The sequence below is a fragment of the Mytilus californianus genome, unplaced genomic scaffold (assembly GCF_021869535.1).
Source record: "Mytilus californianus isolate M0D057914Y unplaced genomic scaffold, xbMytCali1.0.p SCAF_4, whole genome shotgun sequence".
Lineage (NCBI taxonomy): Eukaryota > Metazoa > Mollusca > Bivalvia > Mytilida > Mytilidae > Mytilus > Mytilus californianus.
In genome coordinates, this window is record NW_026262690.1 from 80,394,839 (window position 1) to 80,539,017 (window position 144,179).

The 144,179-nt window shown below is 31.3% G+C and overlaps 4 protein-coding genes across 8 annotated transcripts; 2 read left to right on the top strand and 2 right to left on the bottom strand.

Annotated features, from left to right (window-relative positions):
- Positions 1-3,918: 3,918 nt before the first annotated feature.
- On the bottom strand, positions 3,919-89,012 carry LOC127738640 (uncharacterized). Of its 4 annotated transcripts, XM_052249959.1 has the most exons (31): positions 88,816-89,012; positions 88,617-88,686; positions 84,410-84,526; positions 72,298-72,414; positions 71,596-71,628; positions 68,306-68,370; positions 67,199-67,317; positions 66,057-66,126; positions 62,637-62,709; positions 60,401-60,468; positions 53,708-53,814; positions 52,863-53,066; positions 51,390-51,487; positions 49,003-49,080; positions 47,651-47,710; positions 47,178-47,249; positions 45,881-45,940; positions 45,478-45,609; positions 44,348-44,399; positions 42,136-42,273; positions 40,767-40,849; positions 40,077-40,162; positions 38,704-38,727; positions 35,596-35,649; positions 32,264-32,484; positions 31,301-31,653; positions 26,426-29,880; positions 24,932-25,056; positions 8,769-17,940; positions 7,799-8,216; positions 3,919-7,061 (listed from the first exon to the last, which is right to left on the bottom strand). In XM_052249959.1, the coding sequence occupies exons 1-30, from the start codon at positions 88,860-88,862 to the stop codon at positions 7,928-7,930; spliced, it is 15,642 nt and encodes a 5,213-aa protein (XP_052105919.1). In that variant the 5' UTR covers positions 88,863-89,012; the 3' UTR covers positions 3,919-7,061; positions 7,799-7,927. The 4 variants fall into 4 exon arrangements, with proteins under 4 accessions (XP_052105919.1, XP_052105921.1, XP_052105920.1 ...); XM_052249961.1 differs by lacking the exon at positions 47,651-47,710; XM_052249960.1 differs by lacking the exon at positions 38,704-38,727.
- Positions 89,013-95,089: 6,077 nt separating this feature from the next.
- Positions 95,090-130,531, bottom strand: LOC127738641 (synaptotagmin-14-like). The gene is made up of 9 exons (XM_052249964.1): positions 130,385-130,531; positions 124,595-124,759; positions 115,337-115,495; positions 109,990-110,222; positions 105,949-106,228; positions 103,668-103,825; positions 101,062-101,251; positions 99,410-99,622; positions 95,090-98,839 (listed from the first exon to the last, which is right to left on the bottom strand). The coding sequence occupies exons 1-9, from the start codon at positions 130,392-130,394 to the stop codon at positions 98,739-98,741; spliced, it is 1,509 nt and encodes a 502-aa protein (XP_052105924.1). The 5' UTR covers positions 130,395-130,531; the 3' UTR covers positions 95,090-98,738.
- A 224-nt stretch (positions 130,532-130,755) lies between these two features.
- Positions 130,756-138,943, top strand: LOC127738642 (optic atrophy 3 protein homolog). The gene is made up of 2 exons (XM_052249965.1): positions 130,756-130,913; positions 136,080-138,943. The coding sequence occupies exons 1-2, from the start codon at positions 130,787-130,789 to the stop codon at positions 136,445-136,447; spliced, it is 495 nt and encodes a 164-aa protein (XP_052105925.1). The 5' UTR covers positions 130,756-130,786; the 3' UTR covers positions 136,448-138,943.
- Positions 138,944-141,544: 2,601 nt separating this feature from the next.
- On the top strand, positions 141,545-143,198 carry LOC127738645 (complement C1q-like protein 3). 2 transcript variants are annotated; one of them, XM_052249969.1, is made up of 3 exons: positions 141,545-141,658; positions 142,346-142,399; positions 142,738-143,198. In XM_052249969.1, exons 1-3 carry the CDS (start codon positions 141,580-141,582, stop codon positions 143,145-143,147), a joined length of 543 nt encoding a protein of 180 aa, XP_052105929.1. In that variant the 5' UTR covers positions 141,545-141,579; the 3' UTR covers positions 143,148-143,198. The 2 variants fall into 2 exon arrangements, with proteins under 2 accessions (XP_052105929.1, XP_052105930.1); XM_052249970.1 differs by lacking the exon at positions 142,346-142,399.
- The last annotated feature ends 981 nt before the right edge of the window (positions 143,199-144,179 follow it).

Here is a 144,179-nt window from a genome sequence, read left to right on the forward strand (position 1 = left end):
GTTAAACATTTGCATATAACTTAGCCACCTTTTATCGGTATACATCGATCAGTCAAAGGTTATTTTAGGTCAAAAGATACCCCAAACGTCGAGATAAGCCCAACGTCAACATTGATTTAAGGAATGACTGTAATATTTTTTCTGTCTATTCGAAATAACATCAAAAATGTGGTGCACACTGAATAACCCGCGTAGCGGGTTATTTTAAAGTGTGCACCACATTTTTTTATGTTATTTCGAATAGACAGAAAAAATATTACAGTCATTTCTTATAATTTAATTCTAAATTCCATTTTAAACCGGAGTAAACCATGAAAAAACGTTGATGAGGTCACGGTCCCATGACAAAATTATGTCTATGAGCTGATAAACAAAACAACGTCAGCCAATCAGAAGACGCGTTACATCCAAAATTAAATTATTAATATATATATATCAAAAGCGAAGTGAGTGACCCTTTGGATTATTTTATATTAATCAAAAGAAATGTATGTATCAACAACGTATCTATTTTTTTTTTTTATAAAAATCTATGCATTGGTTTTAGAGATTGTATTATATAGAGTAGGGCATCACTGTATACAGAGACATATATATACATGTGTATATATGTCTCTGCTGTATATTTTAGATGAATTCTTCTACTTCGCATGAAATTGAAACAGAACTTTTGTTTCTTTTCATTCATAGTTATTGTATTGCAGATGAAAATAAGACTTCTAAAAAAGTTGAATAAAACATTTAAGAAAAAATGGATCATTGGACTTTGTATATTGTCAACTGTTTTTGTCTTTCGTCATTTTTTGTCTGAGATCTATCCCCGACGGCTGACGGCTTATTAGGGATTAACGAGGCCTCAGGGTCGTGGGATATGTACTCGTCCCTCAGCAAGTCACAGCAATCTCAGACTTAATTGTAACTTATTGTTTTCGTTTGATTTTGTAAAATGTATAGAGGTAATACAAACTAGAAGTTTACATGCAAATTAAGTGTTACGTGTAGTTGAGTTTTCATATTCACCCCAATTCCTTCTAAAGATATCATGAGAAGAATCTTTATTTAATATATAAATAGATAGAAAAAAAAATAGTTCAACGGTATATTTTAGCGGTTCTGTTTGTAATTACCTAAGTTACTTCGTATGCTATATTATCGTTAAAGGGAATTCTGAACTCAAAATTAATGCAAATGTCATAATGTGCCAGAATCTACATAATTCCATGATTATGATAAGTTCAAAATAGTAAGGATAATTTAAATGTATATTTGATATACTTTGGCAAAATTGTTTGAAAGGTTTTTGATTTCTAAAAATGTACAAATACAGTAAGGAGTAACCGAAGAAGAACTCAAACTAGATAAATTCATATATCAATACTAACAAGGGTTTAGTAATATAATTTTCTTATAGTATCAACTGACTTACCTTCAACTCTTCAATCCCTTCACCCCAAAGGTTTTTAGCTTCTGGACCAAGCATATTGACCTTTTGAACAATCAGTTTGACTTTTTGAACTAGTTTATACCCTTTAAGAGGGTGACTTATTTCATTGATTCATTTAGTTTATTTAGTTTTTACTTTGAAACAAACTTTTTTTAAAATTAATTATTTCCCCCCTAAAATTAAGTTAATAACATTTTTAAGTTATGGTGTCTTTTCTCACAACAAAGATTATAAATGTATAAAGTGCATTTCCATCCACCGTTTTTTTTTTAATTAGAAAATTCGAATATTTTATTTTTTTATCTAAGTACTTTGTTGACACAGCTGCCACTCATGTGAATTTGAAAATACTTGATTAAAGTAATGAAAAATAGTAAATTAGCTTGAAATAAGGCGCCAATTGCATTCCTTTCCATGATTATTCATTTGTTTTAAAGGGGTTTTACTTTTTGAAAATAAGCTTTTATTCGTTCATTTTGTTCTTACATGACCAACACGACGGGTGCAACATGTGGTGCAGATCTGCTTACCATTCCGAAGCACCTGAGATACCCTGTGGGGATGGTGTTGCTCGGTCTTTATTTTACTACGTTGTGTTTTGTATACTGTTGTTTGTCTTTTGTTGCCATGGCGTTGTCAGTTTGTTTCGATTTATGAGTTTGAATGTCCCTTTGCGGGTATCTTTTGCTTCTCTTTTGGAACTCTTGGTTTAATAGCTTCCTTGTGAGCAGCAACTCTCTATCACGGAAATCGTGATAGGAAATGCAAGCCCTGGAATATCTCATCAACTGGGAGATATCCATATGTAGGGACTGCTGAAATGTTACTTCATAGAAATGGAAAGTTCACAATTGGGAAGCTGAAATCATCATTTTTTGTCGTAAAGTTTTGTTCTCAACCGACCCTCATTGTAAATTTCTATGGAAGTCAATATATGAGACAGACTTAACTGTATTGGTTGTATCCTTTCTTTCAAGTTCGAAGGGACAGATGGGTTCAACATAGTCTCCAAACTTTGAATTATTTAGTGAGAGGACATCATCTATATAGCGGAAAGTGAAATTCAAGGATAATGCTAGCTTCTTTTCATGATCCATTAGAAGCTTTTGTATGAAGTCAGCCTCATATAAATAAAGGAACAAGTCGGCAAGAAGAGGAGCAGAGTTTGTTCCCAGGGGAATGCAGATTGCTTGTTGAAAAACACGTCCTTCAAATATGTTGTCAATCAAGAAATAAAGCAACTAGATAAGGTCAGTTTCGGAGAATTTTTTTGTTTGAAATGATTGTTGGTTGGCTGTTTTAACATTATCCAACACAATTTGAAAAGAATCAAGCTTTTTCTGAAATTGAAACATTAAAGAAACAATTCTCTAACATTTGGTTCTTACAGTTTAACTACAGGAAAGTATTTTAGCAACTATGGACCATTTACAGCAGCGGCCATGTTGGTTGGTCAGTCCTGTAATTCAATAAAACTAAATCCTCAAAAGCACACGAGCCAACAAAATCCAATGGTTTTCTTCAGAATAAATAAGGCCATTAGTTTTTTATATTTGAATTGTTTTACATTTGTCATTTTAGGGCATTTTATCGACTGCTGTAAAGTGTGGGTTTTGCTCATTGCTGAAGGCCATACAGTGACTGATAGCTGCTAACTTCTACACCATTTGGTCTCTGGTGGAGAGTTGTTTCATCTTATTAGCTCACCTGGCACAAAGGACCAAGTGAGCTTTTCTCATCACTTGGCGTCCGTAAACTTTTACAAAAATATTCTCCTATGAAACTACTGCGCAAATTGGAACCAAACTAGGCCACAATCATCATTGGGGTATCTAGTTTAAAAAATGGGTCCAATGACCCCGCCTGCTGACCAACATGGCCGACATGGCTAAAAATAGAACATAAGGGTAAATAGCAATGTTTGGCTATTATCCTGAAAATTGTTAAAGATAGAGGAAATGTGCAAAAATGTTCAGAATCATGAGATCTACATAAATGTCTGTTGACATCCAAACTGTTAGATAACTTCTTATAGGAGTTATTGTCCTTAAACGATGAATTCTACCAATTTTTTTCATTTTTGCCCATTATCTCGAAAAATTACCAGCAAGACAAAATCTACAAATAAGTCATTACGACTGAAGATGTTGGTCGACTCCTTATTAAAGTTACTGCCCTTTAATGACGATTTTCCCAATTTTTAAAGTTTGCCTATTATCTTGAAAACTAGAATGTATAAACAGAAACTTTATAAAAGATCCACAAATATGTCAACATGGCTGAAATTGTCAGTTATACTCTAAATACTGTCATTCCTCTTTACTGATGATTTTTACAAAACAAGTGGCAATTATTGAATATGCAGGTGAGTGATACAGGCTTTTCAGAGTCTCTAGTTTTTATATAACAAAGAAACAACTATGTATGCTCAGTGAAGTCAATATCTGATAAGGCTTAAATGTAAAAACAAAGTGTTATTTTTCAATATTTTATTGTCATCATCAGACTAACTTATATAAATATATTTATTACTTAGTGCAACAAGTGAAAATATTCTTAACTTGTGAAAATTCAATAATATACCAAGGAATGCCCTCACCTTCTTCAACACCCTATTTCAGCTGTATATGAACTGATAATTTCAAGCATAAAGTAAATAACCATGTTATAATATTCTAAATATTATGAACAATGAATTTCTTACATATCACAGGTAACTTCAATACAACATTGTGTTTTTAGTTAGTTTCATTCTCTCAGAAATGAAACATATGAAATATTTCCTTGACAGCATTAAAATACCTTTAACACACCCTATTACTGGCTATCATTATGGCAGTTATGGCAGATAAAATAGCATCTATGTTCCCGATTGCTATTAAAAAAGAATGTTTTGCCATTGTATGCAGCAGATTGTTGTCTGCATTTCGATTGGATTTTGCAATCGTGTACAGCAGATTTTGACCTGTGTTACCTGTTGCATCTGCGGTACAGATAGCCAGTAATAAGGTGTGTATAAAAAATCTGTTTCTCAAGCTATTTTTTACTGAGTCCCGCAATAAATATCATTGGAATGTAATGAATTGATATAAATATAGGGCTGGAACAAAATATTTTTAAATATAAAAGTAATAAATTTCATTTTATGAAAATATAAAAAAAAAATAATAGTTTCAACCTTTTCTTTGGGTGAAGATGTTTTATACAGGGAATGATTGAAGAAAAGATGTAAAAATTCTGTAAAATATAATATTTGGACGGCATTCTCTATTGTCAACCATTGAAAATGAAATGAATAAAATGAAAGGGGTGATAATTTATACTGCAGAGTATTCAATTTATATATCTACACGAATCCCTGAATATAATATTATTATTTTTTTTAAATTAAAACAATGGTATCTTAAATATTTATCCACCAAACAAACTATTGGTAAAACTGGCAAGTTCATCAAAATAATTAATTTTTACAGTTCATCCTAACAAAATTCAAGCCTACATGTTACATACAATGATCATAAGACCACCCATCTGTTTACCCTATAGAAGGCCAATAAGCCATGTCCATGAAGTATCTACTAATTCTACATATGGCAAACAGAAGAACCTAATGTGTTTTCTTCTTGTGATGAGACCATTTTATTTCTATATGAATAAAAAATATTCACATTTTGAGAAAAAAAAATATAGTGATAACATAATACATAAGTGAAAAAAACTTTTCTTTCATACACAGCAAAAATCATTTATTTGTAAATTTAAGTAAAAATTAAAATCTTTTCAACAGATATCCATTTAGACCAAATAAATATATAAATAAAAATTGTAAATTCAGTTTCAATATGTATTAAAGGATCATAATAGACTGGTTGCCCAAAAAGTAAATACAGGCATGGAAGAACAGGTAACAGATAGACAAGGTTCCATTGTAAGTTTTCATAGTAACAATGTTTGATGTCAAGTGAACAATTAATAACTCTCAAATTGTCAGTATAAAAATTGGAATGTTGAACATTTTATCATTACACATCTTAAAAAAAACAATAAATAAATATTTTAACAATTCAACAATGCATAGATTTCTAATTTTATCACATCATTTGCACATGTACTTATTTTGATATATAACTTGTTAAACATGATTATGCCATATTTTTACATTCATTTTTGGGCTATGGCACACAGCCCTTATTTTGTTCCTTTATCATTAGAAAGCCATATTTGCATAAATGTTTTTAAATTAATTAAAATATTTTCAGAATTTTATCCATTTTTTGCAAATTGCAAAAATATTTCATATATAAAATTTAGAACAAAAAACTATATTTGATCAACATGAACAATGGAAATTTCAAACATGTATTGATCATATTTTTCCTGTTGTTATGACATACTGGTACATTCAATAATAAACTGCTTTGCTGAGGGCAGCTGGATATGTCCGCAGAGGTCCAACCCTGAACAGTTGGGGCAAAAATGGACACAATATTCAAGCTTGATACAGGTCTGAATTTGGATTGTATTAAATATTTGACATATTATAGGTTTCTGAATAAATGTAGTCAAAGAACTTGAAATTGGTTATATGAATTGAATTTATATTCAATTAAAGATTTCTTGCTGTTGTGCAATACACTGTGCTGTTGCGCAATACTTAGTAAATCTGTTGAGTGTTGTCAGACTATAAACAATTAAAGTTCAATTAATTCTCAATGTCATTTTAGAAATTTATGAAAATATAAAGGGAGCTTACATCAATAGATATAAACAATTCACCAAAGTTTCATGAGAATTGCTGACAGAATTTTTGATTTTTTTGTCAGAAAACTGGAAAATCCCCCTTTTTTTATGAATAAAACCCTGTAACTCGAAAACGTAAAATCTAAAATATATAAAAAATTGAAAGGGAACTCACGTCAATAGATATAAACAATTAACCAAAGTTTATTGCAAATTGGTTAAAGCGTTTTTGAGTTAATGTCCGACATGTTGACGACGGACGGACAACGGTATACCATAATAAGTCCCATAAACAGGCGTATAAAAAAATGAATCTGCATAATAAAAATAAATTTGATATAAATATGGATTTAAACTTTTATATCATATACTTTAAATTTGTTCTTATATTTATCACATTGTAAAGAAATATATTCTCAGACTAGAAAATAATGAATTGATCACAGAAAATAAAGAAAATTCTTTATGAAATATTTTTTAACTGAAGTGAGACAAATTTTAATGACTAGGAATTTGTTATTCGTTTAAAAAAAGGACGGTTTCATTTGTCAAATATTAAAATATGACTACTGCCATATAAAATAAGAAGGCTTGAAGTATTATAAATGAAGTATGAATTTTCTACTAAAAATCAACAAAATAAGATATTTAAAAAAAATATCTGTTATCTATTAATGGATGTGTGTACAATTTTGTAAATGACTTCTAGATTTAGAAGGTTGGTAAATGTAAAATGGTAATGAATACATGTATGTGTAATGTGTGTAAAAATAAATATTATGTGACGATCTTCATTTTTCATCCATGCATCAACAGAATAAATATATAACTCATTTTTTCTTCCATCCATCCAGTCTTCTTTCTTCTTAAAATCACTCTGAAATACATAATAAAAAATCAATAAGTTTGAATTAAAGCTCATCCATTAATGGAAAAATATAAACTGTAAAATCACCACAATTCCCGGAAGGAACTATACCTGCTTAAACCTATTTTTTAAGAATATAAATTCAATTCATGTTAAAACAGTTGTATGGGTTATTGGAAATTACACTTTAAACTTTAGAAAGTTAGTCCCTTATTCATTTGATAAATCATAAACTTCCTAATTTCATACTTAATTTATCATTTTACCCATAGAAATGTGAAAATTTCAGATAGCTATATCATCATTGAATGTCATTGATAATGCTGTTTTGTGTGTGTGTGTGTGTGTGTATGTATTTAAATAAAGGTATCCTTGTCAAACATTTTTTTGCAATCTTTGTACTCTTTCTTACATTGGAAAAACTTATTGCAAAATAGTAGCTGTACACAACTGAAAGTTTCTATATATATAAGTTTATATTATGTTTAACTGTCGTTATTCCACTTTTTTTGCCAAAGAACTAACAAAGCTGCTGTCAGAGTACAATACTTTTACTCTGCAATATTTTTTCTAAGAACACACTAAAAACTGTCGAGTAAAGCATATTCAGTATTCCTTTCCTGTATACTGCACTACTTTTTTTACAATAAATCTTATAAATAAATATTTCAAGAATTGTTTCAATGCTATTCCTTATATACAAAATACTACTAAATATTAGATACAAAAATTCTGTAAAAACTTACCACACTTTCATACATATATCTCCACAGTTTATCGAAAATATCTCATAAATTCTCACTAATAATATCATCTTACAAACTAAATCTTTGGCACCAAATATATCACAGAATAATAATACTGTTCCTGAGTCATCATGTTCGTGGCAATCTCCGGTGTCTGAGAATTCGTGTTTTAATGTCTGATGAACGAATAGGACGAGTATGCAAAACTTCTTGTTCATATCTTGGAGACAAATAGTTACTTTGGACGGAATCAGAATCATGGTCAAGTGATCTACATGAGGACGACCTTGACATTGTAACATTAGATCGTTCATCATAAAGTTCATAGCTGCCACTTAAATTAGTAGTGTTTAATGAATCACAAGCAGAGTTTGTATAAGTGGAATAAGGTCTGTAGATACTGGAGCTTGTTCCATTCCTTCAATAAAAAAAATATTTCTTTTAGTACCCTTTTCAACCTAATATTGACATAATTACATTCAACTAAGTTTTTGTTTGCATATTGGAGTAAAATATTATATGCATTTCAAAATTTCAAAAATATTTTTTTTCAAAGTGCTAGTCTTAACTTTTAACCCAATTTTCTTGCCACTAGCTAGTTCAAATAAAATTTTATCAAGAGTTGAATTAAAAATTGTAATACATCGAAACCAGTATTGCTCAGGTAATATAACTTGTTTTAGGTGACTGTATCATTTATTTACCTACATTACATGTAAGCAACTTTTTATATAACTTTTGATAAAAAATATAAAATTGACCATTCTTAAGATTGATTTTAAGATAAATTCCAAGAGGTCAAAAGCTTTTGAGAATTTTTTCTTAGCATGCTACAATCATTAAGATTTTACAATTTCTGTCAGAACTCACTTGCTTTTAATTGGTACAAGCTGCCTCATTGTTAGACTAAATAAATACAGGATGTCCCTATGAATACACAAACAAAGAGTAGCAATGTGTCATACTGTACCTGTGTGAATTAAGGGTTTCCTCAGCTCTTGAAATCTCCACTTGGTTTCGTTCTCTAGCTTCTTGTATCTCCCTCAGCAGTAGTTCAGTTTCGTTAACACTGTTAACACTCTCTAACAATGATTCCTGTTCAAATGAATGAGGACTAATAACATCAGTTCTTAGATTGTACTGTGGCGAAACAGATCTATCAAGCTGTGGTGAAATGGACCTGTTATACTGTGGAGACATTGATCTACTGTAATTTGGAGATGAAAACCTGTTAAAAAGAGTTGGTGTTGTTCTGCTATATGACCCTGATCTTCTTGACGGACTATCAGTAGTATAGGTTTGTTGACGCAATGATGAGTAATAGTTGGCATCAGCTGAATAGCTCCGTTGACTGGTTGATGAGTAAGTATCAGTAGAATATCTTCTTTCGCTGGAGGTAAAGGATCCAATACCATTCTCTACAGGTTCCGTGACTGATATAGAAATACGTGGAGAAGCAGTAAGTGTTTCACTTGAATAGGCTGAGTAACTTCTTGGACTTGCTACAGGGGTATAATCCACATTATATCTTTGTCCAACATAAGGAGAACAGGACCTACTTATTCTGTGTCGTACATCCTCTTGTTCAGTTGCCTTGACAACTTGTTTGCGTAGTTTGATTAAATATGCAGCATGTTCTGAAGGAGACATTGTATGAATATTAATTTTATCATGATTCCTAGGACTGGCACTCCTGAACTTTCTATCAATTTCATCAAATGCAGGGCTTATCCTGTTAATAGATTTGACGGTATTAAAAGTTTGTTGCTCCATTTTCCTCTCTGCTTGAAAGGCTTCAATTTCTGTCTGTCTCCTAATCCTATGTAAGTCACGGTTTCTTCCCAAAGGCCTACCTCTACCTTTTCCAGATTTAATGTCCAATCTTTCCTTACATACTTTAATATCATATTTGGATTTGCGTAGATCTTCCATGTATTTTGTGAGGTATTCTTTAGTGACAACATGAGTATTGTGTTCTTCTTCAATATCAATAACATCTTGAATGTTATTCCATGTATCTTCCAGCGAGCCAAGCAACAAGTCAGTTTGTCCAATACAGTAGTTTAGTTTTGCTTCCAGTAATTCTACAGTAAGACTTGCAGGTAGATAGTTCAATGCCAGCATTTCTATGATCTCCACTCGTTCTTTGTGCAATCTATCTAGTTCACTTTTGATCTGGTTACTGTTAGGATCCTTCCTTTGGCTTCTTTGAGGTGGTTCATAAGCAGGTAGAATTTCATTGTCTGTTTGTGTAAAGTCATCTGAGATGTCAACAGAAACTTCAGTTCCCATACTACGAGTATTTCCTTTGTTTTTAGTATAAGTATCAACTGACAACGATATTGGAAGTGACATTACTGGTTTCTTGTCTGATTTTACAATAGCTGGTACCTTATCTAATGAACCAACTGTTGGTTTCTTCTCTTTTGAGACAGGTGGTAATGATGTTATCACAGCTGGTTTCCTGTCTGATGTAACTTTTGTTACACTCTCTTTGACAACAGTTTCTGCATCATTTCTGGGTGTATATGTTATCACAGCTGGTTTCCTGTCTGATGTTACTTTTGTTATACTCTCTTTGACAACAGTTTCTGCATCATTTCTGGGTCTATCTCCTTTATAATCAATTGTGTAGGTTGGCATGAACTTAATGTCAGTTTTGTCAATTTTCTTAATAGGAGAAAGAGGCTCATCAGTTTCAATTTTTGTCTGCACTTTATATTCTCTAAAATTGGGTCTTGTGACAGGTTCAGTCCTTGATTTCGATGGAGTTTTCTCCTTTTTCATATTTGAAGGTTCATCATTATCACTCATAACATCATCTATCAAGTCGTGCTTTAATTTGTCGTCATTTTCTTCGTTCTGCTGTTTCAGTTCTTTCTCTATCCTTACATAATCTTTCCACACTGTCTCCAGCTTTTGAAGTTTACTTTCAGTATCATCAGTGTCTGATCTATCTTGTTTTGTTTCAGTGATGTATTCAGTTACCGATGTCTTTTCAGGTACAACCTGAGGTTCATTATCCTCTGATATAATGCTGTATTCTCTCGTTTCTATTGAATTCATATCAAATGTTACTTGTTTATTTTCATTATTTCTTTTCTCTAATTCCTCATCATTCAAAGTTTCTAGTTCTTTTGTCATTTCAAATTCAGTTTCTATCACCTTTTTAGTTTTGTTTTTCAGATCATCAGTTCGTTGTTTTCTTTCAGAAGAAGCTTTTCTGATAGCTTCCATTGTTTTCTCATGCTCCTCCTTCAGAGCATCCATTTCAGCCTGACTAGCCTCAATATCTGGTACGTAAAATTCCGTCTCCATAACATGCTCTCGTTCAGTCAGTATTGTTTGAACTTGAGTATTGTCATGTTTTGAATGATGATGTTCTGATACTTTTTCAAAGACTTCATCTCTTCCTTCCTTCTCATCATCACTTTCATCATCTCCTTTGTCATCTAATTGTTTTCTTTTTATTGTTTTAGTTTCAAAGGAGTGGTGTTCTGATTGTCCGGTTTCTGAGGTACGTTGGGAAGAATCACTCTGAGATGAAGTTGACTGTTGTGAAGAAGTAGACGGTTGTTCATTCGTATTCTGACGGATTCCAGCTCGTGTTGGCATGATGTAATCTTTTGACAATGTATATCTACTGTCATCTTTCCTGGGAGATACAATGTCCTCAACAATATTCTCATTATCAACATATTTTTCAATAGGCACTTTACGTTCGAATTTAAATGTTTCTGATAAAGATGGTTCATGTAGTTTTCTATCTATAGGTACTGTGAATGTCAAAACCTCTTCAGTCACCTCTTCTTGCGGAGATTCACGATCTATAAGAATTTCCTCATCCATGTGATGTCTTTTAAATGTTCTAGGCTTAATCTTAAGTGACTGTAGATCTCTCTCTAGAGTTTCTTTCCATTCTGTAGGTTTTGTTTGGGTCTTTGTTACCACCTCCCGAGTTAAAACTTCTCTTGGTGATTCAATATTCTCCTCATTAACCAACCGTTGATTTGTTTTTGTTGGCCTTGTTTTCCATGATAGTGTGTCTCTTGTCCTGTCCCTGTGTGAAATGTAAGAGGAAAAAGTGTCTTCCTTTCTGTCCTGTAATGATGGTTCTGTTGTAGAGACAATGCCTTGTTTTCTGTCCAGATTGGATGCTTCAGTCCTAGATACAGTAACAGGTTTTCTGTCCCATTTTGATGATTCAGTTGTGGATAGAGAGACCAGTTTTCTGTCCCATTTTGATGGTTCAGAAGTGGATGCAGTGACTGATTTTCTATCCCATTTTGAAGGTTCAGTCGTGGTTGCATTGACCGATTTTCTGTCCCATTTGTATGGTTCTGAATCAGATATTATTACCACTTCCTCTGTGATCCATTCTTGTGGAGATTCAACTGTTTCCTCCTCTATATGTTCCTGTGTTGTTTTTCTTGGTTCTATTCTCAGTGAAGTGAGATTTTCCTTTCCACGTGATGTGTATGACTGAGTGTTTGTTTGTTCACTGACCTCCCATGGCATAATGGTAGTTACTGTTATAATTTCCTCACTTTTTGTTTCTTCTGGAGATTCAACAACTTCTTTTTCCAGATGTTGTGTAGTTGTCTTTGGGTCTGTTTTCAGTGGAGTCAGCCTTTCTTTCCTACTTGGAGTTGTCTCCCATGGCATATAATCTGTTATTGTCACTATTTCCTCGGTAATTGTCTCCTGAGGAGAATCATCATCAGCAGACTGATAATCTGATTTCTGAGGTTCTATTTTCAGTGAGAGTGCATCTCTGTGGGTTTTCTCTGAGGATGTCAATTGTCCTCCTATTTCACTATCTGTAGGCTCTGTGTTTACTATTATTATTTCTTCTACAGTAATTACTTCTTCTGGTGACTCAGGTCTTTCTTCCTTATTTTCTTCTTGAAGATATTGTGGTTTGTCATATTTTGTTTTAGTTTCTGATAAACGTAAATCCTTCAGCCTCTTTTCCTCCTGATGAGATCTGTAAGTAGGGCTAATATTTCGCTCATTCATGTCAGCCTCCTGTTTTCTTGATGCAGTAAAATCATAACGATTAGTACTGTCACGATAGTACCTATTTCTAAATGATGAGGCATCATTTTGCTGTAATGACGAGTAAGATGATTTAGATTCTTCAGATTTCACATCCTGTTCTTCTTTAGAGTCGGTCTGTTTTGGAGAGGTTTTATAAATGTACTCACTATATCTTGGATGTATCCGCACTCCACGATCAATTTCCGTATTGTCATTCTTGACAATAGTATGACTTTCAACAGTATCATGTTTTCTAACATCAACAACACTTTCTGAAGGATGACTAGTATTTGTAGCGATTGTTTCTTGTCCATTTTTCTTACGATTTTTCTCTAAACGATGCCATTCAGAACTTTCCACATTCTGTACGTAACATTTGTTAACAAAGTCATAAAACATAACACAATTTTCAGTATACACTTCCTCAGAGCTATCTTCCCCATCACTGGTCACATGTTTTTCTGAAGATGTCTGATGTTGAGGTTTAGCTTCAGTTCTTGTGGTTTCTTCTGATGATTTTAAAATGTTTCCTGTCTGCGTATTAGTTCTATCAACAGAGAACAAGGAACCAGATGCTGATGCAGTTTCTGGTTGTTCGTTAGCCCATGCATAGTTCAGGGAGGCAGTGGTTGTTGTGATAGGTTGTGAACTTGCCATACTCCACACAAAGTCAGTTTGCACAGATATTTCGCTACTTTCCGTTACTCTAACTTCTGGTTCATCAGTTTGTACGGAAATTTCTGACTTCTCCAAATTTTCAGGTGGCAAATCATATGTTTCTGTAAAAGAATGTTTCAGATTATATTCTGTCTGTGTGGATTCTACCATTTTTGATTCAGTTGTTTTAACTGTATCTTCATCAGTATTGTTTAAGTTCTCCAGTGATCCTGTTGTTTGTGTTGAAAGAGACGATGTTTCTGCAGCGACAAAATTTTCCACAGAACTAGCCTGACTGATATCAGCTCCTGGTAACCTCTGATTTATATTTCTTAGCAATGGTATAGTCTCTAACATGAGGGAGGACAGATTGTACCAGTTTTCTGAATCTTCTGAAGGATTAAACTGTGTCATCCTGCCTTGTAGAGTGACCATACTCTGAGATCTTAATGGTGAGTCTAAACCTGGCAATACTTGTACTATTTTGCCATCAGGCGATATAAACACTGAAGCATCTGTCTGAGTTTCAGAATCGGCCAAAGCTGCCTGGGTACCAACAGATACAAATCTGGACGGTGATATTAGTTGTCTACTTCTTTCAGGGGTTCTATCTTGAGCTCCTGAGATGTCTTCAATATTGCCATTATGATCAAGTTGTGACTGCTGGGTTTGAAGTGGGAAGAGGGAGGAGTATAGAACATCCTGATTTATAGCATGAGAAGGTTGTTTGTCCTCCTCTGTGTCGTCTACAACACTTGGCGCTGGTGTTGGAGGCATGTCAGGACTACCAGTTTCAACATCCTCTCCTTCAAGGTCAGGTTCAATATCACCGATATATTCTTTATCTTCCTTCTGTTCAAGTTCTCCGCTGTTACTTTCAGAGTGTTGTACATTTGGAGGAAAGATGCCTTCATTATCACTTGAAGTAGTAATTTTTTCTGGCTTTTCCATATCCAGCAAACTTGTTGATCTTGATCTATGCATTTTTCTCTGATTTGAAATTTTACGTGGCAAGTTATCTGATGAAACAGATCTGGTTGGGATGGGCAGTATAGATTCATCAATTCCAAATTTATGTCGGAGTGGCTCCTCGTCCTCTTCTTGACTCGAAAAAACTCTTTTATTCTCATAAGCTGTATCTGTTGGATTAACATCATAAACTACTATTTCCTCTACAATCTCAGTCATAAGTGGACTTGTCTCCCCTGAATACAGAGGATCACTTTGATTATCTCCCATGCTGTCAATATTCTCAGATATATCCTGACTATCAAGGTATTGTTCCTCTGATATTTCCTGACTTTCCAGACCAGTTTCCTCAGATATTTCTTGACTATCAATACCAGTTTCCTCAGAAAACTCTGGACTATCTAAATCATTCTGTGATAAAATATGTTCCATGTTTGTTATCATTTCTTCTTGACTATCCATACTCCCATCAGAATCTTTATAATCACTGTCTTTATATGAATGAGTCTCCCCATTAGCATGATTTTGTGACAGAATATTATCGTTAGATTCATGAACTTTATATCCTTCTTGTTTGGATGTATAATGTTTCAGTTTCTCCATACTTTCTCTGGTATGTGACTGTCCCATAAATATGAAAACAATACTGTCATTTGAGCTACTAGAATGAAGAGATGCAGCTTCCTCATACTGGTCCATACAGTTCTCAGACACAGATCTACGGAAGTCAGAAACATCTACATCTTTCCTGATATTTGAAAGGGACGAACATTTTTCCTTATTCAGATTTTTAGAGTCCATTATTTCTAAAAGTTCAGCAGAATTTCGGCCTTCTGGCATACTATTAATCCCCATTTCTATGCTGGACCTCGAGTCATCATTATGTCCATCAATATTGTCATTTTCATTGTTGAAATATTCATTCTCCATTTCACCACCACTACCAGAATTAAGACCTGATGCAAACTGTTCATACATGTCGTCTGCTACAATTTCACCAGGGGATAATGACCTATCACTTGATTCTTTTTCCACAAACATTTTGTTTTCAATACATGCTGGTGAGTGATGTTCCTGACCACCAATTGTATCACTATCACTTATTGCTCCGTTATTTTGATTTTGTACATTTGACAAATATTCTGTCGTTTCTGACATGAGTTCCTCCAAGTCCTCGTCATCAAAAACATTACCAGAATCTTTCTGTGGGATTTTCTGAACACTTTTATTGTCTATGTCTACAAGTTTTGGCAAGTATGACTGAGCACCAGATGAAGGTTTGAAAGATGTTTCAGTTTCAGTGGTTCTCACAGCAACTAAATCAGGACCAATATTTCCAACACCTAATAATTTATCAGACAGCTGACTTCCTCTTGGTGATACTGAAACAGAATCTCCATCTGTGAAATCAGAACTGATGGCAGAATCGTCTTTACTTTTTCGACTGTATTTCAAATCCTCGATTTTTTTCTGAAGTTCATTTTTCAATGTTTCTCTTATAACTTGTTCCCTTTCTTTCAGCTGTTCAGTGTTAACAGATACAGTCTTTTGCATTTTCATTTCCTCTTTGAGTTTTTCATTGATTAAGGCTTTAGATGTGTCAGAAATATCTGGTATTTGAATGTTTTCACATGATAGATCATCCGTTACATTACCCTCCCTAGGTGATTGTTGTGGTGTTTTATATTCTGATGACATAGAGCTTGTACGACTCATTTCAGCAGTGACATAAACATCTTCAGATGACCTAGAAGTGTCACGACTTGTGGTCGTGGATTCGATGGGTAACTTTTGCTCTTCTGAGGTAAATGATCTTGGTGTCATATCTGTTGTTTGTTCCAGATTTTGAAGTTCATTTTCACCATCATGCAAAGATGTGCTTTCTGCAAGATCATTATCCAACTTTGTTTTCTTGCCACGGGGAGTATTTTCATGAGATTCAGAAAAGTATTTCCCATAACTAGCTAAAGAATCAATATCATCGGAATCATAAGCAGCTGAAACGCCTCTCCTTCTATCATATATCATTGTCCCATAGTCTGATGTAGTATCTGATTCTCTTGGAGAAAATGTATCCTCTACTTTTCCTATCAGTCTATCATTGTCAATAGGATAGTTTTGAACAGTTGTCTCCACAAAATGTTGCTCATCTTCTTCAACATTTGAACGCTCAGACCTTATTTCCAAATTTGAATCAGATCGATCAGAAGACAATTCACTTGATGCACGAAATGTTCTTTCCGAAACTATATTTCCAGAAGGAGTTTCATCAGTTGCTTGATTTATTTGGAACTGTTGCCGTGTGATAGTTTCATATCTGTTTTCAGAAATATTTGATGTTCTATCCATAATATTAATGTTTATGCTTTCAGGAATATTTTCTGTTTCATGGCCAGGTGAATGAAGTCCATATGTTTTATACTCAGTTTTTTCCACATTATACAGAATATTTGTTTCTTCAGGTTTCAAAGTCACTTCATATTTAACAGGAATTTGTCTTCCTGATGGTGGCTCTTGTAATACCATATAACCAGATTCGAAAAAATGATCGGACGTTGAAGGTGTTGCAGGGGAACATGTTTCAGTTTCCACGATCACAGCATCACCGTCAGATTCTGATCCAGATTCCTTATCAACATTTGCATCGAAATTCGGTGGTATGTCAGTTATGTCCGCTGACCAAGTATCTGGAGTAGTATGCGTAAGATCAGAAAGTTTGCAGTGTTTAGTTTTCACCATTTTCTTTCCACCTGGTGATTTTTCCTTTCCTCCATCACTATGACCTTTTGGAGATTTAATACATTTATCAACAGAGTTCCATACACTGATAGGTGATGCTGACAGAGAATGCAGCAAACCACCATCTGTCTGTGTTGACATTGGTGATCTTATTGGCAGTGACATAAAAGTACTGTCCGTCTGCTGACTTGCATCCCTTGTCTCAGAGGTTGACCTTGAGGATTGACCTCCAGATGATACAGAACTCCTCCAAGACATTTGTCTTGAATCTTCTAACTGATCTTGTCCATTGTATTCACAAGACTGTTCCTCACTTTGACTGAGATTCCTAAGTTGTAAACTGGGAATATAGTTCCCATTAACATGACGATTTTTCTGTCGGGTGCCTAACTGTTCCTGTTCAGAATCACCTGCAGAATATCCATTTGGAATATTCCTATCCATACTAATATCTTCTAATTCATCATTTTGTGTAATCGAATCAGTTAATTCATCAATACAACTATTTAAAGTCTTGGCAATGTCTACAGGTATTTCTTCCTTGTTCTTCTTTCCATCCCGGGACTTCCTGGATGGAGATTCATCTGAGTAGATGCTGTCATTCTCAGAAGTAATATATTCATCAGAACTTAATCCTTTTGATTTCTTGCCAGAACGATCTGCTGACTTGGTATTTGGACGTCTCCTCCTTCTTGAGGCTGAATCAGGTCTTGAAGATGATGATTTACTTTGGCTTTCTGCAAAAAAACAAAATTGACATTATTCAATGCTGCTTCTTGAAATCATTGAAATTCACATCAATCTTCAGGCTTATTTTTTCAACACCTTCCAATAACGATCAATTTCTTTGGTAAATATACCTTCCAACGACTTCACATGTAATATACTACTTAAAAGAATCAATATAAATTTTCAGGGACAAAATCACAGGTTTTAATTCTGTTCAGTAGACCAAAACGTTGTTTAAAATGTGAATATTATCACCTTTAAATTGAAATATCTCTCTTCTCTCTGCCAAGAATTACACCTACATGTATATGTTAAATGTATAGAGTTTTCAATTTATAAATATAATTAAATTCTCGCATCAAAAATTGCACTCTGGTTCCGAACAATTTAATTTATCATGTTTTCATATCGTGAATTTGTAAGCAGTTTCCATCACATGTAGGTAGATATAAAATGTGTTCTCCATATTTATTTAAACCCATCCATATCGTTGATATCAAATTTATCAACCTAAAAACGTTATTTCAATATCAGCAAACAATACAAGCTTTGTGGAAATGATTGAAATGTAAATATCGCTATTTAATTTTCTAAACTTAAAAGGTCCGTGACCAAAACTAGACCATCAGGTCGTATTATTGAACAATAATCCCTATTTACAAATAATTTAATGGAATTTACTCAAAAAGATCTCTTACACAAAAATTAAATGGCATAAATAATCTTTATAAATATTGAGTAATTTTACAAATTAAACTTAAAGCGATACATATCAATTCAAATTTTGTAAAAGGGAGGCATGTGGTGGTTTTATGGTCGACACTTGGTTAAAGATAACCAAAACATCAAGGAATTTGATTATAAAAAAAAAAGTATTTTCCCTCGCTTGATTTTAAGTTAAAATTACTAAAGATTACAACCACACATGAAAAAAAAGTGTCTTTGCTAACAAGAACACATTTACCATTATCTACAATCACAGTACTAGACAATTATTTTGATGTAGAAAACTGTCTTTTGTTGGGTGGCCTTCTCAACAAAGCAAGAAACTTTAAAAATCTTTATTTAATTTTGACTTGGAAGATACAACGCAATTAAATAATTAAAGAGAGAAACCAAACTGATATACAATAATTAGTTGATCTGCAGTTTATATGGAAACCATCTTTCTATTGAAAGAATTCAAGCTAAAACTTGACTGAAATTGTTTGTTTTGCACCTACAATTGTCAGTATTTATCAATAAATAGTTGACGGTAATTTGATCAAATCATATCATCTATTTGATCCATAATATTGATGTGTTAAAAGACCTTCTACTGATAACTGTATGACTGACAGAAGAATGTCACAGTACATGTCAAGGTACAGTACAAAGGGATCTACAGTGGATTACAATTGACATAACCATGTCAATGTTTACATTTACAGATCAAACTTTCCTCAAAGACATAATCAACAACTACTTGATTCATTTTATGTTTAAATTCACATACAATTACTTAATAACTTATAAGGTACCAATATTATAAAATGGTTATGAAACTTGCTATTTCTGGTGTTTCATCTACAAGAGCAATCAAACCAGAAGACACAACATACAGAGGTCAAACTTGATCAAGTTCATCAACGAACAATTTGAGCAAAAAGTTGCTGTGAATCAGCTTGATACTGTACTGAAGGTCAAGAAACAGTCAATGGGCTATGTCACAGATTTTGGTAATATTTTGCAAATTTGATACAAATGTTCACCTACTTTGAAAGAATTCAATCAGTAGTATTTCAGAATATAAAACAGATAAATGCATTATTTTTTCAATTTTCAGTTAAAGTTGAGCGAGCCAAAGGGGTATGAAAAATTTTAAGAAAATCTGTGACATAAAATTGAGAATGGAAATGGGGAATGTGTCAAAGAGACAACAACCCGACCACAGGACAGACAATAGCCCATTTACTGTAACTTGACCTTAACTAAAGTTTTCCAATTCATAATATACTGTGCAAGCTCTTAAATTATTATAGAGTTAAAGAGTTTTGGAAATCAGAACATACATGTCAAATTTTCTGGATTTGGTAGATAAGCAGAAGCAATAAATATAAATTGCATATTTTCCAATCATTTGCTTACTAACAAAAATGGAAACCCAAACGTCAGTAACATTTAACATGAGAACTTGAATCAAAGCAAAAAGACTCTTTAACTGTATATATTCATATGTATATACTAAAACCTTTCAAAGTTATATATTCTTGCCAACAAATCCTGATCAATGAGACATGAAAATCATTAATCCTCTAACACCAGTATATATGGAGTTATAAAATTTGAGTTTAATCCAATTTGAAAATGTTGAAAAATTCTTCAAAAGAGTTAATCCAGTACATAACTTTAAACAACCTTGTAGTTTTTTCTTAAAATACACATGTTCCCAGGATCAAATCCAGAAATTTCAGTAAGAGGTTTGCGCAAGTAAACCCAGGGGAGAAAAATGATGTCAAGTTGTTGATTTCAACAAAGGTTGGAAAGAAAAAACGCCTGCCTATTACAATATTACTCAAAATTTCTCAGTGTGTATATTAGTCTTAAAGTTTGAAAATTGATAAAAAACACATGAAATAACATTTTTTGTGCCTTTTAACAGATAAATATACACCTGTGCCTTTTACGATTAAAAACCTATGAATTAAAATGATGGAAAATAAATCTTGATTTCATTCATTTCACTAGTATATCAATAGAAGCGGCAGTGAGTTTCATAGTCTGTTAGTCCTATACCTAACTACAACAAACTTCTCCAAATACTCCTGCAGACTACCGGTAACTTGTTAATAGACTAGGAATATCTGCATAATTTATTATCGGCAGTTATATAGGACTGTTTTGCAATGGTCCTTTATATTGTCACATATAAATCTTATATGTCAAAACCCTAGGTCTTGATAAGAATCTGTCAATAGGGGATCTACTGATAGACATCTGGTTAGCATTTTGAATTGTTTACCACAGTGAATGACCCTCTTTTATGATGTTCAATTTCAATGGAAACTTATAAGCTTCCTGATAATGGCCTATTAAATACATTGTAGCTGATGCTCCCATTTTATATGCATCAATAATAGATTTTTTACTTTGGTCGGCAAATCTTGTAGAAATCATTTGGACAATCAATTGGCGATTAAATTCAATCGAAATAAACGCGTAGTTCTAAACATTGACCAAAAAAAGATTGTCATCCTATATCAAAACATGCCCCCAAAAAATAACGATCTTTAAATATTGTCCTGTATTTAAATAAATATTTTTTCAAGGGAAAACATTATATAACAATGTTATTTTAGAGAAAGTTTAAAGGATTTTCTATAACACATATTTATGAAATATGCTGACAGCACTTACAAATCTTTTTAAAATAAACCAAAGGAACCCCCAAAGAAGTGGATTGAGGTCAGCTTTAAAGCAAAGTTACATTTTGCCAAATTTCATGATATCTTCACAATAAATAACATACTGAGTCAAGTTTATTATAAAATCCTTTTTAGTTCCTAAACTTTGGGTGATTGCCATATTAAAGTATATAGCGAAATCTGGTTGTTAAAACCTAATGTTTTTATGATTAACATATTTTATCTTCAGATAATTTTGTCAAGACGCTTGTGTTGCTATAAAAATCTTTGTATTTTGGAATGAAACCAATAATTTAAAGGTGTTTCCTTATAAAAGTATATGGGTTCATTTATTGAATACTAAGCATATATAGTCATATTTTATAAAAAAAAAAACACCAAAAAAATATTTGCTTAGTTATGTATAATAACTCCCCATTCATAAGTATTATCTAACAGAGCATAAACATAAGCTTTGTTGAAATTGTTATGCAATGTATTTGAATTATTTGTCCCATTGAAACATTATTTCCTGCCAAGTTTTATAACAAATGAGACCTTTGGTTGTCTTAAAATTTAAATAAAAGGGAAAAACTAGTTTTAAGTGCATTTTTCGATGCTAAACTATAAATTGAAATGGATAAAGGGGTGCAGGTTAATATTAATGAGACAGCAACCCAACAATATAGAAACCAAATGACAGTTGGAGTAGCTCAAAATTGCCTGGTGCTAAAAAAGTTGTGATAAATTTGAAAAATTTGACATCAACAACACATTTTTGGAACGCATAAAACACTTTATATGGATTGGAACTGTCACAAGAACATAAAGCAAGGTAAAACTTGTAAAACATTTTCAGTTAGATGTCAACTGAACCCCTCTCCGTCCCTCACTTTTAATAAGGATCAGTGGAATGACAAATGTTATATTAAAGAAACCATAATGAAAAAGCCTGTTCGGAAATATCGCATAACTCTATAATACCAGCATATTAACAGACAAAAATCCAAGAAGTATGTACGAACACTTATAATACCCTATAAAAAAATGCTTGGCATTACTGAAAGCAAGCTCAAAATATTTAACCTGCTGATATAGAAAGAATGTGGTCCTACACTTTAATAGTATGACATCACAAAGAAGTTGACAGAAAAGCTTCGATTCAGTTTTGAATGCAATTGTATGAAAACACACATACATGTAGTTTCTTTTCCATTTCATCAAAACTAATTAAATATTTACAACCATGAATATAGCCAACAAATGAAATCTTTTTAACAAAATTAGTTTTAGCTTTCAAACTAGATTACTACAAATTTGATCAAAAGTCAAATTCTTATATGAACTCTAATTTTGACCTTAATTTGGGAGTAATTTTCCAAATTTTAATGCATGTAATTTAAAAAAATGTTCATACTTTCTAGGCAAATAAAAAACTTTTTACATGTAATGTATCTTGAGTTAAAAATTTGGGGCAAAATACAGCCCAATTTCTGTACTGTACATATGCTTTTTTCAGTTTGTTTTATGGAGTCGTCATATTTGCTTACAGTACATGTGCAAGTCTTTTGAAGAACTGACATCAATAAAACATTCATATGACTACAAGAAAGAGATATTTACATAATCTTTGTGCAGGTAAACCATAATTCTTGTAGTTTAAATTTCAAACTTAAAAACTAATAATCCCACACATTTTTAATACGTTAGCAAACATAGCTTAAACCAAATTAAACATGTAACTTTTTACCTGTTTAAATATGTTAAGGAATTTTGAATTTTCTGATGACATACTTTAAATCTAAGAAATTTTTGTAAATGTTTTATGTACATATGTTATACATCAAAACATACTATTAAATGACTATGTAAAATTAACCAACTGCATCAAAAACTTTTATCAAACCAACAAAGCAGGTAGCATGTCATAAAATATACTTATCATTAACCTGACCTTTTATGCAGTAAACATCTTTATATCCCACAGGTTCAAATGTAACAAAAATAAAACACTATTTTGTTCCCATATGTCAATAAAACTCTGTAAGATCAGACCCAATATACATTCTGTAAGTGTTTTTCTGATCAATTCTTGGCAATCGGCCAATGTAGATTTAAACCCCGGACATAGAATGATTTAATTGTATCGTAACAAAATAGAAGCTCTTATACCTTCATACCTTAACAGTTGGTTTTCTTGATGGTAAACAAGTACCCTACATATATAATTATTTAATGAAAGTAAAGAAATTTGTATTATGTGTGAAAAATTTTGACTCGGTCAGGGTATTTTTACAGATCAAATTTGACTTCCAGCCAATATTCTGTCAAATTAATAAAGAATATTAACCCTATCATGTTCTCAATCAATCAATTAACACTGTTTTAAACAAGATTATATGAATCAAATCAAATTGGGCTATTAAATTGAAAAATTCCAATATTTCTATATTAATTAAAAAAAATAATTATTCAAATATACCATGTAAAGTTCTAAATATCTATTGAATATCTGTGATATTCTTTGATTAAATATCTTTGTTTTGTGAGTATTTCTTGCCTAGAGGTGAATGAAAGACAAACAAGAGTGTACATGCTGGAATGTCTTGCCTACTTGACCTTACAACCATTCCATACACCAAATATAGCTGACCTACTGCTTATAGTATCTGAGATATGGACTTAACCATGTAACTTTAACCTTGATCACTGATCCATGAAATAAGGTCAAGGTCAAGATCAGGTGAACTCTACCTGACTGACATAAAGACCTTGCAACAAAGTCATATACCAAATATGGTTATCCTATTACTAAAAATAAGAGAGTATTTCACTTTTAAAGTCAATGCACCGTGAAAATGAGGTCAAGGAAAATGGACATATGAAAGACAGAAACTTGGAAACATAAGGTATCTGCAATGTATGGCCCATCTTCTACCTTCTGAAATATAAAGCTTTATACAAATTGTTTACGCCATCGCTGCCACCTGAATGTAATCCCTATATTTTGTGACTTTCGTCGCAGACGAGATAACAAAATTAATTTCCATAGAAATTACATTTAAGCTTGTCTTGCTATCTTTGTAATAAATAAATATACATTTTTGTATTTATGGAATATATTTTGCTCAATTTCAAACCCTTGTAAAATTTCAATTTTTTGCCATAAAAATTAGGTGTTGTATAAACAGTTACTGTAAGAGATTTTCTCAAGAAAAAAAGACATTCTGTAAATCAGTTATTGCCTGTAAATCATACCCTACTCAAGATATAAGTTATTCGGCAGTAGAACACCACAAACTGAAAATTTATAACATGGTACTGCATAACCAGATGAAGCTTAGTGCCATATAATACTTGCTAGACATTTTAAAGATATAGTTTCTTGTAGTACAACTGCTAATGAATTGAAATGAAATTGTATCACTCAGTTTTGCACAGCAAGATAAACCGTGGTGTCATATATGTAAAAGCAATGATCTATAGTTGCAGTGAAAAATGTGACAGATATGTGTTATGGACAGAGGTAAACAAATAAAACCTGTCTCCTTTCGAGCAGGGTAATGATGATAATTTAGACAATAAATCTTTCGGAGATTATATTTGGAAAACTTACCAGGAGAATCACTGGACATTAAATCTTCAGATTCAGTACAAATGCCACTTCCTCTCTTCTGCATGGCACGTTTTCTGGTGGCTTTCCTTGCTGATGACAGTGAGCTTCCATTTGTATTGGTATACCTGGAAAATAATGATAAAATGCAAGTCATCAAATTCCTATAATCAATTAAATCTTATATTATAATGGATTTGTTTTTATTGATACTAGAGTTAAGAGTTAAGTCAAATATAGATGTTTTGATCCTTAATGATTATACTAAGGGAGAAATGAATCTAGATCAAAAATTGATAAAATACCTGAATTAATTTTAACACAGTGCCGTTGATCAATTGATACTAATAATAATAGTTTTTTTATCAGGTATAAAAATCAATAAACAGGTCAATTAATATTCATAATAATCAGATATAATACCTTGACTTTTTACTTTTTCTAATTAGTAAAGGTAAACTTATAAATCTCAATGTGAAACTCCATGACATATCTATCTTGTCAAAGAAACATGCACCATTGAAACAAACTAACCAAACATGAAAAAAATCTGATAAATTCAAGGGAAATTTAATTTACATAAAAATGTACATGTTGTTGATAAGTTATTGAGCCATGTAATACTCAAAAGTTAATGTCTACCCAGAATAATTATGTATATACATAACACTAAACTTGCATTAAAGCATTAAGTTCAATGATTCAACATTTTTGTGATGATATGGCAAATAGACAAGAAATGTTTTGTGTCAAGAATTTTCTACATGATGCTTCTCAGAAAATTTTTATATAACATGTATTATAATATAACTTGTAATAGTCCTTTAGCTAGTAAAAATAAAATATTCAATTACAAATGAGAGGCCACTTCCCAACCCTGCTTTATTTGAAACATAATATTTTTTTATGAAACAACTGATAACGTCTATCATGCCTGGTTAAATTTTACAGGAAAATCAGTATCACCACACATTTATTAAACCCATTCATCAGCATGATCAGTAATTGTTGTTAATTAATCTGACGGAATTTTAAAAAAATCATATCATTGAAATAAAGTATTTTAAAATAAAGACAATTTACAAATGCTATATCGAGCAAATTTCTGTAAAATGCTCTATTGCAAATCTGCTATGACCAAACCTGCGACAAAACATGGCTGACTCAAGTATATTTTACCTGATTCCTAGTATAACAATATTAATACATGTGTAAATTAAATTTAACTTAAATGTGCATTCTGCACATTGTGCAATCCCTGTGTAAAATTTAATTAAAATCCATTGAACAATTTTGAAATATTCAGAAAGTGTGAGAACTGTCTTTTTCCAATATGAAAAATTGAAATATGATGATCATTATAACCATACTAAATCATAATACTAGAAATAAGAAAAGTCTCTCAATATGTAATCAGTAATTTTTAAAATTTATGATTGACAGTACTAAACTTTCCAATTGTATGTGTATGAGTATAATTATAAATACACAACTTACTTTGGAGATTTATTATCCAGAGCTTCCTGTAGAACAAGTAGTTCTTCCTGAACTTCTTGTAAAGAATCATCACTGGCCATATCATCACCACAACCAACAGTAACCAAATCTGGTGAGGTTGATACTCCTAAAGTCCTCGTTTCAGGTTTAGATCTTCTATGTTTCACTTTAATGAATTCATTAGGATTAACAGAATTGTCTTCGGAACATTTTGGCCTAACCTTTTCATGCTCATTTTGAGTTTCAGCACCAACACAGTTTGTCTCTTCATTTAGATTTATCGGTTTACAAGTGTCCATATCAACTTCCTCCGAGACTGACAAATTATTAGCATCTAGTAATTGTGTGTTTATTTGATCTTTGCTATTTTGATCATGAAGGGTAGTTTGTTTCAATGGCAGTTCACTTTCACAAGCTTTTGATTTGTCCAAAATTTTACTGTTTGAAAGTTTACCTATGTTATTTGTAGCCTGTGCAGCTTGGTGCATTGCACATGTACAGTTAGCAAAAAAGCTGTTTGAACTATCAGTGACTGACTCGGAAGCACTTTGACATTCAATGTTTGTGTCACTGATATCATTTATGTCTGTTTGTTCACTGTCAGTGATGTTACAAACTTGGCATGGTTCACTGACAATATTTGTGTCGTCAGTACTTAATCTGCTTTCTTGTTCACATTGTTTTCTATCAAATCCATCTTGTTCATTTTTTTCACTATCAAGTTCTCTGCTATTCTGAGTACTGACACAACAAAGTTCAAGATTCCTATCATAGTCTTTTGTTGTTTCCTGTAAAAGACCACTGTTTTCCTGATCATCCTCACTATTTACATCACTTGTATCCATTCCACTGATCTGAACAGATTTTGCTGACATTACTAGCTCCACTTTACCCTGATCACCTTGAACAGATCCAATTGGATGATAAACAAAAGGACTATCTTCAATTTTGTCCATTTCTGCAGTTAGTACAATTTGAGTTTCACTCCTTACACACATTTCATTTGATAAAGTTTGTAAATTTTGTAAATCTTTGGATTCCCCACAAATTCCTTGTTTAGTTTGCTGTACCTTATCTTGAGGAATCTCGGAAACGCTTTCCTCAGTATCACCCTCAGTTCTGGTAACAGTGGCTTGATTTTCCTGTCCTAATACTACCACCTGTGACAAATATTTATCTTCTTCTAGCGTCTGATCGCCATCATAACTTAATTCAGAACTGAAATCTTTAGATTCTGACAGATCAGGTGATGCTGGGACAGATTCTTCTTTAATACTGTATAACAAACTACCTGGGAAGTCCGTAGGATATTGTATGTAGATCTGTGTACGCTCTTCCATCATGTCGTCATCATCATCATCAGCAACCTCATCATAATCAGACAAGTCTTGTACCATCTCCTCGGGTAAGACATTTTCTAAATCGGGTTCAATGTCAGAAAAATATTCAATGACACCATTTTCAGGGTTATCTATACTGTATTCATTCATTTCACCATTATTTTCATTTCCTTCTTCACCAGAGCTATTTAAGGAATCGCTCATGTCTTCCTCCTCGTGATCCCCACTTGGTCTTGATCCATCCAATGAATCTTCATCATCTAATGAATCAGAATAATATTCCTTGTTGTTATCATGATATTCCTGTTCAGATCTAGACACATTTGAGTCAGTATTATCGTTTACTTTATTTTCTATCACAAGTATTTCTCCTGTTGGAGCCTTCCAACCCCAGCTTTGTCCATTTTCTTGATCAATGATTTCATCACAACTTCCATCAGTTTCAAGCTCACTATCATTTCCATGGAATTCATTGTCAATTTTATCTGATTCCTCTGAGTTTTCATTTTCCTCACCATAATCTAAATCCAAAAGTTTTTCTTCACTCAAGCTAGAAATAGCATTAACTAGCCATTGATAGTTATTTTGACCACTTTTTCTTAGCTTTGTGGGTACATTTGAGGTAGGATGTGATTTATGCTCTCGCTTACTTCCTATTCGAATCATGTTTTCACTATTTCCTTGTGCTACACATTCACCTGTGTCAACATTTTCAGTCTGATTCAAATCATTTTCAAGAATGTCTGACCTATCTGCTTCAGAAGAAAGTGTGTTTTGGCTACTGTTATGTGACTTGGGAATTAAAGGTTCTCCCTCACAGTATGACACATCTATAATTGGCATCAGATCAACTGTGAAGTTTGCCGTCCTGTTCACGACCTCATCAATATTTGTATTGTTATCACTAACTTTTACTTCTTTTTCATATCTTACGTCAGGTTTTATGACTAAATAAGATTCCTGAGATGTACTGTCCGACTGACATTCCATAAAACCTGCATGGTCCTCCATAGAAACATGAAATTTTTGTTGACCTTCAACGTCCTCCATAGTTACTACACTTTCTTGTCCGTCAAGTACAGCCATAGAAACCTGACATTCTTGTCCCTGAGCACTGATGACCCCTCTGCTAAGGAATGTTACATTATCAGTATCATCAGACACAATTACTGACGGAATGTCAACATTATTTCTATTTGACACACTTTCATCCTGACTTACACTATGTCTATAATTAGAGTTATCAACTCCACCAGATAGTTCCATTTCTTGTGAATATTTTTCAAAGGCATCTGCCAATTCTTCTCCAGCTGGTTCTGAGTGTCTCCTGAAGTCATCATCAAAGACATTACTTCTGTTGCCTTTATTTCTCCTCCTTACAACTTGTGATATGTCAGGAGTAGAATGCATGATTTGATCATCCCCTTCCTCTCCAACAGCTTCTGGTACACTTGCTAATGAGGTACTACTTTTCACATGTCGTTTTGAAGCATTCCTTGATAAAGTTTGATTTTCACATGACTGTGATGTATCATAAGCATTGTCAGTCTTCGACGGAGAGGTTCTCCTTCTTTTTTCAGGAGTCGAATTCTTAATAGTTCCATTATTATCATGTATTCTATGAGGGGAACCACTGTCTGATTGTAACCCTTTCCTTCCTCTGGTTTTGTGATCTGCAGCTGGCGATGAAGTTTTTTTAGTTTTTGGTTCATATTTGAATTTTGGTGTTGACTTTTGATACAGTCTATCAGTAACACTTTTTGCCCCTGTCGAAATTTTCTTCTTAGCACCTGAAATTAATTTACTTTTACTATCTGAGTGACTGCTATTTAAATCTGATTCTGTACTCCCAGAATCAACAGACATCATGGAAGACAATGAAAACTGATGAGAAATAGCCGGCAAGTCACCAACACTTCCTCTATTTAATGCTAACATACTAGATGTCTTCTGACCAAATTCTGTTTCTACTGGTAAGTTATTAAGAACCTCCACACTACAAGCAGTCCTGAGTGGACGTGGTTTATCTGATTTTACATTTAAAAGATCCTGCTTTTCCTCTATATACAGTTCCAATTGCTCCTCTCTTTGTTGTATCTCGTCTAATTCTGATTCCTGAAAAAAAAGATAAATTTATAATCATTTTCAGCAAAAAAAATTTTTAATCAGTAATAAAACATTCATAATTGTACATTGTACATTCTGCTATTCAAAGTATGTAAATCCAAACCAATACTTATAATGTTAAACTTTTGTAATTTTGTCTGAAATTATATAAGAATTATTTTCCAATAACTGTAAATAAATACATTTTTCTTCATATCTATTAATTCATGCACCTGCTCATTTATATGTTTATTTTAGTCTGTTATAAATGCACTCTATAATTGATCATGATCGATTTTACAAGTTTTAAAACAATGTTTGTTATTGTCTTCCACAATCAATATCCATGATCTGAAGCAGACACAACATATATAAATACAATACAAATTAAAGCATAATAAACAATACACTGCATGAAAATTCAGACAATTCTATTAAATTTAAATTCTATCTATCAATTTCAATCAATTAAAGGTTCACCATATCCAATTTACTGCAGTACTGATTTCAACCTGTGCAAAATCTTATTTATAAGACTTTAAAAATTCTTTTATATCAAATTTCTACTGAACCTTATTTTCCAAATAAAAGTATTTTGGACAATGGTAAGTGGTTATTCTATATATCTATTTGACTGTGTGCCAAATTTGTTGTTTGAGAAAAAAATTGCTGTTTCAGGATTACTAAAGGGTAGGAGATTTTGCAAGATGTTTATTTTTACTCATTTCGCAATCAGATAAAATCTTGAAAAAAGAGTCAATTATTTAAGGAAGATTAGAATAATAGAGAAAAATTAAAAGCATGAAAAATAAAACCTTGCTAAATTGGTTTGGTCCTAAAAATCACAAAATTTAGACTCCACTAAAATAAACCTCCTTTCAGTTCTTTTTTTGAAATTCTCTAATTCTTTTAGGCATAATATATATTGTGAACTTATTTTTTTGATAAACAAAGCTGCTTAATCATATTATGAAATCTTCACAGGCTGAAATTCAATTATTATATAAAGTTTCTTTGCTTTGCCAATCTGTGGTATCGATTTTCTGTCGGCATGGGAAAGGACAACAATGCATGCATGATGATGTTGTTAGGAAATAAAACACAATTTTTTTTTCAGACCAACAGAAACGATCACATTCTGCCTATATTCATCTTTAAAAAAAAAAGGCAGAAGATACCATGTGAACATTTAAAATCCTTAAGTCAAAAAGAAACTGACTATGCCATGGCAAAAAAATGTAAAATGATGTAAAGACAAACAAGTCCGCAAACACAGCCATTTCTTAGAAAACTAAAGACAGAGCAACACGAACCCAATCAAAAACATGGGCTGATCTCAGGTAATCCTGAAGGAACAGATTCTAACATAACATCACATACATTACAACATTGTTCAACTCAAAATGAAGTAAACAAACAATAAACTAACCGTTTTGTTTATTTCTGTATACTGTTTGGCATCTCTCTGTCGATATTGTTCCTCTATTTCTTTAATCTTGACCAACTGGTTTTCAATCTGATGTTTAGACAACTCAAACTCATCTTCTAAATCATCAGTCTTTTTACGAAGAGATTTTTCAGTTTCTTGATGAGAAAAAGTCCTCAGGATTTCCTTCTGAACAATAGTTTTAAGCTGGCCTTCAACAGAAAGTTTCCTTCTTCTAATAAAGTCAATATAAACTTCACTAGTGTCTATGTCTTCTGGGAAAACAGAATCATCATCTGTACTTTTAGATTTACCAGTTCTAATTCTAGTCAATTCACTCTGTAGTTCTTGGTAGACTGCAAAATAAAGATATTTTTGTGCAATACCTAAAACTACTTCAAAACTGAATTTAAAAATATAGTCTATCATGCAAAGGACATGAAGAATAATGGCATTTTTGTTTTTGATACTGACTTTATCAGTAAGAATTTTAAGCAAGCATGCTAGGGCGTGCCGATATGCAAGCAGATGAATTCAGCTTCAAAATAAAACATCATTATTCTTTTTATCAGCAAAATTTATTAACTATATTTGATTTTTAGTTTAAAATATTAAATTACATGAATTAGTTAGTAAAACTAATTCAACATGTACAAAGTGCTTTGAAGGTCATTTGGTTGTTTGAACGACTTCGCATGCATATCATTGATAAATTGATGAGGATTGACATGAAAACGTGACTTTGCTGCATTGTTATGTGAAGTCATTGCTTAATATTTTCGAGTATCATGTCCTGTCCTTAATCTTTAAATAGGCAGTAGGATCAATGGGGAAATGTACAAATTGCCAATAAAGAAGTATCTTAACCATGTGTGTCTGAAAATTCAACCTTGTTGTCCTGACTGGGTAGCACACAATTATTTTTGAGTGATTGTGAACCAAGTTTTAAGTCTGTCTTATACTTACAAGCTTCTCTTTCTTTCTCCAGACACTCTCTAGAATACTGTAGCTCCTGGTCAGCTTTCTGTCTCTGTATAAATGTCTCCTCCTTTAATTTAGTCAATCTTTTCCTTTCTTCCTCTATTTCATGTAAATGATGATTATGAGTATTCCACAATTCTTCCTCCTTTAATTGTCTTTGTTCCTCAGCTTGTAAATGTTCTTGTTTTAACCTTTCTAACTCTTCCCTGAAATAAAACATTCAAATTTGAAAACAAAGTTATTGTACAAACAGAAAACAATTTTCCGTACAGTTCATTAACCAGTAAGGTTAGCCTGACATAACATTTTCTAAATTTCTTATGGCTCCTTCAAAGTGTTTGTAAACTCTTATGCATGCAAAAATGTGAATAAATTAGACCTATTATCAATCTGCATTATTACCTTAAGAAATAACCTACATTTATGATTACCTTTTCAAGCTAATAAAGGATATTTTGATAGATTTTTACAAACTGTACAGCTATGCTAGAAAGGTATAGTATGTGGAAGTACATTTCTATAATAAACTTCCAACAGATCTACTAAAAACAAAATTCCATAGGTCAAAAGTTGGCCATATATTAAATAACTTTTAGTGAAAATATCATCGAAGGTATTTTTGTGCAAGTATTTGAATAAAAAAAGACATTCTTGCTCACAACTACTGAATTTAGATGTTTGATTTTTTGCATATTTTATACTTGTTTATTTCGTACTGGAAATTGGGCCCAAGTCATAACAATTTCTAATATAAAGGGACATAACTTAATTTACAGTGCTTTGGCTTAAGTTTTATACATGCATATATAAAAAAAAACTTTAAATTAAACAAGATATACATCAATCATTCTTACATGACTACTTGTTTATTTTCCATTAATAGCAAAGTATTTACAATTAATGTTCAAACAATATTTGGGTGGGACTTTCTTTTGTAAAGAATGACTAGTAAAAGAAAAACGTCTATATCTGTCATTATCTGATATTTCAATCTGTCTCCAGATTAGAGGTCCCGACATATAAAATGTAACAGTAAAATTTCTCTTTTATCTAGCCTTTAAATAGAAAGTAATTAACCATTTAAACTGACTTTCTTATCACTCAAGATAAATATGACCCCTAATATTTGTATTGTTACATATTTATATGTCTCGTAAATAAAAAAGGAATTTTAAATTTTGACAGTTATAACACCTCAAAGAACAGTTAAATTTTACAACTGAAAAGGATGTCAAATTTTGGACAGTAAATCTTGAAAATGTTTCCCACATAGCCAACCTGTCAAATAAACTTTGAACTTTATAAGCAATAAGTAAAATCAGTCTAACTTTTGAAGCACATACCAGTTAATAAATCTTACAAACAGTATATTCTATAAAGTCAGCAGGGAGTCCCTGGGGACCAACAAATATTATTAGAACCACTTATAAGACATTCCATCATATCTGACAGTATCGGCAAAACTTTTACATAGTGCAATATCCAATATCTTTCTTTTTTTCGTTGCATTTTCCCCTTTTTTAGTAAAAGTGTGTACTTTTAAATTTCCCCATTTAAACATTTTTAGTTCAGTTAAAAGTGTACTTTAACTTATACATATAACTTTAATACCTGATAAATGTATATAACTATATAAACCAAAAGAAAAAAATCAACCCTTATCTTTAAAACGTGCTAGGACTTACCCTTCGCCAACAAAACATGGCCATGCAGATGAATATCCGAAAACAATCAGTTTGGATAATGAATTATACATTTTTTCCCCCTGGAGTACATATTACATAGTGTGACCGGCTATTGATGATAAGTATAAGGTTTAAAGTCAACTCCTTCAACAACTGCAGGTATATAATCCAGGTATAACATAAAACCTTTACAGATCACTAGGTACCCTCTTATCTTCTGGCAAAGGGTATCCTTTAACAGTTATACATTTCTCAAGTGTATTTTTATTATAAATTAACAACCTCTGAAAGTTAACTTCTTGAGATTTAAATTGACTGCTTATGTTAATAAGCTTATTGTTCATAAAGATTGGATAGTTCCATGAATTAATAAGACTTATCTGTTATATCCTTTACATAATAGGACAATGCTACTTAATTGGGGGTATTGATTTAATTATTGAATTATTATAAATAATTCAACAGTTTCCATAGAAATGTTTGAATCTCTTTACTTTTATTATTAATAAGAACAGAAGGTAAAAGAGATTTCTCATTCTTTACCTATAAGCTTTCCTGCCAGCATGACATTAAATTTAAACAGGTATAACATCCTAATCTCATAAAAGAATGGATAAAATCCTAACATTAGTTTAAAATCATGTATCATATTGAAGAATTTAGAAAGACTTATAAACTATCTTATCTTACCTTAATAAGCTAGAATCATCATGATATAACGACATTATGCACTACAACTAATAAGTTATCCTTTGACATTTCTCCATGTTGAAAATACAATTCCAAGCATGAGTTAACAATATTTTTTTTAAATATTTTATTTTTTACATAATTTCAATGTCACTAAATACCATAATAGGATTTTTACTTTAAAATTCAATTAAATATTTAAATCATAAAACTGTCAAATGAGACATAAACTTAAAAGGTTAATAGAAAATGTTTATAAATAAAATAGTGTCGTAAAATATGTAACATTCACTCTCTATGGTAATAATGAATCGAAGTAGAATATAAAAAGGTGCCAATTACAGTAAATATAAGGCTACACATAGTCAAAGATCCCATAAAGTAAGATTTTATGACATAAAATCAGTACTCAAAGTTAGGTTAGGATAAAAGCAAGAATAGGATTATTGTGAAGTAGAGGCAAAGATGAGGGTAGGATTTTGTTTTATTTGGGGCTATTGTGAGGACAAGATAACCATCTTAGTAAAAGCAAGGTTAAGCATAAGGATAGAACAATGTTAATCATAAAGGCAAGGGCTAAGATAAATGAATTTAATGATAGTAAAAGTATGAACCAGTGGTCCCATGTATCTAAATAATACAATTATATTCAAAGTATTTGAAAAGCAAAAGCTTTTTTTTTTTTTAGAAAGATTTGCAATCTGCATAATATCAATTAAATCACCAGTAGCTTCATTAATTTACAACAACTGCAAGATATCCTTAAAAAAGAGTTCAAGGAAAGATGAAACAGGAAGCAGGAAAGCAGCAATACCAATCAAGCACAAAAGTATACCAGCAATTAAATAACGATTAAACAACTCAACAGAAACTTGTCAATAATAAAATGAACAAAAACAGCAAAATATTGTCACAACATTAGTATCAATTATTCATACTTACTTTGCTCGTTCTATTTTCTCTGTTTCAGACTGGTACTGATTCTCCAATTGTAAACTGAAAGATAAAACACCTGTGTTTACACCTGTCAAAGTAGATTGTCAGGTAGCTATTCTAATTATCTGTACAATATAAAAATCAATCAATGTTGTTCAATTATTACTAACAGTATGAGCCCATCAAATCCCAGCAGTTAGCAAATCCAATACAGTCCATTAAATATGTAAGGATTATTCAACAATGGTAATTATTAAACAATCATTGTTAACATGGATAAAAAGGTGCAAAAAACAAGCTTACTGCAAACTTCCTGATATACAAGAAAATCTCAACTTCCATGCAAAAACTACTGATACAACTAACGATTTCTTATTATGAAAAAGAGAACTACATATCATTGGTAACAAATTTAATATTGTCAACAAAAACAAAAATATCAGAAAGTTTTTTTTTTGCATATGTAAATAACTAAATTAAAAATGCAAGAAAAATGTACAAAATCAGAATAATGGTTCATATTTGCTTGTATTTCTTATCAGTTTTCAGATTCCAAATAACTTAAATGAAAACAGTTTTATTACAGTAATGTGATTTTCCTAGTATGATGAAGCAACATTGACTAACTTCTGACAATCCAGAGAAAAATAGAGAAAACATAAAAATCACCAAGATTTGTTCAATAAAAAATACCACATTTCCCCCTAAATGACGGAGAATAATAGTTACCTAAATATTTCTTTAAGTGGGCATAAGTAAAATTTTTGTCGGACCATGCTTGCAGAAATATTAGTAGACTGATTGATCAACTCTCCCTCCAGTGCCGATAAAAAAGAACCTTCCTTCCATATTTGTTTCCAAAAATGTTTAACATTGGAAAAAAATTTCAGACAGCAAATGCAAGTTAGGTAAAAGCAATATCTCTCATATAGGCCCATTGGCTAGTTCTGCTCTTAATTCACTCAACTTTCTAAACTTCATGACTAAGCCCTTTTCCTGGTTCTCTGATATTTAACAATAAATTGAGGACTAATATAATTACTGTGCAACTATAGTCTGTATTTTTCAAATGTAAAAAAAAACCCAAAACTACGGTAGCATGATGCTCACTCATAAAAACATAACAAAAATGCACTCATAAAAACATAACAAAATGCACACTTAAAAAGATAACAAAAGCCACAGGCTGTTCAAGAATTTAAGCATCAGCAACATTAAATGAAAAAAAAATATCAAACCATGATAGCTATTAGGCTTACAATTATAAACTATAGCTGTTGCACCTGAAGCAAGGGGAGTAACTCAAAAACATAATTAGGTAATAAATTTTAAACATGCACTAAAAAAATCCAAGACACTAGCAAAGATGTCTTTTCATGCTATATCAAATCTGTTGAAAAAAAAGAAATTTACTAGAAGCATTGCGAGCAAAGCTCACAAAATGATACACTACCGTCCCACATAAAGCAATGGCAAAGTTTATAGGATTTTCTTGGGAAAACACCAAAAATAACTCAGATAAAAATACAAAATAGAAGTGCACAATTGCATTATATGGTTAAGATTCTCAGAAAGTTCAAAGAATTGTGATCTCATTTAGTAGGATATGCAGATACAAAATGTGTACATCCCCAGATCAAGCAATGGCACAGGCTATGATTTGCTAAAAGAAACCCCAAAAATAATTGGATAAAAAATTAAATTAGAGGTGCACAACAGCATTATTTTGTGAAGATTCCAAGAATGGTCAATTAATTTCGGATTAGGGATTTATGAGATGCTGATAAAAATGTATTTTGTAGTGTGCACATATGACAAAGTCTATGTCATGCCAAAGTGATCCATCAAAATTTAGTGGGATGAAGAATTGAAATGGGAGGTGCAAAATTACAAAGTGTGTGTAAGATTCTGTAAAAGTTTCAGAAAATTCTGTCTAGCAGTTCAGGAGCAGATGTGGATAAAAAAGTGGTACAGAGACAAACAGACAATGAAAGAAGAGATGGAAATACCAATGGACTGACTGACCACATCGCTTTATACTGCCCACATCAGAAAGCAGGGGATGGGATGGGGTGTTAGTGTAATGACTCTATCAAAATAATTACATCAGATATAAATTACATTCAGGTTCTGACCAGACAATCTGATTGGTCTATTGCTTTAGAAATTAAACCATATGACCCAATAAGACCCACAGTTATTGGACATGCCCACATTTAATGGTACTTCTCTTTATCAATTTTTAAAAATCTTACCCTTTATACAAATATATTTTGTTAACAATTAACCTTGCGCACATATTTTGAAATAAGCAGTTTTGAAAATTAAATACATTCTTTTGTAGTTTTATTGGCATGTAAAAGTGACGACTGTGTATATTTAGACCTGCAATAAATACTTTCAGTTTGCTAAACTCAATCAAAAGCATACAAATAATGCTGATCATTAATGATAAATTATAATGCAATCTTCTTTTATTCATAAGGGATATTCTTGAAAAAATGTAAGGGAGTTGGAAAGCACTTTGTATAATACATGGGTGATAGGATTCAGAAAAGTTTTCTAAACACAAATACACTTTGATTTGGTTGCAGGTGTTGAAAATAAAGCTTTCCTACACCTCTTCCCCTACATTTTGTGTTGAATAGCCCTAAATAAATCAATAAACAAAGATTTAAATGTAATAAAAACAATACACATCAAATCATTCTTTTATTCATAGCCATTTAAAATTACTACATTTCATAACTACAACACAGAAACAATTTTTTTTACATATGGTATTTAACCTAAAATGCATGCATTCTTCATATATAACAATAAGCAGTTAAAATTACCTCCTACCAATGATATTTTTGGATTAGTATCCAGGGTATCAAAGTATATGAATATTACATGCTCTGATTTCAAATAAGCCATAAAACCATCTGATTAGTTTTGACAGATCTGATTTAATGTAGTTTTAGGACACACCATGATGTTGACAAGGATGGGTTAAGCTCTTTTCATGCACATGCTTAAAACTAAACAAAAAAATCTAACACCAAGGGTTATAACTAAAAGAAGCAAAACCCAGAAAGAGGCCAGATAAAAGAGTTGTCTGTCCTTACTTACCAGAATTCGGTGGAAGCATACAAACTATACAGAAAACAAAGTGCATGTTAAAATCCCCACAAAACATGCAAAACACCTTAAATAACTAATGATGTCAAATTCAACTTCAAATTTCCATTACTTTGAATCACATCAATAAACGTTTCCTGTTAATTTGAAGACTTTAATTCAAATTTAAAAAAATATATCTAAAATAAAAACAAATGACTGTAAAGTCTTTTTTAATTTTAACACTTTCATAATTGTATTAAAAATTACTGTGTTGAATTTTTTTTTATCATAGTAAAAAAAGCAATCTCATATCTTAAAAATATAAAGTCTATTTTAATTTTAACATTTTCATTATTGTATTAAAAATAACTGTTAATTTTTTTTTATCATAGTAAAAAAAGCAATCTTATATCTTAAAAATAGAAGTCAAAGATGACCTTTTCAAAAAGTTTGCACTAGAAAAAAAAATCTGACATCACAAGTTGAATTAAATGTTGAATTAAGGCCTAGGATAGCTGAAAAAAGACCTGGAAAAAGGATTTATCTTTCGTAATATAAGTCATGCTAAAGGATTGAGGGTTTCCCCATGCAATTTCTATCATAAAAACAGACATTCAAGAAAAATTCTATTATTATAATTTAAAAATGTTTTCTTATTTCATATGATGCTTCGGACATCACCATTAAAAATGCATAACTCCATAATATTGCTTACTAATCTTGTCTCTCTTTGTACATTAAACAAGCATGACATCTGTTACTTTATGTTTCAAAAACAGCATGAACTATGGAATGATTCAAACTTTTTTTTGTGTTATTCTATATTTTATCACCAATCACACTTTAGCAGATGATTCAGTTATCACTCAAATTTTAATAAAACCATATGTTAGTGCATATGGGAAAATGCCATGAATCAATATTTATGATAATTCATATATTAAAAGGAGTTTTCATAAATTGAGTAGTGATCTTCATTGTAAATATAAAAATATGTCATATATGCAAAATTATACAAAAATACAACTACATTGCTGAAGGCATATAAAATTTTGGAGTTATTTCATTCATGCTTTTTTTTTGGTTCCCCTACTTTCATATACTGTAAATTCAGAGAGTTTTAAATTGTTTTTCATAGTGCAAACAATTGCAATGGGATAAGTTTCGCTCACATTTTAATTTTGTTGTATTATTTTTATTGAGCCATTAATGTGAAATTTTAAAAGTATATCTTAGTAAATTTATGATTCACTATTTAACACTGTGATCAATGTTTCAGAAAACAATTGAAAATTTTGTTGAAATTTTGGACATAACATTTGACAAGGAGGATTTATGTCCCTTTAGTGTATATAAGGAGTGATGTTTTAGTGATGGCTTACCAGTGAGTTCTGTTGGCTGTAACAGTCCTATGTTGGTCAGTTTCCATGAAAGATGGACTTGGTTCATCTAATAAACACTCTTGAGACTACAAAAACAAACAAAAATTGCATTAATTTCTCAATTTTTTTATAATTCCATATGTTATATTGTGTGTTTGTTGTCGTTTAACGCCATTTTTAGACACTTTATCAGGACAGCTAGTTTCTATTGGTACATCTATCTTTGAACATTTGTAGAAAATACTTCACATACATGATATCGAAGCTAAGTTTCTTTTAAGCCCGACAAAAGGGGTACATTTTCATTGAAATTATATAATATCAAACTTCAACTTTCTTCCACTTATCTTTTTAATGTTAGTTATCAAGAAAATATAGTTTTTAATAGTTTATATTTAAAGATAAACAAAATCTCAGCTTAAAAAGATCTAAGGTTACAAGATAAAACCGCAAACTGTGGATTCATTTATTTTTTATTGGTACCAATTTTTTGTGGATTGAGGATATTTCATATTGTGGATTTGCTTAAGTCAGTTTACAGACCTATTTAAAATATGTACTTTGTCGAACATTTAAAATGTGTTTTACAAACACCCACAAAAATCCATGAAAATTGGTATACCGGGAAAGATAATAAAATCAAGACATGAAATGGCTGATACGACTTAAATATAAGTATAAAGTACTCACAGCTCTTCTTTCCCTGAGTACAGCTGCCTCTGCTGGGTTGTTAAACCTGAACATCTGACTCTTTCCAAGTATGACACTATCACCTGTAATTAATCATAAATATCTATGTTGGATATCTCTTTACTTAAAATATGTCAATGTGACTGCAACCCAATGACATAAACAAGAATGTGTCCATACTACACGGATGCCCCACTTGCACTATCATTTTCTATGTTCAGTGGACCGTAAAATTTGGGTCAAAACTCTAATTTGGCATTAAAATTAGAAAGATCATATCATAGGGAACATGTGTACTAAGTTTCAAGTTGATTGGACTTCAACTTCATCAAAAACTACCTTGACCAAAAACTTTAACGTGAAGGACAGACGGCTGAATGGACGTACGAACAAACGGACGCACAGACTAGAAAACATAATGCCCCTACTACTATTATAGGTGGGGCATAAAAATGAAAAAGACTTCTAGAGGCAAAATTGTAAATATGTCAAGCTCAAAATTGTCCAGTCCAGATTAGTTATAAGACTAGGGGGGGGGGGGGGGGGTTTAGGACCTTAATCGGGACTCCGGGATCGGGTGTTTTTAAGCTCGGGATTTCGGGATTGATCCTTTCGGGATCCGGGAATTCTTTTTTCGAATTTCGGGATTTGAATTTTTTTAAATTCGGGACCTCGGGATTCCATTTTTTAAGCCCGGGATTTCGGGATCAGGACCCCTCCTACCCCCCCTCAGACTACAAAAGATTTTTCATCGATAACTACTTATATAACAAAATAAATGGAGAATGTGTCCATGGGACACAGATGATGCCCCCACTTACATGTAACATTATAAAGAGACACAACTAGAGAACTTGTAAAAGTGATGCCACCCAAAATTGAGAACTTGATCTGTGTTTTATGGTAAAAAGCATTGTGTATAAGGCAAACTAAAGTTAGAGAATGGAAACCAATTTTGAGACATACTTACAGATGGACAAGAGTAACACTTAGCGGCGGGGGGCATAAAAATTTAACAAAAGAAGATATTCTGATATTGATGACAGAAAAGTAACTACTGAAAATGAAATAATGATACTATATTCTAATACTTGTATCAGAACAAAACCAATTACACAACAATTTAGCAATTAATTAAAACAGGTCAAGAATAAGGATTAAACAATGCAATCAACAAGCAAAAAAGCCTAGAAATGTCACGTCTCACCAAATCATATTACATATAATACTAGAGCGTAAAACCAAACACAAACTGTTCAATAACTATGGTTGAACATATCAGACTTTACTCTCTTCAAAATTGGGCACCTATACCAGGATACTAAATTTTCAAAATGTATTTCAGTAAATAATATAAAGAATATGTTACCTTGTTTAAGAAGAACTGGTGCTTTACAATCCAGTCCATTGACTGTACATTGAGAGCCTCTGTTTGGATACAATGTTACACTGCCATCTACATTCTTGATTAAACAGTGTTCTCTCTGAATCCCTGGACCACTCAGAACTGAAAAACAAATTGAAATATATTTTTTGTGACAAGTCATTCTTCTCTCTGTTTGCTTTTAACACTATAATACTTAAAATTCTATTTGTTTATAACAATAAAATATTTAAACTTCTACAGCTATCATAAAATGTTTCTGACAAATATCAAATAATGACATGAGATAAAAGGAAATACCAATTAAATTCAAATAAATTCAAAAATCAAATCAAACAAGAAATTTAATTTCAATATAAGGTTGAATTTTAGATAAATAATTGATCAATTGTATAATGTAACATGATATCAAATGGGAAAATTACAAGAAATCAATTCAACCCTCTCTTATTATTACATAAGGTAAGAAGTGATGCATTTGAACATACTGTTCATTCATTTAATTTTGTGGGTATCAATATTTGTGGATTAAGGAAAAATTGTATTTTCGTGATTTGATTTCGTTGTTTTACAAAAATCTGCATACCAGGCTATTGGAAATTTGTGCTTTGATGAACATTTAAATTCATGATTCACAACTAAATCCACAAAACTTGGTATCCCTAGAATAGTAATGCATCCACAGTACATAATATACTTTTATTTTAAATTGAAGGGCGGTGGTTATTTTTATATTTTAAATAATCAGTTACAATTTCATACATGGTGTGGTAAATTAAAAATTGCCTTTCAATTCCCATATAATACTTTTTGGAACAGCCCTAACATACACTTACATTCTACAAATTGTACATGGCCATAATTGAAAACAAGAAGGTTATTAAGATACATGTATTAGTTTTATCAGTTTATAGTTCAGTTGTTTTACTGACTTAAATCCTGATTTATCGTTTTAACATGCCTGATATCATGTACCCTTATATCGCTACAAATCATGTAATTATGCTATCCTATCAATTTTTTGTTTGGGTATCAGTGGCATATTGAAGATGCACAGCTCACCTAAGGTTAAGTTTCAACACACGCTATTTCAAAACTAGAGGCTCTCAGTATTTACTGATGCTTTGGAAATCATGTAAAATAAGGTTAAAATCATAATTAATAGTATTAGATATTAGATATTATAATGATATCTAAGATAATAACAAAAAACTGCAAAATTTTTGTAAAATTACTAACTCAGGGGCAGCACCCAACAACAGGTTGTCGGATTCGTCTGAAAATTTCAGGGCAGATAAATCTAAATCTGATGAACATTTTTGCCACCTGTCAGATTTGCTCTAAATGCTTTAGTTTCAGAGATATAAACCAAAAACTGCATTTTTCCCCTATGTTCTATTTTTAACCAAGTCGGCCATAATGGTTGGAAGGTGGGGTCATCGAAATTTTTTTAAACTAGATACCCTAATAATGATTATGGCCAAGTATGGTTAAATTTGTCTCAGTAGTTTCAGAGAAGAAGATTTTTGTAAAAGATTACAAAAAATTACAAAAAATTGTTAAAAATTGACTATTAAAGGGGTCGACTGACAATTTTGGTCATGACAACTTATTTGTAGATCTTACTTTGCTGAACATTATTGCTGTTTACAGTTTATCTCTATCTATAATAATATTCAAGATAATAACCAAAAACTGCAAAATTTCCTTAAAATTACCAATTCAGGGGCAGCAACCCAACAACAGGTTGTCAGATTTGTCTGAAAATTTAAGGGCAGATAGATCTTGACCTGATAATCAGTTTTACCCTACGTCAGATTTACTCTAAATGCTTGGTTTCAGAGATATAAGCCAAAATCTACATTTTACCCCTATGTTCTATTTTTAGCCATGGCGGCCATCTTGGTTGGTTGGCGGGGTCATCGGACACATTTTTTAAACTAGATACCCTAATGATGATTGTGGTCAAGTTTGGTTAAATTTGGCACAGTGGTTTCAGAGGAGAAGATTTTTGTAAAAAGCTAACGACGACGATGGGCCAGGTGAGCTAAAAAGATGGGACACATATTATACACTTGAAAATTCCCCCTCTTTCTTGAAATATTGCAAAATGAACTCAGAATATTTGTAACCTATGGTTACACATCTAGTTTTAAGTTTGTCAACATAGTTTTATTTATATAGTTTATCATATTACCTATATCCTGCTCTCTTTTGGCATCTTCTCTTCCAACCAGAGTCTTTCCTTCCTGCAGAAACAATAAAGAACATTGTATAGGCAGCATGTATAGGAAACTATATTATGAACATTGACAAATATTTTTAAACTAATAATTGTAATTGATTGATTGATTGCGGCTATTTAGCACCACTTTCAGCACACTTGGCTAAATCATGGTGAGCCAGGAGAGAACCACAACCTTCACAAGAATACAGACAATCCTAGTCACCTAATGCAACTTACAAAAGTGGGGTTTGAACTCACAACATTACTGTTGACAAGGATGTGAGTTTGACATTATTTTTTAAAAAAGCATTATTCTGACTCTATATTGCTGAAAATTTGTATGTTTCTTTATTTAATTACCACTGGAATGATTCCACAAAACCAGTTTCCCTAAGTACTGTTTAATACAAAATTTGGGCAGGCTTTTTACTTGAGAAGCATTTCAAACCAAAAATTACAAAAATTAGTGTAAAATGGGGATTCAGAAACCCGATCTCACAGAATTGAGAAAAAAAATAATTCTTGACCTAAATCCTAATTTATCATTTCAGTCAATGACATTTCAGTTTAAGTCAAGTCTGGCAAATATAACCATTTCCTGACCCTTGATCCACAAAATCCATAAAAATTAGTACTCCATGAAAAATAATGAGACTACAGTAATAATAATTCATGGGAATATCACATCTTTTAAAATAGAATATGGCATTAGTGGTCCTACCTTTAGATGGTAAATAATATGGCATTAGTGGTCCTACCTTTAGATGGTAAATAATATGGCATTAGTGGTCCTACCTTTAGATGGTAAATAATATGCCCTTTAGATGGTAAATCATATGCCATTAGTGGTCCTACCTTTAGATGGTAAATAATATGCCATAAGTGGTCCTACCTTTAGATGGTAAATAATATGCCATTAGTGGTCCTACCTTTAGATGGTAAATAATATGCCCTTTAGATGGTAAATCATATGCCATTAGTGGTCCTACCTTTAGATGGTAAATAATATGGCATTAGTGTTCCTACCTTTAGATGGTAAATAATATGGCATTAGTGGTCCTACCTTTAGATGGTAAATAATATGGCATTAATGGTCCTACCTTTAGATGGTAAATAATAACTCCAGTACTAAGGATGTCATTGTCCATCCCTATCAAGTGTGGCATTTGTGAATCTATCAACACTCCCATGGAGCTGGCTTTATTTAGCCCTCTAATACTCAGGTCAGATTCCTATAAAACAAACACTTTAATAACATTTTTTTATTATACAAAAACTTTCTTCAGACTATGGCATATTGGAAATTAACAACTTCTATATTAAAATTTTGTAAGTAATTTTTTCTTCATCAACTCATTAATTTTTTTTATGATAAAAATAAAAGTAACATGATTGCTTTTTCTACTCTTAAATCAACATGATCAATGTTTTAAGAAGACACTGAAGTAGAAACTTAATAACGTTTTGGAGGAAATAAGTTTGTTTAGTATAATCAAATATTACCTTGATGATTTCATGTGCCTCCATCCATTTATCCATCCAGGTTTGTGTCAATTTATTTGCCTAAAAATAGTACATTTGAAATGCATTTAAATACTTACTCTGGAAACAGGACATAATATAGTATGTCTGGGTTTCCTAAAATAAATGTTTTTATAAAAATGGCAAGTTCCATTGAAAGACAAGAGGACTTGAATGATTAAAAGTATAATTTCCATTAAAGATTAATATAACTAAGAAGTGTGTAAAGTTTTAAGCAATAATCATAAATCTTTTTTGAGATACGGCGCAACATGTGAAAACCCCCCCTTTTTTACAAAAAACTCAATAACTCTAAAATAAAATCTTGAATCATCACCAAAAAGTATACAGATCTTTAGATTAATATAACTAAGAAGTGTGTAAAGTTTTAAGCAATAATCATAAATTGTTTTTGAGATACGGCGCGACATGTGAAAACCCCTCTTTTTTTTAACAAAAAACTCAACTCTAAAAACAAAATTTTGAATCATCACCAAAAAGTATACAGATCTTTAGATTAATATAACTAAGGTGTGTGTAAAGTTATAAGCAAAAATCATAAATCTTTTTTGAGATACGGTGCGACATGTGAAAACCCCCCCTTTTTTTTACAAAAAACTCAATAACTCTAAGATAAAATTTTGAATCATCACCAAAAAGTATACAGATCTTTAGATTAATATAACTAAGAAGTGTGTAAAGTTTTAAGTAATAATCATAAATCGTTTTTGAGATACGGCGCGACATGTGAAAAAAACACACTCCTGTTTTAGTTACAAAGTCCTGTAACTCAAAAAGTTTTAAACTTATTTTCACTAAAAAGTATACAGATCGTTTGACCATCATAAGAAACAACTATGTTAAGTTTCATGAAATTTGGATAAGTTGTTCTCAAGTTACGGTGCGACATGTTTACGCTGGACAGCTGGACGCCGGACATTTGTATACCATAATACGTCCCGTCAAAATTTTGACGGGCATATAAAAATTGGACCATTCCTAAAATTGTAAAGGTCCATCTGACCTTTTGGATAATTTTCTGAAAGATCAGTTGGAAAATCAAAACGGTCAAGAACTCATACATACTGTATGTATATCAACATCTGAAAAAATTCATTAACCTTCAAATAAGGAATTGCTTATTTTTGTGGTGACAATCTGATAATTATCTTAAATGAGTGTCAGAATACCTGATAATTTTTAGTCATCTACTGCTTACTGTTAATCTTGTTTTTCAATATTCATATCATTTATGATTCTTTGTCTAATATAAACTTACCCTGTCTTCTTGAATCTGAAGTTGTTGTTCAAGAGCTTGTCCTGAATCTTGAATTGGAAGCATACTTTCTCCCTGAAAATTATTGGTTGGAAAACTGAATTATCTCCCTTGAGACTATATTATACAACTAAATGCAATTGAAAATTGAATTAATTTTTAATATTAAATATTTTTTATATGGATGTCATGAAACAATTAATCTTATAACAACAAAAATGGAAATATAAGAAAAATTACTCAGAAAAGCATGAAATTAATTATTTATCTTGATGCTTTTTCTTAAAACTTGATCTGCAAAAAACTAATGATTTATTTCATATATATTTAAAATTTTACTTAAAGTCATATACACACTTAGTTTACATAAAATTATATGCAGTAAAAATCTTGAAAATATGCCTATTAATGATATATCAAATATTTTTTTTACAAATGCTGCCAAGATGTAAAATTTTCTCAAGTGACTCTGTTACCTCTCGTTGCAACTTTTGAAATGGTACAACATACATCACATCACTGGTTGGATAAAACCCCTGTAATACAAAAATCTACATCTAGCCACAAACATGCATAAGCTCTATGAATAATCTAGCTTGTATTAGGTCTACTGATAGAAAACTTAAGTTCATGTTATTGACATTTGTCTTTCATTTAGCATCTTATTGGTAGGCTAACATTTCTAATTTGCAATCAAATTAGGAGAAAACTGTATTGATATTTGCGACAGTAAAATAAAGTTTTTACAAAGGCCAAGCTTAAAAAACAATACAGTTATCTTCATTCTTATGCCTCATATTAAAATATAATTCCATTTTAGTAAATATTTTGGCTTAAAATGCAATAAATGCAAAAGTCTGTGAAACTGTTACATAGTCTTTGGCATCTAAACAATGTGATGTCAAAGGTATACTCCCAATGCCTAGTATAAACTCTACACATATTTATACTATTTTGTACGCTTATGAATGGTTTAAATATTGACAAAAAGTAGATTTTGAGATTTTTTTGTTTATTTTTTGTGAAATTACATACTGAAAAAATTAGGCTTTCAAAATGGTGGCTCTCCTTAGTTACAGACTGGTAGAATGTGGAATCTAACCCTTCAAAATATTTGTCAACTTCCAATGAAAATTATAGTTCAAAACGAATTGCATTAAAATTGCTGTTTATCAAGTAAAGAACTGTGGTCAATATCTGGGTTGAATAATTCAAAGCATTTATTATTGTCACACATATATCATGTTTTGTAGTCATTAAATAAAACTGTGAAAAAATTGGTGAATTTGTGCATACCAAGGCATACCATAGCAGATGTGGCAAAAGAAGTCATCCATAACATATTTTTTGCAAAGGAAATATGAAAATGATTTGCAATCTTTATTTCTAATACTGTAATGATATCTTTATCTTGCAAGATATATATATATGTATAGACAGGCAATCAAGACACTATATCATAGCATCTATAACACTGATCTATGTAGTGTAGACAATGAAGCAGACAAGACACTCTACCCATCCTAAATATGGTGACACCTTTTACATTAGCGAACAAAACATTTTGTTAAGCTCTATAATTTCTATTTCATTCCAGCTCTTCTTACATGAGCAATTTCAAGTTTATCTTTCTTTTAATTTCCCAGTTTCAAAACTTTGAATATTGAATTTTGCTTTACATTTTCAAAGGAATCCAAAGACAATCAAATACTTACCAAATATACATACATGTATTTATGGAAAATCAAATTTATTAAAGTGCCTTAGATCTGAAACTGTGGATTATGGAGTAGAAAAATATCTACAAACATAGGAGCAGACAACTTACCATTTGTGAAGTTGACAGTAACTGTTTAAGTCTGTCAATCTCTGATCTCAGTTCTCTTATTAATGTCACACTAGCATCCTGCAATACAGTAAGACTAAGTTAATAATAATCATAAGACACTGTCAAGGATTGCATGCAGGGGCCTTTAACAGAAATTCAATTCTTAGAGCGGGTTAATTGAATTTATCTAAACATTATCTTTAAAATACAATTCTGCATGAACATTAACTGCCTTTTAAAATACATTAAGAACGCTTGCATGGTAACAAAAAAAGAAAATAAATGAATAAAACAATTATCTTGTATATTCATGTTTACTGTATAAAGAAAAGCCTACATAAAAATAGCGTTTTAGATGAGTTACACATTGATGAAAATTCTGTGCTCATCATCATAAAGTTCAAGACCAAATATCAAATCATTCTATAATTCAGAAGCTGATTAATATGTAATACAAGTTAAAGACACTGGACAGACATATTGATGGTCATGGTTAATGCAGTATACCACCCATTCTGTGAGTAGGTTTATACAAATTTCATATCAATATATATATATAATGTAGACTCAAAGAACTGTATTAAAATACATTTTAATCAGTAAAATGTAGAAAAAAACTATAAATTTTTAAAAGTTATAATTATAAACTGACCCCTTGCATGTGGTATAAATTTAATACAGATAACTGCAATACACTTAAATTAACCCTGAGAAAAAACAGGATTTTCTTTTAAACTGATAACTTAATGAGAACTCTTCATCAGAGCAAATATTATTTTTAGTGGGAGGGTAAAAGCATACGTCTAAGGAGAAATTATTCAAGGTTTTGAAGGTCATCTTAAATATATTTTTAAGTATTAAAACACACAGGAATGTTTGCACTCAACATATAAGTTAGAAACTCATATTACTTCAATCAAACTTGGCATGTTGATCTTAGTAATATCATTATCACTTATATAAATTCCACTCCATTATATTAAAGGTGTGAAAAGAAAACCATCAAAATATTTCATATTGAACTTCCCTGTAGGAGAAAATGTTTAAGCAAGGATTAAAATGCGTAAAATGTCTTAATTTAGATCCTATCTCTTTTCTGACAATATTAAAAGGTATCTATGCAATAAGCATTTTATTATAAGTATGAATAGTCTATTTATATACCACACCTTCTGTACTGTCAAAATGACATCTTGTCAAAAATTAAAGTGCATCACAAGTATATATCATGTACCGGTACATAGGATAGTAATTTAACGACCTGAATTGTCCGAACAAAGATTTATCTAGTATTATTTGATTTTCTTTCAATGGAACAAATCTATATCATACACTATTTGAATTTCATTCAACAACTTCATAAAGACATATTTTGTTAATCACAAATGAGATTCGATAAACAACTTTTTCTTTCAAAGAATTAGAGATTATATTAGCAATTTAAATGTCTGTGCGTATATAATAAGTAATAAAAGATGATTATGATAGGAACAAGGCTGTCGTCAATTTTTAGAATTGCATACCAACTGTAAATTTGCAGTTATTCTTTAATGAATGCATGTCACAACAATAATTACCAGATAACCATTTATTACTCAAAATGCAGTGTCTACTTGGTTTACACTTTTAACAATTTTTCATAAGATCCAATTCAATTGGCAACCATTTTGATTACTGACTAAATGTTTATTTAGCTTTTAAGGGGGGGTTGACTACCAGTTATATTGATTGTTTTCTCTCATGTTGAATCTTAATATCAAAATATTTAATTATTATAATTTACTTCCTAAGGAAAAGTAATAATTCTTTCAGATAATGTTTTGCAGCAAATTTTTAGATGCTTACATTAAATATTTTTACCTTATAATTACATCTGTAACATATAAGGAAGAAGAGCTAATACTAAGAAAATAGTGAGCAGATATATCAAGTTCAGGACAGATATTTGAGAAAATAATCAGAGGACAGAGGTGAGATTTCCTCAGCCCAATGGAAAGTAAATTTCTTCTCATGACTGGTATTTTTCACATATATCCCTCCTAAACATGATATATCTGTTCAATTACATTGAATACCAATAGAGATGAATAAGTTACAGGTAAACATTGGAAATTCGATTTCAATATTCTGTCACCTGGCATACATGGCTATTGTGATGTTAGCAATTAAAAGCAGAGTTTAATAAAGTGTACAATAATTATGGGTCGCTGTGAAGGGTAAATTTGGCAAACACCAAGAATGGTAATAAAAGAGATATCCTTGTGCAAATACAGGGTATCTGTTCAATATGAAATGAAATTCAACAAATGTAAAAAAATCCAAGACAAATGCACAATCTATCACCCAATCAAAATCTATGATACTGTTTAGTCTTTTCAGCATTATACCTCATTAATCTTTGGTTTATTCACAATGTTTTTAGCTCTCTGTGCATATCTGAGGGTACTGATGGTTTCGTTGTAGCAAATACTGGCTGGGGAGATAGCTGAAAAAAGAAATAAATAAATAATTATCAAATAATGATTACTGGCAAGGGAGATAGCTTAAAAAGTACAATAAACAAATAACAGTCAAATAGACATAAAACTCTTCAAATCAATAAAATATGACATAAAAGTCATTTAAAAGTGCTAAATAGTAATGCAATGATGAACAATGAATATTGCGTACAATTGTTGCATTCATTTAATTCTAAAAAGTTCACTGCATGTGGTATATAAGACCACACCGAAAAGATAAATAAATCGAAATGCTCAATTATATTTTATTTAGGGACATAATATATAACTGTTGAACAAGACCTACCCCTTCTTTATAAACTCATAATCTAGTTTTAATTGGATATTTATAACAATAACACACTTTAACTAAAAATGTCAAACAATTTAGGGAGAAAATATAAGAAAGAAAATAAGAATATAAATAAAGTTGTAATGTAAAATTGATTGAATGAACTCAATTAATGTTTTCTTTCAACTTTTGACATAAACATTCTCAGGTTCAACTTCCAATTCTATAGCCCCTGTATCCTACATATTTTAAGGTACCAGAATTTACTGTTTAACACAAAATCTTATACAGTACTAATATAAAAACAAGGAGATGAAGTATGATTGCCAATGAGACAACTATCCACCAAAGTTCAAACAAAGTGGATGTAAGCAATTATAGGCAACCGTACGGCCTTCAACAATGAGAAAACCCCATACAGTATAGTCGGCTATACTACAGTAAAGTCACATGAACATTCCTCTAGAGTTCTGGAGATTCATGTGAGACAGTAGTAAGATCTCAAAATTTAACCACATGTTCATGTTCAAACCTAATTATTAAGGGACCTTGTCTACAATTAACTTTCTATTGAGGCTAGAAATGGGATAGATGTATTATACCAACACCAAATTTTTGCGACTTTATGGATTATTTATAGATAGTATACATTTGTACATTATATTATTAAGTATTATAAAGCATATTTCAAGAAAGTTCACAGATACATTGAAAATTCAGAGAGAAGAATGTCTGTCCATAGGACACCATGCCCTGCTCACACTATAAGTCTTGTTCAGCAAACCAAATAAAAAAAGTTCACATCATAATGAACAAGTGTAGGTTTCAAGTTGATGTTACCATAACTTTGCGGTAAACTAACTTAAAACATTAACATGCTACAGGAAGGAATAAAAAAAGAACAAACAGACAGAGTGACACACAGCCCAGAAAACATAATACTCCTCTTCTATTTTCACCAAAAGCTTTAACCTGACGAAAATGAAAGCATGTACTGCAAAACAATTCTCCCCTCTATTGTAGATGGGCATACAAAAAATTACATGCATAGAATCTACTAAATAACTTACTGGCAATCATGATTGTTTTTGAGTTTCCACCAAGACTGTCTTTCAGTAACCATGTCAACACAGAGTCTCTGTATGGTATGTATGGTTGACGCATACGTTTTGGACTACAGAAGGGGCTGGCTCTCCCTTCACCACCACCACTACTGGCAAAACTCTGAGTGGACCCTAGACTGTCGGTACTCCATGATAATATTGATTTCTCAGCTGCAAAGTATAAAAAGTTATTTCTTAAGACAAAAAGAGATGTGATTGTTTTGAAGGTCTGAAGTTTATAGAAGAAGAATTATTAAAGAAGACTTATGTTTTTTCTTCCCTAGATTTCATTTTTTCCTCAAGTCTCTCTAAAAGTTACGGACATAGTATGGTTTTATAAGTTTTCTTTCTTGGAAATATGTTTACTTTATGAGTGTTTTTTAATTCTAGTAAAATGACCTGGTTTTGAGGTATATAATACTTTCAAATAGTTAACCTTTAAATTGGTGAAAATAATGATGAAAAGAACAATATTTCATCCAAATTTCAACTCTTTGATCTTGTTGAGTGTCCTTGTAGATTTCTGACACTGCATATATTTGATATGCTAGAAATTTGTCAACCTTTCCTAGATTGATCTTAAGTAAATATTAGGCATACCAAATTGGACAACATTTTGGACCTTAAGTAACCTGAATCAATTTGTTTGAATACATTTCGTAAGATTTCTTTTAAGATGTTTTGCATAAATACAATATCTTAAGTTACCATAAAATTGTGTAAGTTTGGTGCACCATCATAAAGATTTGATGAAATATTAATAACATTTTCCAAAGACATGCAAAACATGTTAACATTAAGATTTAACATACCTAGGGTTTTAATAACATTTCCCAACGTGACAAGAGATTTGTTAATGTTTGACCCTTCTTTAAGTCTGCCTTTGTAATTTAAGCTCCAGTTTGGATCCGCTCTCTCACTGAAAATAGAATAGAATAACCAAATCAATTACAATATGTTATAAACATTCAATATTTCAGCATATCAATGTAAACATGTAAATTTATTTAACAAAAGGATAAATTTCATACATTTGGAATTTGAATTAACATTTGCTTTAGCATTTTTCTATAAAAAAAAATCCAACAGAATAGAGAATGGACTTGGGGAGTGTGTCAAAGAGACCACAACCCAACCAAAGAGCAGAAAACAGACTAAGGCCACCAATGTGTCTTCAACGCAGCGAGAAAATCTCCAACTCAGAGGCTGGCTTCAGCTGGCCCCTCAGACATCAAGCTCCTTTAGTTTGATATCTTTCATTAATATTTTTCCATGCAAGTTTAATGCTTTTCCTAGCAAGATGAAACAGGGCACAAAATATAGTAGTAAGGGGAAACTGTCATTATTCAGAACAGAATAAAAACATGACAAAATAGTGAACACTATAAACTCATAATATGGCTAACATACTGGGATATGAAGCAATTTAATAGAAATAACAACATTCCAAAAGCAATTCTAAACAGCTTTTAACAAACAAAAATAAATAAAATGAAAACTGTCTTATATAAAGAAGTCAAAAGTTAAATTAAACTACATAAAAGAAAGAAAAGATTTATACACAAATAAAGATTAAAGTCACTATTTTGTGTGAGTTCCTCTTTATTTGTAAGTAAAGAGAAATTAACACTTTTTCATCAATAAATTAAATGAATAAACAATTTATGTAAGTTAGATACAAAAACGTTTGAAGTATTTATTTGTCATTTGAATGCAAGGTAATATCAAGCAATATTTTAAATTCCATGTTGCCCAGCTAAAAGTGAACAGAGGAACAAATATTTACTTATATAAATATACATTCATCAGAAAGTTATGCAATCTGAAATCAACAACCTCATTTGATCAAACACTTTTTAAAACATGCATCGTTTTCCTTTGAACAACAACCCCTTATACAAAAATTCTTTTCGATACAATCAATTTTTGAATAATTGTAACAAGATACAATACTATGACAATGACATTGTTATACAAACAGAGGTCGGTCAAAACATTAAGATGAACACGAGTTTGAATTATTTGACTTAATGGTAAAAGTGCATTTTAATATGGGTTCAACTTTTAACATTCTTAATGTGTGATGAAAACATTACTTAAAATGACTGATGTTTTTAAACATTCATTTGTTCTCTTATTGAGCAAGCAAATAAGAGGAGGTACCCTGCAACATGCTTAATATGAATATGTACCTGTCCAAAGTCCTGAATCTTAGTAGCTATCATTGCCGTTTCTTTACAGTTTATATCTAATTTAATTTAAGTATATGCCTTTCTTTTGAATTAATTTAAAACTTGCACCAGGTTTAGTAAGAGCTTGCAAAATGAAATACAGTAAGCAACTATACATTGTTGACATATATACATCTGTTAACACCCCTTTTTAAAAGGGTTGATGAAAAACAATTGTTCTCAAAATATAAAGTACATATATGTACAAGAGCCAATAGAATTTTTCTTTTTATTGACCCCATAGCTCTCTGTAACTTTCTGCACTGAACCTATCGTTTGAGATGGGAAGGACATGACTACTTTAGATTTTACAGGGCATTTAAACCATATTTCATGTACTGACAGAAGGGTGAACTGAACTTCCGCTTGGTAACATCAGGGCAGAGAGATCTTTCAGACTTAATTTCTCAATTTCACAATGAACTAGTATTTTATAGCTGTTATAAAAATAAAACATAATGGACGAAAAGACATTAAGAGACGCAACATGATTATACTGTTAAAATGACATGCAACTTTAATGCTACTTAGCACATTTTTAAAAAGTATTGAGAACTATTACATTTGTTTTATCAAATATTGTACAGCTATATAGTATATACCAACAATGTTTATAGTTCCTAAACTATTTACTATGTAGACTATAAATTTCAAGATTTATTTCAAAATTTACATTTTTACAGCCGAGAGTGTCACAGTGTTATATGACACTGTGACACTGCAGATAGTCTATAAAATACTGTATCATGAAACAATTAAAATGAGTAAGACTTGGTCCAGCATGGTTTAGTTTAAAATGTTATAAATCTTTATAAACAGACATTGCACATGTTGTTTAAGCATTTTGGAAGATTAGTTGAAGAAGTTTTGATTTTGTTAAGTCATACACTGTGACTCATATTTTTGTTCTTAACTCATCAATGGTTCAATTTTTGCATTCTCATAGCAATAGGGATTTCTACACAACCCTTATGTTAAATTGATTAAGCACAGAAAGGGTGAACATTTCACATCTTACATGTAATATCTAAACCATTTTCAGGATGAAGCTCGTTACAATTATCATGTCTTTCATTGACACAAGGTTCTTTCTAGAAAAGGATGTTAAGAGAAATTTGTGAAACCTCACTGAGGTAACATTCAAATACATAATAACCATATAACTTGCATCTACTTATAAATGCTACAATTTAAAAGGAGATACAGGATATTTGTCAATGAGCCAGCAAACCAGCAATGCACAAAAACAGAAACACATACAGAGGTCAACAATCTATCTTCTACAAACAGGACCTATACAATATGTTAAGCTCTAAATGTTGTATTTTTACAACGAAACAGCTACTTCCAGTCTTTTGAATAACATAACAAGGTATGGAAATCCACTTATTTTGAACATGGTAACAAGGAACTAACAAGATGGTATGACAGCAATACACAATTCTAATCAAATGGATACAACATGTAAGCAAAATTGATGCTTTTTCCTGTTGATCTGCATAAAAAGTGTATTCTGTAAAGCATTCAGGTAATTTTGACGTTCTTTTCTGCTGGTGGACATAAATATTTCTCAATCGCATAATGAGGCAAGGCTACATTTCTATATGCTGTCACAAATTTTACAGAAAATCTGAGATCATATCTGAATTTCAATTGATGCAGAGATGAAAAAAAACAACCAAATTGGTTTACAACAATTAAAAAAAAAATAAAAATTTGGGAACAGTATAAATCACCGAAGATTTTTAATAATCTGTGTATTCAGTGAAAAAGTCAGGAAAATTATATTATGTTTCATATTCTCATTTAGTTTCATATAAATCACATATATCTATTTTCGTATTATTGAAAGAATGAATTAGACTGTTAAATGCTATTTTTGATTATGAGGGCTATTAAAGAGACATTCATTACAATGTTGTAATAGTAGTGATATAATACCAAAAACAGGCTATAGAAGTATTTGAAATGTTATCAAAACAAGTCAATTTGATTTGGGTACTTATCAAAAGCAAGTTAAAATATAAACTGATTCAACTATCAAATAATCTGATCGTTTAAGATGGTATTTAGTCTACAAAAGTATGTAAGAGGGTTTTTCTATTTGTATGACAATCCAAACATAGAAAAGGAAACGATATGGGTTGTTGTGCACGAGACAATAACCTCCTTAGATACCAGGAAATAAAAATCATATCAAAGGAATAATATGAACTAGAGTCTCTCAAGAGCCTGTGTCGCTCACCTGTATTTACTGATGCTTTGGAAATCATTTAAAATAAGGTTAAAATCATAATTAATAGTATTAGATATTAGATATTATAATGATATCTAAGATAATAACAAAAAACTGCAAAATTTCTGTAAAATTACTAACTCAGGGGCAGCAACCCAACAACGGGTTGTCGGATTCGTCTAAAAATTTCAGGGTAGATAAATCTAAATCTGATGAACATTTTTGCCACCTGTCAGATTTGCTCTAAATGCTTTAGTTTCAGAGATATAAACCAAAAACTGCATTTTACCCCTATGTTCTATTTTTAACCAAATTTTTTAAACTAGATACCCTAATAATGATTATGGCCAAGTATGGTTAAATTTGTCTCAGTAGTTTCAGAGAAGAAGATTTTTGTAAAATATTACAAAAATTTACGAAAAATTGTTAAAAATTGACTATAAAGGGCAATAACTCCTATAGGGGTCCACTGACAATTTTGGTCATGTCAACTTATTTGTAGATCTTACTTTGTTGAACATTATTGCTGTTTACAGTTTATCTCTATCTATAATATTATTCAAGATAATAACCAAAAACTGCAAAATTTCCTTAAAATTACCAATTCAGGGGCAGCAACCCAACAACAGGTTGTCAGATTTGTCTGAAATTCAGGGCAGATAGATCTTGACCTGATAATCAGTTTTACCCTATGTCAGATTTACTCTAAATGCTTTGGTTTCAGAGATATAAACCAAAATCTACATTTTACCCCTATGTTCTATTTTTAGCCATGGTGGCCATCTTGGTTGGTTGGCGGGGTCATCGGACACATTTCTTAAACAAGATACCCTAATGACGATTGTGGCAAAGTTTGGTTAAATTTGGCCCAGTGGTTTCAGAGGAAAAGATTTCTGTAAAAAGCTAACAACGACGGACAACGACGACAACAATGACGGACGACAGACGCCAAGTGATTACTTAAAGAACTCTAAACATTAGGACTGGACTCTTGGTCATAAAACTTTACTCAGTACTCGGAGTAAAAAAATTGTGCTTGAAACACCAAATCCAGTAATTTGATTGGTTGATATCTGAGTCTTGAGTACAATTATCTATGACCGCAAAGACAGGTCAGCTGGAAAGTCTCCTTTACAATATACTGCACTGTTTGACCAAAGTGTCCTTAAAGCAATTCTTTAAACTTTTTGAAAATCAAAGAATATTAAACTGATAAATAATTTGATTGAAAAATGATCCTTATATATGCTCGTTATATATGCTCGTTATATCATTTGTCATTAGTTCCCAACAAAATCAGTCTTCTGCAATATACCTTCACAAATTTTTATTTGAACTTTATTTGATAACAAATGTTGCTTTTTATGGATTTGACCTAAAGTCATCCCTACATCCCACTAATCCCCCCATGGTATTCCATGATAATACTTGTCTTATGTTAAATCCTCATCGCAAATGCATATAACACATGGGATAATGTGATTGGTCTAATCATCTGCAAAATTTAAATTGCTCAGGTGGAAATGAATTTGTTAAAAAGAATGCTTGGTTTATGAGATTGCATTAAAAAGACTGAACTATCATCAACTATTTGAACTTGATGTATTGCTTTTTAAAATATGCATCCCTCACAACTAGACAAAGGCAATACACTCAAGAATACCTGAAATTGTAATAAATGATTGCCTCCTTACCCATCCTATTACAATATTGATTCACATATGTTGTTCCTCATTGTCGGGTTTTCTGTTTGATTACATGGATTTGTTTTGTTATTTGTTTCTTTGATTGTTATATAATTTTATTATTTATTGGGAGGGGGTCTTGCTGGAAACATTTCCAGGCCAAACAATCAAGGATTTTTTTAAAGGGGAGCCTAATTCCAGAAAACTGAATATAAACTGGCAATCCAAGCAAGGCAAAAATGTTATTTGGACGATTATATGCAAACAAAATCATATAAATCTTGAGAAACACAAGATTTCTGGATCTGCCACTGCTTTCTTAGCGTTTGAGCAAGTTCAATATGATACATTACCATTAACTTATAAATAACAAACAAGCCCCTAAAGTAAGTTACTAAGCTTGTAATATCCTAGTCCTCAATATTTGTTATTACAGTACACTTGCTTCATACCTTTCACTAGTAATAAGCTAAAATATTTTATCAGCTGATTAATTTGAAATAGATGAATTTAGCTTGGTGAAAATTTTAGCAAATTGGAATTCTTTCCAATATGCATAACAAAATTTAAGGAACCTTTTATATTTGTGTATTGTTACCAGTCCAGAATAGAATCGTAAAAAAAAACCCACAAAAATGAAGAGTCATTCTTCTTCAGAAAAATTAGCAAGCACAAAACTTTTGCATTATCATCTTTCAAATTCAATAAATATATGGTTTAAAATCAAACTCACTTTAATCGATCAAAATTAGCATAAATATTCATATCAATTGGTCCTACATATAGGAAAATCAAATACTACATTAAAATTGCATGGCAATGAGATGTGTTTAATGCAAGAATCAATCTGAAGCTTACAAATACTATGCCCATACTACAATACACTGAACAACTTTCATTTTATTGTCCACAAATTTAAATATATTTACTATACATAGGTAGTTTTAAATTGCCTTCCGACATATAAAGTATCAAGCATCTGTTTCTTTTATGTAGTTAGCATTATACTAGGAATATACAGACAGCGATAATTGATGCTAGAACCAAGTATGACTTGAATTTAGCAGATTTTATGCCAACCTGTTTATGCTCTTACTCCTAAATGCCATGTGCACAGCCTAGAAGCAGCAGAGACTAATATTAGTGTCTTTAAAGACGTTTAAAACAACCAGAGACTGAATCCACAACCAACTACACTAGAAAGATGAACTCTACCACAACATTGTTGGCATTGGTTGATTTTATATTTCTGTGCTACTTACTAGAAATTACCAGATCTACGTGTAATGCTATGGAACTGACCACATCTGATGCCTTAACTAAAAAGTGGTGCACTAGTGCATTAATAGTTACCTTCCAGCCAAGTCTACTAAATGTATCTTGCTCACAATTTCATGAGGTAGATCGTCATCTAACTTGGCCTGTAGAAAAAAAAAGGACATTTTTTTTTAAATTAACCTGTGTTATTTATAGTTATTTTTAAGTGCAAATAATGTATAGTCATAAGAAATAGACAATTCAATTTAGATCCATCAAAATGATACAACCATAAAACCACTTTTCTTTCTATTTTCAGTGTTGCATTGCTGGCTTCTTCGTATACTAACAGAATGCATATGGCAACAGCTTTTTCTGTGTTTCACAGACTTTTTCTTGGATCATTTATTGTAGAAACATTAATACTATTGCGTGAAAATAAGTAAAAAAATGGGTACACATCAATGGGACAACAACCCAATGACAGAAAAAAAAATCCAGACCAAAATACATAACTATTAAGAGTTCTAAAACAGGTCTGATTGACAGATAATTACTTAACAGTGGACAAAAAAAACCCAGATCATTTGATCTCTATAACAAATATTTCTAAGTTTGATTCTATGGTCTATAAAAGTCATGGTCATTTTTAAATTCTTTACACACTGAACATGAGAACTGTCAATGATCTGCACCTCTGAGCTACAGAACATATCTTATATCAAAACAATTAACAATAGACATTAGGATTATCAGACCTACAGTTATCATTAGGACATAAACAGGAGGGATATATAATAGACCAAAGTCAATCAAACACTGCTCATTTCAACAAGATCTTGTTTTTATAGCCCGTCAAATATTTAAACTATCTATCAATTTAATTTACAGGGGTAGATAAAAACGAAAGAATTTAATAAGTAGTAGTGTATTAAGTTAAATACATCCAGCAACACTGCCTTCGGCCAAACCGTAATCTTTCTCTCCTTACTGAATCATATCAGATTAATTTCAGTTTTAGTAGAAAATCCCTTCAAAGTGAATACTTCATTGTAGACACATTAATACTATTATATTTCGTAAGTATGTTGATAATCTTTTATTTTTCATTCAATATTAGATTAATTTTACCCTTTATTAACAATGACCTACTTGTGACCTTAAATATGAAGTGTCAAAAGATGACATAACAAATTTAATCAGACGGAATAAAGATTTTAGTAACGTCAAGCATTTTATAATTAAAATTAATTATTAGGCATACTTCAAACTATTTCAATTATGTTTTTTAAATAAGCTTCTTCACTCCTATTAATATGTTTTTCTTAAATTCTTAAAGAAAAATCAAGGATTGATTAAATGGTTTCAAATGCTCAAATACAACAAAAATTCTTTAGCAAAGGCAATCCTGAAGTAAACAAATTCCATTTAAAAGTTCTCTCAAAAAATACATTTCTAAATGACAAAATGGACCTTTATAGGGATTATTATCTTCTTAAAATTTTATGTTTCCAAAAGATGTCATGATTTAAGAACTAAATCAAAACTCTTTTACTTTCTATGTGGCAGTCTATATTTCAAATGTATTTTGAATTTGACTCTTTAACCACAAATTCTAATTTTTTCTGTAATTACTCTGAAAAAATCAGTTTAATAGGATTACAAACTTACAACTTGAAACCATTTTATCATACTTTTTATTTATCAAAAACAAGCTTTGAAGAACAAACAGAAATAAGCTGACTGCAATAAATTCAACCTGTTGTTTGTAACATTTCTTCAAAACACAATTTTCCTGAAATTGAAAAGATTCTTCATCATAAGTTAACTGGTAATCCTGTCCCAAGTCAGGAGCCTGTAATTCAGTGGTTGTCGTTTGTTGCTTTATTTCATATTTGTTTTTCATCTGTTGTTTTGTACATAAATCAGGCCACTTGTTTTCTCATTTCAATTATTTTATGTACTATCATGTGACCTTTTAATGCTTGCTATGCCCTGAAGGTTTTGCTCATTGATAAGGGCTTTACGCTGACCTATACTCTGGTGGATAGCTGTCTCATTGACAGTCATGTGACATCTCCTTATTTTATAAAGGGAAAGATAACCGAGTACATGTATAACAAATCTATCTCAATAAAAATACATGTACGCAAAAATAAAGCACAGCATGAAGACACCAAATTTTGCATCTAGCGAATCAGAAAAACATATTAACAATTGTAAATCATCGTCATATGAGGAGAAAATGGACAAACCACTAATATATAAGGCTGATTATCTTGGGGCATTTGTTTATGTTATTAATCTTATAAAGAAAAAGACTATTTCTCACCTGAATAAAATTAATTGTAACAATAGCATGACTTCTACTGCTGTGATCATGCATGTACGTGGATGCTGTAGTTCTGGAATAACAAAATTTCATCTCATGAAAAATAATAAACAGATAGAGCTAGATTCAAACTGAAAATATAATATCCAAATTATATAATATCTGTGATTTTTATTATAAATAAAAATCTAAAAGTCAAATATCATTAATATATATATACTATAATGGATATCTAAAATATGACAAGAGAAAAATCATAATCAAAACTTTTCAAAAAATAAAGGATATACTGTGGATTCATTAATATTCGTTGGATACCAATTTTCGTGGATTTCGTGGGAACAAGGGAACCATGAATTTAAATGTTCAACGAATTACAAATTTACTTAAGGTATGTATGCAGACTTTGCCAAAACCACGAAATTTAATATCCACGAAAATGCAAGTTTTTCTCATTCCACGAAAATTGGTACCCACGAAAATAAATGAATTCACAGTAAAACAATTTTCCCATATGCATGTACATTGTAGGTTTGTTTTCATAAACAGAAACAAACATTAGTGTAATTTAAGTCCAGTTTTTGTTTAAGAGAAACCCAAGACAGGAGGACTAGGTATACGCATGGGATACCAATTTTTGTGGAATTCATGGGTATAGGTAAACCTCAAATTTAATTGTCCAAGGAAATTAAAATATACTTGCATGGAAAATTTGCCGAATTACAATTTTTTTTTCTCAATCCATATAAATTGATATCCACAAAAAATAAATTATCCCCAGTATAAGGAATTTTATTCAAGAAAAGGTGTGATGGCTTACATAAATCAATGTTCACATGTCAATGTAGAAGTCAATTTGTTTGTTGGAAGCAGCTTTTCAGTTTTTTTTAAGGTAAAACATCAAGAGTATAACCTGTTTAATTTAAGACAGGCATGATAAATAGTCATTGCATTTCCAGTCCTAACTGTAACATTGTAGTGTACTTTGTAAATCACTTCAGACAAAAAAGCAATTATTTATCATAGTTCATACAATCTTTTAGATATTGACCACTATAAACACTACATAAAAGGTTATTTTCCTTTAAAACCAGTACTTACTGCAATGACTGAAAAACGTAGTAGTTATTTGAAATGCAAATACTACTTGATTAGTCAGGAACGGAACAAAATACACGGAAAATCTATACGGCTGCTATGAATGAGAATAAGGAACAAGATATTTTTTTACTGCAACAGGAGAAAACATTGAATGTTTGGTATTTACTAGTATATACTAACTAATAAAAGAACAAAATCTCATTATAATTAGAATAACTAGATATCATTGAGATGGGAGCCATCTCTGTGGGCCCGCTGTGAATAATGTGTGGTAAAAAATTTGTATCTTTATCATTGGACATGGGGTTGTCAACTGAAACCAAAGTTTTTGACCTTGACCTTTGACCGAGGAAGTTGTACATAAATTATGACACACCCTCTGGTGTTGGTTTATATACATGTCAAGTATAAACTTTGAAATCATAACGGTTCTCAAGATATAGAGCGGACATGATCTTTACCATAGGACATTGGGTCGTCATCTAAAACCAAAGTTTTTGACCTTGACCTTTGACCTAGGAAGTTGTACATAATTTATGACACACCCTCTGGTGTTGGTTTATATACATGTCAAGTATAAACTTTGAAATCATAACAGTTCTCAAGATATAGAGCGGACACGATCTTTACCATAGGACTTGGGGTTGTCAACTTGGGTGTTGTTACAGATGGACGGACGGAGGGACGGACAGACAGACAAACGGACGGACGGACGGTCAGACAGACGGACAGACTGATCACTATAGGGTGTCCGCCATTCGGCGGGGCCCTAATTAAACATCTGTAGATTTTAACTATAGCCATCACACGTCTTAAGAGACCATCAAACATCAGCAAAAGGACCATCACACTTCAGCAAAAGGACTATTGCACTTCGGCGTAGACCATCGCACTTCAGTGTGACCATCGTACTTCAGGGTCCCCATCGCACCACCGAGTCCTACATCTATATTCAACCATTTGTTAACTAATTAATTATGACCTTTGTTCCTAGCAATTTAGTGATTTTTTGTCCTGTGACTATCTGCCCATTTACCTAGTAATTGACCCGGTATAATGTAGGAATGACTGGTTTTTATAGTAAAGTTCTATCAAAATGTCAATTGTCCAGTATTTGCCAATATATCCTGATATTTAACACCACCCTGGTCACTACTAGTATTGACCAGTTTTTTGCTAACCTTTCTTCAACATTTAATTTTTCAGCTAAGGTAAACAATGATACCACATGTCCTCATTTTCATATTCATACTTAATTTTCGAAGAATTTATTGTGAAGCCGCATTTGTTAAATAGAAATGACCGAATAAATTTCAGTTTCTGTTCAAAAATGCAAAAGATATTTGGCATGAAATAACCTTAGATAAAACATTTGTACAAATGGTGATATAAACTATATTTAATAATATTCCATTCAACGACATGTTTACAGAAAGTAAATAAATATGTAGACCAAGAAGAGTTTGTAACGATAAATCTTTATACAACAAACTTAATGTACTTTCTAACGTTAAACATCTCAATATTATATTTTAAAACATAACAGATATTAAACTAACATTCAACTCAAATCTACTTTCATTATTGAATTGTATTGGCAGTATTATCTATATAAATATTTCTACACGGTCAAGTCTTGTTTGAACATCCCACCAAAGGTCACACAACATTCTATTGTTCCTATTTAAATACTTCAAAAATATTTCGAATCAATTTAAGCAATTTCAGTTGAACCCTTTATCAATTAAGTTTAATTAAAGGTTTTAAAAAATTTATGAATATTTAAATGGTGTAGTCATTTCTATAAATTATTATAATAGTTTTAGTACACCTTTTTGAACTTTTTATTTACTGATGTTATATCGTCACAGTTTTGGCATTCAGTACAATTTAAGAACAATTCAAATATTAATATTTTTTACATGACACTGCATGGTTCAGTAAATGAGGCCACTTCCATATAAGATAGCCTACACAAAAAAAATATGTCATATAATGATGTCCAATATGAGTAAATATCCAGTCAAATGCAACATCACATTAGACTACATTTGTAATCTTAATATCTCAAGCAGAAAGACCAGAATAAAATCAAGTTTTTGTACAGAACTAAGGACTGGAATTCCCTCGATGGCAATGACAATTATACTTAAAAGAATATTAAACTTCTGATATTAACATGTTATTGCTCATATGTATACAACATTTGCAACTGGAAATTTAGTGCCAATCAATCTTATAAATGACGTAAAATTGAGGGCTAACGAAAAAGCATATGTATAAATATGTCTTTTTAAAAAAAAAATTCAAAGTACTAACCTGCTTTCGTTTCCCTTATCTAATAATGTCTGTATTTGTTCATTGTCTTTAACAACATGTGAAGATAAATCTGAAATTACAAAAAAAATATTCTATATAAATTTTCCCTCAAAAGCACTTGATATCTTGGTTTTCTAAAGAAATCAAATTTACATACAGATATACTATTAAAACAATGTATAAGTACATTCTTAAGAAGCAGGAGGAAAAGCAAATATTGGTTCATAAGTTACTATGATTCTATATTTCTGTCTACATCAATAAAAGAAGACTTTTTGAAAATATCACCAAGAATGTTAAGTCATTACATAGGTTGAAGAAATACTAAAAATGTAATTAGCTGTGAAATTGAATACAATAATTAAATTTGTCTGCCAAGAAGGAAATAAATTATCACATAATTTTGAACCTCAACAATAGAAAACATTTGATGTCACAGACGTGAAGTTACGAGGTCATTGGGAACAAAATTGAGGTGTGTCACAGTAAATTCCCAGACTAAATAGTGGTGTATTCAGAAATAATCTATACAAATGTTCAAGAGTTTTTTGGATTTCTCGGAAATACTGTATCTAACGATCCACAAATTTTGTGTAATAGTTATATCATAGTTGAAATGTGACTTGTAGATCGAGAAAATATTTTCGCAGGATGCTAAGAGTTTAAGCATACTGATTGTGAAAACAAATATATTCTTTACCCTGCATCAAATCAAAGTGACTATGTCAATCTATAAAAAACTAAGGTCAATCACAGTAAATTCCCAGAATTTGAGAACTTGAAATTGATATATTCTGGAGTACTCTTTACAGATTTTCAGGAGTTCTCTAGTCCTTGGAAATATTGTCCAATTGACAAATTTTGTATACTAGATATATTAAAAGATGACCTGTAGACTGATAGAATTTTAGAAGGACATATTGGTTGTAATATTTGTATACTCTACTTTAAATACAGTGCATTTTACAGTATTTCCCTTTTACAATCATCTTATAATGTCTATACAAAATTTCGATGTGTTGTTGGATTGCTTTTCCACTGATGAATACCCAAAATCTCTGGTTAACTTATTTTCAAATAGCATATATAAAGAAATATTTTTCAATACACATAATTCAGAAAACCTCCGATAGTCCTCATACCTTGTACATATGGACCTTCTTTTGGATGTTCTCTAACTTTGAGGGTATATTTTTCATTGCGTTGTGATAGTGAGGGTCGTAACAAATCTCGGACTCTTTCATTATAAATTTCCAAATAGCTGAAAAATAAAAGTTATATGAGACAAAGCATTTACAGATGACCAAATAAAAAAAAAAGATTCCTTACAAATTTCTTATAATTGGTTTGACATTTAACATCAAGCTGTAGTCACAATTGTCTCTATTGCTCATGATAACTTTAACTGCTTGAGACTTTATCATAGTGGGAACTGTATAGGTAAGTTTGAATGTGAAAATTTGATTCAAGAAATCTTATTATACAAGTATAAAACTGACAAAACACTTTCTTTAAATTCCTTTGATTCATTTTTTTAAGGACTTGTCATAACCAAATGAACTGTGAGCTACCAGTAATGCTCATTCATAATACTCCGGCTATTCAGTAAACAGGAAGTTGATGAGCGCTGGATGTGTAGACACATCACACTTTAAGGTATGCTCATATGAAGCTTGATAGCAAGTTTAATGAAGCACTGATTTGTATTTTGAGAAAAATGCTACGAAAATTTTCATGTGACAGATGGACAGAAGGACACATGGACTGACAGATGGACAGAGGTAAACCTTCTGAATAATGGATCTTGATTCAAAATGCATATTTTAATATTCTGCTTTTTACAAACAGATTTTACAGTATTGATAAAGGAGGTCATCTTTGAGTTGATCTTTGAAGGAGTAGAATTTCATATATTAAAGAAATCAACACAGTACTTTGTCAGAAGAACCATGCTTAATACTTTTTCTTGGAAATTCAGAAAATATTAACAATTATGCAACATTTTGGTCCTAGCATGTTGAGATAAACTGTAACGAAAATTTTCCTTGTTTTTTTTCCTAAATATATCTATAGTATATTTTAGTTTCTGACAATTACCATACTGCAAAAGTAAATTCTAGTTGGTTTGTGCTTCTTTTTACCTTGAAATATGCATTCCCAATTTTTTTTTATATATTTTGCTCTTTTTTGGCATTTTTGGTTTAATTTTGCAAGTAAAATGTAACATTCTTTCATCATTATCTACATACCTAATGTTTATACGAAAGGTGGTACGATCTGATGCTTCAAAGTCATCTACACGGCTAAATAAACCCTGAAATGCAGAAAATACACTTATTATATACATTGTGATTATAAGTTAACATTATTGTGCCACAATTGTCATTCACTGGTCACAAGTTTGCTAGACATATGAACAGCTTTCTGGAACTTGGTTATAACACATAAAAGAGGAATTTAGTGTTTGATGCTGATCTTTTGATTGATAAATTGATTGTTGGTGTCTAACACCACTCTCAGTGCTCTTTACTATATCATTGGGATACCATATTTGGTGGTGGAGGAAGCAAAGTACCAGATGAGTCTATGCCTGGAAAACTGGCAATCCTATTCAAATAAGATAGTTAATCACAACTTAATATTGAGAGCTTAGCATATTGAATAAACATCTCCTGCATATTTTTACAGACCATAGGTTAGCCTCTTAGATGTCCTTTGGTTTCTGGCTCAGTGATGACTGTACATCTCCTTAACTCTTAATTCAAAATGACAAGAGAAAAAAAATGGCAATTACACAGCAAAAATCCACACATATTCAAGCTAACTTATCAGTAATGCATTATATGCTTTAAAAGGTAAACAATTTGTTTAAAGTATGATAAATATTCTTTTAAAAGGGAAAGGCTTGTAGAGTCTATAAATTTTCATAATTTAGTACTTGGGATTGAGTCGATAAAACAGAGAATTGCACTTTAAATTTACTTTCTTGACAAGTTTTTCCTTTTCAAATGTATCAAATTCACAACGTCTTTAGGTGATAACTATTTGTGGCAAATAATTATGGTTTTCAATGCTAGGGTATAGTGATAAGGCAATCGTGCAGAAATAACATAAGTAAACATTAAATGCCGATTTCCAATTGATAAAATGACATTATGTTCAAAGCTAATCTACAATTATTGAATTGACAACAATGGTAAAGAAACTTGAAACTGATAGGTGTTTTATGCTGATTAATAGAAATCTCTACACCTATTGAAAGACAAACATTTTCAACAAGCTAATTAAATTTATTTTTAAGTCTATTGACGGTATTAACACTGCCAAATAAGCTGATAAAATTTAACTCATTGAGCTTTATCTGCAGTAGGACGCCCTATCATACTCTAGCACAACATTCAAACAGAAATTACGTCAATAATACACTATTTAACAACGTGTAGCTATGTAAAAACATTATATAAATTACATTTTAATACTAACACACGAAGTTTAATTATTTTAATAACCTAATTGCCAAGTTATTCCAAATTTTCAGTGCGTTAATTTCCAAATTAGTCCGTGTAAATTGAGAGGTGAACCAAATTCAGAACAAGTATTTATCATTACAGAAGAGCTAAAATTAAAATAAACATTTCATTTCCTGATCTAGTTTTCAGTACCTTCAAGAAACTAAAAAAAAGTTCTTGACCAATGATGGCAAAAAAAGATGTTTCTGAACCAAGCTGTATTTCCATCACTTATTTTATCTACTTATTTTATCTAAATAATCCTGTAACCGCCAAAAGGTATTTTTATTGAACAACAAATGAAGTTCCACCCCATTCATTTTTGAAGACAAACTATACATCAATATAGGTTTTGACATGCTTTTTGACATCAAAGAAATCAAGTTTTGTAAATCTGGTGAATATTTGAAAAATTAATTTACAAAAAACTATGGGAAACTGGTGAATACAATTTTAAATGACATCTAAAATAATTTGTTTGGCAGGGACTGCACGTGAAAAGTGAAACCAAACTCTTTTTTGCCTTGAAGACTGAATAACTATGTAAATAAACAAATTACTCAAAGGGAAACAATTTTGAGTATTAAAATTTAAAAGATTGTGTAACTGCTATTATAAGATTAATGTTTGGATTCAAATAATATTTGGCATGAAGTCTTCAAATCCAGGATACTATTAAGAAATTATACATAGTTAATAATCTCAAAACTATATAAAGCTAACATGAAAGTCACAAAACGTGCTTATTATACTGTTAAACTGTAATAAACTAAAAATTTCGAGACCAAGATATAGATGTCAATGAATGAACAATTTTATGGGAAATAAAGTATGAATGTTATGCCTTTTTAGTTGGCAAGTTTATTTTTCATAATGATCCAAATTCTGCTACATGCATTAGGGAATTCATTTTATTTTCATGTCTACATGCACGTATGTATTTTCATGGTTTATCAGTTTAAGAATGTTTATTCCAGTATTTCAGCATATACCTTAATTAAAGCAATTTGCTGAAGGGAAAATAAAAAATCTTGTTTTCTACTTGCCACTTTATAAAACTACAAAATGTAGTATATAGCACACAGACTCAAAACTGCTTTGAAAATCGTTCAAAGTCAAACTTTAGAGAACTAATTGTACTATATTAGGGGTCTAGGACTGTACTGGTAAAACATCATTGTTGAACATTGAGGACCACAGAAATTAACCAGAACTGAAATCAAATGGACAACGATAACATTTAATACCCTTTACTGGCAGGCCATAAAATATACTTGCATTAAACTTTAAAATTTAAAATTAGCACAGAAATTTTTTTTTCTCTCAAAAACCAGCATTAAATCTTAAAATTTTTGTTGGAAAGGCAATAAATACCCTTAACTCTTTCTTTCCCTACAACAAATGTCTTTTTAAAACTTCTTTTTTTCTTTTTTGTCAGGGAATTATTTTGTAAATTCTTATGAAGACTATAACAACCGCTGTTAACCTTTACCTAAAACTGACCTAAGCCAGTATTGGTTAACAACCTACAAATAATACAAACCCATAAAACAAACAAATTGTTCACTACATTGTTTACTTTAACACTGTATTTGAACTGGAATTATTTATATCTATTTTTAAATACATTTTTCAAAAAGTCTATTTGAATAAGTAAACAATTGATAATTTTGAATTCCGAATTTTAAAAAGACGAACCTTTGACGATATATATCTGGCTTCAAAAATTATATTTCTTTATAGATTATATGATAAAGGTTGATATCATGGTAAGTGAACAAACTTCCCAATTAGTCACCTTTTTTGTGCTTAAGATAGAGCGATCAACCTAGCTTATAAGAAATTCTCAACACGGTTTCGTGAAAGGAGTGGATGGGATGAAGCTGAGATATCAGGTCAAGCTGTTAAACCGTTATGTTGAATGAGTTTGACAATATCTGATATTATACTACGAAAGTTTTGAAAAAACTCTGGCATTTGATTAAAAGGTTCAAGGCTGTAAATCCATATAACAATTTTTTGATACTTACTTCACAAATTCTTGGAATTAGACCTGGGTCTTCCTGTAAAAAATATAAGATACATTAGTATATATGACAAGTAATTTCATGAATACAATAAAACATTAATTTGAATTTTATGAACTTTGCATGCACCTGATTTTGAATACTGAATATATATATTAGGTGTATACAGTTCTATCACATTTTTGTACCTCTCCAAATCATGAACTGTGTCCTTATAATTGTGTTGCAATAGTTTTTCAGAGCTTCCGCTGTCTCCATTTAATTGTTTGATAATGGTTATCTCTAGAATATAATTTTGATATTTTCTGACTTTTTGGCATTTACAAATATCTTCATTTCTTCTTAACAAGTGCAATGAGTCATGAGACAAATTGGGGTTCAAACAAAGTAAAACTAAAGTGTACAGACCAACTGTATAATACAATATACATGTACAAGATGCCTTTAAAAAGAACAATGTACTCTAATAGGGACTAAAATATGGTTTTCTTACAAAAATAGTTATGGCACCGGTCTTTCCAGCAGCCAACACACAGCAATATACCTATAACTGTCATGTTAACCTTTTCAATAAACTGATCTGACCACAGGCTAACACAAAGGCACTTATACCCAATAGCCTATTATTTCCCTTAAACCACTCATGGTTTATGTGTTCCCAGAGCTGGTCTAACCATAGGTCAAGATGCAAACTAAGTAGCTTACCCTAATACCAGTCATGGTATAGGTTTTCCCTGTGCTGGTCTGACCATAGGCCAACACACAGGCATTATACCCCTCAAATGCTGCCTGTAGTACCTCAGTACCAAGGTCTTGAAATACCTGAAAATATATCAAATTATTTAAAAACTGAAAATACAGAACTAACCCAAAGGTTGTATGGTCAATTTTGATTTCATCACTAAAATGACTTCAAATGGAACCCAAGGGGAGTTGCAAATATGTTTGTTTGTAAAATAAAATGTCAGTATGTCAGTAATGCAGTAAATCATATATAGTAGCAACAAAACAAGACATGGCAACTAAAAATGAATACATAGTTTATAAAATACATTAAATATTTGCAGCTGTATGATAAAGGTTTTTGCAAGCTTTTGATTGACTGATAGCTGCTAAATGTGCAGTGGCAAATTTTACATGAATTATGCTTTGTAATTAAACCTACATGCTGATTGAATTTTTTAAATGAAGCTTGTGTGACAATATATGAATGGTATGATAAAAAGTATGATGTAAATAAAATTCAGCAACATCACTTGTTACACCTTTTACAAATACTTTGTAGTCAAAACTGTTTGTTCCGTAAATTACCAGTTTTTATTCTTACTTGCGTAGTATATGAACTTATTCATAACTGTCATAAATTCAGTTCAGTTAAATCATTCTTTATAGGATTAAGTATTTATCTAACTATGGTCCAATATTTTACTATTACGTACATTACGTAAATTTACGACTCTGACAATAAATGACAATAATAAGAGCTTTGCATGTTAAGCATAAAGTGAAAACAGGGTGAAGCTATGAATTGACTTGTGTGCAAACTTAGAATACAATAAGACGACACAGAGGCTTTTTTTTAAAACATGATATTTAATACTCCTGCACCTATTTAAAACACTGAAAGAAAACAAAATTGGAATTTTTATCTGCAAAATACATATTGGTATATGATCGATATGAAGTGTTTATATAAAGATTTATTTATCATTTTTAAAATACAACTCAAGATCAAAGCAACAAGAAAAATTCATTTTTAACTACACGTCCCACCCCTTATATAAAATAAAGTTCCGGACCTGTCCTAATAACAATCGTTACGAGGCAGATTTTTTTCAATATTTGGTACATTTGTTTGGCCTGTCATCAATAAATCTATTTTGTCCAAACACTTAATAAAGCGAACAAGCAATATCAGTGAAAATATTCATATAACCCTTTAATGTTTACATATAGTTTATTTATCTTATTATATGACTATTTCACCGTAGATATTTTATACAAAAGCTCGTTCTTCACCCCACAATCAGAAATTTTTAGAGCAAGCATAAAATTTCTATTTTGAAAGAATAAGATGAAAAACGATTTATAATTTAAATTCGACGATTTTGTTATTTATTCAATATAACTTTGTCAAGGAGAACAGATTATTCAGGCAACCCATAGTTATTGATGAAAACCAATACTGAAGTTTCTGTGGCTTTCATGAATGTTTATTAGAAAAAAATGTTGTTTTTTTGTAAAAAGAAAAGCATGATAAAAATCTAGAACATTGACCCAATATTAATTTTCAGATCAAGTTTTTAGTCCTACAATATGGTATAAATCTAACTTTCTTTTCCCTGTTTTTACTTGTTTATTCTATTCTAAACACACAAAAGTTATGAATAAAATGAAATGACCGAAAGTTGTTTCAAATAAAATACAAAAAGTGACTACTGAACTGATTTTACATGTGATGTGATGGTTTACACTACATAAAGTGACTGACACATTGGTGAAACTACAGAAGATGTATAGAGACAAAAATGATCAAAACCCAGAAATCCCATAAATTCTGGTAAAATTTCTTTTACATGGTGCAGTGACTATTCATACCTTAAAATGAACAAGTTACTGTCTAAACCAGATTTTCAAAGGTGAAATGATTTACACATGACTTTATATGGCTAGGTGACTGTCAAAACAACTTTATATTGTAAAGCATCTGTTGAAGTACAAAAAGTAACGATCAAGACCTGAATTTTCATAATGAACTTACATACAAGTTAACTTTTCATAAAGTGACAGTCAAGATCGTATTGTTGGGTGTCTGTCATGTTTTTGACATGGTGAAACAACTAAAGTTAGATGATGAAATAACTGTTAAGTTACATAAAATTTCAGATATTGAAATGACTTCTTAAAGTGACTGTCTAAATGTGACTTCATATGGTAAAATGACTGTCAATATTTGATTTGAGATAATGAATGACTATGATGAGGTAAGAGGTAAAATTTGAATTTAGATAGTAAAATGACTGTAAAGATTTCACTTTATATGATAAAATGACTTTAAACAATTGATCTTATATATGGTAAAATGACTGTCAAGATTTGAATTTAGATTGTTAGGTGACTGTCAATACTAGACTTCATACAGAAAATTGACTGTAAAGATTTGACTCCAGACAATACAATAACTTTGCATGATAAAGAGACTACACCAATATTGTTAAGTGACTGTCAACATTTTGACTTTACACAGTGAAGTGATTATCACGATTAATTTTACAAAGTGAAGTAATTATCACAATTAATTTTACAGTGAAGTGATTATCACAATTTATTTTACACAGTGAAGTGACTGTAATGGTCTGACTTACCACATATGATGAGGCATGCTGCTTCTAGAAAAATTCAGATTGTGAAATTGCATGTATTTAAGAACTATATGTAAAGCACACAATTACCATCCACAAGCAATGTGTGCAAGCGGTGGTATAAAATTGTCTCTATAACCCTTTAGCCCCCAATCCCGCCTGTAGGCGTGATGGCGACAACCATTCTTTGATGGCCCGTATGACCCTCCATACCATTTTTGAACTGCCCCAGCTGAACTGTCATGATAGCAGGGACTTCAACCAAGCAGTTCATGGTCCATAAACTCTTCTCAGATGTCTGTTCATGAAAATATGGCACTTTGAAAGCCGTTTGAGAGTTCAAAATCGGAAAAACGTGAAAAGTAGCCAAAATCAGGTGGGGGTGGGCATCTTTTGATGGCCACTACGTAACTGGTAGTGACTGTAGGTATAAACTATTATCATAAATGCATGCATAGGTGGTACAGGAACACAACGAGGTATAATATGGCCAATAGGAATCTAGTCCGTAAAATCTAGGTCACCGTTTTGTCAAAAATCCGTAAAAACGGACATTTAGGCAGACCTGACTTGACAATAATAATTCCCCAGCAAGACACTTAAGTCCAATATACTCCCAGTTAGCATGAATGGACTGCTGTAACTATAGGGTAATACTTGAATGACAAAGAAAAACAGTCTGGTCAATGTTTACCTCTCAAGGTCGTTTTAAAATCGGAAAATAGACGGAAAATTAACATTTTTCAGTGGGGGTGGGTTCAAACCCACGAGAAAATATTCCACCTCCCACCCCACCCCCCACCCATGCCATCCGCCCCCAAATCTCAATACATAGCTTAATAGATGAGCATCAGTTACAGCATCAAGAGTCTGCTAATTTGCATATAATTTGCATGTGATTGCAAATTTTCGAAAATGCCTGATTTTCCAGAAATCTCTTGGGGGCGAATGAGTTAAACTAAAAATATTTTTTTCCCGATTTTCAACCTCTAAAGAGTGTTTTGGTCAGTTTTACACCCCAAAACGACCCTCAAACCCAACAGAAGTCAAATTTAAAAATTTTGATCAAATCGTTTAACCCTTTAGCCCCCAATCCCGCCTGTAGGCGTGATGGCGACAACCATTCTTTGATGGCCCGTATGACCCTCCATACCATTTTTGAACTGCCCCAGCTGAACTGTCATGATAGCAGGGACTTCAACCAAGCAGTTCATGGTCCATAAACTCTTCTCAGATGTCTGATCATGAAAATATGGCACTTTGAAAGCCGTTTGAGAGTTCAAAATCGGAAAAACGTGAAAAGTAGCCAAAATCAGGTGGGGGTGGGCATCTTTTGATGGCCACTACGTAACTGGTAGTGACTGTAGGTATAAACTATTATCATAAATGCATGCATAGGTGGTACAGGAACACAACGAGGTATAATATGGCCAATAGGAATCTAGTCCGTAAAATCTAGGTCACCGTTTTGTCAAAAATCCGTAAAAACGGACATTTAGGCAGACCTGACTTGACAATAATAATTCCCCAGCAAGACACTTAAGTCCAATATACTCCCAGTTAGCATGAATGGACTGCTGTAACTATAGGGTAATACTTGAATGACAAAGAAAAACAGTCTGGTCAATGTTTACCTCTCAAGGTCGTTTTAAAATCGGAAAATAGACGGAAAATTAACATTTTTCAGTGGGGGTGGGTTCAAACCCACGAGAAAATATTCCACCTCCCACCCCACCCCCCACCCATGCCATCCGCCCCCAAATCTCAATACATAGCTTAATAGATGAGCATCAGTTACAGCATCAAGAGTCTGCTAATTTGCATATAATTTGCATGTGATTGCAAATTTTCGAAAATGCCTGATTTTCCAGAAATCTCTTGGGGGCGAATGAGTTAAGTTCTTGATCTTTTTCAACCAAATCAATGTATGGTGGCCAGTAGATGTTTATCTTGGTTAACTTGTTTTGTTTGGTTTCTGTAAAATTTACTTTATCCCACATCTCCTTTTATTTATGTGTATGTAGAATTTACATATAAAAATATAAAAATAAAAATGTGGTATGATTGCCAATGTCAAGACTACTCTCCACAAGAGACCAAATGACATTCATCAACTATAGGTCACATGTATGATATTAATGTTATTTTTCATTTAGGGCACAATTTTTTCAATATTTTTGTTTGCTTTATAATAAGTGATCTCATCTTTACTGCTTTCATAATTGTCTGAAATTCTACTAAAAAACTTGATCTTAAGGTGAAAATTTTCTCATATATCAGTGGCAAAAAATTGCCATATAATAATATGTTTTACCTAGAAACTACTTGATATATGATTTTCAAAGAAGATTTCCACCAATTTTTATTGTGATCCTTCTAATAGTATTTATGATTTTCTATCAACTCAGTGGCCAAATTCAAGCATAAACTAAGTCAAGTAATTTTGAAATCTTTTAAATTTTCTGTTGAGGAATCTTTTTAGAAAAAGCACACATATATATCAATATCACTTTGAACATGGGTCAACATGGTCAACCTCTGCCAAATCAGGATACTGTTAATCTGAAGTAAAGATTTGTTATTATCAAATGTCTGTACTTGTATTATATTTAAACTGATAATTAAACAAAACAATTAGCCTATACATTGTTTATCAAAATTATAATGACAAGAGATTTGATTTATCGCTCTCCTATTATTGTCTTGTACAAATATAACTCTCCCATGAAGTCAAATGTATTATTAACACAGGTCTTAACATTGACCTGAAGGAACGGTCATTTCATTAATAAACAAAGTGGACACAATACCTGTGGGGTTGTTTTTACTCAGTGACACAAATATCAATATTATTAATATAAAATTGTGATTATATCACTTTAAACTTAAATTTGATTCCCGAATTTCATAAGCTAAAAGCTGAAATCATAAAAGTGTAAATCAATTTTCTAGGTCAATTCTATCTAGTCATAATTATGATGAACTTGATCAAAAATATGAAGTGTTGAAACCATATATAAAGCAGTGAATTTTCTTGTTTGAATTTTTTTTACATTTGTCATCATGAAGATTTATATAAATGCTCATTGTTGAAGGCCATATCATACCGCATCTTATATTTTTTTTATAATTGTTCAGATATAAAACTCTACAGGCATGACAGGTTTGGTTGTATGATGAAACTGATATTTTGTTTTTGTGTGCTTGGGTTGGTGTCTCAATTACTTTTACCACACCTTTCAAAGTTAATTTGATATAATCATGGTAAGTATTTCAAAAAATTGAAATAGTTCGAAAAACTGAAGTTGTAAAAATAAACAATTCATGAGGTCAGACATGTCAGAGGAAAAAAGATGGAAAACTTGATCAAATCAATTAAAATTATAAAAAGCAGTAGCCTAATTTGTTAAGAGAATACTGGAGGGTTTTTCCTACTTCACATAGAATAGAGTATCTTTTTAAATGGCCCTTACATAAAATTTTAAAATCTAATTCTCTAAAATAATCTGGAAACAAAACATTCAACACTTCGACAGCATGCTCAAGTGGATATTTTCAAATTTGATCACTAGATTTAGATAAAATAAGATAAAATGTATCCCTTAAATCTCCTCAAATCATGAAAAATAAGGTCAAGCATATTGACCAATATAATAATTGATGAAAACTAACAGCTGACAATAATGTAGTGTTTACAAACATTGAGATTGTAGGTTTATTTGGTTAAAGCTTTAATAATACATGTACAAATATATATATATAACACTATTACTATATATTGACCAACAGCATGATAATGTAGAACAATGTTTTGGACTTTTTTTTCAATTTCCAATAAAATATTGTTTGACTCTTGATTTATCTTGGACCAAGATTGAATCCAAATGAAATTTATTAATTCACATATATATATAGTGTATAACATATGCAAAGGAAGACTTTCTGAACTAGGCAAAAACTACCTCAATTCCAACTGGATATGTGGTTCAAATGTGTCAGGGCTTCATCTGAAATTTTAGCTAACTTTTAATATTTTGCTCAGAGGAAGAGGGGTTTTATAATGGATTCTATAGCATAACCCAAAAATTTTTTCACATTGAATTAACTATAACTTCTGTATATAATATCAATGATTATTTAACTTTTGCATGAATTATGTAAAACAGGGTCATAATACCCAATTTAAGAAAAGCCTGCAAAGAAAGTTATCTCCAATAATGAAATTATGAAATTTTATGAATGTGGAAAGTGGTTTTATATCTAATCAATCAATCAACTGAAAAAGCACCGATAGTCCTTCAAAAATGAAAAAGTATCATATTTGTAAACTGATAGTACATGTTCCGTTAATACTTGTTTTTTTAAACTAACTTTAAATGTATTGTTTGACAGAAATCACATTGAAACTTTATCTGATTGTACTCGGATAGTCTACCACTTTATAACTACACCCAGAACAAAACTTTCTTTTGAAATGAACATCTACTGTTTCTCTTTCTTTTGATTTGTTATTGAATACACAATACATTGTTTGTTCTGTTGTGTTAAAATTAGTCTGAAGTTCCATTTAAACTACAGGGTCTCTTGCTTTAATCTTTTTTTGAAGAACGACATTAAAACAAAATGCACCTTGTATTTTTCCCAATTTGAAAACTTTACAATAAACATTTGTATACTCCCATATGCCATTTCCACTGCATATCATTACATTATTAATGTTGAAAGAATGATTTGAAATTTGAAATTTTAGCACAAGAAAAAATTTAAATATCTCTAAATTTTGTAAGATTAAAAAAAAATTTCAACTTTTTTTCAATTTAAAAAATTCTGCCTGTAAGGCCAATATAAGTTCAAAAATGTGAGGCCATAAAATCTATTTCTGAAGGAGTATAAAAATGACATTTTATCTTTATATTTTGGGGAGTTTCGGCACTGTCAAAAAACATGTGCATATTTAATATATATCGAATGAACATGACTTAGTAAGAAAATCCAGCCAGTTCCAATTGAATAATGTTCTACTAAACATGCTAAAAGCCATCAAGGTGCACAACATTCAAGTAAGGTGAGTTGTAAGCTACATGTAGGATCCATGAATACATGTACACATGATTTCAATATAATGGAATTAATCTGTCTTCATCTGTATGCAGTGACAGAGAACTACAATAAATCTGAGTGTTCCAATATTTGAAACTTTTGATAATGATGATGTTGATATTGTGCACTACAAATATGATAAAAAAAACTCTTAGGCTTAAAATTTAATTAAATTTAATTTTATGGAAGAAAAGATTATTTTTTATTATTAAAATCTTGAGGAAGAGATATCCTTTTGATATAAATACTTTCAATGTCCAAAACAAATTCCCACGTTACGTTTTAAAAACAGACACACTCCGATGAGAGTGTTTATTTTGTTTGCTTTCTCTTCTATTCCTTTTGTTAGTTTTAGGATTAAAAAAAATTTAAAAACAGAGAGATGTCAATAGCAGGTATTGTGGACTCAGAGATACAGGTAATTAGGGTCATGTCAACCATCTTATCTGTGACATACAATTTGTCACTCGTGTTGACCTCAGCTACTATATCAAACTTAAAAAATATAATTGATACTCAAGTTATATGCTGTGATAAATATTGAACTAATTGATTTATTGGGAATTATAATGTTGTGCCGAAAGCTTGACTCAACAAGTATTTTTTTACAATAAGTTGTATATAATATACCACTGACTCTTAAGAAGTATGAGGGAATTATAACTAATATTTTACATGCAACCTTATTTAAGTTTCATTTCAATACATAACATGTTGTTTTTCTTCTACACACAATAGAAGTTATAGACACCTTTTGAGCTAATAACCTTAATTAAAGAAAAGAACGAGGTATTTAAATATGTGTCAATAACACATTAATTTAATGATTAGATCTTTTCTATCCTAATCCTATACTTCTTTCAAATTGTTCTAAAAGGTTTAGGTTTTCACAGAACTTTAATATTTCAATTAGTATTTTCCAGATCTCAATAAATATGTTAAAAGCATATTTGATGAGCAATGATATATATATCCTAAAATTCGAGTTTAACACCTATACTAAAACCTGTTTACTTTTTTCATTTCTTTGCAAAATGTTTATGGAAATTAATTACTTGTCAAAATTTGATCGGCCCCAAAGCCATTTGAAAAATAATTAACAAATCTTAGTAAAACAAAATACATTGTCTGTTTAGTTCTCAGTGTGACCATTTGAATAACTGGATGGGGAGGAATATGATATTTTTTTGTTATTTAAAGTATTTTTTATCCGCCATTTTCAGGAATAATTGTTCGTTTTTAAGGCAATACTACATGAATTTTTATTTTAATAAAATGCTTCGCTGGGGCGCAGCTTGATACGACCGCAGAGGTCGAACCCTGAACAGTTGGGGCAAGTATGGACACAACATTCAAGCTTGATACAGCTCTGAATTTGGATTGTTATTAAATATTTGACACAGCATAGGTTTCTGACACAGAAAGAATGTGGTCTAAGAACTTGAATTTTTTTAATTTACCTATTATGGTCCAATGTCCAAAATCAAAATACATGGTTAGATTCAACATATCAAAGAACCCCATATATTCAATTTTTGTTAAAATCAAACAAAGTTTAATTTTGGACCCCAACTTGGACAAACTTGAAAACTGGGCCCATAATCAAAAATCTAAACACATGTTTAGATTCAGCATATCAAAGAACCCCAAGAATTCAATTTTTGCTAAAATCAAACTAAGTTTAATTTTGGACCCTTTGGACCTTAATGTAGACCAATTTAAAAAACGGGACTTAAAATTAAAAATCTAAATACACGGTTAGATTTGGAATATCAAAGAACCCCAATAATTCAATTTTTGATGAAATCAAACAAAGTTTAATTTGGACCCTTTTGACCTCAATATGAACCAATTTGATAGCGGGGCCCACAAATAAAAAATCTAAATTCATGGTTAGATTCAGCATATCAAAGAACCCCATATATTCAATTTTTGTTGAAATCAAAAAAAGTATAATTTTGGACCCCAACTTGAACCAACTTGAAAACTGGGCCCATAATCAAAAATCTAAACACATGTTTAGATTCAGCATATCAAAGAACCCCAAGAATTCAATTTTTGTTAAAATCAAACTAAGTTTAATTTTGGACCCTTTGGACCTCAATGAAGACCAATTTAAAAAACGGGACCCAAATTAAAAATCTAAAAACACGGTTAGATTTGGCATATCAAAGAACCCCAATAATTCAATTTTCGATGAAATCAAACAAAGTTTAATTTTGGACCCTTTTGACCTCAATATGAACCAATTTGATAGCGGGGCCTACAAATAAAAAATCTAAATACATGGTTAGATTCAGCATATCAAAGAACCTCATATATTCAATTTTTGTTGAAATCAAACAAAGTTTAATTTTGGACCCCAATTTGGACCAACTTGAAAACTGGGCCCATAATCAAAAATCTAAATACATGTTTAGATTCAGCATATCAAAGAACCCCATATATTCAATTTTTGTTGAAATCAAACAAAGTTTAAATACTGGACCCTATCTTGGACCAACTTGAAAACTGGGCCCATAATCAAAAATCTAAACACATGTTTAGATTCAGCAAATCAAAGAACCCCAAGAATTCAATTTTTGTTAAAATCAAACTAAGTTTAATTTGGACCCTTTGGACCTCAATGTAGACCAATTTAAAAAACAGGACCCAAAATTAAAAACCTAAATACACGGTTAGATTTGGAATATCAAAGAACCCCAATAATTCAATTTTAGATGAAATCAAACAAAGTTTAATTTTGGACCCTTTTGACCTCAATATGAACCAATTAGATAACGGGGTCCACAAATAAAAAATCTAAATACATGGTTAGATTCAGCATATCAAAGAACCCCATATATTCAATTTTTGTTGAAATCAAACAAAGTTTAATTTTGGACCCCAATTTGGACCAACTTGAAAACTGGGCCAAAAATCAAAAATCTAAATACATGTTTAGATTCAGCATATCAAAGAACCTCATATATTCAATTTTTGCTAAAATCAAACAAAGTTTAATTTTGGACCCTTTGGACATTAATGTAGACCAATTTGAAAACTGGACCCAAAATTAAAAATCTAAATACACTGTTAGATTCGGCATAACAAATAAATAAATGTGATCAAAGATTTTACAAATCTAATGCGCCATACTGTGCAATTAAAGATTACTTCTTGAAATTTTTCAATATTTGAAATTTGAAAAAAAAAAAATATTTGAAGAATAATTCTTTTTAATTTCTGAAATCTGAAATGAGAAAAAAATTGGCCCCCCCACAATTTCTTTTTATCCCCCCCCCCCCTTTTTCCCCCAAAAAAATTCTTTCCCTCAAGATATGGTCATAATCTCAATTCAAATTTCCAATGGAGTTGGCAACCATAATTACCCATTTAAATTTACCATAGTGCTAACTTAATCTATTTTATAATAGAATTAATAAAAATATAGTGTCAAATCTTTCATATGGATTTTTTTGTAAAAAAAAAAGATGAAAACATTTGCAGATATTTTTACTGGTCTTCCTTTATAAATATGCATTTCTTTAAACATAATTTAAAAGCAGTGTAAGGGAAGTAACCAAAACATTGTATTTGGATTACCTCCCTTACACTGTTTTAGATTATCTTTATGTTCATTAACCATTACTTTATACATAATTTAAAAGCAGTGTAAGGGAGATAATTTCAATGATGTATTTGATTTATCTCCCTTACACTGCTTTAAATTATGTTTTGTACTAAAGTATTTGTCCATTAACCAGGACAACCTTGTTTTTCCCCCTTTTTTGCCCCTAATTCCTAAACGGTTTGAGCCATAACCCCCCAAAGCAAATCCTAACCATCCCTTTGTGGTATGGAAACTTGTAGTATAATTTCAGAGAGATCCATACACCGTTCCACAGTTATTGTCTGGAAACTAGAAAATGCTAATTTTTGGCCCCTTTTTGGCCCCTAATTCCTTAACTGTTGGTACCATAACCCCCAAAATCAATCCCAACCTTCCTTTTGTGGTATTTAACCTTATGGTCAAATTTCAAAAAGATCCATTCACTTAAACTAAAGTTAGAGTGCGAAACCAATATGTATTCGGACGACGACGCCGGACGACGACGCCGGACGACGACGACGACGACGCCAACGTCATACCAATATACGACCACAAAATTTTTTTGCGGTCGTATAAAAATAACTATATACAAAATGCTATTTGGTATATTTATATTCAACCTGAATTTGGAGAAATTTATTTTCACTTCATGATTTCTCCAGCCTAGATATTACAGGATAAGAATAATATCCCATTCAAAAATTAGAAGAAGTAGTCATCTAACTCATGTCTCTCCCCATACTTCACCAACACCTTAACTCACCAGTTGCTGAGGAGCATACTGTGGGGAATGAGGCTCTCCAGTAGAGTCATAACAATAATCAAATGTAAAAGTTTTTATCCTTTCTCTACTATCTCCATATTCTGCTTGGCTGTCTACCTACAATCATAAAATAATAATTTCAATAAATATACATCATTTAATGACCTAATAAAAAAAACCTTTTGTTCTTTTCTCTTCTATTGGGGCGGGGGTATCTAACTATTCTGCATGTTCTGTAAGAATTTTGCTCACGTTACAGGCGGAACAGAGGTCAGTAGTTGTTTACATTGTTGTCCTTTGGTGGAAAGTTGATTACCATATCTCCTTATTTTGATACATACATGAATATCAAAGATGGTAAGATGAAATTTTGTGTAGTAAATTCACAATCATTTTCATCATTGATGACTGATGTGACATTCATTATATGCATCATTTGTTAGAGATATCTTTCTTTTTTCAGAAGGAAGGGGTCATTACTAAAGCCATAAAATAAGTCTGCTAAATAGAGTATCCCTTTACATGTATCTTACATGACTCAGGTGTATCTTGGTTTTTTTGTGACATTGGGTTGCTGTCTTATTGTTCAGTCACATTGACATAAACACCACAACTTAAACTATTAATAATATTATTAAGACCTGTTTTCAAATCTCAGTGCAGATAAAAATACAGACCAACATGTACATGTGTATACATGCAGTTAAGGCAAAGACTTCAACAGACATCTACATATCTTTATCAAATGTTTATCTGAAGGGAAAACTGCAAAAGGTTTAACTTTAGGCAAAAACAAGTTAATTTTGAATACTTTCTGTATACTTGTACTATATATGTTGGGATCCTAGAATTTTAGTATTATGAGTATTTACATTATTAACCTTGTATCCTGCTTATACATTGTATAATGGAAAAGATTATTTTAACATTGAAAAGTGAATTCAAGAAGCCTTTTTATTGTTGAATTATGTCCAGGACATCCCTGTGTATAGTTTTAACCCTGGAGTGATTTTTGGCAGGAAATATTTGAAATGACACAGAAGATAACATCACTGATGTTTGGACAAGGACTTAAATCTTGTGACATATCAATAGGAATCTACCACTAAATCAACAAGCAATAGATTTTTGGTGTAAACACAATTCATCTAATGTAAATCTGGTCCAGGATCTTTTAATTTCATTCTTACCCTGGAATGTATATATATATACATGTACTGTAGTTTTTTTTAAATATGAATTTTTCTAAGAGGGGGATTTGATTTTTAATTTGACAAAATTTTGTAGTACATTGTATATCTATATGTAGGTTTTATAATGCCTATTGACTTTCCTTTCCAAGTTTTCTTGTATATTAAATTAATCCTTAAATGGAGATTTATACTGCAGAAACTTCCTCAAGCAATTAATGATGGTTGGCTGCTTAATGTCCAGTGGCAAATTAACTGCATATTCAGGACGAGAAACATGTTAAAGTTTTTTTGGTGGCCTTGGGCTGTTTTCTGCTCTTTGGTCAGGTTGTTGTCTCTTTGACACATTCCCCATTTCCATTCTCAATTTTAATGTGATACATGTATGAATATGAACCCTGCATTTTACTAGACCAACACCATGAGCCAGACTTATAAATTGTCTTGATCTTGCTGTAGGTGTGAGCTTATCAGCTCATCTGTGATCACCTTCCAGCGACTCTTTAAGATGAAGAACAGCAATAAAAGCAGTATTTCTTTTGATTCATTAATTATTTCCTTATATTTAAAGAGTTTTTGTCTCTTGTACAATCCACCCAGTATCCTCTCTTTCCTGTTGATTCATTGTCATGACTCGTTGGATACCAATTTTCAAGGATTTCGTGTGTAAAGGTGGACAAGGAATTTAAGTGTTCAACAAAGTACATATCTATTATAGGCTTGTAAAATGTATACAGACTTTGACAAAACCATGAAATCAAAATTCCAACAAAAATACAATTTTTTTTCTCAATCCACAAACATTGATGCCCAGGAAAATAAATGAATCCACTGTGTGAGTATCATAATCAGCATTTGCTACATACATGTACCTTTGTGATTTTTGCAATATCATGCTACGGATCAACAGTCATGGCAGTCAGTAGCATATTACATGTATATTGATTTTAAAACTTTGCATGCTCTATTATATTCACAGTTATATCATAGTTCAATAAAAAGGATTATAAGAACATACAAAAATAGAAAACAATTATCATTTTTTTCCTTTAAAATTTGCATATATATTACAAAAAGTGAAATGTAAATACTTGATCATTTTAAATACTAGAGTGTCTAATCATGCTAATTTTCAGTTTCAATACCTAGGACATTTCAAAGGAAATATTAGCATAAATTTAACATTTAAAGCTTCACAACTGTCAAGAATTGTAACATACACGATTTTCAAATACATGGGCATGTATGATATTTCCATAACACATTCTTCATACATTGTATATAAATACAATACAAAATGATCATGATGATAGCAGATTTTTAAATTTGCTAGTCTATGACAATTTTTGTGTAGATCATTCAAAATAGTATCAATGTAGAAAAAAATCTTTTATTTTTCATGGTATTAAAAAAATGGTTCCACTCCATGGTTTTAAAAATCTGCCGTTATTGAATGAATTCCAAGGTGTAAACTGTTATAATATGGATCACAGGATTACCTGTGTTGGTTGTACAAAATAGGGCATTCTCTTTAACATAGTTTAAGCATGTAATAATAAAAATATTTATGATATTACAAAAACCTATTGTCTTGTAGGCGGCAGTTAATATGTGATAAACCATGATTAATTTTTTATGGAGTTACGCCAAAACTGCCCTTTTATTTCAATGCAGTTCGGGTTTTAAGGTCATTTTCAAGATATGACAAACACTGAGTGTACATGTATAGGGGTTAACTAATACTAAAAACGTCACAGCAAGGGGAAACCAGATTTACAAAAATTATTGATTTTTTGGTTACACTTTCAAAATTCATTTAGTAGATATATAATTTATGATCTAAGGATCGTACTGTTGCAAGCTACATGTAATGCATTATGGATATAAATCTAATACTGGCAACAATCCCATCAGTGACTTTTAATTTTTGAATTTATCATACATGTACAATAACATGATGAATGTATTTTTCTCTTCAAATTTAACATGTTTAATGTCAGTCAAATTGTACTGCTCAAAAATTAAATTCAACAATTATAGAACACCAGCCTACATGTACATTGTACATGTACATTTACTGTCAAACTTTTAAAATACAATTTGTAAATACAAACTTCATAATTTCAAACGGAGTTAAATTACATCAATAATCGTAATAATTAACGAATGCAGATTTAAGTGCAATGTACATGCATGTGTAAAATGTATCATATGACACAAACATGTTCTAAATCAATATTGCCATCACTTGAAGCATCGTAATATGAAATAACTATAGTTTCTCAATCAACCAATAGAAAAATAAATAATAAAGCTGCTGTACATGCTGTAGCTCTAGGATAAAATTTTAAACAATCGAGAAATACAATACATTGTGTGTTTAGGTACATTTTGTAACATCCTTTACACATGTAATTGTATATTCAGTTCATTTGCATAACATAAATTATATTTCATTGACTAAATCAATAAATGTAAACAACAACAATAGGTTTATAGTTATGATAGTGATAGGATAATCATCTAAGATCATAATAATATCAGAGGAAACAAATAATGCAAATAACTATTTGTCCAGTTATAAAAATAAAAACATACATGTATCTTAAAAAAATAATACTGGCCGAGAAATGTTTTTGTTAATATAATGATAATATTTCCTAATGAATAATTCTTTACTTTTAATATGGTAGCATTAGCAATATAAGTGCTCAACTCCCTGTCTGAAATTGATGAATAACAATAAACCCTTATAGGTAGAAAGAGAAGTAGGCACCCATTGATTAAGCAAACATATATGCATTGGTCCTGCTGGGGCGTTTAAAAGCCCCAAACCCCTTTCTTATTATGGTGACCACCGGTCCCTTAAATTCGGTATCCCCACATATTTACCTAGTAACTTCCTATGACGAAATGCTGCAAAGTTTTGACTTAATGGAAAATTGTGCATTTTCTGCCTTCAATGTACAAACTAGGAAGGTATAAAAACTTCCAAAACGTGACTTATATTGTCTTACCTTGATATTCGTTACACTAATAGCATCCCCATTTGTATCCACGATATTTTTGCCATTTTGTTCTAATTCTCTGTAAATATAAAACACAAAATTTTATGTTATATCCTCAGTAAATGACAGCTGTGTCTGCATTGATTAGCGCGTATAAAAAACTTAAATTTATATATTACAGTTCTCTGAAAACTTTGCTAACTTTTACCTTTTATTTATTGGACGAACTCGCACCGCTACTTTAACATTCGACATCGTATCATTTTTTATCCATTGTCTATTTTTGTCCTCCAAATAAATAAATACATTATAAAGAACGATTCCAAACTGTTAGAAAAGTTTAATCTCACAGCTCCCACAATATTCCAAATCAACTTTGTTGATCACGGTCATTTAACTACTCGATCATAATCATTGAAGCGTTTGACTCAAAGGTAAAAAAACCTATAAACACCAAGGTGCGCTCGTTTGTAATATTAAATGCCATATCAAGAAAATATTGATATACAGACGTACACTTTTAAAGATTATATATATAAATTAATTAAAAAATTAATTACAGAAACTTGAACATAGAAATGAAAGATAATAAGTCCTAACAATAATTATGTTTTATTTCAATTTTTTTTCTGACCTTGACCTCACTATACGGGTTCGAATAATTGAATGAACGTATAAGCCTTCATTTTTCTTATAATTATCGATCAATTTTAACGATTACTATCTGTTGGGTTTGAATGTGTCTTCTGTTTCTATTTCAAAATCTGTCTCAGGTTTTATCTCTATCGATTTATAAATGAGTTTCGAACAGCGGTATACTACTGTTGCCTTTATTTTCATCTGGGAACAGTATATCTAAGTCAAGTCCCGTCAATATATATGTTCCTGTTTTCATGGACCTTTGGTCATTGTTTTTGGTTGTCTTTTCTCCTTAGGGAACGACCATTTAACCTCAAAGGGTTGGGTTATGGTTTTTTCCTAAAAAAAATATTCTGATCCCAATTTGATGAAAAAAAATATTGTGGTCAAGCAGATGACAAAAAAAAATATTCTGAATCCAGATTTTCCCCATACCTTATAGTGTTTAATTTTGAAAAAAAAACACTTTGATTGATAGCGTTGAAAAACTAAAAAAAACGTCGCACTTTGCATGAAAAAAAAATTCTGACTCAGACAAAAAACCATACCCCCCTATGAAGTTAAATGGTTACTCCCTTAGGGAGCCACCATTTGATTTTTATTGGGGGGGGGGGGGGGGGGGGGGGGGGGGCTAGGATGAAATTTGAAAAAAAGGCAGGACAGGAGTTTTGAGTAAAAAAAAAAGGCAGAATGAGCAACTTGGCAAAAAAAAAAAGGCAGGATGACAATTTATGTAAAAAAAAGTCAGGAAAACTAATAAAAAAAAAGGCAGGACCGAATAGAGTGAAAAATAAAAAGGCAGGACAGAGATTACAACTAAAAAAAATGCAGGACAAAATTTTTCATCCTAGCCCCCCCCCCCCCCCCCCCCCCCCCCCCTAAAAAAATCAAATGGTAGCTCCCTTATGTCAAAAGGCTGCATGGTGCTCCTCAGCATGATTTATTTCTGTCTATTGTATATCTTTGAATTTTATATACAATTATAAGGACACAATAAAAAATACATTCTGAACACTTAACTCTATTAAGTTCAATAATATTGTCACAATTTAAAACAATACTATATATACCATTTTATAAATAGAAAATTTCAATTTACAGGACGCCTAGATAAGTATTTACCATGTAAATAATGAGGCAAGTGGCAAGGGCATAGAAGGGGAGGGGCAAGGCAAACTATGTTTTTGCCCCACTCACTTTTTGACAAAAAATTATTGAAAATTAAAAAAAAAAAAAAAAATAAAAAATGAAACAAAACACTGGCTTAATTCTAGACTAATAGACTAGATTTTTTTGATACCTCTGAATGTAACCAGTGAAAGAAGATGACCTGGATGTTACTTTTTGGTTATCATATACATTTGTACTGTAATTTCAAAAGTTTTCACATTAATTATTGTGATAGAGGAATTATGGGTAAAAAGTTTGATTTATCATGTGATTTTAAAAAGGGATTTTAAAAAATGCAGCAAACAAATCAGTGGGGGATCTAGAATTTTTTGCAATAATAAAAATATTGCAAAAGTTTCAAAATTTACAGTTTATAAATTCCCGGGATATTGTATGCTTTACATCATGGCAATCCCTTTCAACGGGTAAGTTCAAGTGCAAACGTAAAAAAAGTTTTGGATTCACTTGTATCGACTTGTATATTTATTTTCTATTTATTGATTTTCGACTGTTATGAGGTACCTCCTCTATTTATCTAAACAGCAAGCAAGCTCACAGTTCTTTATTATTTCATAATGCCATGATACCTTTAAAGTCAGGGTCTGTCTTTATAGCAGAATGAAACAAGAACTCTGTTATATCATGGAAGTAAAATGAATATGATACTTCCATGGTTATATGAAGCTGAATAATAATCCATTGTATAAAGAATTGGCCCGATTAAAAACAACTGGTATTAATGTGACTGGTTCAATAGTTACAAATTATAAAATCAAAAGTTATTTTTAAATGTTGAAAAGAACCAGCATGAAACAGTACATGTATACCTGTTAAAATTCACATATCAATATGTATGGCCATTTCATAAATTGCAGAATGCACTAAAAATTGATGTGGGGGAGGGGTCCATGGAAAGTTGAAGGGAAATAAAGTTTTTTGTGCTTTCCTTGATTGTTTTTTTTTTTTGTTTGTTTATAACAAGAAAAAAAAATATGTTAATAGTAATCTTTTTTTGTGATTGATTTTATTGAAATTTAATACTACTTATAAAGTATCTTATACTTTACAAGCTTTTAAATTAGTTCTGGATGGAATTGGGGATCAGAGACAAAGATTAAACCCTCTATCTTCATCACCACACACAACTACCTATTCTGCTGCCTACGGTCAATTTCTTGAAAATAATTATGTAAAAAATGATAAAAAAATATTTAGAAAAATTTAGAAATATGAATATCAAAAATTTGAAACATGACCCACAAAACAATAGAACAGATAAATATGGCTTATTAAAAATGAAAGGCTAATATATACAAATATGCCTAAGTGGTATTGCATGGTGCATATAAAATTTGATTTAATAATATTCTTCTGAAGGGATTAGTAATGACAGTTATGCTTAAAATATAAAACTTGTATTCTTTTACACCAAAAATAGTAAAAAAAACTCCTTTTGGATGTTTATCCACTATACTCAGTGTAAAATCTTGGAAATAAAAACTAGAAGATTAGAAAAATGTCAGAAATATGTCTCATCTGTACCACAAGAAATAAAGGAACAAATACTTATAATAACAAATAAAGTTAATATTATTAGTAATGCTAATAGACAAAAAGCAGACTGATGTAGAAAAGTAAGGTCTTGTGTTAAAGGGTATAATTTTCTCAAAGAGAATTATTTTCCCTAAGAGAAGGAGCGAAACATAGAATTCAATTCTTTGGATTGTACACTTACTAATCAAAGGGAGATAATAAGAAAACAAATATTTAAGTAAATAGTTTTTAAATCCCTTGCATAATTTAAGGAGAATTCTCTGTATGTTGCAAATAGTTTTTGGAATATGTTTAATAAACACTAAAAAGGAGTATGATAACATGTTACAGTTTATGAACAAATAAACTGTTCTACTTTTGACTTTTATTCAGTGTTAAATATTGATGATATATTCCAGACAATGTGCAACATTATGGCCATGTTTGTAGGCAGTAAGGGTCATCAGACTCATTTTTAAAACTAAGATTCCCTATGATGATTGTGGCAAAGTTTGGTTAAATTTTGCCCAGCATATTTAGAGGAGATGATTTAACAGAAGTTAACGGACGAAGATGACAGATGACAGATGACGGCCACTAAGTGATGGCTAAGTAGAATGTGTTCTTTGAAACAGATATCCATGTCCCAAAAGATGGCAGTGTTCAGAAAGCAGAACCACTTGCAAAATGAAAATCAGAAATCAAACTTGACAATAATGTTGTCTATTTTCCATCTTGTTAAAGGGAAAAACCTGAGAAAGACATGTGAACATGGTGAAATGTACATGTATGTATAAATTCATTGCATTGCATAAATATATTAAATGATTTCATAACTGCATGCTCAAGGTACTGTACTGCAGAACTAAGAACAAATTAAGCAACAAAAAATAAAAAGTGTATCAAATGCAATCACGACCCATAAAGAAAAGAAACCATAAATTTGTCTGCTTTCCACATTACATTGGGCATATCTTTTGACAAATAAGTGTGTCAAATATGAAATTAACATGTGTATTGTCCCCTGTTTAGTGGTAGAATTGTATTGAAATAGCAATGGCTTTTATTGTATATGGTCAAGATATTGATCAGAAATTAAAAAAAAAATGAATATTTTCTGCATTATTACAGGACATAACTTTAAAATGATATATGAAATGTGTCAAGTTCAAACCTAACCTGTGTTGAATGCTTCCTAACACCGTGATATAACTGTAATGATCTCATAAAAGTATACACAGATCTATGAATGGACAGAAATCAAATTTATTTTTTAGTATTATCAAGGGACATAACTCTTGAATGACACATCTGAAATGAGTAAAATCAATACTCAACCTGTATTTTATAGGTTCTAAGCAGTGAGCTAAATTATCAAATTATTTTGTTCAATCATTGTCATAAATTTGAGCAAGAACCTCAATTTGAGGGTAATTACACTTAATACAGGCATAAAAGAGAGGCGGAAGAAATTAAAGGTATAGTCAAACTCATAAGTTGAAAATGAACAAACATTGCAACTGTAAAAAATAAAAAGCAACATACAAGTCTATAAAACATAACATGAAGGCTGAGCAACGAACCCCTCCAAAAACTGGGAGTGATCTCAGGAGCTCCGGAAGGGTTAGCACATCTTTTAAACAAACTAGTGCTGGTATCAGGTGCTCTGGGAGGGTAAGCAGATCATGTTTCACATGTGGTACCTACTGTGTTGCTCATATATGTACAAACCTGGTGATAAGTCTAATTATGTAGGTCACTTTTGAGGAAAAGATGACAGGATTGTGGTCATGACAATTGGAACATATCCTTCCTCCTCTGTGAAACAGATATTCTATAACAATCAATTAACTTGTGATGGTGTCGGTAAGATTTCAGCTACACCACATGGAAGAGGGTAGAAGTGCCCTTTACCGTCTGGCGTCAAACCATCATTTTCGGCTACCGTTCGTGTCAATTTGGTTAAAATTTTATCGTGATTCATCAGAGGTCTCAAATGATTATCTGTTACTGTATTTTTTTAAAAGAATTTAACGTGATTTGTCAAAATCAGTCGATTTTCTTATCGTCATAAAGAAAATGTACATTTTATCGTCATACTTCAAAAACTACCATTTACAACTTTTGGCAAGATTCTATATCGTTATCCGTCATTAAAGGTACCCCTATGGAACTCTTGGTTTAATAGCTTTCAGGTAAGCTGCAACTCTCTTTGCAAAAATATCATGATAGGAAATGCAAGCTCTGGAATATCATATCAACTGGGAGATATCTACTTCATATACAGGCGCTGCTGGAATATTGTAACATAATTCTCAAATGAAAGAAGATAAAAGTGTTTGCTTGACATTAGCCTGTGTTTATTAGTTCCTTATAATGTGTTCCAAAATTCCAAATGATATCACAGAAGCATACTCCGTGAGTAGAAACCTAAAATATAGCCCACAATATCATCTGAAATGACTCCAGGTTATAATCTTTAGCCTGGTACCTATGATGAGTTTATTTGTTTATTTTCCATACTACCAAGGGGCATTACTCTGGAATAGCAAATTTGAAAACTGTCAAAATATGTGTTGACCAATGTGAAGTGGTCCCTAACAATATTTCAAAATTATTTCAAAACCAATTCTGTGACCTACTGACATATGAATGGACAAAGGTAAACTTTATTGCACTGGACACTTTTGGTAGCGACATAAAGCTGTACAAAGTACAACTAAATAATCACACAAAATAAAATTTTGATTGAATTTTCTTCATAGAGTGATGCTGAATAAACTCACTTACATATGATGCAAACAGTATCTTTAATATCACTTATCATAGAAGATGAATTATTAATCATAAAAGAATATTGCAAGGTTAGTCATTTTATTCATTATCTGTATGTTGGAGTGGCACACCTGAAATTGTAACTGTTTTGGACAAGAGCTTACATTTTTAATAGCTTTAGACATCTACTAATGACAATTTAACATTTCACTCATCAGTTCTATTTCTAGAATAGAAATTATTGCCCTCATAACTCCAATAAGGTATATGTTTGCCAAAAGATAGATTGTTTCTTGCTTAATGTCCAGTGGCAATGATTTCTTGCATATTTTGAGGACAATCAATATAAAGAACAAAAGGCAACATCGCTTAAAATCTTTAATTTTTGTGCATGTATTTCTACAACATAGTGAAGTAACAAGATAAAGAGATATAAAAAATATCACAATGTAAACAGACAACAGATAAAAGTTATGAAACAACTAGCCTAATTTTTTACAGGTTTTATAATTAACAGGGCAAAATAGACAACAATGTGTATTAGTACCTCATTCTTATCAAGGCAATTTTTAGGTATATAATACAAATATTAATTTATCTAATAACAGTTTTATTAAATTCTAAATTAAAAGCCTGAATAAGATGGAGTGAGAAGGAATTGAAATCAAAGATATATATAGGAAAGATCCCTACAATACATGTATATTCACAGTGAAAATGTCTGATAAGTTTAAAGGGCTGTTCCATTAAAACACATATATGGTACTCAGGGATGGCACTTTGAGAATGAGCTAACCATCTATAGAGGCAATTTTAACCCATAGTTGAGATTTCAAAGGGAATTCCCTGGTCTCATAAATGCTTTTTATTAAGCATCCCAAAGAGTTTTAAGCATTGATTTCATGCATTGAAATTTGGAAAGAATAGGAATTAATTGGCTAATGACTTACAGTGAACTTTATAAACATTCTAGCTTGTAAATGAATATATCTTCCTCAATTGTTCATGAATTTTAAATTTGCATTGGCAATGTACCATTTTCATTTACAGTCACATTTAAGTACAGTCCAAATAAAGCTATGTAAAATGAAATATATGTTCTGATCTTGCATCATTGATTGTATACATGGATAGAACACAATTTTACAACACATTTAAAATACATTCTTTGCAGGAAAAATTAAAGCATAAACAACCAATTTTTTTTTATCCTATGTTAATTATAAAATATTATTTATATTTCATGCTTAAATGTGAGATTCAAACAGTTACACTCACCCTCATGTAACAAGGAAATAACATACATATTGCCGAGTATATACTCTGTGCATTTGTGTAGATCAATGTATTGCACCATTGCGACCATCAAATTGTTGCATAAAATTCTGAGTATGATTCATCAAATATATACGAATGTTTTGAGTACATGTACATGTAAACTGTAAATAGACTTTGGCTAAAAGTTACTTTTTGGTCACAATTTATGTAAATATTGAAATGTGTTACATGAATATTAACAAAACAATTCAGTCTAATAAATGATAAGATGGGTTAGAAAATTTTGTAACTTTGATAAACAAAATCATTCACTATCCAAATATTATTGTAGCGCTCTGTTATCTATGCTTGATTCTTAGAAATATTTTTCCTTTAAGCTGAATTGTGTGGTTTGGAAGGTAGTTTCTCATTTGAAATTCAGGCAAACTTTGGTTCCTTGAGAGTGGGGAAAATTTACATTCAATATCAATTTTACCAAGCATATGGCTTGAATAACCTTTATAATGTTATCCCTTATGGAATGCTAACAATATAATCCAAACAAAGATAGCAAATAATGTCGCTTTGTCAGAGAAAAGATGTCATCTAGCATTGTATTATCAATTTATGCCAGGCAGTTTCATTTATTTCATTCATTCTCTATTTTTTCACAACCCTAAAAATAGTTAAGAATAACAAGACATATGGAATGTTTGAAAAGATTAAACAATATACAACTTACATACCATTTATACCTAATAGTGTAATTCACATGTTTAAAATCAATTTTCTAGCAAATTGTAAGTTCTACTTCAATTGCATTTAAAGCTATTTAAAAACAGTCATTACTTGGCAATTTTATCAAAATATCAACCATATCTAATTAGCCTAAAATAAATCAAAATAAAATTGCTCACGTGCAAGAAAACTGGTTAATACATATATGATTTACATTGCAATGTAACACATACATCTTACATTAGTTGTTCTCAACTATTACTATACAAACAAAATATAACAATAAAGAGAAATATATATAAAAAAGTCTAACAAAAATGAACACTAATTTAAAGGAACTTTGGTTTTTGTCTCTGTGAGTTAACATTTACTCGAAAGAAAGACACTGATCATATTTTTATTTGATTTTGTGCGTAAACAGTAAGTAGTTTTTATATCACAGTTGTAAAATCACATCTTCTTGAATTAAATCATTTAGCCTTTACTCTAGTAATTTGTTTAAACTTAAATAACATAGGATGCACATATGTAATTTATAATAGGTCATCACAATTTGCCTAATTCATCCCCTTCCAAATTTGCTCTAATAAAACATAATATAAGACAATGGAGCATAAAATGTAGGTCTGAATGACTTACTTGAAGAGATTTCTCTCCTTAGGGACATCCCTATAATACGTTTTATGATAACAGTAACATCTTTGTATAAAGGTCACCCTGGGGAGAAAGTAAAACTGACCTTAAACGAGAGGCGACCTTTGAATTAAAGTTCAAAATGCGTAGGTAGAGAGCACTTGCAAAGACAGGTTTTTGCTTGATAAAGATGACTTTTATAGCAGGTTTGACCGTACATGGTATTTAGAATCTTTGAACTGCATTTGGTAATATTTATAAGATTCTGTACAATAAATAAATTTGAGAATAAGCTGTTTATGTAGATAAGCCTATTGACAATGCATTCTCTGAGGATATCTAAATCTTAAAATTTGATTTTTTTCAAAAATAGCTTATCTCCCTTTATAAAAGAATTGAAAGTGTAAAGAAACTTAATATGGCCATTTATATATTCATAGGGTTATATTTATTATTATATGCACTGCTTTATATCTATACATGTACTATAAAATCATATATAAAAAAACTGAACACTTTAGGTATGAAATGAAAAAAATGGATACTGCAAGAGCATTATTTAACCACAACCAGAATAAAAGATTGTCAAAAAAAATCATTAGAATGTAAAAAAAAAGTACAACAAAACAAGTCAATATAATGCACTTAGTAAAAAAAGAAGAAGAAAAAAACAATTGTATAATGTCAGATACTGGTATAACAAAACAAGTCAACATTATGCTTTAATTAAAAAAAGAAGAAAACAATTGTATAATTTAAGATACTGGTAAAGGTATAACAAAAATAATATGTAAATAAACTATATATATTCAGAGATTAACATTTTGATGATATTAATATTCTATTACCTATTTATTATTTTAATAATATTTTATAATAACCAATCCATAACTAGTAATATTCATATTTGTATTGAGTATATGTGCTTATTTTGTGTAAAGAAACATCAAAATATTTCATTGGGACTATCTTAATTTGTCGGTTATTAACAACATATCACAACAATGTGAGTATACATTTCATTTTTCAGTTAAAAACATTACTGATGCATGAAAGATACTGGACCCAGTGTCTTAGTCAATAATAAAGAAGACAGAGCAAATAAAGTCAAAGTTTACAAAACTTTCAATGAAAATATACATCTTATTTAGCTGTAAGGTCAATAACAATTTTAGTTTTCCAAATAACTTAATATGACGACAATTGTCAACATGTAAAAACAGGTAAAACTTTTTTAATGACTATCAATTTTCCTAGGGTAATAATATTTCTTTCACAAAGTATGCAATTTTGACAAGAAAAATTGTTAAAAGGAGAACAAAAACAACAGAATTTTTTATAACAATAACTTTGTAAAATGCCACAAATTCACATCCTGTGTTCAAATCAAGACTCCAATAGCACGTGCCAGCGACAAACTTGATCACCTTTGTTTTCCCTCATGTCTGTCCAATGAGAAAGCTCTTCTTCACCGCTACTGTTCAACCCTGAAGAAAAATTAAGATTTCATAAAACTGTTAAATATTTGCCTTTAGACCTTAAGCAACCAACAATCAATCAATACTCCTGTTAAGAGCATAAGTTTTTAAATGATAATGGGTCAAACTTGTTCCCCCCACTTAATGAGTGATTACTGTGTTCACTGGGGTCCACTCTCTATTTAGGCTACAGTTAGCTGCATGTATTGACATTTTCAGTCATGCAGGTCAAGACCAGGATGAAAAATTGTCAAAATTTATGTTTTTTGCAGCAGATGACCAACTTTGGGGCAGCGTGTTGCTTACCTTAAGGTAAAGGTCAACGGTCATTCTTGAAGACAATAAAGGAACATGTGGATTGTATGTTTTCAATTTGCCTTCCTGTTATTTTTTTATGGAATGTTGTCACTTTGGCAATATTACTTAACTCCATTATTTTTTTAGTTTAATATATATAGAATACAATACATCCAATGAGAAATAGTTTTCTTGTGGCCACTTGAAATTGTGATTTTAAGAATGCTGATTTTTTTTAAATACCCAAAATGTCAGTTATTTTGAAATTGATATACAACAAACCTAATGAAAACCATCCAATCATCTCTTTTTTCTTCATACTTCTTTTGTTATACACAGAAACCATCAGGGTCACTTCAGCTAACTGAAACAATGCCACCTGGAACATGAACGTCTCCTTAAACAATGGATTTGGCTGTCCCCTTCTAACAGAGGTCTTACTTCTTGTGATTTCCTGACCAGTTGGGGACATTAAGGTTAGTTTGGCATAAGTATCTGAAATTGGAAATCATGTATAATTTAATCTATTGCTCTTGCTGTGAATATGTGTACTAAAAAAATATGCTTCCTTGTACTGTATTCAACTACTATATAAATAATTTTATTCTGATTTTTTTATGTTTAATCTTAAGATGTGCCCTTTTGAATTCCATTATTGTTTATTGCTTTTGTCATGATAAAAATTGTCTCAGATCTAATTATATATAGATATAAACTTAAAGAAAGGCCTCATCAAAAACTCAATACCCCATGCAAGTATATCTTTACAAGAAGACTTGAACTTTTCTATATATATGTTCTCTAAAAAAGCATACAATGAAAAAAATAATCAAAAATGAATGCAATATCTTTATTCAATTGAAAATTGAAAGCAGATGCTAAGGATACAATTTTTAGTGTAAGCATGTACATGAATTTTTTTCTTTCCAAAAGTTATAGCACTACAAGTGCTTTAATTTTACATGCTTTTTAAATATATTCTGATTTTTACAACCAAAATGAATGCATTAATTTTCAACTCTATAATAAACAAACAAAATAAACATTAAACAAAACTTAACAAGGAAGAGAAAATTCCTACTATCACCAAAAATCTTTAACTTAACCTCGTATTCTTATGATCGCTGGAATATCAATATATAGATTACATTTATATAACTATGGCAACAATAATGAAGTCAATGCCATTCATATTTTATCAGTTGAAAAATAAAGCAATTTTTTGAAACTGGTTAAAAAAAACCGCTGCAAGCCTATAGAAAACATGATATCTAGCAGTTTCACTTAAAGGGAGATAATTCACATTTGATAATTAACCTAATACCTTTTTACATTGTTATTCAAAACAAACTTATCTGGAGGTCATTAAAGCTGCAATTTAAGCTTCTATTTGACCTAAGACATATTGTAGCATTACTTTTATGGTAAGAAATATTATTAGTTTGGGAAGTTTCTGAAAAAAATGCTTCAAAGACCAATACCTACTTTCTTATGAAACTTCCCTATAAATTTACAGACTGTGAAATTTTAAAATGCTTTCACATGATACTGTATAATAAAAGTACCATCAAAAATGGGACAGCAAATACAGGTTGTACCTCAAAAACCTCTCAATTCTACAAACAATTGATAGGCGAAGTTATCCTTTACAGGCCTAGGGAGGGAGAAAGTGTACAGTTCAATTTGCAAGAACAGGAATTAGTTAGAGTCATTTGCAATTAATAACTTTATATACCTATATAAAATTCATGAGCTGATAAAATTTAAGACACTTTTAACTTCTATACCATTTGGTCTCTGATGGAGAGTTGCCTCATTGACAATCGTACATATCTTCTTATTTTTATATTTTTCTATATTTGAAATCTTTGATTAGTTTTTCTATAATCATCTTTCAATATTAATACACTACATTAGCAATGAATTAAGTTTACCTGGGGCTCTGTTCATGGCCATGTTTCTGAAATTACTTCCTTTTATGACTTCAACTGTCAATCGACCAGTTGTTCCATTATAACCAAGACCCAACAACAATTCTGGCATACCGCCATGCTGCATGGACTGGGTAGAAGATGCACTGTCACTCCTTGAAAGGCTGGAAACATCAAATTGGGACTCTCCACCCTAAAAATACATAGATATTTTATATTTTATAGAGATATCCACAACTTATTTGGTCAAACCTTTTTTTAGTTTTCAATCAAAATATTAAACATCATGAACCAAAATGAAATAAATATGGATAGTGTCCACAGATGATGACCCCGCTTGCATATCATATAGTTATAAAGGGACATAACTGAAGAACGGTAAAAGTGACGCTACTTAAATTTGAACTTGATCTGAGTTTTGTGGTAATAAGCACTGTGTGTAAGTCTCTTAACATTTGGTTGAGGCTAACTTAAGTAGAGAACAGAAACTAAAAATTCAGCAATTTTTCTATTTGTAAACACGCATAACTCTAGAACGGTTGTGTATAAGTTTTATAACATTTGGTTGAGACAAACTAAAGTTAGAGAACGGAAACGAAAAATTCAGCAATTTTTATGTTTATAAAGGGACATAACTCAAGAATGGTAAAAGTGTTCCCACCAAATTTCGTACTTAATCTGTATTATGTAGTAATAAGCATTGTGTATAAGTTTCATAACATTTGGTTGAGGCAAACTAAAGTTAGAAAACGGAAACAAAAAATTTGTACTTGATCTTAGTTTTGTGGTAATGAATATTGTGTATAGGTTTCATAATGTTTGGTTGGGGCAAACTTAAGTTACAGAATGGAAACTAAAAATTTTGCAATCTTTCGATTTATAAAGGGGCATAACTCAATAATGGTTAAAGTGACACTACCCAAATTCAACTTGATCTGTGTTTTATCGGTGGAAGTCAAAATTAAACATTGCATTGTATAAAGCATTGATTATAGTTGATTCAATTATAATCATGGAAAAAGAAAGATAAGGTATATGTACGATTTTAAAAATAACTTGATATTTAGAAGAAAATAAAAATTTAGCAATTTTTCCTTTTCAAAAGGGGCATAACTCTAGAACGGTTAAAGTGACGCCACCAAAATTCTAACTTGATCTGTGTTTTGTGATAATAAGCATTGTGTATAAGTTTCATAACATTTGGTTGAGGCAAACTAAAGTTATAGAATGGAAACGAAAAATTCAGCAATTCTTCAATTTGTAAAGGGGCATAACTCTAGAACCGTAAAAGCGACGCCACGAAAATTCAAACTTGATCTGTGTTTTGTGGTAATAAGCATTGTGTACAAGTTTCATAACATTTAGTTGAGGCAAACTAAAGTAAGAGAACGGAAACGAAAAATTCAGCAATTTTCCATTTGTAAAGGGGCATAACTCTAGAACCGTAAAAGTGACGCCACCAAAATTCAAACTTAATCTGTGTTTTGTGGTAATAAGCATTGTGTACAAGTTTCATAACATTTGGTTGAGGCAAACTAAAGTTAGAGAACGGAAACGAAAAATTCAACAATTTTCCATTTGTAAAGGGGCATAACTCTAGAACGGTAAAAGTGACGCCACCAAAATTCAAACTTAATCTGTGTTTTGTGGTAATAAGTGTTGTGTATAAGTTTCATAACATTTGGTTGAGACAAACTAAAGTTAGAGAACGGAAACCAATTTTGGGACGTACGTACGTACAGACGTACAAGGGTAAAACTTAATGCTCCCTCCGCTACGGTGGGGGCATAAAAATTCTGTAATTTTGTGATGTTTTTATTTGGTGGAAAATGATGAGATTAGCATCGCATTATATCAAACATGTTTTTAACATTCTGATAGCATCTTTTTGTATGCAGCATTACCTGACATATTATTAATCATTTTTTGTCTGTTGATCAACAATCACATTAATTGTTTTTATGGTAGATAATTATAAAAAGAATAGGCTGTATGAGTAAATATTCAGATATAAATATATATATCACTTAAATGTATAAATATCAGAACCGAGTTTAGTTTTCCATGTTAGTGAATTAGGTCAAAGGTTCATTCAATTAAGGCCATATCGAACTTAGGTTGAGTACTTGCATAGATGAAGTTAAATAAGCCACATCATAGTTTTATGATTTCTGGCTGTATACCTATAAATCTTAAGATAAAAATTCTAATCTTTACTTTAATTCTGATGAAACAAACAAAATTTTAAATCATGTAGAGTAATCTTCTGTTTCATAATTTGAATTTTTTACATATCACTTTACTATCAAAACCAACTATAAACTTGTCTGGATGATAAGATTCTGAAAAAAATATGTACAGTAACCAGTCTATCAAGATTTCTTGTCTTTCTTTGAAATTAACCTAGATTTCTGTATCTCCAGCTGTCAGAAAACAATATTTGCAATATTTCCTATCTGAAACTGTCAATAACATGAATCTGCGGCTTAAGTTTATTCTTTTGCAGCTAAAATATCACTATATTGAAGTTGAAAGTCCTAATATTAAAATGTATAGTACAAAGTTAGAAGCCCTGCCACAAACATTCTTATAAGCAATTTATAACTTACACTCAGGTTACTCCTGGGTTCAAGAATGACAAAATGTGTTGAAGCACTATCAAGATTCAATGAGGCAAATCCTATTATACTTTCTCCTATCATTCTCTCTCTCCTCATCCTCTCTACACCATACAGACGGATACGTATTCCCATACTATGGACTTCCTCTGAAATATAATATTAAGAAGTTGTATCAATAATGGTACCACTTTAATAAACTTCTTCCAATCCCATGAGTCTGTGTATACAAGGATCTTCAAGATTTATTTGATGTCACTTTTTTTGTGAGAAACCAGGGTTGGCAAAGTATTACCCGGGCGGGAAAACCCAGGTGGGAAACCCCAGGTTTTCCCGGGCTGGGCAATACTCCCAGAAATGGGTAATACTGGGCAATACGCTTTTTTGAGCTTATTTTTACACAAAATAGTAAAGAAACACTGTAGTTTCATAGCATTATTGCTAAAAATACACATTTTATACAGATAACCATGTCATTGAGAGTCATTTTCAGAGAATAAACAAATTAAAATCTTCCTTTTCTTTAATAATTTTATGTAGGCAGAATACCTATAAGTTTTGCTAATTTTTTGATACCTTGTTTATTTCTCAGCTTTGATTGAAAATGCATTTTAGTGTTGTGTATTAGTACAATAAACTGGAATATATAATTGATTTCAATCATATTGCTAAATATACACCCTAAGGGGACAATTCACTCACACTTAAAGAGATGAAAAGACTTATTATTGCAGTATAAACAAATCTGTGTTATAATCTAAATAATTACTTATTAATAAGTGATGTCTATGTATAAAGTTATCATGCTAAAATTGTTTCAAAAATAAAAATAGGGATGAACAAACATTGTTAAATAATCATTTTCCATTTCCATTTTAGTTATAATTATAGAAAATAATCAGAAAGAATACTTTGGCTACCATGTTAAGAGTTTGACCAATTAAGACAGAATGGCAACTTAATTTGTACATGTTTCAGCAGGGTTATCTATAAATTTTTTTGAGAAAACTTTTCACATAAGTCTATTTGTGCTTCTATTTGTCTCAAGAGTTGCGGGACAGATACTTTTTTCAAATTAATACACTTTTAAAAAAAATTATGTATTTTAATTTTTTTTATTTTTATATGTCCTATAACTATATCTTTTGTATGTATTGCATTTGTAATTGAACACAGAGTCTTCTTTTAAAGTTTCAAACCAGTATTTCTTTATTACCCAGTAAAACCCGGGTTTTCCCAGTATTTCCCACTGGGCTGGGCAATACTCATATAAACCGGGTTTTTGCCAACCCTGTGAGAAAACACGTACAAGAACCACCTGACCAGATTTTTTCATGGACAATAAAGTATATGTCGTAAAATTTTACAGTTACTACATGAGAGGTGTTCCCCATTATATATTTAGAATTGGAATATTTTCAGGTTTCCAGATATTTTGTTAAGTACTGTTTGACCAATAGTAAATGTGATGCAAAATACTAGCATTTAAACTCAATAATGTAAACAGTAATAACTATTTTTTTGTTTTTTTGACGTAATAAAAATAAATTAATGACCATAAAATAGAAGTAGGCTAGTTTTTGGCAGATTTGACATTTACCTTTATGTCCCTTTAACATCAGGAACCTTTAGATTTCAAGAAAAAGAATAAAGATACCCTTTGTTTTGCTCTGCTTTTTATGCATTTATTAAATATATCTGCTATTAAATGCTAGTGCTTAATAATTTATTTATTTATTGTTTTTATGCTTTTTAGTTTATTATTTTATGATATTCAAGTGATTTGCTGATTCCCCCGTTCAGTGCACATAGAGGCGCTTGCCAAATGAGCTTTGACTCTGGAGGCTCATAAATCAAAAAATTAATTTGCTTTCATTAAATTTGCATGCTTTTTCATTTTTATTTATTAGTATTTGCATGATGCTGCATGATTTTTTATGTGATAGTCGGTTAAAGAGCTCATTAGAGCTCATGTTTTTTTGTCTGTTATTATGTATATATATGCCGACTCTGAATAAAATTTACTTACTTACTTACTTACTTTACTTTGTCCAAGTTTTCAATACAATTTAAAAACATCATCTAAATCTTTACATTTTTGTCAATGTCATAGATCAAAAATCACCGTTTAAGTAACCCAACAATACAAATCCGCAAGAAAGATATCTAGAGCTTATCATATGACATTTAAAATTAACCAGCACCCAATTAGTTAAATAATTATAAATCTAATAATATTACTTGAAAGAATAGAACCATGTGATAACATTACCTTGTGGTATTTTACTAAAGACAAAACTCTCTTGGTATACAGGACTCTGGCCAGATTTGACTTTGGTTTTAAACTTCTGTTTCTTGGTAGGCAGTAATACAATCCTAACTTGAGCATGACTAGCACCTCCACGTTCAACACTAGGAATTTCCTGAGCTTGGTGTACAGTTATTGCCATTCTGCCACGTTTGGGGTCGTAAGAAAAGGTCATCTCTATGCTGCCACATTTTGATATTAGAGGTGGTTCCTTCTGAAGGTCACTGACATCAAATAAATGTTCCTAGAATTGTCAAAGAATATGCTAAATTAAAAACAGGTACTAGTATGTGATATACGTCAATAAGACAGCAACACGACAAAAAACATCAAAGACATCTAGAGATTTCCATAGACAACAAGTGTCTTCACAATATGTCAACTTTAAATCAAGAGACTCTGAATTTAGCATCAAAACCAAAATGGACAACTGGCAAATTAAACGGATACAAAACTATGCTGAATTTAAACAGATATGTGTTATACATCAATGAGACAGCAACCCAAAAACACAAAACATCAAAAGACATCTAGAGTGTTCATACAATATATCAAGCTTTAAATCACAGAGTCTAGCATCAACAATCAAAATGTCCAACAACTGATAAAAGAATATGCTGAATTAAAATAGATACCGGGTATGTGTTATACATCAAAAGACATCTAGAGGTCTTCATCAATAGACAAGTGTTCATACAATATGTAAAGCTTTATATCAAAACCAAAATGGACAACTGATAAAAGAAAATGCTGTATTTCAATAGATATGTGTTCTACATCAATGGCATGGATACAAAGAACCAAAAGAGATCTATTAATAGAAAAAGCTTCCATGCAATATGTGAAGCTCTTAATAGCCTGGAGTCTAGTATCAACAACCAGAATGACTGGTAAAAGAAATAATTACTATAACAACAGAACTTTTATAGATTTTTTTTTGTCCTACAGGGAATTCAGAAGTGTTAATCTCTCTGAAAAATACTAAATGATTAGTAACACATTAATTAAAACTTGCATCCCTTAATCTGGTGGCTTTATTTGTATACTGCATTTTACAAAATTACATTAAATGATCAATTGACACACATTTTCATCTGTTGATCAACATAAGTAGAAATGAATGCATGCAATAATTTCTGAAGGTGTAGTTTTTGTTAACATAATGCTGGAGCATAGCATAAATCCAAAGAAGACTTCTTGTATAATTTTGATACAATGTACACAACATAATATTAATTTCCTGCGATAAAAAAATAAAATTTTCTTTCGCCATCAACAAATTAATTAACTCACATAGCTCACTGCCATATGGATTTGATATTTTCCAACAGCAAGTTTATATTCCCATGATTAGTATTGCTTTTTTCCATGTTTTGTTCTAAATTCCATTATATTGCAAGACAGTTTCATATAAATGTTTATAAATCCTTCACTATTGTATTCTATCAGACTATTGTATTGACATTTAACTATTTGTTGCTTGACCTCATCTTACAGATCACTAATTAATTAATCAATAACAATTAGTGTAATTATTGTGACACAAACTCCAATTTCTGTTGCATTGGCATATGTATACAGCCAGCTTTACAAATGTCACTTCTTAAAAATGCAACTAATTTGATATTTTTAGCAATGAAAGAAATTTTTCATAAGATGTGGTTAGATTGACAATAACACAACTGTCCACTGGAAGACCAAGGACAAGGATGTAAACACATACACATCACTGCTCAGCCAATAATGAAGTATGGTATTGGTAGCTAAAATGATTCTTATAATATCATCTGTGTGTTTTTTTTTTTATTTGGAGGGAGGGGGGCAGGAGTTCACAAATAGAATTTTTCAAAGAAAATGAAAATCATCAACAGTTGTGCATCATAGAAGGCTATTTATTAAAACTTGTAGATTTAAGGGAAGAAAACCTGTTGTAATATCATAGTATGTGGTCTATAAAAATAGTACATTTTGAATAGTAATGCAGGATTAGACCATAAATTTTTACCAGAAAATCTGAGTAATGTCCCTTTTTACTGGTCGTCCTTCGATTAGCAGTTTATTACATCATAAGATTTGTTTACTTGTACTGTTTGGCAGTGAAGATGCTTTATAATTCATAGCAGGAAAAAAAGAATAAATTGCTTCGCTGAGCGCAGCTGGATACGGCTGCAGAGGTCCAACCCTGAACAGTTGGGGCAAAAATGGACGCAATATTCGCGCTTGATACAGGTCTGAATTTGGATTGTAATTAAATATCTGACACAGAATAACTGTAGTCAAAGAACTTAGAATTGGTTATATGATTCGAATTTATATTGTTGTTTTTATTTTATATTATTTATATGTTGCAAATTGTTGGTACCATAACCCCCAAAATCAATCCCAACCTTCCTTTTGTGGTATTGAACCTTATGGTAATATTTCATAGAGATCCATTCCCTTAAACTAAAGTTATTGTGCGAAAACCAATGTGTTTTCGGACGAAGACGCCGATGACGCCAACGTCATACGACCGCCAAAATTTTTTGCGCTCGTATAAAAAGTAGATACAAAGTGATTTTGAGGATTCTTTTAAGGTTACACCAACACGCTTACAGTCAAGATTCATAAGAGGTTTGACTTCAATATGAAAATGTCTACCATAATGACATTTTATAAATAATTTGTTCTAAACATTGCTTCAATGAATACTAAATTGTTGCTTTGTGTTCTATCAAGAAACTTAATGCATATTGGTAATTTGAATATTTTTTCTAGTCATTACTCAATTAATGATGCTGAAGGGAAATTAAAATAATGGTAATGTAAAGCATAATCAAGGTTATCTTTTATTCATATCATGTTTTCAATGGTTTACACAGAATTTTCACTTAATTAACAAGTACATTTTAAAGTTTGTTTTCAGAACTTATATCAATAGTTTTATAACCATCCAACCAATGTTGAATCCAAATTTATTATGAAATGTCCATATGATACAAGTTTTCATATTGAAGTTAAACCTTTTTCATACTTGTGTGCTAAATAACAATGTGTTTTTTATTCACAATATGCATATTTCTGTAAATACAGAAATTATTGCATGCATTTTTTATTGCGATTTTTGAAGATTGGACAAAAATGTAAGATTAATTTTTGCAATTTCAGGAAAATCTGCATACAGATATCATGGATATATATGTATCAGATATCACTATGTGAGTTCTTATTATTGCAATACTCACACAGTTGCATTATTAGCAATAATAAAACCTTGCAATAATTCATGAATTTACAGTAATTACAAAGTCATATTAACTAAAGAGTCAATCATCAAAATTTGATGCAATGGAAATAGTTAATTACACTGAGCCTGCTTTACACCTATTCATACTACAACTTGAGAATTCATCAAATATATCAGTGTTCTGGAAGTATAAACCTCTGCATGAGCACAGTAATACATGAATACATTTGTTCACTTGTTTATTCTCTTGAATACCATCAATTGAAAGTTTCTGCCTAATTGTTGCTTTTCCCTTTTCAGGTTGTTTGAGGTGACTTATATTTGATTACAGAGTACAACTAGATTTGTAGAGAAATCCTTGTTTGAAAATTTATGACCTTGTAGGTTCAGTCTTTCACATAACAAATCAACAACTATTATGCTTTCAATTGTGTGTCAAATTCATTGAAAACTGGATCCCTGTACATAGACTGTTTGTTTATTTCTTGCTTAATATTGTAAATTCAGAAATTATTGCAAGGTTTTTATCAATGCGAATAATGCGACTGCGTTGGTATCGCAATAATAAGAACTCACATTTTGATATCTGATACATTATCTTTATGCAGATTTTTCTGAAATCGCAATAATTAATCTTGCATCTTTGTCAATTTTTCAAAAATCTCAAAATTAAATGCATGCAATAATTTCTGAATTCTCAGTACACACTGGAAATTATTTCATGCATATTCAGGACAACCTATAAATAAAAGTAGTTTCCCTGGAATAATAATACATACATCTTGGGACGTGGTTTCCTGTAATTCTGCTGTATATTCACTTCCAGATAATGATGGTGTTGGCTCTGTCTGGTATGCTTTATTGTCAAATATTAACTGCTGTTGTGAGCCTGAATCACATGGCATATCTCCTATGGCATTGCCAGTCGTGTCTTTTCTTTTTACAACAGTTTCTGTATCACTAGAGTCTACCAGTTGATCAGCTAATGAATCCTGGCTACTGGCAACAGGATCTGTTATGATATAAAAAAGGTTTTAAGTTGAACTAGAGCCTGTTTTGTCCACCATGGTCCATGCATAACACAAAATCAATCATTATACCAATAATGTACAATTATGCTCATATTGGATATAATACTGATACCACACTCACTTGTAATGATTCAAATGTGGTTAAATTTACCCAGTTAATTCAGGAGAAAATCTTTAATTCAACTATTAAAAGTCCAATCGAGTTGCAATAATACATAATATACTGGTATATGTAGGGAAATTCATAAACAAAGCACATAATCTTAGGAAAATCAGAGCACTGGTGGATGGGTAAGATGTCAAGAATTCATCAAATATATTTTGGAACAGCTGTCATGTATCATTTAGCTTAATTTTAGACCTTGTGAGGATTTTTTAAAAATAATTGTTTTGACTTCTGTTATATTTTTGGAAATGACCACAGCTACGTTCGATAACTAATGGTAATTATCATTTGTCTTAAAGCATCAATAACACCTATTAGTGCCTGACGAGATTTTGTGAGGAAGATTAATCAGGTTTTAAAACATCGAATAATAGAAAAACAAAGGATATTGGGTATCCATCCATGACACAAAATCAGTACATGCACAGCAAAAAACACACAAAAAGCAAAGGAACAGTGCTTTTATTGCTGTTCTTCATCTCAAAGTCACAGTGAGGCCTTAGTCTTATATCGTTTAGAAATGGGATGTTATATTTTGACATGTTTTACTGACTACTTCCATTTGGATTAACAAGCATCACAAACATTTAACCAAAGTATGTTAGCAATTGCAACTTTACTGATATTTTTCAGAATTTTTTTAATGAACTATTCTATTTTAGTTGCAACTAAGTTTGAAGGCTACTGGGGTGTTCAACCATAAGCCTTTAAGAGAATCATAAATATTTATCATTCAAAATAAGAAAGGTACCAATTAACCAGCAGTCAAATATTTAATTTTAAGGTGAGGTGGACACTTAAAGCTAAAAGATGTAAACATAAATTTGAAATTAAAGTTGATCACTGTTTCAATTTGGGTATAGGAAATAAAGACTCCAGCTGGCACTAAAGTTGGCTCTAAGTTTTTCAAACTGCCGACAAAATATAGCAGCTGGTGCTTTTTCTGGCTCCAACTTTTTTTGGAGCCAGAGCAGCCTCTGTGGTGGTCATGAAATTGTTCAGATGATGGTTGAGATTATCAACAATACTATTAAAAGGCCATCAACAATACATTATTTTCAAAACTTGGCAGCTATATGACCTTAAGCAGGATCTGCTTACCCTTCGAGAGCACCCCCGGTTTTAGTTGGGGTTCAAGTTGCTTAGTCTTTAGTTTTCTTTTTTTTTGTGTTTTGTATACTGTTGTTGGTCTTTTTCTCTTTTTTCCATGGCGTTGTCAGTTTATTTTCAACTTACATGTATGAGTTTGAATGTACCTTTGGTATCTTTTGCCTTTGTTTTACTGCATCTGTCAGGATTTTTTAATAATAGAATATTTTATTCAATTTTACATCTATCACCTTTTTTTTGTGTAACTTCACCCATGTTTTTTTTATCAGCAAAAACATCAGACTAAATTTTTAAACTAGATACCTTAGGGATCATTATGATAAAGTTTAGTTTCTATCTGCCTAACAGTTTGAGAATAGAACTATTCAAAGGTTTATGCTGGTCAATAAACAAATGCCAAATGGTGAGAAAAGCCCACACTGGTCCATTGAGCCAGTCCGTTTCTGACCTTACTTAGTTCATTTCTTAAAGACTTTGCTTTACATATTCTATGTATTTTGAACTGCAATGTATGAGAAATTTACTACAGTCATTGTATGATGTATGTTATATATCAGGATTCCCAAGAGATGAAAACTAAATTTTGTTAATATTTCTCCAAGGATTCATTGCCAAAACAATTCTGTTTAAACAGAAGAAATGGATTTTGTTAATCATAGTTTACTACCATTTTTGTCATTTCAGCATATCCTGTTGTCTCTAGTGCTTTCTGGAAAGGTGTTAGGTGTTGGGAAAGATAAATGTTTTTTAATATCTAAGACTTCAAAATATTTTAGAATTAATAAATTCTACTCTATAACTTCCTGAATAATTAATCAGTACTTAAGATGGTTAGAATGCTGGCAATAATTTCACAGCATTGTACTAATAGAACATTTCTCAAAGAAAACAAATCTCCTGTGCTTTAGCAGGAATTTAATAAATCTTAATCTTTCTTTTGAATGACACCCGTAGTTTTAGTCATTTTAATTTCTTAACATCTGTATATTTTTTTGTTGGTCTCATTTACAAGAAGAGGAAATACAAGAGCATGTGGAATGCCATCAACCTTCAATGAGTCACTATAACACTACTAGTTTTACATATTATTAAATAAAGTGAACTTGCCATATTTGAAAATGATATTGAGCAAATATTTTACGTTAAACACTGTGGTAACAGCATCAAATGTATTTGTGAAAGTACAGAATGTCTTTGTGTTTTGTTAACTGCTTTTTCTTGTTACTCTTGATTGTGTTAATACTGAACTATGTTACTTTTGTTTTTTTACTTGGCCCATATGTGTTCAATTAGCAAACAAAGTTATAGTTATAGCTATGTATAACAATGTATAAAAGAGAATCAGACTGATGTTTAAAAATACATGAACTAAAACTATGAAGCATGATATAATATAATTGTCTGCCATTTTTCTAACATTCATCACTTCAAATTAATTTCAATTGTTGATGGGCATGTCTCTATATTCAATAAGAATATATTAACTCAGTTTCACAACTCACTGATATTATAAAGTACATTTTATAATAGTATATATGTTAATGTAATTATATGACTTCAATCAATACAATAATTTTGACATTTTAAGTCCAATTCTTTCACTTTTCTAATGGAGTATCTCTATGGAAATAAACTTGCTATGCTGTAGCCAAATGCCTTCCACCCTCTCTATTACATGTATACGGTAGTTTTCAAGACAATACACAACAAGAGTGCACACGCTGAAATGTCTCGCCTTCTTTACTAATCATTGATATTATGTTGATAGTCCTAAATATAAAGCTTTATTACAACTGTCACATAAACTTAACATTAACCAAGTAAACTAAACATTGACCAATGAACCATGAAAATGAGGTCAAGGTCAGATGAACCATGCTAGGCAGGCATGTACAGCTAACAATTCTTCCATACAACAAATAGAGTTGACCTATTGCTTATAGTTTAAGAAAAACAGACCAAAACACAAAAACTTAACACTGAGCAATGAACCTTGAAAATGAGTTCAAGGTCAAATAAAACCTGCGTGACTGCCAAATAGATCATAAAATATTTCCATACACCAAATATAGTTGAACTATTGCATATAGTATAAGAAAAACAGACCAAAACACAAAATTTTAACTATAACCACTGAACCATGAAAATGAGGTCAAGGTCAGATGACACCTGCCAGTTGGACATGTACACCTTACAGTCCTTCCATACACCAAATATACTAGACCTATTGCTTATAGTATCTGAGATATGGACTTGACCACCAAAACTTAACCTTGTTCATTGATCCATGAAATGAGGTCGAGGTCAAGTGAAAACTGTCTGAAGGGCATGAGGACCTTGCAAGGTACGCACATACCAAATATAGTTGAACTATTGCACATAGTATTAGAAAAAAAGACCAAAACTCAAAAACTTAACTTTGACCACTGAACCATGAAAATAAGGTCAAGGTCAGATGACACCTGCCCGCTAGACATGTACACCTTACAATCATTCCATACACCAAATATAGTAGACCTATGGCATACAGTATAAGAAAAACAGACCAAAACACAAAAACCTAACTATAACCACTGAACCATGAAAATGAGGTCAAGGTCAGATGACACCTGCCAGTTGGACATGTACACCTTACAGTCCTTCCATACACCGAATATACTAGACCTATTGCTTATAGTATCTGAGATATGGACTTGACCACCAAAACTTAACCTTGTTCATTGATCCATGAAATGAGGTCGAGGTCAAGTGAAAACTGTCTGACGGGCATGAGGACCTTGCAAGGTACGCACATACCAAATATAGTTGAACTATTGCACATAGTATTAGAAAAAAAGACCAAAACTCAAAAACTTAACTTTGACCACTGAACCATGAAAATGAGGTCAAGGTCAGATGACACCTGCCCGCTAGACATGTACACCTTACAATCATTCCATACACCAAATATAGTAGACCTATGGCATACAGTATAAGAAATACAGACCAAAACACAAAAACTTAACTATAACCACTGAACCATGAAAATGAGGCCAAGGTCAGATGACACCTGCCAGTTGGACATGTACACCTTACAGTCCTTCCATACACCGAATATACTAGACCTATTGCTTATAGTATCTGAGATATGGACTTGACCACCAAAACTTAACCTTGTTCACTGATCCATGAAATGAGGTCGAGGTCAAGTGAAAACTGTCTGACGGGCATGAGGACCTTGCAAGGTACGCACATACCAAATATAGTTATCTTATTACTTATAATAAGAGAGAATCTAACATTACAAAAAATCTTAACTTTTTTTTCAAGTAGTCACTGAACCATGAAAATGAGGTCAAGGACATTGGACATGTGACTGACGGAAACTTCGTAACATGAGGCATCCATATACAAAGTATGAAGCATCCAGACCTTCCACCTTCTAAAATATAAAGCTTTTAAGAAGTTAGCTAACGCCGCCGCCGCCGCCGCCGCCGGATCGCTATCCCTATGTCGAGCTTTCTGCGACAAAAGTCGCAGGCTCGACAAAAATGAAAAAGATTGGTAAGGGCAATAACTCCTTTAAGAAGTTGTCGGTGAAGTTGACATAAATGGACATTAGGTAAATCTCAACATTCTGAAAATGTCTGTCCTTGTCAGAGACCTCGACCAGCCCTTTGGACACACTGAGCTAAAAAACAATCACTCTATTTCAGGTATTCATTCAGTCAACAAAATGGCTGTGACACAATACCAATAAAAGCCACATGTCTTTTAAAAATAGTACTGAACCATTTACATGATGGGAAACACATGGTAAGGGTTAATATTACTACCCACCTTTACGACTAAGTCGCCTGCCTGCTTTACCACTTTTGCTACTTTTAATACTGTGCAGTGTGTCTGAACGTTTTATACTATGTGCCTTATGAAACTTGTTTTGCATCTCATCATCGCTATCACTAGACGATTCTTCATCCTCATAGGCAAAAGCACTTCCTGTAATAAAGTTAATATATGTACTGACCACATCCAAAACATCCAAACTATCCTGTAATTGACAGTCTCACTGCTACCAATATTCTTAATGTTTAATATCTATCATCAATACATTATGATACAGTCTGTTTATATGTATAACTTCTGTATCAATTTTATCCAAAGCTATTTAAACAGCTGCTTGGTATTTAAATAAATACGGGGTATTCACCATTGCAACTGGCTTGTTTTGGGTGACTTTACCTTAGATTTATCTAAGTTCAAACTAAGCAATTTAAACTTTGATACAATTAAAATAGAATTCAAAACTTGAACAAATGAGTGGATAACATAAGTATAGTTACAGTTGTAAGATTAATTCACATGAATAAAAAGGAAACTTGGGTACAAAAAATGTACATGTCAATGAGGCTGCAACCTAAAAACACAAAACAGTAAACTTTCTTGTTAAGTTGTTCGCCTTTTTCAATTAGTGATTTCTACCTCTACCAGTAATCAAAGATCAAACTTCTGCAATTGTCTATATGGGGTAGCTAACTCACTTCAACTGAAAGGGATTGTCAGTTCAATCATTGGCAAGTTAAATGAAGGACTTTGAAGCTGGTATTTTCTACCTATCCTCCCAGCATTTCAGAATAAGGAGGAAGATTGGTTGACTCAAGAGTCAGAATAAGGTGTATAGGTAGGGTGGAATTTTCATGGAATATAAGTTCCTTTTTTATATTAGTTCCAAATGAAAGAAACATTCTTGAATATTATTTCCACTGAAAGAAATATAGTACAGTATTTGTTCCTGACAGAACAAAGGGTATGGAATATTTGTCCCAACAGGACTGAAACTTTGACACACATATTCTTCCTAGCATGAAGGTATAGTGCAAAATGTGGAAAATTCATAAGACATTTTTATGTTAATTCAAAGGTCAATGTTAGTTCATGTTTGTCATATTTGTTTTTTGTTATTTGTATTGTATAAATAACTCCGTTGTTTTTCTCTTTAAATATATTTCACATTTTTCATGTCAGCGCCTTTCATAGAAGACTATACAGAATGAGTTTTTCATTGTTGAAGGCCGAATGGTTACCTATAATTGCTTTTATCCTCGTCTTTTGAACTCTGGTTGATAGTTGTCTCATAGGCAATCATACCATATCTTTACTTTCATATTAATATTACTTCAAGATCAAATGTGGCCAAAAGGTCAACTGCATCTAAGTTAAAGTAAGGTTACATGCTTATCTATTCTTCTAACTATCCCCAACAGATTGAATAATTAAATCAACTGAAAGCAATTTCAGGACAGACATTCCTTAGCAATCAAATAAATAACTGTTTGACTTTATTTGCTTATGCTTTTAATTAAAACATGTTTTATACAAAATTCTCATTTCTCTTGAAATCATCCATGTTCATAACAATATAACATACAGTACAACTTAGTTACCTGATTTTTATTTTATTTTTTATCAATATTGAAGTCATTTTATAAAACATTAATCAGAGTTTACATGGGACTGCTTAAACTTAATTTTAATGGTCCCGATGGAAAAGGGTATTGATTTATGGTGTACAAGGCATAACAATCTTTTACCAACATTGTTTTAGCCGCAAACCTTTTAACCTTCAGATGGCTTGTGCAAATATTGTTTTTTGTAATTCTTTGGGTATTAAATATAGTAAACAGTATTAATAAATCAATATTTTTTTCTTTTTCAGGTGAAAAAAAAGCAAAAGTAAAAACGTTTTTATTTCTAACACTCTCAAGTCCTTGTCAGCAAGTCTACTTTCTACTTAAAATATGTAAAAGAGAAATATTTAAAACATTACACTAAGAAACTAGTATTCATTTTTCTGTCATGGGTATCAGTTATTTTGTATTACATAAAGACCTTTCTTCTATCATGAGCATGTTTAGACTGTGAGCAACAGGAAGGTTTGAGGACAATCTGATTAAAATGCAGATCCTATGTCCACCCTTTGCTTACAAGCATCCGTCTATTCTAGTAATGAAAACATCAGCCGATGAAACTTCTGCCTCCAACCTTTTTAAGGTATGTATCATTACAACAAAAAAAAAGAACCCTGGAAAGTCTTTAAAACAGAAAGTAGAATGTAGCCCTTTCAGATCCTTGTAAGTAAAGGATGGACACAGGATCTGTAATTTTTTAAAGGTTGGTTTGAGGAATAAACAAAATAAATGTTTCCAAATAATGCAATATGCATCCTAAAGTTAAACTTATGTCAATGATATTGAGAATATGCTATTATCAATTAATAATAAACAAAGCCATGTAATATTATATTTGCTTATTCTATAAACAGTTTCAACACTACCTTTAGTATGACCATTATTAGGTTTATCAAGACTCTGACTTTCATATCATATTATTGAAGTTTAATTTTGAAACAATTTACTTGTCTCCATAATTTTCACAAACTTACTCTCAGCAGATTTATCTATGTAGACCTATATGAATGAAGTCAAGCATCTTTTGCTTGAAAAACTAAATGACAGTCATGTACTGGTCAAAGTTGGGTGATTAACTAATAATTCAAATTTGAAAGAAAAACAACCCACCAAAATTAATCTTATTTTGTTTTTCAATTTAATAGTTTGTTTTTCAAATTTGAATTACCGGGGTATTACTAAATAATACATTTATATCCGGACTTTAGTTTATAAAATTACTGTCAGCTATGAAAGACCACATCACCATTATCCAGCAATGAACTATCATCATTTTGACAAATACATTAGCATTGTAAAATTTCCATTTTTTAAGAATCATAATCCAACTTTCAAAATTCTACACATAATTGTCTCTTCAAAGAAAATCATCTGACAGCAAGTGATTTATTCATAACTTCTTTATTTACATCTACAAAAACATAGTCTGCTTTTTAGTGCAAGAATTAAGGGTTAAAAAAATCACCTGATTTCTGAATATTCACACAATGCTTGGACACAGTAACTTATAAACAAATTCAAAAAATATAAAATTTATTTGCATGTCCTAAGCAAGATAATTTACCACATGCAATCAATCTCTAAATACTATAAAAGAGACTAAAATGTAGATTTCCTGGAACCTTCTTACAACACCTATTTTTCTCACAATTTAAATTCAAAAAGTGTACAAATGACCTATCTGTTTCTTTACCTAGAAGCAATGCATTGTCCGTTCCATTCCATTTATACATAATCTGTTATATAACATTCCTATATGGCTGGTCAGTAAATATAACGAATGAATAATTAATAAAATCAATTGAAATGTAGCTCTTACCATTCTTGTCCGTAGAATCTTCCTTTTTCACTTCCTCATACTTCAAATTTTTATTATTTTTAGGAGTTTTATGTTTGTCCACAGATTTTTTCCTGAATAGTCCACAACAAGAAAATAGTTGTGTCTTTTCACCAGTATCAAAGCTTAGTATCTTTCTAAACATCTCAATAATAGCTTTTTCATTATCATTGATTATTCTGCGTACTTTTAAGACAATAATCAGAATTTATGTGCACCGTGGGAATCATTATTCCAAAAAGGTATGATACATACCCTGTTTCTATCTGAATATCATAGCTAATAAACTGACAAAACTCGAAGGAAATCAACAATCCATAGTCTTTAACCTCGCTTATCCAAAAATATAAATAAAATTTATTATTAAGATACATGAACTCATTAGGCTTTCGAGATGTGACACTATAATGTCTTTTTTCCTTTCACCTATAGTCATGCAAGATGCAGATAATTAGAACTGTAACAAAACATAAGAAACTTTCTAACAATATCAATTATTAATAGGATTCCGGGTTGTCAATATACATGTCAAAAACTATCATGTGTTGATTATTAAGGTGATTCATAACTGTTTTACTCCAACGAGTTAGAATGAGTCTTGAATAAGTATCCTGTTTGTTCTATTGTAGTAACAGACATTAATTTCATCAACTGAAGATCACAAATATTGTCATCCAATCAGAGACATACAATACAAAAGCTTTTGAAAAATAAGTCTCTCTGGAATCTGTGTTGCTTACCTGGCACATTACAATAAATTTATTTACTAAACTTTTTATGATTGAATGGAGGACTGAGATTGGAGAAAGGACTTTAATGTTGTTTGATTAGCATCTAGTGGCAAATATTTCATGCATATTCTGATCATGACTGGGAGAAAAGGGGTGGTAAAGGAGTTTATTGTTTAACGGATGACTCTGGGATATGATTGACTGTTGTTTGTTTAACATCCGGAGAAAAATATTGCATGCATATTCTGGTCAGACATCCTAGATAAATGAAAATTAAAATTTCCTGTATTGTAAATGATTCTCTTCTTATATATGTACCTCAGATTAAATGAAAAGGATTGGTAAATGTGAAAAAAGAGTAACTCAATATAAGCCATACTCCTTGATCCAGTACGGTTTGTCATCAGAACAGCAGATACCCCGGTAAATGAAGTTCTAATATCATACTAAATATGAGAAAAAAATAACATCAAAGGAGATTGTACATGAAGGACAAGGACACGTTCTGGACCCATTGAATTAAAAAAAAAACCTCATGGCATTATAGGTCTATCAAATAACCTCCCTATAATGTGTATGCATAAATATTTATTGTTGTGTCAATAGATATAAGAAGATGGGGTATGAGTTTCAATGAGACAACTCTCCATCCAAGTCACAATTTGTAAAAGTACCAAAAAAAACAATAACTCCTAAAGGGGTCAATTGACTATTTTGATCATGTTGACTTATTTGTAGATCTTACTTAGCTGAACATGTATTGCCATTTATTGACTTTCTATCTATTTTAATATTAAAGAAAATAACCAAAAACAGTAAAATTTAATAAAAATAAACTATTTCCAACAGTAACACAACAATGGGTTGTCGAACTTGTCTGAAAATTTCATTACAGATAGATCATGACCCATTTATTACTTTAACTTCTTTCACTTTTCACTTTTGCTCTAACTGCTGTAGTTTTTGAGATATAAGCCAAAAACTGCTTTTGTCCCCTATGTTCTATTTTTAGCCATGGCGGCCATGTTTGTTGATGGATCAAAACCTCGGAAACAATTAACAAACTAGATTCCCAACAGAACATGCAGTTAAAGTTTGGAAGTATTTGGCCCAGTAGTTTCAGAGAAGAAGTTTTTTGAAAAAGTAATAGACTTGCACGAAAAAATGTAAAAAATAAACCTTTCAAAGGCAATAACTCCTTAAGGAGTCAATTGACTATTTTGATCATTTGACTTATTTGTAGATCCTCCTTAGCTGAACATTTTTGCCATTTACACTTTCTATCTATTATAATATTAAAGATAATAACCAAAAACAGCAAAATTTCATAAAAATAAACTATTTAGGACAGCAATCCTACAATGGGTGGTCCAATTGGTCTGAAAATTTCATAGCAGATAGATTTTGACTTATTCATCACTTTAACTCCATGTCACTTTTGCTCTAACTGCTTTAGTTTTTGAGATAAATGATACAATTTATAAACAAGTTACCCTAAGGAACATTCAGTTAAAGTTTAGAAGTATTAGGCAAAGTAGTTTCAGAGGAGAAGATTTTTAAATGTTATCAAACATGATGAACAAATTGTGTAAAATTGTCTTTAAAGGGCAATAACTCCTTAAGGGGTCAATTGACAATTTTGGTCATACATGTATCAACTTTTTTGTAGATCTTACTTTGCTGAAAATTTTTACCCCTATGTTCTTTTTTTAGCCATGACGGCCATGTTTGTTGATGGATCAAAACTTCATATAGTTTTATAAACTAGATACCCTAACAAACATTCATTTAAGTTTAAAGGTATTTGGCCCAGTAGTTTCAGAGAAGATTCTTGAAATAGTTTACGATGACAGACAACGACGACGACAAGTGATGGCATAAGCTCACATGGTCCTCAAAGGGCCAGGTGAGCTAAAAAGGATAACAGGAATTCACAAAAATATTGGACAGTTCAAATTGCTATTAGGTGATGTCTTATCACTATATATAACTTATCAACATATTCTATAAGAGTAACACGACCGGTGTCACATGTGGAGTAGGATCGGCTCACCTACCAGAGTACCTGAGATCAACCCCAGTTTTGTGTTGGGTTCGTGATGTCTAGTCTTTAGTTTTCTATGTTGTGTTTTGTGTACTGTTGTTTGTCAGCTGGTCTTTTTCTTTTTTAGCCATGGCGTTGTCAGTTTATTTTCAACTTATGATTTTAATGTCCCTTTGGTATCTTTCGCCTCTCTTCAACAGACCCCACCTGAACCACCAATACCTAATTCTTCCCCCAAAATACTTGTAGACGTACATACAAAGAAAAACAACAAATGATCCAAATAACATGGCTTGGTTACAGCTTATCATGTCTATTGTGAATTATCAACACTTCAGTAAACTTCATTAGTATCCATAAATAATTTATATTGTATTCCCATTAACACTTCAGAACCTTATAACATTTTCCTTTTTTATTTTCCATTTCATGTATCAATCACAGATTAATTAGAAGGTCTAACGAAGAAAGAGAGATACTTCAATGTAATATTAACAGCATTGAATTTAAAATAATGATAACCGACAAGTAAATAATGAACACGGAAAGTTCAATAAAACATTTATTCCGCTGTAAGATAATCTTAAATTTGTTAACAATCAATATCCTATCAAATTCAATAGGATGAAAATATTGCTGCAGGTATTTTGTATTGTTCGACAAGATATTGTCATTCAAATAACAGAATAGATCCTATAATTGTATTTTGGATTGTTTATTGTTATTTAGGATACATGTATTCATGTATGGATCAACAGATTATGTAATTTTGTTGATTATCAGTTGAAATAGAATACTTGATACACTTTAGTGGAACATTATTGTCACTGAATGAATACATGAATTACATAATTATTATCTCCAACAGGGGTATTTTCCATTTAAACTAGCTTTAACCTTACATTATTCTTAAATAATTGCCTTACAAAGTAAAATTTGTTCCAAAGTGAGAATTTTAATAAACATATATTTACATTTTTGTTTATTTCATTATTGATAATGATATAATTTAGCTGTTTTAAATTATAACTAGTTATAATTACTGTAAATTAGGAAATTAATACATGCATTTATCAATGGGATTTACTGATTACTGGTTGAAATGAGAGATATAATTACTGCAATTGCAAAAATTTTGTGAAGGAAAACCACAACTGAAATCATGATTGCCAGTTTTATTATTGGGAACCTGGTACTGTCACATTTATCGAATTATCAAACCCATTGCAACAATTTCTGAATTTACAGTACATGTATATACTTATGCCTAACAGAAGACAACCCTGGATTTCTGATATTTTAAACCAACAGGGAACTACACTTGAATGGAGGACTAGTGAGGAATATTGTTAACAGAAGGAGTACAATAGTTTGTTGAATATGAAAAAAATCTTCTGTACCTATTGACTCAGTGGCCTTGCCATTATTTTAATCAAAAAGGCTCTGACCATATAGGACTTTTCTATTACTATCTATAGCCCGTTACTACATTTTGTGTACAACTTCAACTCTTGACCTTATCCCAGCTTTTAATACCTGATCAATGTTGAATATTACCCTTCAATAAAATTTTCCCCACATTATACTATGCCTCAAATATTCATAGAAAAAAAACCCAAATGATATCACCATCCATTTGAAAATTCTGCGAGTGAATTATAGTGCTTCATTCATTTTATTGATTAAATTATTGGCATTTAATATCTATTAGCATATATAACATGCATTTTGAAGACAATGACATGTAATTTCACTTAATATAGTCTGCTCTGAAGTAGATTAACATAATGTAACATGCAAGCAGAGTTCTCACTAAGGATTTTTGAAAGCTAGTCCATGGACTCAACATTTTTGGTCATGGCAAGTCCAACAGTGAGAAGATAAAATTCTATTGCTTTATGATTCATTATTTCAGTCCCCATAACAAAATAGAGCAAGTAAATGACATCAAATTCAGATTATTTTTTAAAGTTTTGTTATAAAATAATAACACACATATGTACTCAGTCGATTTCACAGTCTTCATGCATCTTTGGACTCACCAGTTTTGAAAAAGATGAGTCCAAACAGATTTTATGAGTCCAGAACTAATGCCCTAGTGCTAGATCACAAGACAACAGTCTACTGGATGAAATGTCACCTTACCTGTAAATTTGTTTCTATAACTCACCCAAACTTTAGTTGTCCCAACTACTAAATAATTTGCTAAGTGGAAAAGCAGCAGATCCTTCATTATGAGTTTGGTTGGTTTGGCTAAGCATTTGTGGATGAAACCCACAACCTTACACAATCAACTGATTGGTTGATTGGTGTTTAACACCATTTTCAGCACTATTGTTCTATTTCGTGGCTGTCAGTTTTTTTTATTAGATGAAACCGGAGTGCCAGAAAAGGACCACCAGCCTTCTGTATGAAAACTAACAATCCTAGTCAATTAAGACTGGAGTCTAGCCCATCTGCCACGTGCGGGATTTGAACTCAAAACCTCAGTGTTAGACAGGCTAGTGATACAGTAGTTTAACTCTAACAATCAAAGTGAGCATGCTACCAACAGACGACTGAGGCAGCTCTGTTCATCATTCGTTTGTAGTTAATTCATACTACACTGTACCATATATTCAGTGTTTACATGGAGTTAATTCACTGAAATTCAATCTGTAATTATCACGACCATATGCCAACATTAAGTGAAAAACTCTTTCTTTTCACAAAATATTAATTCTCTTTGTCAATAATAAACATATATATACTAAGATTTGAGTGTTCGGCTCATATAATTCAAGTCTAAATATTTTCATTACTGGCAATTCTTAATGTGAAATCTGAACAAGGTTTTTAAATAAGAAAGAACCAGTCCCCTATTGGCTTTTATATGTTTAATACAGAAAACAATATTAGTATTTTCACTACAGACAATCACGTTGTCAGAAACCTCCAAATTTATTGATAAAAAAATAATCAAGATTTAGTCTGGATTAGCTACAGCTTAAGTTCTAATAAAAAGTGTGAGAAACATACCTAGTTTGTCTTTACTTGATTGCTTTTTCTTTGGAGGTTGATCAATACATGGAAATCCTCCACAATTCTGGAAGCAGAACAGTTTGTTCAGGTACATAAAGAAGATGATCAAAACAATCAGAAATGATCCTACAGCACCAAGGAAAGCTACTGCTTCTGTTGGTACTGAAAACAAAGAAAAATTTTACAATAAAAAATCTATGGATCCTCTTTTGCTTTAAAGGGGCACTAGCTGTCAAAATCATGTTCACCGATTTGACTCAAATCTCATATTTGATTTATAACAAATAAAACACATATCCAAATTACAAAAAGTCTGAAATAAACAGTTAACAATGCATATACTAGATAATATATATCAGAAATTAAGTCTAGACGCCATCTAATTAACTATCAAGATGACCTCTGAAAACTGACGACAGTCACATAACACAATAGAAACATAAACATAAATATAAATAGATAGCGACCTCCTGCAATTGGATTTTTCTATGTCTGTTTGATTTCATGTTATAGGTTAAAAAAATAAGTTATCGTTTTTACCTGTATAAGAATGAGTTTTTGTGGATCGAATCAGTCAATCAAATGATTTACCTTTGTTTCATGTTCAATGTTGACATTCTTTTCCTTTTAATAACTGAACACGCATAATTCATGCGTAATCCATCTCTAGCTAAGGGGTTAAATTGAAGGTCACATGAATAGAGATTCAATGAGGTTGATTTTTCACTTGCAAGTGAATAATTAATCATCGATGTTTCTTAGTTTATTTTGACAAAATTGAACCATACTGGCTGCTAAAAGCGAATTATTATTTCACTATTTCACTTTCATTAATGACTGAACAAAAAAAAATCATATTTTAAATTTTTTATATACCTCGTAGCTAGTGCCCCTTTAAGATTTTGGAAATTAAATTTTTACATCACCAAACTTAATTATATTTCATACATTATAAAAACAACAGTCTTTTAAATTGGAAATATAAACAAAGTGATTGATATAAGTAAAAACAAATATTTCTTTTTCAAGATTAATCCTCTTCCATAAATATCAGAAATCTTGATAAAATGAAGTGAATTTGTAAAATCTCATCAAGACTTTTACACATAATTACTTAGACTGGAAATGCAAAATGGTGTCCTGAATAGATCAAAGAGGTAGGGCTAATTTTCCCTGAATTTATCTAAAATTAGGGTCATTTTATAAAATTACTTCAATCCTTACCAAAAGTCACAGTATCATAAATTCTTATGTGTAGTTTAATATTTTCACCATATTTAGTTGTATTTCTGAACACGCCATTAAATCATAATTGTTATATAAACTCAAATATTCAATTCAAATTATTGGTTTAAACAACTTTCTGATTCTGCCTCAGTGAGAGACAAATACAGGTACAGGGAAAAATTGGCCCCACCTCTTTGTTATACACTGCATGATTAATTAAAGTCAGTTTTGTTTTAAACATTTTAACTAGCATGCCAACGAATTGTTTTCTTTGGAAATAAAAAAATATTAGAAACAACACAAAATAAAACAAAAAAACACAGTCTCAAGTCTGGTAAAAACAAACATGTCGGGAAAAAATTTTTTTTTTTGTCAAACTTACCTGTTGATTTGTATAATTTTATTTGAAGTGTTTATGCTCTAGCAGACCATTTGCCATATTCATTTTTACTTATAAAGAGAAACACAAAGTTTTTGTCTAATAATTATTTTCTATTTAGAAAATACTTTTATTTTACCTTCTTCCATGCACAAACTACATGTACCTTCAGACATGAGGCCAGAGAAAATCAAGCATAGATATGTAAGTGTATGCTCATTCTACCTCAAAACTTTTGTTTTCTCTACCATGTCAATAGATCACAAATTATTTTTCTTGTTCATTAAAAAAAAAATTGTTGAATGTAAAAAGTGCTTAACTGAAAAGTTTAGCCTCCATGTGACAGTCAAGTCAAGTCAAGTACAAATGAAGGAATAACAACTCTCAAAAAAAACTGTAGAAAAAACAGTTTACCTAATAAATGCAAAACAGCTGAAAAAAAAAATATTTCTGTTAAAATTACTAATGTACAACATATTAATTTACATGTTTTAAAAAGGTTACTTATTAAAGCAGTTTTGTTGTGAGCAGCAAAACATTTTTTTTCATTGAATATCCCACATTATACTACGTGTACATGTATATACAAAATAACAATGATTGTATTTTGTTTTTGAATTATTTTAAAACCATTTGTCCCATTTTTCTGAAGTTTTCAACAAGAATATGGTATCTTTCGCAGAAATGTTGTGCCTTCGAACATTTGTATGAAGCAAAATATTGTCTGACATGTCTGATGGAAAAATATCCACAGGACAAAATTTCATGATTATCTACCATTATATTTTGTCCCCTTCCACAGAAGGACAATTTTCCATATGAATTTTGCCAGTTAAAAAGACTCTATAGGTAGACAATATCTTATAGATAGATAGTAATGAAAATTGTCTCCTTAAAGCAAGTTTATTTTAAGTTATATTTTGTCTATATTGAGACAATATTCTATGGATTGATTGTCGTAAAATTTTCTCATTAAAGGGAGGTTATTGAAAGTAATATTTTGGACAATGATATCTTGAATTACCATCTGCTATTGTATGATGCTTAATCACTTGATAATCTGATATACATGCAACTAATCAACATATTTTGTAGGAGTAATACTACTGGTGTAACAATTGGAGAAGGTCGCTAAATTTTCATGAGTACCTGAGATCACCCCTGGGTTTTGGCAAGATTCCCATTGCTCAGTCCATAGTTTGCATTGCTATGTACATGTAGTGGTTTGTTTTTTCATAATTTTCATGGATAGCATTTCATTATAAAATATTTCCCTGGACAGCATTTCACTGTATTTTAATATATATACATGTAATATAATATTGTCTGCAGACAATACTTTGTATGAAATTTAGTCCAGAGGACAATATTTCACAGGGTACATACAGTGGCGGATCCAAAGGGGGGGTGTTCCGGAGGTTGGAACCCCCCTTTTTTTTGGACGATCAATGCTTTTGAATGGGGACAAATGGCTGGATCCGCCCCTGACAATTTTTTATGTTACACAACATCCCGAAATCCAGATTAACATTTTAATCACTCTAAATTGATACCTGCATAATTTTGGATTTACATGTACATTATCATCTTACAAATATAGTTAATGTAATGGCATGCTCATAATGAAGGTGAACATTGTTAACCATTGTAATTTTTCTTTGACAGTATTGATTTCATTAGATTGATAGGTGTTTAACGCCACTTCCAGCACTATTGTGCTATTTCATTAGTTTTTATTGGTGGAGGAAGCCGGAGTGCCGAGAGAGAACAACCAACCTTTGGTAGGAAAATCTTTTGACAATACAAAAGTAACAATACAACTGTTTTACAGATTTGGACCAGCCACTTAAATGTGTTAAAATAAATGACTGTTTAGGATATAAATTCATAGTCAACAAATCTTAATCTTTGATCTTAGCAAAAAATATTGATAAAAGCATTTGTTAAGATTTGATCAATATTAATACAAGCAACTTTTCCAGAACATGAAAACCACCATTTCCTAAGGGATCAATCTCATATCTGGTATCTGTCTGTATCTTTATCTGTGAAAATATGTTGTAGCTCCCAAAAAATTTTGGTATTTAAACGATGATCAGAAAAGTTGTTAACCAAAAGCAGTTGCTATTCATTTAATCGTTTGCAAATTATAATACAGGTATGTATTTTCCCTAAAATCATTTTTTTTTGCACAATAAATCTTTATCTCAAACAGGTTATTTATATAACTATTTAATTTTGTCCCAATCTGTGATTCTTCCGGGGGAGTCAGAATCTCCCTCTCATTAATAATAATTCAAATCCTTGTTTTTTTCTTCAAAATTTCAACCCCAGAAAAATTGGTCAGTTTCTATTTTTCATTACCATTAATGTCATTCCTAATAACGTTTTTTGCATCACTGATGAGGGTAATTCTTACCTGTAAATCAAAGAACTAATGTAATTATATGGCTTCATTTGACAGATTGGGTGTCAAACATACTATTAATTAACTTCTTTCACCTCAGGCTAATTGCAGTTATGTAATAAAATTAAAGCTCTGTGTTGTCAACGTATATTTGTTCCGCCTAACAGAAGTTCCACTGGAAACTTTGTTATAAACAATGTCATAATATCTGTTCCTGTTGGAACAAATATTCTATACCATTTATTCCGTTAGGAACATTTACTGTAATATTTATTCCAGTGGAAATATTCCAGAATATTGTTTCCATTTGGAACTTATATTATGAAGGAACTTCTATTCCGTGACAGTGTATTTAAAACACTTGATAGAAATTTCGAGTTACTTCCCTTGTTTTACCATGCTCCAATAATGTAAATTGATGAAAAATATAAAAAAATACAAATTGATGAAAGAATTATATAAGGAAAGTAATTTAAAGATTTTAAATTTCTTAGGACAAACTAGATATCATTGAGATGGGTGCCATCTCTGTGGGCCCCACTGTGAATAATGTGTGGTAAAAAATTTGTATCTTTACCATAGGACATGGGGTTGTCAACTGAAACCAAAGTTTTTGACCTTGGCCTTTGACCTAGGAAGTTGTACATACATTATGACACACCCTCTGGTGTTGGTTAATATACATGTCAAGTATAAACTCTGAAATCGTAACAGTTCTCTAGGCATAGAGTGGACACAATTTGTAACGGACCGACGGACAGACGGAGGGATAGACGGATGGACAGACTGATCACTATAGGGAGTCCGCCATTTGGCGGGGCCCTAATGATGATGATGATGATGATGATGGATGGCTGCTTAACGTTCAGCTGCAAATTAATATGCATATTCAGGACGAGAACATGTTAATGTAATATGAATATAAACCCTGCTTTGTACTAGACCGACACGCTGAGCTGAATTTTAAACATGCTAGTTCACAAGTTCACAACAGTCCGCAGGAAGACACATCACCTTACAAGGACACATTATTTTGACTCTGCGCCGACCAGTCTTTGCTCTTACCCCTAAATGTTGCGTGCTTAGCTGAGAAGCAGCAAATACCAATTTTTTAGACTTCAGTTTGACCCGGCTGGAGTTCGAACCTACGACCTCCAGCACTCAAGGCGAACACACTACCACGAGACCACAGAGGCGGTTGGGACAAATAAGAAAATAATATGAAAATCATTTAAGTGATCTATAATTCTTTTCAATGCTTAAATTGAAATTGACATACTATCTATTTACATCTACCTACAATCAAGTCTAAAGTTAGCAGACCTTTATTTATCAGGATTTTACTCTTTTTCATAAATGGGTCGAGTTGGCAGACCTTTATTCATCGGGAGTTTACCCTTTTAGTTTTTCATACGTGGGGCAAGATGGCAGGAGTAAATTCATTGGGATTTTACACTTTTTCACAAGTGGGGCCAGTTGGTGAAAAAAGTGGGGTGATTTGGTGTGGGGCAATTTGGCAGTGGAGCGAGTCGTCCTGGATTCCTCTGTCACATGTACGTGCAACATGGTTTCCAGTAAAGACGACATAACTTATAGAGACTGTTAACCACTTTTCCCCATCATACATAACATGAATCTTTATGTTAAATTTCATTTACAAAATTGAGGCATTTGTATATATAATTTGTACAGTAACATGTTTATCCTTGAATTTAGTTAATGTTTACATTTTTCAAATTTGTATATCATTTATGCACGTGTTTAGCGTACTTACACGTCACCATGTTTTAGTCAATTTGTGATGTTAATAATATCTAACAGACTTGTCAATATTTGACTGTTGGTTGCATGCTTTTGGTTCGCACAAACTAACAACAATTTGTTTATCAAAATTGTAAATTAATCAGCCAGTAAAGTGGTCTTCCTGTTCTGTGGAAGGGATCGGATTCGGATTGATTAAGCCGTTCTGAAAATTACAACCAGTCCTAGCACATTTTGTTATTATTGTGTAAATAGGCTTAAGAAATAATTGCATTTATAGCCTCATAAATATTTTGTTACAAAATTTGTTACTTTGAACTAAAACAGTGGAAAATAATATCCGCTTTGAATTCCGTATTTGCTTTAACAATGATTTATAAATGAAAACTTCCGGTTGCTCCATGCAGACGAAGTCATGTTGCCAATATTAAAATTGGCCACTCTACTTATCAAACAGTTTACAAGACCCGTCGTAAATACCATCAGTGAATCGGCAAAGCAATACCCTAAATTTCGTTCAATTATTGTAAAATTAGCACAAAGTAAGAATTATAAAATAACCATAAATCATTAAGGTTCATCATAACAAATGGACAAATATGGCCGTATTTTCACCTCAAAAACTACTCTGTGTACAGACTTACCTGTGCAGTTTGCAAAGTTTTAAGGCCTGGCATCCACTAGATATATAAAAGTTAAATTTATTTTGCATATCAGAAAGATAAAATCGTTTTTGGATTTTGATGGGCATTTTTTTTCCTTTCTGCAGAAGATGTAAAAATAAACAAACACCTGAGTTGCATTTGATATGGTCCACTCAATTCCTACCTTTAACTCACCTATAGATGTGTAGATATCTATTGTCCATGCCAATCAAGGACAATCAATACAATACAAACCAGTTGTTACCTGAGAGGGAGCATCTCAAAATTGTTTCCCAACTTAGTTATTTTTAACACCTTCTGCAGGAACGAAAAAAAATGCCCATCATAATCCAAACAAGATTTCATGTTTCTGATATGCAATATAATTTAAACTTTTATATATCTAGTGGATGCCAGGCCTTAAAACTTTCCAAACTGTACAGGTAAGTCTGTACATAGAGTAATTTTTGAGGTGAAAATACGGCCATATTTGTCCATTTGTTATGATGAACCTTAAATGCAGTATTTGAACAATGACAACATACTTAGGTACATTGCATCATGTGGTCACACATGCACTTGTCTCTGAAAAAAAAACCCCAATATACTTCAATTTAACACAAGTACCAACTCTTATTTTTGAGAAATGATACTCATTCCTGAAATTTCGATTCTGGGGTTGTCTATCCCAAATTTTTATGGCACTGAAACTTGTTATGTCATAGATCTACATTCGATTATCTACAAAATGGTGTATAATATTACTATTTCTTTTGTTGGAATCATTAGTAGCAGGCCTTCCAAGTAGGTCAACAGTATTTAAATTATTCTCACAACGAAATGGCAACTTCTCTGAGGTCATAAACAAATATATGTCTGTTTACGGTTACCCGACTGACCCTAATTTGAGTGCCAACTGTAAGTCATTTTATTTCGTCCATAGAGTTAAAAATTAACTGAACTCGTGTCAAAAGCAAAGAGTTGCCAATGAATTTAAGCAATTGCCTGATGCATCCAAATGTTCACAATCGTGAATATGACAGCTGCTTTAAAGATTAATTGATTGATTGATTGGTGTTTTAATGCCACTTTCAACATTATTGTGCTATATCGTGGCAGTCAGTTTTTATTGGTGGAGGAAGCCGGACTGCCCAGAGAGAACCACCAACCTTCTGTGGGGAAACTGACAATCCTAGTCAATTAAGATTGGAGTTGAGTGCACCTGTCCTGTGCGGGATAGGAACTCAAAACCTCAGTGTTGACTGGCTAGTGATACAGTAGTTGGACTACTTGGACCTGTTATAAGGAAAATTGTGACTCGTGTGATGAAATGAACATGTTGCCGCCATTTTAATCCCTACCAATAATCAAGGGAAATAATCATTAAAATACAGGTAAACTCGGCCCATGGACAACTCAGACCACGGCAAGAGTGACTGCATGACTCAAAATCATGTCGCAAAAAATGAGATGAAAAAATAAAATAAAATGCATATACTGACCTACCTACAATGTACCTTATTTTTTAGACGACAGCAACATTTTTGTATTGGTATTATGTTATGGCAATGTCTGCATCGTCGTCCGAAGACATTTGTCATCCTAAGACATTTTGGTTCACAGACAATAACTCCAGTATAAGTGTATGGATCTCTATGAAAATTTTATCACATGGTTCCATACCGCAATAGGAAGGTTGGGATCGATTTTGGGAGTTATTGGTGAAGCTGTTTAGTAATTAGGGACCGAAAACAAGAATTTTCTGGTTCACAGACAATTACTGGAGTATAACCAATAAAAACAACATGTTATAAATTTCATGCATCCGAAGAGCTTTTCTGGATTTACCTTCATCAGGAACGCTCAATGCCAAATATTTGAAAGCCACGGATGAGAAAGAACAGAAACAGTTGAAGAGCTACATGTATACAACCAAAAAGGACCTAAAAAATAGCCAAATCCATCTATGGTCAACTTTGACATATAAGTGTATGGATCTCTTATGATATGTTAGCAAAAGGTTCCATACCATAATAGGAATGTTGGGATTGATTTTGGGGGTTATTGTTTTAACTGTTTAGGAAATAAGGACAAAAAAAAGGGGCCAAAAGCAAGCATTTTTTCTTGTTTCAGGACAATAACTTGTGTATAAGTCTTTGGATCTCTATGAAATTTTACCACAAAATTCCATACCTCAAAAGGAAGGTTGGGAGTGATTTTGGGGGTCATTGCCCAAACCATTTAGGAACTAAGGGCAGAAAAGGGAAAAAAAAAACTAGGATTTTCTGGTTTCTGGACAATAACTTGAGTATAAGTCTATTGATCCCTATGAAATTGTACATCAAGGTTCTATACCATTACAGGAAGGTTGGCATTGATTTTGGGGGTTATGACCCTAACTTTTTAGGAAAAAAAGGGGCCAAAGGGTCCAAAATTAAACTTAGTTTAATTAGGGCCCCGCCAAATGGCGGACGCCCTATAGTGATCAGTCTGTCCATCCGTCTGTCCGTCTGTCCGTCCGTCCGTAACAAATTGTGTCCGCTCTTTATCTAGAGAAACGTTATGATTTCAAAGTTTATACTTGACATGTATATTAACCAACACCAGAGGGTGTGTCATAATGTATGTACAACTTCCTAGGTCAAAGGTCAAGGTCAAAAACTTTGGTTTTAGTTGACAACCCCATGTCCTATGGTAAAGATTGTGTCCGCTCTATATCTTGAGAACCGTTATGATTTCAAAGTTTATACTTGACATGTATATTAACCAACACCAGAGGGTGTGTCATAATGTATGTACAACTTCCTAGGTCAAAGGTCAAGGTCAAAAACTTTGGTTTTAGTTCACAACCCCATGTCCTATGGTAAAGTTCGTGTCCACTCTATATCTTGAGAACCGTTATGATTTCAAAGTTTATACTTGACATGTATATAAACCAACACCAGAGGGTGTGTCATAATTTATGTACAACTTCCTAGGTCAAAGGTCAATGTCAAAAACTTTGGTTTCAGTTGACAACCCCATGTCCAATGATAAAGATACACATTATTCACAGTGGGGCCCACAGAGATGGCTCCCATCTCAATGATATCTAGTTTCATCAAAAATTGAATGATTGGTGTTCTTTTATATGCCAAATCTACCCATGTATTTAGATTTTTAATTTTGAGGCCTGTTTTCAAATTGTCCACATTAAGGTCCAAAGGGTCCAAAATTAAACTTTGTTTGATTTAAAAAAAATTGAATTCTTGGGGTTCTTTGATATGCTGAATCTAACCGTGTAATTAGATTTTTTATATTGGGACCGGTTTTCAAAATGGTCTATATGAAAGTCTAAAGGGTCCCAAATTAAACTTAGTTTGATTTAACAAAATTTCAATTCAAGGGGTTCTTTGATATGCTGAATCTAAACATGTATTTAGATTTTTGATTTTGGGCTCAGTTTTCAAGTTGGTCCAAACCGGAGTACAAAATTCAAAATTTGTTTGATTTCAACAAGAAATGTTTAACATTCTGAATCTAGCCGTGTATTTAGATTTAAGTTTTTTGGGCCCTGTTATCAAATTGGTCCACATTGACATTTAAAGGATCCAAAATTAAACTTTGTTTCATTTCATAAAAAATTAGATTCTTGGGGTTCTGTGATATGCTGATTCTAACCATGTATTTAGATTTTGGATATTGGACCATAATAGGTAAATGTCCATTTTCAAATGTTTAAGTTCTTAGACCACATTCATTCTTTGTCAGAAACTATGCTATGTCAGATATATAATCACAATCATATTCAGAGCTGTATTGCACAATTGATAGAAATTGTTAGAAGATTCATAGTTAAAAATAGATATAGCGTCAACTTCTAATTTTAGAAATCATGTATAAATATAGTTTGAAATTAGTACTGTTCATTATTAGATATCTTGAAAATAATCAAAGGTAAGTTTTGTAGATTTTTTAATGACATTGTATTAATGAGGAATGATATTTTGGAAATTGTTTTTTTTTTTCATTTTTTTGTGAATTTTTTGAAGAGCTTCATTGTAGGCTTTTTAGTTATTCTGTATAATTTAATTTTCAGAATGCTATAAATATATATTTTTTGATGAAGTGAACCCTTTTAAAAACTTAGTTAATATTGTCCATTAATAAATAAATAAATTAAATTCTTGGTGTACTTGGATATGCTGAATCTAACTGTGTTTTTAGATTTTGAATATTGGACCATAATAGGTAAAAGTCCAATTTCAAATTTTTCTGTTCTTTGACCACATTCACCCTGCGTCAGAAACCTATGCTGTGTCAAGTATTTAATCACAATCCAAATTCAGAGCTGTATGAAGCTTGAATGTAGTGTCCATACTTGCCCAACTGTTCAGGGTTAAACTTCTGCGTTCGTTTCAAGCTGTGCCCAGTGGAGTGTTTTATTTTATTTTACAATAACAGCAGTTTAAACGTGCTGTCTTTCTATTGTTATGTAGAGAATAAAAATAGAGAGGCAGCATGTATAAACTACTTTTATTGTATGGTCATATGAATAGGAACAAGAATCAACTAAGTGAAAATAAGTAGAAATTTGTAGAAATTAAAAAAAACAACTAATCTATACAAACATCCGGGAAAAAGGAAAAAAAGTCCATGCCCTCAAATAATGCCTGTGGTTTCACTAACGGTTGAAAAGTTCGAAAGGATAAGGCGCTTTGAATTGACTCTTGTGAAGGCAAAATAACAGATATATACAATTTGTCAAAGATAAAGGATTTCATTTAGTAACTTATGCTGATTTTGGTTCTGAGGACCAACTGTGTCTACCTGTGAAGGAAGTTAGAATTTATTCTAAAAAACCCTATATGGTCTAAATACTCATCTGGTCCGACTTGTCAAACGAGGATATACTCATACCATGTGAGTATACACAAATGGTCAGGAACATATACAAACTTTAAACTTTTCATTATTTTGAAGAAGATAAAATTATTTTTCCAATCCATACATGACTTTAACTCCTTAAAAGAGTTAAATCTATATTAAGGTAAATTTTTAATTGCATTATAATTATTTTTTCAGGGTATCATTTAAGTGATTTTACCTCACAAAGTAAACTTTTTGGTTTTGGTAAACCGTTACGAGTGAAACCATTATCTGAAGATGAAGCTCTAAATTTAGGAACCAGATTACTTGGAGAAACATTAGTATATGGAATTTCTGCAGGACTTTTGTTAGCTGAATACAATAGGTCTTCAAAAAATGATCAGATCAAGGAAGAAAAGAGAAAGTTTGAAATAGCTACACTTCAAAGAAAAATACATGATTATGGAATTGTAACAGAACAGCAAGCAACTGAAATTAAAGAATTGAGAAGAAAAATGTATCAATTAGAGGACAACAATAAGAGTTTAGCAAGCAAATTGTTTTCCTCTCTTAAAACAGGATAATATGTACCGGTAATTGTAATATATGTAAGAAACTACGTTTATACTAAAATAATAGTAAATGTACTCACAAAGTTTTCTATTATAAGTGTCTAAAGATCATAGAATCAAATATCAACATCATGTTACTGAATAGGTTATGGAATCTCTACAGGCCTCCAAATATGATCTGATCAAAGCAGAAGAGAGAAATTTTGAAATAGCAGTACTTCAAAGACAAATACATGAATATGGTAATACAACAGAACAGCATGAACTTTAACTTAATGAACTGAGGATGAAAATGCCTGATGTAGATAAAAGAAATCAGAGTTTAGAAAGTAACATGTTTTCATCTTTAAAATCAGGTTACTTTGTGATACAATATAATTCATTTATAATTTTAGGGCCTTACTTAACCTTACACATATTACATGTATGAGTGTTTAGATAATATGGAATCAAATATTGACATCATGTAACTTTCAACATTGATTTACAAAGATATATATTCTATTTTAATCAAAGAACAGAAAACTTAGTGTGTAATTTAGATGGTATTTAATATGGGAATGAAGTGATGAAAATTTAAGCATAATGTCAAACTTTTTTGTGAGGTTAAAACATTTTGATAATCAGGTTCTATAACATATATGCAATAGAAATGAGAAACAGAGAAGTATTTTAACTGAGGTTAACAACAATACATTTCATAGTAAAGCTTTTTTTTATTATTTTTTAAAGATTTAAATCTTGAATATATTTATGTATGAAAATGATGTCAAATCCAAGATAATATACAGTTTCTTTACTTATTAGTTTCATGCTATGATGATTTGTAATCATTTGTGGTTTCAAATTTCTGCAAGAGAAACACATTTTTATATTTACCTCCGAGCTTTACAACTGTGTTTGAATGTTTTACTGCCATTTTAGTCAGATGTATGTAAGTATTGAAATCTTCCTGTATTTTCTGACAATTTACTAGTCCTTTGATTCATTGTAAGATTAACTTTGAACCTCAATATTTTTTGATTATGAGAATATATAGATTGTTCATTTGTATGTAATGTTAAATTATATAAAGTCCTGGTGACTTTTGTTTTTGTTAACAAATTCATTGATCATAAATCTTGATATGTTAAATTAGAATTTTGTTTCGCCACTGTTATGATTACCTGCACTACATTTAATATGTAATTTTAACGACTGATATTGAATCTTATATTTAATCTTAATTACCAGGATTCACATACATCACTCTGTATCCCCTATGCTGGATATTTCAAACAGTGTAATGCAGATTGCAATCAGTGTACAGTCATTTGTGAAAGCTGAAACAAGTGACAAAGAAATACAACTGGATCCTGGAAAGATTTTGTGCTTAGATATTGTTAAAATAAAGAATTATCTCCCTTATCTGCAAGTTTCTTGAAACTAATACCAGTATGTATATGCTTTGCAAAAAGCAAGGGAATATTGTCCATCATTACTGGAACAGCAATTTTCTCCTTTTTTTAATTGAGAAATAATGAATGCATGCATACAATATACAATAAGGAAACACCAAACAATACTTAAGTATTCTTTAGACTTGATATCTGTCACCCTGTTTTATAGCCTTCTTATAAAAATGTTTTATGTCATGTAGGAATGCTTTCTATAAAAAAAATGTGGTTTGCTGTAAATTATTTAGTTTGTATACTATGTATTGCATAAATTAAAGATTATAGGTGTACTGCAAATGAAAACATTGGCACTTATAAAATGTAAATTGAAGGGTAATCTGCTATAAATAAATTTATAGAAATGGTAAATCAAACATCAGGAATCATGTCACTAAGGTTTTCTACAAACAATTCTGGGTTTGTTTTGGTTTGGGAAATCCTGTCCACAGAGGCAATCTTTCAACACAGATTGCCCTTATGCAATCCCTTCAAAACTGATCTGTTACCAGACTAAATGGTCTTAAATGTCTCTTGAATGTAGACAGCAAAAATTGTGGCAAAATTTGTAAAATTGTTTAGGAAGATAATTGTTCTAACCTATTTTGAATATACAATGACATACTACATTGTAGTATATGATTTGTGCAGTTGAAAGTAAATGAAGTATATTTACTGCATGATTTCTACATATAACATTAATATTCTACCTCCTTAAATAGAAACTCTTTAGTTTTGTTTTTTTTTCATATAAGTGCATAAAAAATAGTGAAAAAAACCTTTTTGTACAATTTTATGAAACTTCAAACTGTGATAAAGGAAGAAAGAATCCAGCTAACACATCACAAATTGTTGAAAAATTATATAAAATTTGTTCTTCTACAAGTAAAAACTATATTTTAAATGCAATTGTTCAATCTTTGTTACTGTCATCATCATCCATATGTAGGTACAAATGTTTGTTTGATAACATGGTTTATCTTGAAAAAATTGGAAGTAGCCACTGAAGGAAAATTGGAATTGCAAATAAAAATTGTAGCTTAACCAATTGTAATAAAAAAGAGGCTTGAAATAGCTTTGTCATTTTGTTTTATTTTTTTCAGCCTTCATGATTCATTTTCATAATTTTCATTCAGGGTAAAATATAAGTATTTCATAAGAAACACTACAATTCTTATTCAACCTCCTTATAAGCTATTATTTTTTCAAATGTAAATGGGCATTTTATATGTTTGCAATTTGTTTGTTTTGTTCATGAGTTACTCTAACTTTCTATAAATCTGTTCACTGTATGCAAAATTTGTTTTAAATTGTTTCTTTTGTGTACACAAAATAAAATGTTTTAAAAAAATATTTTTTGAAAATGTCACTAAATTTGTTTTGCTATTTTTCTATTTTAGCTATAATTAGCTAATATCATTGATGCATAATTTGAAAACTTTAGCAAAATTGAAGCCTGTAGAAATATATATAAAATATATGTTAAAGGTGGAGATACTTTAGATTTCAAGCTTTTAAAGTGTTCCAATAATGATCAATTGTTTTGTACCAGCTGTGTTTTTATAATAAGAACCTTCTGAAATGTTTTGTGTGCTTTTTGTAAAAACAGTACATGTTTTAATAAAAAAAATATGTGAATATATATAAATTGTCTGTTTTAGCATATTTACATTTTGTCATCAAAATGAAATAAGAGGATACCAGTATTTTGCCTTCCCACAAAAAAAGTAACTGCTTTGTAAGTCTGCTGATGTGAATTGAAATGGTTTTCCATCATGCTGGCTTACTTTGCTTGTCCATGAACATACATATCAACAATAATTTTAACTAAAAATATGGTTCTCATAAGGATAGTTTACCATTTGAAAGCTGTAATGTAAACTTGATCACATTTTCATGATACAGTGGAAGATTTAAACTTATAGTATTAAGTTGATTTTTTTCTTGGTAACTAATAGGAGGTAAATCTACAATATTTGGCATGTAGATTTTTTGAACAAGGAACTTATCCTTTCCCTGGTTTCAGAACTCCAAGAGTCTATAAAAAAATATAAACAAAAATACCAAACTCTATGGTAATTTCAAAAAAGGGGAAGTCCATAAAACCGGAGAAAATCAAACTCTCAACTATATGGTTTTATAGCTAGCTAAACCTCCCACTTGTATGACAGTTGTTTGTAGTTCTGTTATATTAACAAATTAGGTGAGCAACCCAAACATACATAATAAAAGGGACAATGATTAAGATCCAGTAGCCAAAACTATGTAAACATGAATCACAGACATACAAACTGATTAAAAAATTTGAACGAACATACAAATAAATCTGACAAAGAAGCAACACAAAAAAGGTTTTTGTAGTTGATGGTGTATACAGTATTGCAAAACATAATTTTATATACACTTTTCCAATAATTGGGATCCAGCAGCCAAAACCGTGTAACATGCATCACAGACATGCACACACAAATGACTTAAAAATTCAAACAAAAGTACAAATACATTTGATGCGTGATATACTTATTGTTTTTAATTTACCAGAGCTGAGAGGTGGGTAAAGTGATAATATTTTTTCATTTAAAGAACTTATATACATATTTTTCTGACTATACCCACTATTGCATGGAAAATGGTCAAATGATGAAGAGTTGTTCAATATATTGAGTTTTGCCCCTTTGAATTTAAAATAAATCAACTCTTGCTTACATCCTTTAAGACTACCACTGATATAAAGGGAGAAGATATGGTTATGCCATGGTGTTGCCAGTTTGTCTTCAACATAGGAGTTTGACTATCCCTTAGGTACATGTATCTTCTACCTCTCTCTTATCAATTCGTGACATAAAATCATTCACACACATGAAAAAGCAAAAACAAAGGAACATCTATTTTATAACTGTTCTTCATCTCATAACCACAATGATACAACATGAAGCAAAATTCCTCACCTCATTGCAAATTCAAAATGGCCCCTAGCCCTATTTTATGCAGTTTACAGATAATCACTTTACTGATGGACTGCTTGTCCCTTAGGGTATCACCAGCACAGTTACTGTCATGCAAATACGGATATTGTGTTATTTAGTTTTGATGTTTTAAAATTTTTGTCATTATTTTAAGTTAAGGAAATGTCTCCCTCCTGCAAAGCCCTGAATCCTTGCACGACTTGGACTACTAGTACTTTTTGTCCATTTTGGTTTTGTCAGCTCTTCAATTTTTTAATAAGTCAAATATTTTGACCTCGAGCATCACTGAAGAAACTTTGATTGTAGAAATGCGCATCTGGTGCAGTAAAATTAGTACATTAAGTGTAGTTACTACCACTGGGATGATTCCTCTGCTGGTGGAATGTTTGTCACTGAGGGTATCACCAGCCCAGTAGCCAGCCAGTGCTCTAGTACTGGCATGAAAATATGGATATTGTGTTATTGAAATTGATCGTCGAAATGCGCATTTAGTGCATCTAGTACCAATGTACAAAATACTTTTTATGACAAAAACATTTGCCTAGAAATATTTTTATAGCCTAGTTTAAACTGTTGAAAATCTGTTTCAAAAGTATCATGATAAAAAGCAATTAACCATATTTGATTACAAATGAAATGTTGTCATGAAATCTAAATGAAAATTATGTAGTGTCAACATTTTCAATAATTCATACATAAAAGTTGTGTGTTTCCATGTATGAACAAAGAAATTTGCCCTGAATGAATGAAGATGATGATTACTTTTGGATATGTTTTTTTTCAACTGATGATTATGGCTACAGCCGACTGCAGTCCAAAACTTGGTAGGTTCATTATTTAACTTTTAAGATGTTGTTTTTAAGACAATATACCTTGTTCAAATATTTCATATATGTTTGAAATGGCTATGTTTCACCTGATGCCTCTATTTCTACACATTATTTGGAACCAATGCAACTTCTTTCTGAGGGGTCCTTATTGGCTTGTTGAAAAGAAAACTTTCTGTCCCCTTTCTACTAACTCCTCATTTACCAGTTGCAGTCAAAATTTTCTGTCCTTCATGGCAGTAAAACAGCATGTAGTATTAATTGTTAATGTTACTGTACTTACTGCCCTGGACACCATTGTTAATATGTTCTCTTCTTAAACATGCATGAAACATTTTCCTCTGGACCGTATGCAATCAACAACAGATCAGTCAATCAATGTAATTGGGTGTTTTAAATAAAATATAAATCATTATAATAGCATTACTTCTAAGAAGTTTTATTGATAAAAAAAGTAAAGCAAGAATACCGAACTCCAAGGTGAACTCAAAGTTCATAAAATTGACAAAATCAAACGTGTGACTCTATCAACCAACGGAACTAATTGGAAACAACCGTCATATTCCTGACTTGGTACAGGCATACATTACAAATAAAATGAACTTTGCTTTATGAAAGAATTCATCTTTCCAGTTCCTAATGGTTAATGAATAGAGTTTCTTTAATGTTAACTTTTTTATGCAGATAATGCAGTAGTTGAAGACCTGTTGACAATGCTTGTTAATTATAAAGGACCGGGTAAGTTATTCAAACAATTTTTAAATGAGTAAAATGCTCCTTCCAAAAAACCTACAAGGCTAACGATGCTCAGCAATATTTTGTCTTCAGTTTTGATAGGATTTATTAAAACATTATGCAAGATAGTTTCCATTACCCATCCGAGCAAACAAAAATGCTCGCATCTCTTCCTACACGATTTATGAGATTTGAAAATCGGTAAACTACTGTCACCTTAATACATCAATATGTATACACGCTAATGAAGTAATGGTCTCTGAAGATATTTAAAATGTAATTTTCACAAAAGCAGTGTATAAAAACTTTGGTGTTAAATCTAGATTTTTATATTCATATAGATTTTAGAAACACCAGAAAATGGAGAGATATTCCAGCCTTTACTGCATCTTTATTAAATGAAAAGAATATTAATGCCAAAGAAATTGTGAAGTTTGACAAAGTTTGGACTAACAATGGAAACCACTACGATCCTAACACGGGAATTTTCATAGCTCCAAGAGAAGGGCTGTACCATGTATCCACTACAGTCATGTCAGTATCTGGAAAAACTGTTTATGCTCACATTTGGCAGAATGAAACAAGGACTGTTGGTCTGTTTCCTGGTACCGGCTATAGTGAAGCTACTGCTAACATTGTGTTACAACTAAGTAAAGGGGACAAAGTTACTGTGAGAGGTTCTGGTAACCATCCCTATCTATACAGCAGTTCTAACCACTACAGTATGTTTTCTGCCTATCTCATAGCATAATAAATGCACACGAAATGAATGAAGTTTTACTTAATTAAACAAAAAATAAAATTCTTTGTTCTGTTTTCTTTCTTCAAACATGTTTGAAATGATGCATTTTGCACAGACACATATATTTTGTTGAATATAAGATAAGGAGATGTAGTATAACTGCCATTTAGACAACTATGAAACAGAGTCTAAAATGAAGTAGACTTAAGTACTTAATTATAGGTCACCGACTGCCGTCAACAATAAGCATAAACCATACCATATAGTCAGTAATAAAAGGCCCCGACATGACAAAATGTGGAACAATTCAATCGGAAGAACCAACGGGATGATTTATGACAAAGCAAGGTATATCGCTTTGTATCTTTTAATTTTTTGTTATGTCGTTAGCTTGTTGTCTCATAGACACATACTCAACATCTCTATATTTTCATATGTCAATCAGACGCCGTGAACTGATGACCCCTTTGGCTTCTGTGTTGTAGCAATTAATGAATATACAGCTTAAGTCAGTGCTAGTGACATTACGGCGTGAGCTTAGGTTTAGTTCCTTTGATATTTTGATTTTGTCAAAGCTTTTTTTTTTTTTAAATTTCTGATTCATTTATATTTTTAAGTCATCATCCAAATGACACTGCATAGTTCTGACATTACAATCAAAAGTGACTTGTTGGTTGATGGGAGAACACACACACTGTATTCTAGATACCATATTAATTATTCTGTCCTAGTTTTATTTAAAATTCGTCCAATGTTTTTAGAGGAGAAGGTATTTAGACAACGGACTACAATGAGGGTAATGGCAATAGCATGAACTCTTTACATTGATCAAATGTTCATGCATTATTGAGCTTTGTCAGCTTAAAAATTTCAAACATCAGCACCTTTTAAATATCAAACGTAAAATTCTACTAAATACGATGTCATTAAAAAAGTCTGACCATTAGTTGTAAGAGAAAGGCAGAAGATACCAAATTAAGGTACATTCAAACTGATAAGTCGAAAAGAAACTGACAACGCCATGTCAAAAAACGATAACAA

Coding starts and splice junctions, on each gene's coding strand:
- LOC127738640 (XM_052249959.1), bottom strand. CDS start 88,862: ATGTCGAATGTTAAAGTAGCGGTGCGAGTTCGTCCAATAAATAAAAG. Junction 49,081..51,389: donor ATAAACCAAAGATTAATGAG/GTATAATGCTGA, acceptor ACTGTATTGCAG/GATGCTAGTGTGACATTAAT. Junction 35,650..38,703: donor TATGCTTCCACCGAATTCTG/GTAAGTAAGGAC, acceptor TTTATCTTTCAG/TTTACAATTGGAGAATCAGT.
- LOC127738641 (XM_052249964.1), bottom strand. Junction 106,229..109,989: donor AGGAAACCACGTCCCAAGAT/GTATGTATTATT, acceptor TGACAATTCTAG/GAACATTTATTTGATGTCAG. Junction 103,826..105,948: donor CTTTAGTAAAATACCACAAG/GTAATGTTATCA, acceptor ATTATATTTCAG/AGGAAGTCCATAGTATGGGA.
- LOC127738642 (XM_052249965.1), top strand. CDS start 130,787: ATGTTGCCAATATTAAAATTGGCCACTCTACTTATCAAACAGTTTACA. Junction 130,914..136,079: donor TATTGTAAAATTAGCACAAA/GTAAGAATTATA, acceptor TTATTTTTTCAG/GGTATCATTTAAGTGATTTT.
- LOC127738645 (XM_052249969.1), top strand. CDS start 141,580: ATGAAGATGATGATTACTTTTGGATATGTTTTTTTTCAACTGATGATT. Junction 141,659..142,345: donor CGACTGCAGTCCAAAACTTG/GTAGGTTCATTA, acceptor TTTTTTATGCAG/ATAATGCAGTAGTTGAAGAC. Junction 142,400..142,737: donor TGTTAATTATAAAGGACCGG/GTAAGTTATTCA, acceptor ATATTCATATAG/ATTTTAGAAACACCAGAAAA.